Source organism: Mobula birostris, chromosome 16 (genome assembly GCF_030028105.1).
Source record: "Mobula birostris isolate sMobBir1 chromosome 16, sMobBir1.hap1, whole genome shotgun sequence".
Taxonomy (NCBI): Eukaryota; Metazoa; Chordata; class Chondrichthyes; order Myliobatiformes; family Myliobatidae; genus Mobula; species Mobula birostris.
In genome coordinates, this window is record NC_092385.1 from 58,558,164 (window position 1) to 58,693,646 (window position 135,483).

Here is a 135,483-nt window from a genome sequence, read left to right on the forward strand (position 1 = left end):
CTTAATATCTTGTACACCTCTATCATGTCTCCTCTCATCCCCCTTCTCTCCAGAGAGTAAAGCCCTAACTCCTTTAATCTCTGATCATAATGCATACTCTCTAAACCTGGCAGCATCCTGGTAAATCTCCTCTGTACCCTTTCCAATGCTTCCACATCCTTCCTATAGTGAGGCAACCAGAACTGGACACAGTACTCCAAGTGTGGCTTAACCAGAGTTTTATACAGCTGCATCATTACATCGTGACTCTTAAACTCTATCCCTCGACTTATGAAAGCTAACACCCCATAAGTTTTCTTAACTACCCTATCCACCTGTGAGGCAACTTTCAGTGATCTGTGGACATGTACCCCCAGATCTCTCTGCTCCTCCACACTACCAAGTATCCTGCCATTTACTTTGTACTCTGCCTTGGAGTCTGTCCTTCCAAAGTGTACCACCTCACACTTCTCCGGGTTGAACTCCATCTGCCACTTCTCAGCCTACTTCTGCATCTTATCAATGTCCCTCTGCAATCTTTGACAATCCTCTACACTATCTACAACACCACCAACCTTTGTGTCATCTGCAAACTTGCCAACCCACCCTTCTACCCCCACATCCAGGTCGTTAATAAAAATCACGAAAAGTAAAATGCCATATCATGACCACCTTTAACAAGAGGGTGCAACAGCCTAACCTTGATATTCAACGACAAAACCATCACATGCTACCCTCAAACCTCAGTCAGCATTTACCAGAAAGTCAACTGGACACACACAAACGTATATAGCAAGGTTGCAAGTCAGTTCAGAAGCTTGGTCTGGTGCAGCGAGTGACTCACCTCCAAATACCCAAACTGTCATTTACAAGGTATCAGGGATTGGATTTCGGAAACCAGTGGTGGACATTTATTTGCAAACACAGCCTCGACCCCCAACTCCACCCACAGAGACACACACGCACATACCATACACACATACATTAACATGCACACAAACACATGGATGTCCATGCACTCACGCACACAACACACAAACCACACATGCATACGTACGCACACGTGCAGACATGCACGCACACACATACATACACGTATACACACACACACACACACACACACACGGGTATTTATGTGCATACACACACACCCCTCCCTTTGCATGACACAATTTCACAACGAGGACGAGTACAGCCACTGCCCTGGTTGCGGGAGAATGGGGATAGTTCAGAGGACGCGCAATAGGGGGTAGAGTAGCCGGAGCGTCCCTTTAAGACGTGTGGGAGGGAGTTATTGCGGCAGGTGCAGCCTCCGGCTCCCGGCTCGTCCCCGCTGCCGCAGCCGCTCGCCGCTGATTGGCTGAACGCCGTGAACAGCGGATAAATTGCGAAGGGACGGCAGCGCAGAGACAGGCGTTGTGGAGAGAGCACTAACCGCTGCTGCTGGGACCCTGTCGTCCTGTCGGGTTCTGCGGTTTTGTGGTAAGTGCCCCAGTCCGGGTGACCCTGGCACCCACTCTCAGCGGGGCTGCTCTCTCTCGCATCCCTAACCTTCCCTCCATCTCGCTGATTTCCCCCACACTTTGTGTCTCGCTCCGACCGGGCACGTATTTCCACTTCCTGCGTGGTACCTCTTGTCACACACTATCCGTCTTCACCACCCCCTCCCCTCCCCACCCCGCTCCCTGGTCTGTCTTCCCTCGCCCTCTTCCATCTCCACGGGCACGTGTGCGTGTGCGAGAGAGGGATTTAATGCGCAGAGTTTGCTGTGAGTGAGACGAACCCTGATAGATTGATGTGTATGTGTACATAGACTTTCCCCAAGTTACAGGACCAGGTCTCAGCCGGCTGGGGAGTTGAAGTTGCGCTTCAGTAGTTCTACAGTTGAAAGACAAAGGATCTTCTGGCTGGTTCTGTTTTCTGTTACCTGCTCCCTGCAGATGATCATCTTGGAAACAATTTGACCATTTGGGAGCGGGATGGAAGGCGAATTATTTCAGATTTTTGTATTTGTGATACCTGTTAGTTTGATAGGACTACTGTCTAATTAGGACTGATGGTCAAACTCTGATGTTAAGGTCACTACAGATTATAGTTTGGACACCTCACTCTGTTATGTTATGAAAGAACTGTCGGGTGGAGGTGCTTAAACCTATTTGCGGTTAGGTTTTTGGCTTTCATGTTATTATCCATATCATTAATATAACTGACAATGTTATTAATGTGACAAGCTTACAAATGACGCTAAAGTTGATTGTATAGTGGAGAAGGTGATCTAACATTACAACAAGATCTTGATCAACTGGGCCAGGGGTCTGAGGAATGGCAGATGGAGCTTTAATCTGGATAATTGCAGAGCTGTTGCATTTTGTTAGGACAAACCAGGGCAGGGTTTGCACAGTAAATAATAAGACAATGGGCAGTACTGTAGAACAGAGTTAGGGAACGGATACGATTCTTTGGAAGTGGAGACATGGGTAAGATGGGGTGGTGAAGAAGCTGTTTGGAGCTTGCCTCCAGTGGTTGGGATATTGAGTATGGGAATTGGGACATCATGTTACAGCTGTTCAAAATGTTGGTGTGGAAGTTGCAGCAAGGCAAGGGTTAAGATGTCCATGCCCGGAGGCGTGGGGGGTGGGGAGAAAGTTTTTAGAAAGGTCTTTGAAAAGCATAGTTTCTGTTTGCACAGTAGGAGCCTGGAGCCATGAGAACTAATTGAGGGATAATTACTTTACCTTCAAAGTATCATTGGTTGTTAGCTCATAGTGTCTGTTGACCTTAACACCTCCATTCATCTTGCAAATAAGGAATTTGAACACAGGCAAGGTTACCACATAGTCAATATCTGTAACTGCTAATCAAAACTGTTTTTTTCTGTTCAGCCTTCAGAACAGTGTAGTGACAAGGGGCCACACCAGTAAAATAATGTGGTTGAGGAGTCCAGTTAATCGGCGACAACATTGCTGAGGCCCATTGTGAAGGACTGTGTTGAGTTCTGGCTGCCCTGCTGTAGGAAGGGTGTCATTAAACTGGAGAGGCCCAGAAGGAAGGTGTGTGAGGATGTTGCCTGGACCAGAGGATTTAGGTTATAATGATAAACTGGAATTTCCATCCTGCCACACCTCCCCAAGGATCCTTCGAGGTTTAGGGGTGACCTGATCAAAGTTCAGAGTAAATTTATTATGAAACTACATATGTCACCATATGCAACCTTGAGGTTCATTTTCTGTATGAAAATATAGAAATATTTAAATATTATATAAACATTTATAAAATCATGAAGGGCGCAGATAAGGTGAGTAATCGTAGTTTTCTCCCCAGGGTCGGGGAGTCCAAAACTACAAGGCATAGGCTTAACATGAGAGGAGAAAGATTTTAGAAGGACCTGAGGTGTAACTTTTTCTACACAGTTGTGAATTTCTGGTGTGAGTTGTCAGAGGTGGGTATAGTTGTATTTAAAAAGGCATTTGGATGGTTCCAAGGGTAGAGAAGATCGGATGTGGGCCAAATGCGTGCAGGTGGGACCACCTCAGTCGGGGCTAGAGCAGCATGAGTGAGTTGGGGCCAAGGGGCCCCTTTTTATATTGTATATTGCTGTGACTTTGTGTCATTATTGAGTTATAAAATGATGGAATTGTTGGACTGAGGGGGTTATGCCAGTTGGAAATGCCAACCTTGACTGTTACCAGGCCAAATCCAACTGGGTATCAGGTGCCAGATGAAATGGTCGATACTACTTTCTTGTTTCTATGCTTCTAAATACTCTAAATGATAGACTGAATGGCCTGCTGGCCTTTGCCTGGAGAATGGGGACATGGTAGTGTAGCAGTTAGTGCATCACCAAACAGTGTCAGCCAGCAATTAATGATCGGGGTTCAATGCCGCTGCTGCCTGTGATCATGTGGGTCTCCTCTGGGTGCTCCGGTCCCCTCTGGGTCTCCTCTGGGTGCTCTGGTCTCTTCCCACAGCCCAAACACATACGGTTAGGGTTAACAAATTGTGGACATGCTATGTTGGCACTGGAAGCCTGGCGATGGTTGTGGACTCAACACAATCTTCACTGCTTTGATTAGACACAAATGACGCATTTCACTGTATGCTTTGATGTACACGTGATGAATAATGCTTATCTCTTTATCCCAGGGTGGTCTTGGCATTTCTAGTCACTCCTGTGTTTGACAGCCAGCCTGGTATGCAGGCGGCTGATGAAGAGCATCTCCATGATGCCTGATCTCTGGGGTTCAGGAAACTAGGCCTGCCTACCTATTCCAAGAAAGGAGAGAGGTTGTGGGTTCAATTCCCAGTTGAGAGATGAGAATATTTAAAAACAAGTGTAGACTGGCTTCTTGGTACGGCACTGAAGACATGCTGCACTGATTCATGCTATGTTGGGATAAAGTTTTGCATTTGTGCTGTCAGCTGGATGTAAGGGATGGCAAGATGACAGATGATAGCAAAGGGGGAGCATTGGTATCTTGGCTGATGTTTGCTATATGTAAATCCTTCGCACAGCATCGCATAATTTGGTCACTTCATACTGCTCTCTCTGTGATTTATGTTGGCTGCGAGGTGGCTTCAGCACTTCCTGTCTAAAAATAGTGATTATCTCCTTATGTACTTCAGGTATTCTGGGATTTAAGCCTGAAGCATCGCAGAGTAGCATCTGTGTGCCACTGAGTACAAGATCAAATATTCGCTGTACAGAATGGATGCTTTGACATGCTGTGCAATTTCTTGTGCATTGGAGTATAATTTATCTGACATTTCCAAGTGCCAGACTTGGTTGTGTAGTGTTGAGGTGTTATCAGCTTGCACTGCTAAACCAGAATGTTGTGAGCTGTGTACTGTGACTCGTTTATAAAATGTAAGGCATTGTCCTCGCACGATGGAAGATTAAGCTGAATCTGAAGGGCTTTCCTGCCACTTTAAAGAAGAGTACTACACCAACATAGAAAATTGAGAACTACAGCACAGTACTGGCCCTTTGACCCACAATATAGTGCCAACCTTTTAACTTACTCTAACATCAATCTAACCCTTCCCTTCTAGATAGCCTTCTGTTTTTCTACCATCAGATGCCTATCTAAGAGTTTCTTAAATTCCCTGAATGTATCTGCCTCTACCACCACCTGGCAGGGAATTCCACACACACCACACGTTTTTTTTTAAAGTCCCTCTGACACCCTCACTATACTTTCCACCAATCACCTTAAGATAATGCCCCCTTGTATTAGCCCTAGAAAAGTGTTTCTGGCTATCCACTCAATCTATGTCTCTTATCATCTTGTACACCTCGATCAAAGGTGAGGGGTTCTTCAGTGTAGAACAGATTGATCAGATGTGTGTCTGCAAGCTTTGTTTAATTTGTCTCAGAAGTAATTATCTTGAGAGCTGTGGAGAGTTTCTGGGATGAAGGTGCTTTGTCCAGGAAAGACCCAGATGGTGATAAATTGTTGGGAGGTACTGTTAATGTCTTGCTTGCTACAATGGTTTTGATGTGGATGCATTGCCAAAATGATCTGCTAGTCTTGTACAATGGAGGGAGGTTGGGGTCTGGGGCCTTGGCTAATATTTTTTTTCCCCTCCACTGAAGTTGTCAGGCTAGAACTGGAGGTCGGAGGTGAAAGGTAAGGTATTTAAGGGGAATCTGATGGGGAACCTCGTCACGAAGCAGACGGTGAGAGAGTGGAATGAGTTGCTGGCAGAGTTTGATTTCAGTATTTAAGAGGAGTTTGGATAAGTACATGGATGAATGGTCAATGGTCCAGGTGCAAGTTGATGGGTCTAGGCAAGCATAGTTGAGCATGGAGTAGAAGGGCCGAAGGGCCTGTTTCTCTGCTCTAATGCTCAGCCTCTGATGTTTGGAGTAATGATGGAACGTGTCCTTTCAGAGGGTCCTGTCATGTTCTAGGTCCTGTTTCATTTGCCCGGCAACTGCTGTTTACTATGTTGTCCATGGAGTTCAGTCTTCCCCAATATGAGGCGTGGATGGTGTGTTACCCGTGGATCGCTTTAGAGATGGCAATGGGGGGGGGGTGCATCTTTTTATGGGTGGGTAGGGGTGTGAACACCCCCCCCACCCCAGCCGTACATGCGACTCCGCTGACATTTGTAAAGTCAGCCTTCACTGGCACCATCAAGGTTTTAATTGGATTGAAGTGCTAATCAGTTGGTGGGCTTTCGTCACTGACAGACTTCTGAACCAGGGAATGTATGTATCTGATTCCAGGATGGAAAAGGTTGCTTATGTTTATGAGGCGCTGTTGGGTCTAACCATGAGATATAGGAACAGAATTGGACCATTTGACCATTGAATCTCCACCATTCAATCATAGCTGATTTTATTCCCCCTCTCAACCCTATTTTCCTGCCTTTGGTGCCCGTAATCAAGAACTGTCAACCTCCACTTTAAACATTCCAATAACTTGCCCTTCACAGCCAAGGAATTCCACAGATTTGCCACCCTTGAGTTAAAGAAATTTCTTCTTATCTCTGTTCTAAAGCTGCAACATTTATGTACTCAGACCTGGACCATATTTTTTGTGTGACTGTTTTACTGATATCCAATACTGTATATGTGCTTGCTATTTTGTATGTGCCTTGTGCTGTGTATGACTGTTGGTACTGTGTTATGGACCTTGGTTCTGGAGTAATGCTGTTCTGTTTGGCTGTATTCATGTATGGTTGAGTAACAGGTAAACTTTAATTTTACAGGGATGTCCTTCTATTCTGATGCTGTGCCTTCTAGTCAGACTTTTTCCACTATAGGAAAAAATCCACTCCATGTCCACTCTATCTCAGCTTTTCAATACTCAGTAACTTTCAATGAGATTCCTCCCCCCCCCCCACCCCTGATTCTTCGAAGCTCTGTTCCTCGAATGTTAACCTATGGGTCTACTTCTATGCTCTATTACTCTCACTATCTAAATGGAGAGGGTCTGCAAGTTTCAACATGGTGAAACATCTGGATTTGGCATGCACTTGGACCCAGGTGTGGGCAATAACTGGAGCTGAGCGAGGGTTGAGATTTGTGAGGTGGTTAAAGGCCATGGGGGCAAAGGGAAAGCTCATTTGAACTAACTAATAGAAGGACTGGGGAGCGCCCCAGGTCTGAGGCAGTGTTCAGAAGAGGTAATTCGCAGGTCACTGGAATCTGCATTCAGCAGTCCAAGACCTGAAGTTGACCTGGGATAAGATCGAAGACCCTGGGCGGTGTCGCCGATGTTACTTAATGTTTTAGAAACAGCTTCTTCCACTCTGCCATGAGGTTTCTCAATGGTCAATGAATGCTACCTCACTGTTCTGCTCTTTTACACCATTTGTATTTAATTTTATGTATTTATGATAGTAAGTTAGTAATTTTTTAAATGTATAACACTGTACTGCTGCCACAAAACAACAGATTTCAAGGCATATGTCAGTGATAATAAAGCTGATTGATTCGCTTTTCAGTCTCCGTATGTGCAGCTGCAGCTAGTAAATCGCATTAAGATGCAGAGGGAGGCATGTAATTTGGCCCATTAGGTCTCTGCTAGCCCACTGAGAGCAATTCCATTAGTTTCTCTTATTTCCTTACAGTCCTACAGCTTGCTCTGTCTCTCCTATGTCGATCCAACTCCCTTTTGAGGGATGTGGTGGGTTGCTGAGCTCGCTCCCCTGGTCTCTGCAGTGTTGTATATTTCCCTTCTGATTCTCTCACCACCAGCAGCCACTTAACCAACCATTCATCTTTGGTACGTGGGTCGAAACCAGGACTCCAGAAGACACGCACACAGTCACAGGATGAATGTGCAGACTCCATGTGGACAGTGCTAGAGCTCAGAATCAAGCCTAGGACAACGAACCTGATGGGCTGCATGGCCTAATTCTGCTCCTATGTATTGTGGTGTTGAGGCAGCAGCACTAACTGCTGCACCACTTGGTCGTTTTGTTGTCTGCTGTTGTAATTTTTGGAGCATTGCTGCCGATTTGCAGAGAAATTTGCATATGCTGGATAATCTGAGTGCCAATTGTTGGTAGTGTCACTGGGGAGAACAGCTCATCTGTATAATGGAAATATTGGCAAGGAGTGTTTGGCATCCTTGGTTAAATGTATGCAAAAGGCTGTATTTACAATCCCTTCAGTATTACTCAAAGTCAAAGTAAATTTATTATCAAAGTACACACTGAGGTTCAGTTTGCTGTAGACAATTACAGCAAGATAAAGAAATGCAATTGAATTTATGGAAAACACTATACATAAACAAGGACTGACAAATGATCAATGTGCAAAAGAAGACAAATTGAGCAAATAAAAATGAATATTTCTGAGAACATGAGTTGTAGGGTCCTTGAAAGTAAGTCTGTAGATTGCGGAATCAGTTCAGATTTGTGGTGAGTGAAGTTATTCACGCCAATTCAGGAACTTCATGGCTGTAGGGTAATAACTGTTCCTGAACCTGATGACGTGGGACCTACGGCTCCTGGACCTGCGGCCCAATGGTAGTAGCAAGAAGAAACATGGCCTGAATGGTGGGTGAATGATGCTGCTCCTTGTTAATGTGCTCAATGGTGAGGAGGGTTTTGCCTGTGATGGACTTTGGTGCCCGAGTGGGACAAGAACCCACCGCATTCTGTCTGACCCAGAAGCATGTGAAGTACCCAGTGAGTCACAGCTGAAGCAGTTAAATGACTCCTGTTAAATGCTGCCTTTCTCTGCAGGGAGTTTTTTTAATGCAGGGGGAGAGTCTGCAGTACAAAGGCCTGTTTGTGAAGAAGTGTCTTCAGACAGTCATGATGCTTGACATTTTGGTGGCTGAAGCCTTTACATAAGCGGCTCTAATTAAAGCGTCTTGCAAGCCGCCTCCTTAACCAGAGGGTCCTGACCAATGCTAGCTGGAGGGAGCGGCCAATTACGAAAGGTCAGCAGTTTGGGACAGGATGTGTGGGACTGAGGAATGTGAAGAGGTCACTTGTAATCGCCAACAATGCACCATGCTCAATGGTCCACTGTGAGCTGTAATTTGCAGGTCACAAGGGCACCCAGGTCCTACATCCTGCACCTCACAACAAGGCTTTGCATTCATGTCCTTTCCGGACTAATCCATTGCTGGGTTGTCACTGTGGGTGGAGGACTGGTTTGCCTGATGATAAAACATCAGCAGGAGCAGTGAATGCCCTGGTACTACTAATGGGACTGGGCAAAAAATAATACCCAAGGAAGGCTGTTGTTTGTTGAGTTGTGGTCAGGGCCTTGCAGGGTCGAGGTACAATTCAGAATGTTTACAGCGAAGAAGGAGGCCTGTTGGCCCATGAGTCCCCACTGGTTCCACATTGAAACATTCCAGCTAGTCCCACCCCACCCTGCAAACTCTTACCTTCCAAAAAGGAGCCGATTGCTATAAGTGAATTTGTTTCCTCTGCAGTGTCCTCCAGATTGACCATGTGTGCTTTGTTTAAAACGAGAATTGGATTCTTCAGCCAATCTCCTTTCTTCTGTCTTCGAAGATAGATAGCCTGTTTTGGGTTTGGAGGAGTGTGAGTGTGTCAGGGTCCATGAAAAGTTCTTGGCAAGTAGGACTTGAGAGAATCCCGAGGCATTCTATACACACAACAAGAGCAAGAGAATAACTAGAAAGCAGGACCACTTGAGGATAAAGTAGGGAACATGTTTTTTTTTAGATGGAGGATGTGGGTGAGGCCCTAAATGAGTACTTTGCGTCAGTATTTACCAACGAGAAGGATGTGGAGGGTAGCCAGATCTGTGTAGTGTGCTAATTTGCTAGGGTATTTTGAAATAATGAAGGAGGTAGATAGATACTTCATTGGTCCCAAAGGAAATTACAGTGTCACAGCAGCATTTGCAGTGCACTGATGCACAAATCTACAAATATTAGAAGAGAAGTAAGAAAGAATAAAAATAAGTTGCCTCAAACAGTCATCACTTCCCCAGCTATAGATTGACTCATTATAGAGCTTGGTGGCTGGGGGTAAGAATAGCCTTGTATAGTGCTCTTTGGAGTAGTGCAGTTGTCTTAGTCTCAGACATCCCACCTCTCCCGGAACTTCCGGGAGTCTCCCGCATATTAATAGTGGCTCCCTGATGCCCGCAAATTATATACAATATCACGGAAATCAATTTTTTTGAAAGCGAGCGAGAGTGACCGCGAGAGAGAAAGCAAGCGAGAGCGCTTGAGAGCGCGCGAGCGACCATGAGAGAGCGAGAGAGCGCGCCATTGCAGAGTGTTCCAAAAAAATATGAAACGTACATCACCCCAGACTACACTAAAGTGTACCCCTGCCTAATAGGGGTCAAAATAATGACAGTGTTGCTCGCTGCACTGTTTGCAACAGTGACTTTTCTATTGCCCATGGTGGGTTAAACTGTAAAAGACGTGTTGAGGTGAGTTTAATAGGTGTCATTCGTTCATTAGCATAGCTAACGTTATTTAAACTAGCTGGCTAGCTGCTAGGGAGCTACTCTGTTGCAGACATCCCACCTCTCCCGGAAGTCTCCCGCAAATTGATGGTGCTACCTCCCTGAAATGAGTTTTTGCAGGGTGGGATGTCTGTAGTCTATTACTAAAAGTGTTGCTCTGTTCAGCCAAGGTGGCATGCAGAGGGGTGAAAAATATTGTCCAGAATTGTCAGGATTTTCCATAGAGTCTTTGTTCTACCACAGCCTCCGGTGTGTCCAGTTTGACTTCTATAACAGAGCCAGCCTTTCTAATCAGTTTATTGGGCCTGTTGGCATCACCCATGGTGATGCTATTGCCCCAGCACACCACCGCATAGAAGATGCAGCTTGCTTGAAGAAAAGCAACATAGATTGAGTGGGCAGCCAGAGACTTTTTCCAAGGGCAGAAATGGCTTGTTCAAGGAGATGTGATTGGATGGAAGTGTAGAGGGGGGATGTCTGAGGTAAGTTTGTGGTAGAGGCAGAGACATTAAGGATATTTATGAAACACTTGGATGATCGAACGTTGGAGGGTTGTGGGTGGGAAGGAAGGGTTAGATTGATCATGGAGATGGTACACATTGTAGGCCAAAGAGCTTGCGCCATGCTTGGTGTTTTGTGTTCGATGAACTGGGCTTGCTTTGCTGCTTGGTATGTTCTGCTTTGTTGTTTTGCGCGATGCTCTGCCAAGCGTCGTGGACATTGTGTTGGCACCAGGTTGTGTGGCATCACTTGCAGGCTGCCCCCACCCAGCACATTCTTGGGTTATATTGATTGTTAATGCAAATGACACAATTTACTGTGTCAGAATTGGGTTTATTATCACTGACAAATATCGTGAAATTTATTTTGAGGCAGCAGTGCAGTGCAATACATAAAATTATTAATTACGATAAATATTAAGTAAGCAAAAGTCATGTTTTGATATACATGTGATAAATTAATTTGAACCTCCTGGGCCATGGCTGCCGGAGGGGATCTGTTCCTTTGTTACCCTCCTGACTTGAATGTACTTCAAACCTTTTGGGATTCTCCTTACCAAGGTCTTTTCATGCAGCACACACAAAAAATGCTGGTGAACGCAGCAGGCCAGACACAGGAAGAGGTACAGTTGACGTTTCGGGCCGAGACCCTTTGTCAGGATTATCTGAAAGAGGAGATAGTAAGAGATTTGAGAGGGGGAGGGGGAGATCTGAAATGATAGGAGAAGACAGGAGGGGGAGGAATGAAGCCAAGAGCTGGACAGGTGATTGGCAAAAGGGATAGGAGGCTGGAGAAGGGAGAGGATCATGGGACGGGAGGCCTAGGGAGAAAGAAAGGGGGAGAGGAGGCCCAGAGGATGGGCAAGGAGTTATAGTGAGAGGGACAGAGGGAGAAAAAAGAGAGGGGAAAAAAAATAAGGGATGGGGTACAAAGGGGAGGTGGGGCATTAACGGAAGTTAGAGAAGTCAGTGTTCATGCTATCAGGTTGGAGGCTACCCAGAGGGAATATAAGGTGTTCCTCCAATCTGAGTGTGGCTTCATCTTGACAGCAGAGGAGGCCGTGGATAGACATATCAGAATGGGAATGGGATGTGGAATTAAAATGTGTGGCCACTGGGAGATCCTGCTTTCTCTGGCGGACAGAGCGTAGGTGTTCAGCAAAACGGTCTCCCAATCTGTGTCGGATCTCGCCAATATATAGAAGGCCGCATCGGGAGCACTGGACACAGTATATCACCCCAGCCGACTCACAGGTGAAGTGTTGCCTCACCTGGAAGGACTGTCTGGGGCCCTGAATGGTGGTGAGGGAGGAAGTGTAAGGGCTTGTGTAGCACCTGTTCTGCTTAGTGCTGGGAGGGAGATTGGTGGGACGGGATGGGGGGGACGAATAGACAAGGGAGTCGCGTAGGGAGCGATCCCTGTGGAAAGCAGAAAGGTGGGTGGGGGGGAGGAAAAGATGTGCTTCATGGTGGGATCCTGTTGGAGGTGGTGGAAGTTACGGAGAATTATATGTGGGACCCGGAGGCTGGTGGGGTGGTAGGTGAGGATATGGGGAACCCTATTCCTTGTGGGGTGATGGGACCTCCGATTTTTAAGTTTTCTTCTATTTCCCCTGTAAGCTTTGACTTTTTCAATGCCAATTACCTATCCTTGACGTGTATCTCTTTTCCTTGGTCAATATCCTCTTTTTTTTTTTCCCCCCATTCACAGTTACCCTCTTTGCCTCTTACCTTTATAGAAACCTGCCAACTCTGAACTCCATTTTGCTCCTTCTTACCAGATGCTGTCCTCGTTCCCCTCTTCAGCCCCCGACTCTCCCACCAGCAGCTGTTTCCAATCTACCTCCAACCCAGGTGTAGACACCAACTCAAGGTCCTAGTTTATCTTTTCCTACGACTACCGTGAAGCTAGCTGCTCTTTGGTTATGTTCTTAAACAGTTCCTGTACAGACACTTCAATTACAGTCCAGTACATCCCCTTTCCTGCTGAATGCATTTTACAAATACCAGTCCATCTAAGCCTCCTTTAAGGCTTTCCCATTTGATTTTGGAGAGTTAAAATTCTTTTCAACCACAACCTGTTGCTTTTACACCCTTCTGCGATCTGCCTACATGTCTATTCAGATTCCCGCTGAGCCTACATGTCTATTCAGATTCCCGCTGACTATTGGTATACCCTGTCAAAGTAATAATGTCCAAGCCAATTTATTATCAAAGTACATGCATGTCACTATATACTATTCACTTTCTGGTGGCATTTATGGGAAAATAAATACAGCAGAATTTTTGGGGGGAGAAAACCATACATAGACAAAGACTGACAAACAACCAATGTCTAGTGCTTATTCCGAATTTCTACAGTAGATCCTTGTTGGCTGATCCCTTCAGGATGTCTTCCCAGAATACTGTTGTAGTGGTCTCCCTGATCAACAAAGCAACGCCTTTCTTTGCTGCCTCTCTGAAGCTTCTATCTTCTGGTATATTGAGCTGCTAGTTCTCCCCCTCCTCTCAACCGTGTTTCTGAGATTGCAGCAATTTCATAATCCACTTTCTCAGCTCATCCATCTTAATTGTAGGACTCCCTGCATTAAAGTAAATGCCGTTAAGCTGACAGGGCCTTGTGCTTCCCTGTCCGTCTCTTGCTGCTCCTCCTACAGCGTTTCTCTGTTCTATTTTATAGTCAAACGAACAGTGGTAATTTTCTGCTGAAGGGACTTTTGCAATGGGGTTGGGCAGGGAATTCCATGGTTTGGCCGTAATGACAATGGATGCATGTTCAAATCGGATGGGGTGCGTGTGGCAGTGAGAGTCTTAACTTGTCTGCTTATTGAAAGCCGCTTCCCCCATGGGATTGGCCTGTGTAAGGAGCAATGCAGGCCTGGTAGAGGGTGGAGGTGAGCTGCAGTAAAGAGGGCCAGGGTGCGCACTTTAGATGTGTATTTGCCACTGTGTGTATGTTTAGTGTCACAGGCAAAGCCCTCCCATATTGAGGATGTTTACAAGGATCACTGCCACAAGAAAGCAGCACCCATCATTATGGACCCCCAATATCAGGCCATGTTCTCTTCTCACTGCTGTCATTGTGCAGGGGGTACAGGGACCTTGCACCCAACACCACCAAGTTCTGTAGTAATCAAAACCCTGCAAGCATCAGGCTGGATAACTTCACTCGCCTCAACTCTGAACTGTTTCAACAAACTACAGACTCTCTTTCAATGACTGGTGTTCTCAGTTTTATCTATTTACTTTTTACTTGCACACAGTTTGCCTTTTGCACATTAGTTCTTTGTCGGTCTGTGTTTATGTATAGTTTTTCATAAGTTCTTAATGAAAGGTCTCAATCCAAAATGTTGACTTGTCAGTCCTTTCATAGATGCTGCCTAAACAGAGTTTCTGTAGCATTTCAAGTGTGTTAGTCTTTATAAATTCTATTGTATTTTCTATTTTCCTGTGAATGCCTGCAGGAAAATGAATCTGGAGGCAATATATGATGATGTATGTATACATGCTTTGAGAATAAATTTCTTTGGAAGTTTCCTGGCACTTTTGTGGTACAGATGTTATTTGCTACTTAGACCATGTTATGTAGGATGTGCTGTGTTGTTGATGTGTGTTACATTGCACAATTGTCAGCAGGCCTTTCTATTTCTGATCTTGCGATGGAAGAAAGTTCATTGAGGAAGCAGCTGAAGATGGTTAGATCTTGGACACTGCCCTGCAGTACTCTTGTAGTGATATTCTTGCGACAGAATAATTGACTTCCAACTAGGACCATCTTCTAAGTGGTAACTCCAAGCACTGGACTGTATTCACTTTGCTGCCCACTGACATTAGTTTTACAAGGTTTCCTTGTGCCCCGCTCGATCAAATCCTGTCTTGACGTTGAGAGCAATCACTCTCGGCTGACTTGTTCACGTGTGATCTTGTTTTTGAATCCGGAAATGCATCTTGTGTAATCTGTTAGCTGTGGGATTATTCCAGTGTGTCCATGTTAAACAGAAACAGCTTACCATGCATGTAGTTGCTATTTTCACCCAACTCCCTGGGTGCTGTATCACTCTGACTTTCTTGTCAGCAAACTTAAGAAACATTGGCTGTGCTGGCAGGGATTATTAGAGGCAGCAACTGTGGGGTTTGTACCGTCTTCCTTCTCTTTCCTTGTTAGTGGTTCAGTTGGGTTGAGTCCAATGACCCATTTTGGCTCTTAAACCCTCGTGCCCTCTGCTCGGGCTTTTGAACAAAGGACTGACTGACTATACCATTTACTGAAAAGCAGTAGTGTTTGCTCACCATAACTTGTAATTCATTAAGGTACAGCGCGGAATAGCCTCTTTCTGGACCTTCGAGCTGCGCCACCCAGCAATTCGCCTGATTTAACCCTAGCCCAATCACAGGACTATTTACAATGACCAGCTGGTACGTGGGAGGAAATCAGAGCACCCGCGGTCGTGGGAGAACGTACAAACTCCTTGCGGACAGTGGCAGGAGTTTGACCCAGGTCACTGGTACCGTAAAGTGTTGTGCTGACCACCGTGCTACCGTTAGCTCTGGCCCTGGACAGAACAGAAGAACCCTCTTTATCTTGGGGTCAGGGAGGGTGGCTGTGGAAGGAAGTTGTGCTTCAGCAAGGCTGCCCTGTTCACAACCCGTCTGATGTGTAGATGGAAGGATTCTGTAGAGAATATTGAAACTCTGGTGATAAAGGTCCCTGGTGAGTTGGAAGAAGCAGCCACCTCCAAAAACAACATAGGTTGGTGATAAATCTCAGCACGCTACCTGAGCTTTAACGGTTAGAGCAAGCTATTGAGGATTGTAGAACAGACCTCAGACCTGGCGTAAAACCCGTGGTTTACCAGGCACCAGTGATCCCTGGCCTCCTTCCTTGAATAGCAACTGTCATCCTCACTCAGTTGGCGATTCAATGCCACTCCATGCTGAATGGTAGCGTGAGGGCAAAAGTAGTGAGGTAGTGTTCATAGGTTGGTTCACTCTGTTCAGAAATCTGATGGTGGTGAGGAAGAATGTTGAGTGTTTGTCTTCAGCCTCCTGTAACTCCTTGATAGTAGTATTGAGGGGGCATGCCCTGGGTGGTGGGCATCCCTGATAATGGATGCCGTCTTTTGAAGATGTCTTCGATGGTGGAGGAACTACTATGCATGGAGCTGGCTGAATTTACAACCCTCTTCAGCTTTTTCTGATCCTATGCAGTGACCCCTCAATTCCTCCAGCATCTTGTGTGCATTACACTGTATTTCCCGGATCTTCAGAATCTCTGGTGTTGATGAAAGTGACTTACCTTGAACCTCTGCAGTCCATCTGGTGGAAGTGCTCCCTTGGTGCTCTTGAGCACAGGAAATTGTGACTGGATGGGTGGGCACTATGGTTAGCATAGACTTGTTGGGCTGAGGGGTCTGTATCAATGCTGGGTTGTACTATGGCTCCATGACCGCTCAAAGCGGTGAATGAGATGCTGAGGACTTCACCCATGTGTTGGGAAAACAGAAAAGCCGTGTAAGCGGAGGAGCACACTGCCTCCAAAATGACTTGCCTTCCCTGCTCAGTACCTACCCTCTCTGTGGAAGGGTCAGTGGTTCCCTTATCAGCCAACGCAGTGGAGACAGATTGTCCTCAAACCTGCGAGGTTGAGAAGGGCAGACAAGCTCCTCTGCAGGTCTTTGAAAACTCTGTGATGTGACTGTTGAATTTGAACACTGCTGCTCATCGTCAGCCAATTGCTGCCCTGTTGCTATCGGTGACGTACAGTCTCTACTGGTGTCAGACTGAACTGTAAAGTGATCTGCACCTGTTACATTGCCTGTCATGACCTGGGAACATCCCAGGCATTTTTTTTTTTAACAACCAAAAGGTAGCCCAAGGATGGGCCTGGCGAATGTTGTGCAATGCTATAAGCAAATGCTAACAATAAAATCCAGGGCAGTTTGAGGAAAAACTTCACCCGTAAGCTGAATCAGCAATGACCTGTTCTAAAGGGCTGGGTGTAGGTATGGCTGAAAAGAATTGGAGGGTACTGTTGTGGGTAATCATGACAAATATGTGAAATTTGTTGTTTTGTGGCAGTGGTACAATACATAAAAAATTTACTAAGTTACAATAAGAAGTGTATAATAAACAAGTAGAGTAAAAATAGTGAGTCTGAGTTCGCAGACTGTTTAGAAATTTGGCGGAGGCGAGGAAGCTATTGTTGAGTGTGTGTCTTCAGGCTCCTGTACATCCTCTGGCAGTAATGAAAGAGGGCATATCTTGGGTGGTGGGCATCCTTGGTCAGAGATGCTACCTTGTTTTGAGGCATTGCCTTTTCGAGGTAGCCTAGATGATGGGGAGGCTGCTGTCCATGATGGAGCTGGTTGAGTTTGCAACCCTCTTGCAGCTTTTTCCAATCCTGCACATTGGCACCAGATGGTGATGCAACCAGTCAAATGCTCTCCACAGTAAATCTGTAGAAGCAATTATGAAAATGTGTAGCTTGGGTGGTTGGATTGAGTTGTTCTCCAATCTTGGCTATTCACTTGTAAACATTTCGTCACCAAGCGAGGAGATATCATCAGTGCGCCGTTAATTGTGGTGTGCCCCCTTACTATCCCTTGCCAAGATCGGAGAACAACTCAAACCAGACATCTGTAGAAATTTGGTACGGCAGGGATTGGAGGTTGTTGGATGTAGAATCAGTAAATATTGGCCACAACCCTGCAGGCATTTCCTCAGATCCACAGATAGTCCTGTGAGACCTTTTCCTTTTACTTGAAGAAGCATGTAGTCTTCCTTCCCATCCAGCTAAATGCTATCATGTCAGCTGGGCAGCAGCCCAGCACTTGAGTGGTTGGATTATTGTTGTCACATGTGCTGAGATGCAGTGAAAAATACAGTCTTGCATGCCATACATACCGGTCACATCAAACATAAGTACATCGCCGTGATACAAAGGGGAAAGCAATAATAGAATGCAGAATATAGCTTTACAGTTAGAGAAGATGCCGTGTGAGTACACAACAAGGTGCAAAGGCCACAAGTGAGGTAGATTGTGAAGTTAAGTGTTTGTCTTGTACAACAGTCTTATAACAGCAGGATACGAGCTTTCCTGGAGTGCGTGTTTTCAAGCTTTTGTACCTTTTGCCTGCTGGTAAGGGGGAGAAGAGAAAAATGATGAGTGGGGGGGGGCCTTGATTTTGATGGCCTTTATTATGGTTCCCAAGGCAACAGGAAGTGCAAACAGGCTCTATGGAGATGAGGCTGGTTTTTGTGTTAAGTCCCAGAAATATGAATTATGACTGGAAGGCAGAATTGCAGCAAGTCCCATTTGCAGATTTAGTTTCAATGTTTAAGAGAAATTTGGATGGGGTATGGAGGGGCTATAGTCCAAGTGCAGGTCAATGGGACCAGGCAGAATAATAGTTTGGTACGGACTAGATGGGCTGAAAGTCCTGTTTTTGGGCTGTAGTGCTTTATAACTCTAGATTATGCTGTAGAAGTGGAAGGATTCTCCACTGCCACTCTCTGTTCTTCTTAGTTTTTCAGTCTTAATCCTGATTTCTTGATGCCACACACAAAAAAAATTGCTGCAGGGGCTCAGTGGGCCAGGCAAGCATCTGTGGAGGAAAATATACAGTTGATATCTTGGTTTTTATTTTTATTTTTGAGGTACAACCAGGAATAGGCCCATCAGGCCCTTTGAACTGTGCTGACCAATCCCCCAATTGAACCCTAGCCTAATCACGGGACAGTTCACAATAACCAACTAACCTACCAACCAAAATGTCTTTGGACTATGGGAGGAAACTGGAACACCAGAAGGAAACCCTTCTGAAGACCAGGGCTCTGTGTACACATGGGTGTGATAGGCCAGAAGGCTAGTTTCTGTGCTGTGCAATACTGCCTCAGCAAAAGTCAAGGAAAGGAGACGATACATCTATCCGTTCAGCCACTTTAAAGCGGGATTCACCCCAGTGAGTCTTATCTGTGGTTTGATAGACCTCTTTTGTTTTCCCCTATCTCCTTTCCCCTTTCACTCAGCTGGTTCTGCCAGAGGTAAAGAGATTTCACTAAATCTGCTCTCTGCTTGTGCTTCCCGAGGAGCAGAGCCATGAAAGCCTAATGTAATGTTTTTTTGGCTTCCTGTCACAAGAGTTCCATTATAAATGGTTCATAAAATCAGCTGCTGGAATTTGCCACTCTCTCAATTTGTGTATGATCCAGGATTCTGGAGGATTTGCTTTGCGAGTTTCTAAGAATCTTGTTTGACAAACTTTATTTCCAAACGAGCTGCTGTTAAACCAGACCATATGGGTGAGAGGTTAATGTATTCTCATAGAGCCACACTGCATGGAAATGGGGCATCCATGCTGACCAGTGGGGGGGCCCCCATTTGTATTGAACCCATCTGCCAGGTTTTGGGCCATTGCTACCTATGCTGAGGTAATTCAAATACTTAGCTAGACATTTCTTAAATACCACCAGCAGCTATGTTTCCACCACTCTGTCTGGAGTGTATTCCAGGTTTTTCACAATTTTCTACGTGAAAAGGTTTCCCATTGAATCTTCCCCCCCCCCCCCAATCTTTTGCCCCTTATCCTAAGTTTATGCCCTGTAACATTACCTATCTTGGAGGAAGAGGATTTTTTTTTTCACTAAATCAACCAAATTTGCAGAATATTGAAGCTAAATTTGTGTTTGTGACACTTTTCATGACTTTATTTTGCAATCTGTGCACAAAATCAAAAGCAGTAAAATGAAGCAGTGATGTTCTGCGGCAAGGATGGGTGCAGAAGGTCAAGAAAGCAGAATGACTTCCCTGTCCTGAATATTGAGCAACAGAATGATGTTCCATCGATTGCACACATTACACTCCTTCCTTCCCCTGACACCATCTGGTCCATTCCATTCATCTGCCCCAGGCTGATCATCTGTCTCAGGCCCCTGTTGCCGTGGCGATTTTGCAGATATGCAGTTGATCCCGAGCGGCTCTGATCACTGATTGCCACCACCCACTCCCGTTCACCGTCAGTCGGTAAGGGATAGGAGATCTGGTGGGGAATTTTGAGGGGGGATAGTTTTGATCTAGAGGGTGGTTGGATTTTGAACATGCTGCCTGTGGAGGTGATGGAGGCCAATTCTTTCAGGTTTATTTATCGCGAGTACATCAAATCACACAGTGAAATGCATCATTTGCATTGACAACCAACACTCTTGGATGCGCTGGGGGCAGCCCACAAGTTTCGCTGCACATTCTGGCACCAGCATAGCATGCCCACATTGCTTGGCAGAACGACACAGAATGCAACAAACTGCAAAACAAATCCCTTTTCTCCCTCTCGCCCATACATGGACAGTCCTTCAAATCCAAGTCAGGCCTCCTGTCCCTAGGCTTTGGCAATTAGGCATTGACTTCCAGACTCCAATCGACCTTTGGGCTCTGATCTTTGGTAATGACCCCTGAACTAGCCAATGATGGGATCCTGAACTCTCTCAACATTGAAGAAGTGGAGTGACCAAGTGCTGGTAAATGGGGATAGTATAGATGTGTCCTTGATCAGCATGGACACAGTAGGCTGAAGGGACAGTCACTATGCTATTTGACCTTTCTCTGGATTGCTGGGGTTTTTCTGGGGTTCATCCAGTTTGTACTGGATTTGGTGCTCAATCCTAGAATAGGTTGGAGTGTCCTCATCCCCTTGATGGCCCAACTCTTCCTCGGGGATCCGAAATATCTTGACCACTCTAGACTTGTAGTAAAACTCTTCCTGGCTCTAAGTGGCTTTCCAAACCTTTATGGTGGTGCGCAAGTGGAACAGGTTAAAAGCTTTAAGTTCCTCGGGGTCAATATTGCAAATGAACTGACTTGGTCCAACCAAGCAGAGTCCACTGCCAAGAAGGCCCACCAGCACCTTTACTACCTGAGAAAGCTAAAGAAATTTGGCCTGTCCCCTAAAACCCTCACTAATTTTTATAGATGCATCGTAGAAAGCATTCTTCTAGGGTGCATCACAACCTGGAATGGAAGTTGTCCTGTCCAAGACTGAAAGAAGCTGCAGAAGATCGTGAACACGGCGCAGCACATCACACAAACCAATCTTCTGTCCTTGGACTCACTTTACACCGCACGCTGTCGAGCAGTGCTGCCAGGATAATCAAGGACACGACCCACCCAGCCAACACACTTTGAGTCCTTCTTCCCTCCGGGAGAAGGCTCAGGAGCTTGAAGACTCATACGGCCAGATTTGGGAACAGCTTCTTTCCAACTGTGACAAGACTGCTGAACGGATCCTGACCCGGATCTGGGCCGTACCCTCCAAATATCTGGACCTGCCTCTCAGTTATTTTTGCACTACCTTACTTTCTCTTTTCTATTTTCTATTTATGATTTTATAATTTAAATTTTTAATATTTACTATTGATTTGTACTCCAGGGAGCGCGAAGCACAGAATCAAATATCGCCGTGATGATTGTACGTTCTAGTATCAATTGTTTGGTGACAATAAAGTATACTCCCACAGCCTGACACTGGGACTCCTTCCTGTAATGGCCTGGCCTAGCTCTGTCTTCCTTCCATCCCTCTTGTCCCCAAGTGTGCCCTGTTGTTGGATAGATGAGGAATGTTCTGGACTTGGGGTGGTGGTTCGGGGGAGATTGTGTGAGAGAGGGGAACCGAGAGAAATAGCAAACAAGGGGAAATGAGTTCCTATCGTCAGCATAAGATTGTGGGCTAAAGGGTCTGTAGTGTGCTGTAATGTTCTGTGTTTCTTCCCCCATCCCCAGTTGGAAGTGGTGACACCTTGGTGAGAACAGTGAACCCTGTCCGAGCTGGCTCGTCCTCCTCCAATGTGCTGGCTTGTGCGCTGCCCCTCTGCAGTCAGGGGTCCTTGTGCCATTGGAGTGTCAGTCATTTTCCCAGTGTCATTGGAGAGCAGAAGCTTGAACAGTTGGTGCACTGTGCTGGGTACTCTGTCCACCATCTGGGAAATGTGAATGAGCGAAGCAGGAGTAGGCCATTCTCTCACTTGCGTCTGTTTTTGTCATTCAGTAAAATTATGATTTGAACATAAAACAGAGCACAGTACAGGCCCTTTGGCCCACAATACTGTGCTGACCTTTTAACTTGCTCTAAGATCAATCTAACCCTTCCTTCTTACATAGCCTTCCATTTTTCTATCATCCTTTTGCCTATTTGAGTTTCTTATAATGTATCTGCCTTTGTCACTCTCCCTTCCACGCACCCACCACTCTGTTTACCAAAACTGCCAGTCATCCCCCCCCCCCATACTTTCCTCCAATCACCTTAAAATTATGCCCCCTGTATTAGCCATTTTCACCTTGGGGGGTGGGGGGAATGTCTCTGATTATCCACTCGATCTATGCCTCTTGTCTTGAAAAGTTCTATCAAGTCTCCTCTTATCCTCATTCACTCCAAAAAGAAAATTCCTGATCTTTTACTTTGGTGCCTTTTTTATTTATATATACACTAACTCAATATCCCTTACTATCTGAAAGCCCATCAGTTCCTGTCATGTTACAGCAAGTCATTGTGAGACTGCACGTGGGTACAGTGTACAGCTCTAGTCACTCTGCTACAAGATGTCATTGTGCCAGGGAGGGTGCAGGAATGATTCATGAGGGTGTTATTGAGGCTGAAGGGCTTGAGTGGCAAGGGGAGGCTGAATAGGAAGGGGCATTAATTGTCTTTGGAGTAATAGCGATCAAGCTGCGTCCTTGAGGCTTTAAGTATCTCTGAGATGCATAGACGAGTGGGTGTTTTTTCACTGGAGTGGGGCAGTTTAAAAACCAGAGCACAACAGGGGAAGGAAGATTTAAACGGCACTTGAGGGGCAACATGTAGAGGAAGTAATAGAAGCAGGTGCAATTACAATGTTTAAAAGACATTTAAACAGGTGTGTGTGTGTGTGTGTGTGTGTGCTTTAGAAGCATATGGGCCAAATGCTGAGAAATAGGACTTGCTCAGTTAGATAACTTGGTCAGTATGGAAGAGTTGGGCTGAAGGGCCTGTTTTACTACGGTATGACTCTCTGAATGTACTGAGTGACCTGATCCTCAGCTCCCTTGTGTAGCAAGGTTCACTGTTTTCTCATTGAGAAAATTCCTCTCATTTCTTCCTCATTTGAAGATGTTAGCCTTGAGTTCATGACCATAAGACATAAGACCATAAGACAAAGGAGCAGAAGTCGGCCATTTGGCCCATCGAGTCTGCTCTGCCATTTTATCATGAGCTGATCCATTCTCCCATTTAGTCCCACTCCCCTGCCTTCTCACCATAACCTTTGATGCCCTGGCTACTCAGATACCTATCAATCTCTGCCTTAAATACACCCAATGACTTGGCCTCCACTGCTGCCTGTGGCAACAAATTCCATAGATTCACCACCCTCTGACTAAAAAAATTTCTTCGCATTTCTGTTCTGAATGGGCGCCCTTCAATCCTTAAGTCATGCCCTCTCATACTAGACTTCCCCATCATGGGGAAACAACTTTGCCACATCCACTCTGTCCATGCCTTTCAACATTCAAAATGTTTCTATGAGGTCTCCCCTCATTCTTCTAAACTCCAAGCAGACAAACATTCCTCATATGTTAACCCTCATTCCTGGAATCATTCTAGTGAATCTTCTCTGTACCCTCTCCAACGTCAGCACATCCTTTCTTAAATAAGGAGACCAAAACTGCCCACAGTACTTCAAGTGAGATGCCTTATAGAGCCTCAACATCACATCCCTCGGCACTCCATCGAGGAGAAGCATCAGCTCTGCCTCTACCCTGGCCAGGATTTAATATGTTTGGCCTCCAGCCTGTGACTGCTGTGGGCTTTGCACCATAGGTAAAAGACACATGGCACTTGGTTTTGTCGTCCCATAATCATTGTTATTGATTATGAACTGCTAGAGGACCACCATTGATCCCTGTGAACTGCACTAATCATTATCCTTTATCATTATCATTACTTCCTGATAAAGGAATCATTTCATCCACTTTGTTTGATACCAGTTCTCACTCTGTAGCACATTATCCCCAACTGTCTGCACTCAAAGCTTGCTTCATATGTTCTCGTGTGGGGTCTCACTGAAGGCTAAATCGCAGCATTAACTGACGGCGCACATTGGCTCAACTAATAGAATCACTGCCCTACAGCTCCAGTAACCTGGGTCCAATCCATCGAAGTGTGGAGCTTGTAAGCTTTCCCTCTGACCATCCGGGTTTCCTGTGGCTGTCCTGGTTTCCACTCTCATCCCAGAGATGTGAAAAGTTAACTGGATCAGAATCAGGTTTATTGCAACTGGCATGTGCCATGAAATTTGTTAACTTAGCAGCAGCAGCAAAACAATGCTATATATAACATAGAAGTAGTAAAAATAAGTAAATTAATTAGTGATCATATATTGAATAGATTAAAAATCAAGTAAAAGCAGAAATAATCTATATTTTAAAAAAAGTGAGGTAGTGTTCATGGGTTCAATGTCCATTTAGGAATTGGATAGCAGAGGGGAAGAAGCTGTTCCTGAATCGCTGAGTGTGTGCCTTCAGGCTTCTGTACCTCCTACCTGATGGTAACAGTGAGAAAAGGGCATGCCCTGGGTACTGGGGGTCCTTAATAATGGACTGCCTTTCTGAGACACCGCTCCTTGAAGATGTCCTGGGTACTTTGTAGGTAGTACCTAAGATGGAGCCGACTAAATTTACAGCCCTCTGCATTTGATTGCACTGAATTGTCTCCAGTGTGTAAGTGAATGAGGGAAGAGTTCATGGGGTTGTGGAAATAAAACAGGCTGCGTGTAATCATGGTCAGCATGGACATGACTGGCCGAAGGGCCTGTTTCTGTGCTTTGACTGGTTCAGACATAGTGTCTATAAAATGTATTCACACCCCTTGGAAATTTTCATGTTTTACAACATTGAATCATAGTGCATTTAATTTGGCTCTTTTTGACACTGATCAACAGAAAAAGTCCCTTTTGTGTAAAAATGAAAATGGATATCTACAAAGTGAGCTAAATTAATTACAAATATAAAACACAAAATAATTCATTGTTTTAGTATTCACCTGCTTCAAATTGGTATTTAGTAGATGCACTTTTGGCAGCAATTACAGCCTTGAGTCTGTGTGGATAGGTCTCTATCAGCTTTGCACATCAGGACACTGCAATTTTCCCCCATTCCTCTTTACAAAATTGCTCAAGCTCTGTCAGATTTCATGGGGAATATGAGTGAACAGCCCTTTTGTAGTCCAGCCACAAATTCTCAATTGAATTGAGGTCTGGACTCTGACTTGGCCACTCCAGAACATTAACTTTGTTTTAAAGCCATTCCTGTGTAGCTTTGGCGTTATGCTTGGGGTCATTGTCTTGCTGGAAGTCTTCCTGCAGGATTTCCCTGAATTTTGCTGCATTCATTTTACCCTCTACCTTCACAAGCCTTCCAGGCTTTTTGAACACAAACATAAGCAACTGATGCTATTTTAAAAACTGTTTGTTCTAAGCATGGTCTAATAGCCACATAAGTACACAAGACTGAAGCAGACATCCCACCCTGCAAAAACTCATTTCAGGGAGGTAGCACCCCTCCCCCCCCCCCCCACCCCTGCGTCAACCTCCAAGGGTGTATGTAAAACTTTGTTTAGTGATTTTGTCTAATCTGTAAACCATGTTGGGTATATGCAGCAAATGTGACATTAAAATATGTACTTGTAGTATCATGCTTATTCTATTACAACTTTAAGCAAGTCTACAGGGAGTTTGGCCTCATCACGTAGGACATCAATAGCGTAGCTCCTTAGCAGCTAGCCAGCTAGTTTAAATAACGTTAGCTATGCTGTAATGACACCTGTTAAACTCACCTCAACATGTCTTTTACATTTTAACCCACCATTGGCAATAGAAAAGTCACTGTTGCAAACAGTGCAGCGAGCAACACTGTCATTATTTTTGAGGTCGACTGTAAAACCCGCCCACAGAGAAAACTGATAGGTCTACTTAGCAGGGGTTTTTGCACTGCAGACCGGTTTAATATTGACAATATTCTTGCGGACTGGCCGACCGGGGGCGGGGGGTGTTAATCACGACCAGAATATAGGTGATAAGTCAATAGCATCATAACATTTTAAGTAACGTTTGGATATTAAACACAGAACGCATATTTTCCCTGTATGAACATATAAAATCATTGCAACACACCAATATCGCTGAATCAGTGCGAGCCCTGGGCTTGTTTCCCTGCAACATCGAGGGGTGACAGGAGACAGTGATACTCGAAGGGGGTTCCTTATGTCCAGTCTATTCTGCAATTTAGTATTCGTTGCATTCATTGCAGAAAACTCCGCTTTGCAGCGATATGATGTTGGAAATGGAAGCAACGTTTTCAGTGCTTTCGTGGCTATCTCAGGGTATCTAGCCTTGACTTTGATCCAGAATGCCAGCAGAGATGTTATGTCAAACAAACTTCTCAGCCCGCCGTCATTTACAAGCTCAAGGAGTTGATCTTTTTCCCGTGCTGACATGGATGACGTGTGCATAATGACCTCGCGTGTGTTCAAGTTCAACAGTGTGTGGCAGGGAATGAGGAAAGGTGCAAATGACTCAGATCGTTTCATATCGCCAAATCATATTGTTTCCTCATGGCCCAGTGGTTGGGGACCACTCTTAGCACGAAGAGAGACCAATCAGGATACTCGCTCTCTCTCTCAAAAAAATCTATTTCCGGGATATTGTATATAATTTCCGGGCGTCAGGGAGCCACTATCGATATGCGAGAGTCTCCCGGAACTTCCGGGAGAGGTGGGATGTCTGCTGAAGCTAGTTAGAAAATGTTTGACAACAGACATCTACCCCGATTAGGTGGCATAGTGTATCAAATAAAGGGAATCCTGGCTAATTTCTCGATTACTTTTTGTTCTTTAAGAGTTGTCCCAAATAAGCAGTTGCCCCGATTAACCAATGGCCCAATAAATCAGAATCCACTGTATTTCCAACTTGGAGTGGTATAAGGAGAACTATTCAAATGATCATAAGTAACAGGAGCAGAATTAGGCTATTCATCCTATTGTGTTTTCTTTGCTATTTGGTGGCTGATTTATTATCCCTCTCAACCCCATTCTCCTGGTTTCTCCTTGTAAACGTTGACACTCTTAATAATCAAGAACCTATCAACCTCTTTAAATACACCCAATGACTTGGCCTCCACGGCCATCTGTGGCAATGAATTCTACAGATTCACCACCCCCTGGTTAAAGAACTTCCCTCTCATCTGTTCTAAAGGGATATCCTTGTATTCTAAGGCTTTGTTATCTCATCCTGGACTTCCCCCATACTGCATCAACATCTCAACCTCATCTCAACATCCACTTTACGTGGGAGTGCTCTGACACTCTTGTTCCTTTGTGGAGTGTGTGAGCTTGGTAGGTGCTCTGCAGAGCGTGACAGAGTGACTGCAGTGTGTGTTGTGTGTAGTCATCACTGTGCAGCATGGTAGAGGTAATGTATGTTCAGGGGGAGTGAAGGGCTGCCACCCAGTCTCCTGCATTGCTGGGCACTTCCGGGGAACTGCAGAGTATTTGATCAACACACAGTGCTGGAGGAACTTAGCAGGCCAGGCAGCATCTAGGGAAAAGAATAAACAGTTGATGTTTTGGGCCAAAACTCTTCATCAGGACTGGAAGAAAAGAAGAGGAGTTAGATCAAGAAGGTAGGGGGATAGGAGGAAGAAGTAGAGGGTGATAGGTGAAACTGGGAGAGGGGGAGGAGTGAAGTAAAGGGCTGGGAAGCTGATGGGTGAAAGAGATGAAGGGCTGGAGAGGGGGGGAATCTGATCGGAGGGGGTAGAAGACCATGGAAGAAAGGGAAGGGGAGGAGCACCCAGAGGGAGGTGATGGACAGTTAGGAAGATGAGGTGAGAGAGGAAACAGGAATGTTGGGGGAGGGGGTGGAATTACCAGAAGTTTGAGAAATTGATGTTCATGCCATCAGGTTGGAGGCTATCCAGACAGAATATGAGGTGTTTCTCCTCCAACCTGAATATGGCCTCATCTTTGCAGTAGAGGAGACCATGGACTGACATGTTAGAATGGAAATGAGAAATAGAATTGAACCAGGTGGCCACTGGAGATCCATGTCTTCTGGCGGTTGGAGTGTAGGTGATCAGCAAAGTGGTCTCATTGATTATACAGGAGACCACACTGGGAGCACCGGATGCAGCAGATGACCCCAGCAGACAGTCAGGTGAAGTGTTGTCTCACTTGGAAGGACTGTTTACCTGAATGGTGGTGAAGGAGGGAGCAGGTGTAGCACTTGTTCCGCTTGCAAGGATGAGTGCCAGGAGGTCAGTGGGGAGGGATGAATGGACAAGGGAGTCGTGTAGGGAGCGATCCCTGTGGAAAGTGTAGTGGAGGGGGAGAAAGATGTGCTTGGAGGTGGGATCTCGTTGAAGATGGTGGAAGTTACAGAGAATTGTGCAAAATATGTGGGCTACTGGGTGCTAGGTGTAGACAAGAGGACCCCATCCCTGATACGGTGGTGGGAGGATGGGTGAGGACAGACATGTGTGTGAAATGGAAGAGATGCAGGTGAGGACAGCGTTGATGGTGGAGGAAGGAAAACCCCTTTCTTTGAAGAAGGAGGACATCTTGTTAGTCCTGGTATGAAAAGCCTCACTCTGAGAGCAGCTGCGGTGAAGATGGAAGAACTGAGAGGAGGGGATGGCAGTTATTTTTCTTTTACAAGTGACAGGCTGGGAAGTGGTATAGTCCAGGTGGCTGGGAAGTGGTATAGTCCAGGTAGCTGTGAGAATCAGTGGGTTGGTAAAAGATAACGGTAGATAAACTGTCTCCATAGATAGACAGTGAGATCGAGAAGGTGGTGGGGGGGGGGGGGGAGGTGTCGGAAATGGACCAGGTAAATTTGAGGGCAGGGTGGATGTTGGAGGCAAAGTTGATGATGTCGATGAGCTCAACATGGGTGCAGGAAGCTGCGCCAATAATGCAGTTGTCGCTGTAGCAGAGGAAAAGGTGGGAAGTGATACTATTGTAGGATTGGAAGATAGACCGTTCCGTGTAGCCAACAAAGAAGCAGGGATAGCTGGGACCCATGCGAGTGCCCATGGGTACCACTTTTGCTTGGGGGAAGTGGGAGGAGCTGAAGGAGAAATTATTGAGGGTGAATTCTCTGGGGGGGGGAGTGTGTGTGTTCTAGCATCTGTAGATTTTCTTGGCAGCGTATTTGATGTTGACATCTGTGTGGCTAGTGGGAAGTCTGAGAGGAGACATTCTTTGCAGGCATCCCAGCCTCTAACCCTTTGTTTGTATCCATCGATGGATATAGTCCAGGTGTGAGTTGATGGGACTAGGTAGAATAATAGGTTGGCATGGATTAGATGGGCTGAAGGGCCTGCTTGTTTGCTGTAGACATGCCTTCAATGATGCTATGACATGGCTGGTCCCCTTTCTGATCCCTTGGTGATGGTAATGCCATTGAAGGTCAAGTAGGTGCTTGGATTCTCCTGTTGGAGATGGTCACTGCCAGGCTTGTTCTCTGCTTTGTGCTATGTAAAGCAAGACATCAAACTAAATGCAAAGCAGCATGGGGGATAAAGCAACCCCCCCCCCCCCAATAATACTCATAACCCTGACTCATCTTCTGTAACTTGTCCATTTCTTTCTACTCTGCAGCCCAGTTGTCTGTTCTCCTGAATCCCAACAACTTTCACGTGGAGCTCCCTCAGAGCCTGTTGGTAAACCGGCTGCACAGTTACTGGACAGCAACAGGTTGGTGACACGAGGAGATTGGTCAGGTAAAACTTTCTGACGCTATTCTAACTGCTGTTAACTAGGTTACTGTACTAATGGTCCGGCAGTTTACTACTGATCAATTCCATTACTTTATTGAATTGAAATAAGGATAATGGATGTGTACGCAGGTAATGTGGAAATCCCATTAGCCTGCTTTGATTCCATTGGGGATGTGAGAGAGCAGGTTTTGGCCGAAGCCTCCAGCATGCCATTATATTGAGATGAAAACTAATCTCCTTTGCAGCCTTTTAGCTCTGTAGCTGTGTCTGGCACAGAGTTTAATCCTGGTTCAGCACAACTAAGACTGTGGGTGCACAGCCCAGGTTTCCACTGAGGCCCTGCCAAGCCATCAGTACTTGCAGCCCAATACCATTTTGCACCCCTAGGTACTGGCTGTCAGCTGCTCAGCATGTAGCAAAAAATTTTTAAAACTACCAAAAATTGTGTAAGATATCAAGATTTAGGGAACCTTGGCTGAGAAGTTGATACTGATGATCTGTTGAACAAAAAGGAACCATATGGAAGGGGCAAGAGAAGGAGATACTGGGGGTAAGATAGCCTCTATGAATTCCCACTGCAGTCTGTAAGGAGTTTGTATGTTCTCCCTGAGACCACGTGGGTTTATTCCAGGTGCTCGGGTTTCCTCCAGCATTCCAAAGGTATATGGGCTCGTTGGCTAATTGGTCACGTATGGGCTCGGGCATATCAGGACAAAAGGGCCTGTTACCGTGTTGTACCTCTAAATTAAAAAAAATAAAGCAGATGCCTGGAGCTGATTTTTAAAGATAAATCAAGCAACACACATCAAAGTTGCTGGTGAACGCAGCAGGCCAGGCAGCATCTCTAGGAAGAGGTGCAGTCGACGTTTCAGGCCGAGACCCTTTTTATATTTTATGCTTTTCCGGGCTGCACCCCCTCATCAAGGCACAAGATGCTGCGATGCCTCCTCGTTTAAGGATTACTGTCAGTTGTACATGGGCTTCTCTAAACTAGCAGGAAGGACACAAAGTACAAATCAATGTGGGGATTAGATTAGATCACTCTCCCCAACACTGATCCACATGCCTCAGCTGCGTGATCTGTGCTGGCTCCCTCCAGTTCAGCTGTGTAAAAGAAATGTATGATACTAGACGACATTGCTTGAAGGTGGAGATTGGGGCGGGGGGGTCGGGGAGCAGGGAAGAGTTTTAAAGGAGATGTGAGGTTTATTTTTAAAGACTGATAGGCTTCTTGGATGTGTGTGCGTGTGGGAGGAAAGGGACTTGCTTTGCTGTTGTCATTTTGTTGCTTGTAGGGTTTATTTATTTAAAGATACAGAACAGACCGTTCCAACCCAGCAAGTCCCACTGCCCAGCACTGGCCTGATCGCAGGACAATTTATAACGATCAATTGAACTACCAACAGGTATGCCTTTGGACCGGGGGAGGAGACTGGAGCACCCGCAGTAAACGTGGTCACAGAGAGAACTCCTTACAGACGGCGCTGTAAATTGAACTTCTGAAGTCTGATGCCCCGGGCTGCAATAGTGTTGCACCAATCGCTATTTTGTTGTGTTCTGTGTTGTTCTGCCAGGCATCGTGAGCCTGCTAAGTTGGCATCGGAAAGTGTGGCGACATTTGCGGGCTGCCCCCAGCACGTCGCTGTGTTTTGTTGGTTGTTAACACAAATGATGCATCTCTCTGTATGTTTCAACGTGCGCGTGATAAACTTGAATCAAGCTGTGCTGCCAGGGATGGTGACGGAAAAAGATGTGATAGTGATGTTTCAGAGGCACTTAAACAGGGAATGCAGAGGTATGAATGATGTGCAGGCAGCTAATTTGGCATCCTGGTTAGTACAGACATTGTGGGTCAAAGGATCTATTCCACATGATTCATTTTGATTGTGTGTACTGTTGTTTTTGTTGATTTTAACTTGAGTCAGCCACTTTTCAATTGCAGTTTATGGCTGATGGTGTTGACTCTCGAGTCTGACCTTGTCTTTCAGTCAGCCAGGCTGCGCTTGGAGTCAGCCCAAGCCTTGTATTTTCCCTACTCTCGGCCCTTGCAGGATCACTATGATATTTCGATGGGGGAGAGAGAAGGGGTCGGCTGCTGGAGAGCCCCTGTGATGTAACCCGCTCAATCCCAGTGTGCTGATAGTGCAATCACTCGAGTCAAGTGTGATGTGAGTGTGTTATCCTCACGAAACACAGAATGCTGGCATCTGGAATGTGTCAGCTGCCTAATTTTTGCTCGCTCACTCCCTCTTCAAAGAGAGCTAGCAGCTGCTTCAAAGCTTGTGTGGTCTCTCTAGCCCGGGCAAAATATCCCTTTTTATTAAATGAGCTCATAACAGGGCTACAGGTCCTTTGGACAACTTGTCCATGCATGGCCATTGTATCACATTTTTCACTGCTTGACCAATATCCCCCTAAACCCAAATGTCTTTTAAATGTGTTGTTGTACCTGCCTCAACCTGTTCCTCTGGCATCTCACTCCATGTACACACCATTCTCTCCATTAGGTCCCTTTTTAAATGTTCCACCTCCCTCCTTAAACCTATGCCATCTGGTTTTTCATTGCCTTCCCTGAAAAAAAGACAATGTATGTTTACTCTAGCTATATACTCTTTGTGATTTTTATACACTTCCAAGGTCACTCCTCAATCTCCTACACTCCAAGAAATGGTCCTTCCTGCTGCCCTGATTGCCGAAGTTTCATGGAAATAGTTAAAGTATAGAAAAGACAAACTATAGTTTGACTAAGTAACAAACTGTTTTAAAATGAAAAACAGAACAAATTAGAACACTATCAATATTACTACAATACTATACTGTAAGTTCTTAATAGTTACTAACAGTTATTAATCCAGTGTACACTGCCTTGTTCTTTGACTGTAAGTGAACAAAATCAGCACAGGCACCTAGTATACAGAAAATAATGGACTGCCTTCAAACAATACTTCTGACAATTGTGTCCTCCAAATCTTCATTTTCATTGTAACATTCAAAATGATTGTCGATACCTTCAAATTTTTTGTGGTCCCTAACTTGTTGAAGTAGTGAAATCACTTCATGTTTACTCCTGGCTGTTTCTGACATCTGCGAGCCTGAATGCTTGAAACCGTAGTGAGCAAAACTGTTTGGAATTGTCTTGGGGCTAAGTTCTCACCAACTATCAGTGACAAAAATCACTGCTGTTTGAACAGTTACATGCAACTGACACTATTTGAAAACTATTCATTGGTGTAGTGTCTAACTGCCAGGCAAGTACATGTGACTGATGCTAGTTTAGAAACTGCTCAGCAACAGACTTCTGCCCCAATTAATCGACATGATACCCAAATACATGAAGGTAATCCTGGCAATTTTCTTTATTAGCTTTTGGTCTTTAAGAATTGTTCCAGATAGTGGCTGCCCTAATTAACCGATGGCCCAATTAACCAGAATCCACTGTGTACATATATACACATACGTACACACTATATACATATATGTATTATGTACCTCCTGTACCTAATAAAGTGGCGACAGAGTACATTTGTGGTCTTCTGCTGTTGTAGTCCATTCACTTCAAGGTTTGACATGCTTTACATTTACAAGTAGGCTTTTCTGCACATCACTATTGTAATGCATGATTTTCTGAGTTATGGTTTCCTTCCTGTCAGCTTGAACTAGTCCGGTCATTCTCCTCAGACCTCTCTCATTAACAAGGTATTTTCACCCACAGAACTGCCACTCACTAGGGTTTTTTTGTGTTTCACACCATTCTCTGTAAGCTGTAGAGAGACACGTGTGTGGAAAATCCCAGGAGATCAGCAGTTTCTGAGATACTCAAACCACCCCAACTGGCACCGACAATCATTCCATGGTCAAAGTCACTTAGATCTCATTTCTTCCCCATTCTGATGTTTGGTCTGAACAACAACTGAACCTCCTGACCACGTCTGCATGTTCTTGTGCATTGAGTTGCTGCCACATGATTGGCTGATTAGATATTTCAATAACAAACGGGTGTACATGTTTACCTAATAAAGTTGAGTGGCTGGGGTAGGAAGGGTCTTTGGGTTACTTTCTCAAGGTGGTGAGAACAGTAGACAGAGATAATGTAAGAGGCTGGTTTTCATGACACTAGGTTGTATCCACATCTCTTTGAAATATCTTGTAATTTTGGGCAGAGCAGTTGCCATAAAAATCTGTGATGCATTTATATAGAATATTTTTTCTATGGTGCATCTGTTTTTAAAAAAAAAAAAAATAATGTGGGTCAACAAGGATGTGTAGAATTCCTCTAACTTTCTGAGGAAGTAAGGTGCTGGTGCTTTCTTGGCTGTGGCTTCTACTTGGCTGGACCAGAACACGCTATTGTTGATACTTGTACCTAGGACCTGGATGCTGTCAACTATCTCTACCCCAGCACCATTGATACGTACAAGGACATGTACTCTGCCCAGCTTTCTGAAGTCAGTGACCAGTTCTTTTGTGTTGCTGATTGAGGGGAATGTCATTGTCTTGCAATTATGCCACTAGGCTGTCTATCCCCATGGAACTCCCCCTCTAACAGTGCAATAACAGCACTTTCAGAAAGATCACAGTGGTTCAAGTAGGCAGCTCCACACTATCCTTCTGAAACCAATTGGGAATGAGCCCTAAATTTTGTCTTTGTTAGACAATGAACTGCGTATTTTTAAAGTCAGAGTCAGTGGCATGTGAATGGTGAGTCAGTTATAGAGCAGGGAGCTCTGATGAAACTTCCAGGACCTTGTCTGCTTGTTCACAATCCAGATCCATATCACGAACTCAGCTCCTCTTGCTGGTGGATTTAAACACATTTTATTGAGAATATCCAATACGGTAGTAGTCGGTCAAATGGTCTTCCATCTCAAATATTTTCAAAATTCAAATCCCAGTACAGCAATTTGACCACTTTATACTACAATGGCCACTTCTTAAATAATGGTGTTCTTTCTAGTTTGATTTGTTTTTCTTGTGAAAGCTGTATATTTGATGCTTTGTGCCTGTAACATTTTTCATTGCAATGCTGCGTACTGGTACACAATAAGACATGGGAGCAGAATTGGGCCATTCAGCCCATTGAGTCTGTTCTGCCATTCTGTAATGTCTGATTCCAGAACCCACTCAACCCATACACCTGCCTTCTCGCCACATCCTTTGATGCCCTGACTGATCAGAAAACAATCAACTTCCGCCTTTAGTACACCCACGGAGTTGGCCTCCACTGCAGTCTGTGGCAGAGCATTCCACACATTCACTACTCTCTGGCTTTAAAAAAAAAAAAAAAGAAATTTCTCCTTGGCTCTGTTCTAAAAGATTGCCCTTCAATTTTGAAATTGTGCCCTCTAGTTCTGGATGCCCCCACCGTAGGAAACATCCTCTCCACATCCACCCTATCTAATCCTTTCAACATTCAGTACGTTTCAATGAGATCCCCGTGCATTCTTCTAAATTCCAGTGAGTACAGGCCCAAAGCTGCCAAATGCTCTTCATATGTTAAACCCTTCACTCCTGGAATCATCCTCGTGAACCACCTCTGGACTCTCTCCAATGACAGCACATCCTTTCTGAGATATGGGGTCCAAAACTGTTGATGATACTCCAAGTGTGGTCTGACTAGTGTCTTTATAAAGGCTCAACATTATCTCCTTGCTTTTATATTCTATGCCCCTTGAAATACATGCCAACATTGCATTTGCCTTCTTTACCACAGACTCAACCTGTAAATTAACCTTCTGGGAGTCTTGCATGAGAACTCCTAAGTGCCACTGCACCTGTGATGTGTGAATCTTCTCCTCATTTAGATAATAGTCTGCACTATTTTCCTTTTACCAAAATCAGACGTCCCACCTCTCCTGGAAGTTCCAGGAGTCTCCCGCATATTGATAGCGGCTCCCCGGCTCCCTGACGCCCAGAAATTATATACAATATCCTGGAAATTGGTTGTTTTTGGAGAAGAAGAGTGAGCATCCTGATTGGTCTCTCCTCGTGCTAAGTAGACCTATCAGTTTTCTCTGTGGGTGGGCTTTACAGTTGATCTCAAAAGTAATGACAGTGTTGCTCGCTGCACTGTTTGCAACAGTGACTTCTCTGCTGCCCATGGTGGGTTAAAATGTAAAAGACATGTTGAGGTGAGTTTAACAGGTGTTATTTGTTCATTAGCATAGCTAACGTTATTTAAGCTAGCTGCTAAGGAGCTACTCTATTGATGTCCTACGTGATGAGGCCAAACTCCCTGTAGACTTATAGTTGTAATAGAATAAACATGATAATATAGTAAGTACATATTTTAATGTCACATTTTCTGCATATACCCAACTTGGTTTACAGATTAGACAAAATCACTGAACAAAATATTACGTACACCCTTGGAGGTCGACGGGGGTGGCGGGGGGTATATGGGGGGGGGGTGCTACCTCCCTGAAATGAGTTTTTGCAGGGTGGGATGTCTGCAAAATGCATTATCATATGTTTCCCAACATTGTATTCCAGCTAACACTTTTTTTTGCCCATTCTTCCAGTTTGTCTAAGTCCTGTTGCAATCGCATTGCTTCCTCAGCAATACCTACCCCTCCACCTATCTTCATATCATCTGCAAACTTTGCCACAAAGCTATCAATTCCATTATCCAAATCATTGACAAACAGTGTGAAAGGTAGTGGTGCCAATACTAACTCCTGAGGAACACCACTGGTCACTGGCAGCCAACCAGAAAAGGTCCCTTTATTCCCACTCCTGCCCGTCAGCCATTGCTCTATCCATGCCAGTATCTTTCTTGTAACACCATGGGATTTTATCTTGTTAAATAGCCTCATGTGTGGCACCTTATCAAATGCCTTCTGAAAATCCAAGTAAGTGACGTCCACTGCCTCTCCTTTGTCCACCCTGCTTGTTACTTCCTCAAAGAACGCCAACAGATTTGTCGGGCAAAATTTCCCTTTACAGAAACCATGCTGGCTATGACTTATTTTATCATTAGTCTCCAAGTACCCTGAAACCTCATTCTTGATGATAGATTCCAACACTTTCCCAACCACTGAGGTTAGGCTAACTGGCCTATAGTTTCCTTCCTTTTGCTTTCCTCCCTTCTTTGAGTGGAGTGAAGTTTGCAATCTTCCAGTCCTCTGGAACCATGCCGGAATCAGGTGAGGCTTGAAAGATCATGACCAATGCATCCATTGTCTCTTCAGCAACCTCTCTCAGGACTCTGGGATGTAGTCCATCTGGTCCAGGTGACTTACCCACCTTTGAGTTTGCACTTTTTCCTTTGAAATAGCAATGGCACTCGCTCCTGACACTCGCAGACCTCTGACGTATGGCTGGTGTCTTCCACAGTGAAGACTGATGCAAAGTATCCATTAAGTTCATCTGCCATTTGTTTGTCCCCCATTACTACCTCACTGGCATAATTACCCAATGATCCAATATCAACTCTCGCCCCCCTTTTATTATTTATATAACTGAAACAACTTTTGGTATCTTACTTTATATTATTGGCTAGTTTGCCCTCATTTCATCTTTTCCCTTGTAGCTTTTTTAGTTGCCTTTTATTGGATTTTAAAAGCTTCCCAATCATCCAACTTCCCACTCACTTTTCCTACCTTGTATGCCCTTTCCTTGGCTTTCATGCAGTCATTAACTTCCCTTATCAGCCATGGTTACCTACTGCCATTTGAGAACTACTACTTCTGTGGGACATATCTATCCTTCACCTTGTGAACTATTTCCAGAAACTTCAGCCACCTCTCTTCTACAGTCATCCCTGCCAGTATCCTCTCCAATCCACCTGAGCAAGCTCCTCCCTCATGCCTCTGTAATTCCCTTTATTCCATTGCAATTCTGATACATGTGACTTGTACATCTCCCTCTCAAATTGCAGGATGAATTCAATTATATTCTGATCACTGCCTCCTGAGGGTTCCCTTGCATTAAGCTCCCTAATAAGATCTGGGTTATTACACCACACCCTATCTAAGATGGCCATTCCTCAAGTAGGCTCAAACACAAACTGTTCTAAAAAGCCATCTCATAGCCATTCAACAAATTCTCTGTCTTGTGATCTGACACTAACCTGATTTTCCCAATCCCTTTGCATTTTGAAGTTCCCCCATTACAATTGTGTTATTACCCTTATTACATGCCTTTTCCAGCTCCCTTTGCAATCTCAGCCCCACATCTTGGCTACTATTTGGAGGCCTATATATGATGCCCATAATAGTTCTTTTCACTCTTGCAGTTGCTTAACTCCCCCCTCATAGATTCAACATTCTCTGACCCTATATCACCTCTTTCTAAAGATATAATTCTATCTCTTACCGACAGACCTACACCACCACCTACGCCTTCCTGCCTGTCCTTTAGATACAAACTATATCCTTTGATGTTAAGCTCCCACCTATGGTTTTCTTTCAGCCACGACTCCGTGATGCCCACAACGTCATACCAACCAATCTCTAATTGTGCCATGAGTTTGTCCACCTTATTCTGAATGCCACACACATTTAAATACAACACCTTCAGTCCTGCATTCTTCGCCCTTTTGAATTTTGTCCCTGTGGTACAATTTAACTCTTTGCTGTGTCTGCATTTGTACCCAATCATTGGCTTGTCCTTCCTTACATTCATGTTACAGCCATTATCTGCTTGTAAACCTGCTGGCTCATCCTCACTCTGTCAAACTGGTTCCCATCCCCCTGCCATATTGGCTTAAACTACTCCCAACAGCTCTAGTAAACCTGCCTGCGCTTGTGCATTTAACAATAAATTCAACTTTAATTCAATAAATTCAACCTCACGAGTGCATTTGAGATGGTATTGGAAGTTTGATCAGAGGGGGATTTTAAGAGCTGCTTGGAGAAGATTGATGAAATCCAAAAGCTTGTGGCCTGAATTGGTGAGCATCAGGGATACAGGCTGGGTGCATTTGGAGGATTGAAGGACTTTGGGGTTGGAGATAGGAAGAGGCAAAGCTGTGGAGGATTTAAAACTGAGGGATGTTGGGACTGTCTGCCAGTGAGCCTTAGCAAGCAGGGATGAACAGGACTGTGTGAGTTAGACAAGGGCGAAGGAGATATGGATGATGCTAAGTTCTGTGAGGGCTCTGAAACAGCCCACTGTTAATGAATGTCAGTGGTACAGGGAGCTGGGAATCAAAACAAAGGCACGGAAGTCTCCACTATGGATCTGATAGATGATCTGACTCTGACTCCAGAGATGAGAGGGCTGATTGTTATTGACTGTGAGTGTCTGGAAACTCCTATCTCAAACAACTGGGCTGGTGCTAAACTAGTATTTGAAACTAGGGTGATATTGGATTTGGTTGACACAGCTGCTATTGTGGGGATCTGAGTCATTCTCCAGAATGTAAATGTGGCTAAGATTCATTTTTTTTTAAAAAAGGAACTATATTAAAAGCTACTTGGGATTTGGGTAACAACAACCTTTTAAAGGAAGTACATTAGTAATTTAGCTCAAACGTGGGGTTTTGCAGCTGGGTTACCAAGCAAAATCCCTGACTAGGCAGCAAGGGGATATTGGGGAAGAGGTGTCTGAAAAGAAAGCCGAGAGGGGCTAGGAATGGAATCCCAGAACTCTGGGGTAGTTAGAGTCTGCGAGGGTTTAGTTGCAGCTGGAGCTGATGAAAGAGGTAGTGAGGCAAGCCCAGGACCCATCGTTTACGCTGCATCTCTGTGGTAGGCTGCAAAAAGTAAATCATCCATCCAGTTGTTATCACATCACAGCCAGGATGGTACAGAGTGAACAAGATGATCCTTGCTTGTTCTTCACCTAATAATTCCTACATTATTACAAAACCCTGTAGCCCATCGTGGGAGAGCTTGGCAGCAACTCTACCCCAGCTGTACCTGCTCAGGAAGTGATTGCTGAACAATGTGCTTTGTTGTTGCTGCCAATTCAATGGCCTATTCATTTGGAGATGTAGCATAGCAATACGCCCTACTGGTCCAATGAGCCTTTGATGTCCAATTATAGACGCATTAATTAACCTGCTAACCCATATGTCTTTGGACTGTGGGAGGAAACCAGAGCACCCAGAGGAAACCCCCATAGTCATGGGGAGAGCATACAAACTCTTGCGGGCAGCAGCGGGCATCAAACCTGAGTCGCTGGCACTGTTTAATGTTATGCCCTTGCAGTGCTACCATGCTGCCCTCAAACAGGGCAACACAGAGGGGAAGAACACCCAACTGTCACAGGGTTTCAAACTCGTGCCTTCAGTAGTGACTGTAACCTAAACATAGCACCTTAGAACGCTGGCCAGCCTGACAATTGTTGTCGGATGTCTAGACTGCACTGAACTGTTATCAGTTGTCTCCTGTTAGAGTAAAACATAGAGGTACTGAAATGGTTTCTGAACAACAGACGTTGTACACCACCCAGAGCACAAGTCACCCCAAGGTCTTTAAGCAGTTGGCTATAATTAAGAATCAGAATAGTTTTATTTATTGAGTACTTAAGGGTTCCTGCACAGATGTATGATAGAGGTTGGAGGGGAAGGGTCAACGTGGTGAGAGATTAATTTCCCAGAGAGTGTTTCATGAGAGGATTGATTGGGAACCTGAAACCGAATATGGGTCGGGAAATGTAAAGTCATCAATTATGCAGGAGATGAGCATGGAGTGGAGATGAGCAGTCTCCTTGCTGATTGTCAGGGGCCTTCTCCTTCTCCCTCTCTCCTGAGGCTTGTCTGAGAATCAGGAGAGGAGGAGGTGATGGAAAATAAACAGAAGGCAGTTTCTTGTTTCATTTCCCCTGTTATAAGAAAAGTGTTTATGTAGCTTGGAATTTTACCATCCCGTGCCCCTCTGTCCTTGCCTGTTGCCCTTTCATTCTGGTCCAGCTGCAGCGGAGTCATGTGAATGCGATGAGTCAGAGGTTCAGTTCCCAGTGCAGACATTGTTGCAGTAATGCATGCTGCCTCTCCAGCACCGCAGAGCTCTGGGCCATTGTACGGACCCTGGGAACAAAGCCCCCAGTTGGTCTGTAACTGAATCCAAGGCAGGTATTGAAAAGCAGCCGGGGTATATTTTACCAGTGTTGTGATCGATGTCATTAAGGAAAACGTAGATTTGTCTGCTTATTGTCGTCTTTTACTCTGTGGTGTCTTGCTACGTGCATATTAGCTTCCCTGTTTCCGATGCGTTATAGTCATAAAGCACTACAGCACAGAACAGGCCCTTCGGCCGATCTGATCTGTGCCAACCTGTTACTCTGCCTAATCCCATCAACCCACATCAGACCACACCCCTCCCATCGATATAATTATCCAGGTTTCTCTTCAATATTGTAATGGAGTATGGGCAGAAGGACCTGTTTCTGTGCTCTGCCATTTCCACATCAAGGCTTAAAAGGCTGGCAACCATCTGCAAGGATGAAGCATTGACATACTGCTTTGTTCCTCTTGTGTGGCTTAGGCAATGCTGATTCCCTTGCCAGCCGGGAGAGGGTGGTGCTTGGTGGTGACCTTTGTGCTTGGGTCCTGTTGACAACCTGGAATGGTTTGTGTAAAGCACCATAGTTATTTTTGGCCCTCGCTCGTGCCTGTGTACACAGATTCTCTGCAGCACTTTTTGTTGCTGCTCTCTTGACTACCTTCCTCCCCTCGCCACATCCTCCCAGCCAGCCAGGTATCTTTACCAGTTGTCTGGCTTGCCTCAGTTTCTCTGATCTTTGAGGCCCTGTGGATGGTTGAGGTTTAATGCTCGATGGGACAGATCTCCTAATGCAGTCCTCAGGAGAGTTTGCCTCTGCCCTGTCCATTAGGTAACGACATGACAGTGTGGCTTAGTAAGACCAGGGAGACCCCCCCCCCCCATTACGGTTTTTCCCTACAATCAAGAAGAATGCCCTAGATTCCTTTAATTTGTGGTCGTAAAGAGCTTTCGGCACATTAACCTTCATAAATCAAAGTATTGAGTACAGGAGATGGGATGTTACGTTGAAGTTGTGTAAGACCATTTCTTTTATAAGACTTAATACTCCAAATTAGGCCTCACATTTATAGGTCAAATTGTGTGTGGTTCTGGTCACCTACCTACAGGAAAGATGTCAATAAGATTGAAAGGGTACAAGATTGAAAATTTACAAGGATGTTGCCAGGGACTTGAGGACCTGAAGAAGAAAGCCCTTAACTCCAGGTGGAGTCATCGGGACGCCGTCATGACCGCGTTTTTTTTTAAGCAGGCTTTCTTATTTTTATGAGGCAGGGTTGCTAGCTTGACACTCAGCCCAACACGGATGGAAAGTGTGCAAGGGTGCCGGCTGGATTTGAACCTGGGAACCTTCGCTCCAAAGTCCGGCGTGGATGCCACTACGCCACCAGCTGGCCAGGATAATACCTGAGGACTTAAGTTGTAGAGAAATGTTGAATAGGTTACGACTCTATACCCAGGACTGTAGGAGAATGAGGGGAGATTTCATAGGGGATGAAAAATTGAGGGGTATAGATAGGATCCAGGCTTTCCAGGCTTTTTCTGCTGAGTTTGGATGAGACTACAACTAGACATCATGGATTAAGGATGAAAGGTAAAATATTTAAGGGTAACCAGAAGGGGAAGTTCTTCACTCAGTGAAGAGAACATGCTACTGGTTGATGTGGGTTTGATTTCAACATTAAGAGGAGTTTGTATAGGGAGATGGATAAGGAGGGGTATGAAGGGCTGTGGTCTGGATGTAGGTATATGTGACTAAGCAGAATAATAGCTGAGCATGGACTAGATGGGCTGAAGGGCCTTTTTCTGTGCTATAGTGGTTTATGACTCTGACCACGGCAAAGCGCCCATCTCCCTTACTTATCCGTTCAGTGTAACCCTCGCCTCCACTATCAACATGAAGTTGACCACTGAGGTGTCTATTGTGAAGTAAACTACTGGTCGGGCAGTATTTGTCAATACTGGGTGGTGAGCACGTTGGTTTGATATATTACCAGAACAGGCACATTATTGGCCTGATTTTAAAAATGTGAATGTCTGGCAGCGTCCGTCAGGTGGGGAAGGCAGATAAGTGGTGTCTCTGGGTAGGGTAGAGAGTGGGCAGGTTCTGTTTTACTGATTTACCCCATTGTCTCTGCTTCCAGTTGCTGGAGCCTGAACACTGAATCCAGTCTCCCTCAACCTCCCCTACAGACTGTGGGGATATCTGAACACTCTACTGAGACCACACTGACCCCACGGACAGTATCTGGCCTGGGACACTGGTGAGCACAGTGCTTGGGGTCTGTCCCTGTCCCTGTCCCTGTCCCTGTCCCTGATTCCATTGCTTGAACTCTGCTCTGGACACTGGGCCAGCTTCAGGATGAGCTGATGTTGCTAATCCTATTCTGCCTACACGTTCCCAGTGACCTTTTGTCCCCCCGGAGAAGCATGGTCCCGGAGGGGCAGAGGACAGATGTCTCTGCTATTGTTGCTCTCTGCTTGAAAGGAGAGTCGGGCTCCGGCTGACAGATGGCCTTGCCTGTGGTGTATTGCAAAGCTCTGTGTTGTTCAGAGCAGCGGGAATAGTCATGCAGAGAAGTCTGGTGAACCATGGCCGGCCCAGCAATAACCTGTGGCCCCAGCCCAACGTATTGCTGAGGACCTGGCTTGACCAATTGCTGCGACCAGGCTGTCTGTCCAGGGCCCCACCCGCCCACCCTGGGGCAGCTGGGGCAGTAACTCCAGGTGACTATGGGACAGGTTCTGAGCAGCGAAATAGCAAGTACACAGAACCCAGGCAATGCACTGATTTCAAGTCCTGCATTATTCCCGAGGAAGAGCAGGAAACTCTAGCAGTTACCAGGCAACCTGAGGAACATTCTCGGAAATGCAGGCTGTTAGCTGCCAAGAGAAGCAGCTTCCTTACAAGCTGGGCCTGATTCACACAGGACTGATAGTGTATTGGGGTTGTAGAGCACGGAGACAGGGCCTCTGGCCCAACATTTATACTAAACTCTTCCCAACTGCTTCCATTTGACTCGGCTCCCTCTGAGCCTTTCCCATCCACGTACCTGTCCAATTACCTTTCAAATGTTGTTCCTGTACCTGCCTTGACTACTTCTGGCACCTTGTTCCATAAGTTTAGCACACCCTCTGGGTGAAAACAAATTGTCCCTCGGGTGCTTATGAAGTCTTTCCCTTCTCACTTTAAATCTATGCCCTCTGGCTTTTGATTCCCCAGCCTCGGGGGGGGGGGGGGGGGGGAATAAAGGGTTGATTTACGATTTTTGTCTCATTCTCCTACATTCTAAGCTAAGAAAGTTCTGGCAGTATTGACTACCCTGCTACAAGTGTGATATTACTAAGGTCTTGTCTAACTGCATCATCCTCTCCCATCTCCTGTACTTTTGTGCCCTGAGCTATGAAGCCTGCATGCCAGAGGCCACCTTCACCACCCCATCTGCAGGTGATGGCTCTGTGGAAGTTGCAGCAAGGTAAGGGTTAAGATAATGTCCTGGCAAGGATAGGTTACAGGTAGTCTGCAGTCAATCCAGGCAAATGAGACCTTAGAAGAACATAGCTTCCCTTTGTACAGCATGGGGCCAGAGCCATTTGCCATACCGAGGCAAGATAAGGATGCAGATAGAGGATTCTAAGGTGATACCTACTATTGGTTGGCTACTTTAATTCAGAAGTATTATTAGCCTTCACCGTGGAGATCCTATTGGCTAATACCCCTATTATTGTAGTGTGATTGGTGATTGATTATACAAGTGAGGAGTTTGAACCTGCACAAGGATACCAATTTGTCAATATCTGTGTCCAACTAGTGTTCAAACCTGAGGAGTTTGGTGACAGGATTGTTCTTTTATGCAGAAGTAGATAAAGTGTGAGTGAGGAACGGGTGTGAGTTTTCAGAGTCTGGTTTCTCGGTGACAACAGTGTTTTTAGGAAACTGTTATTGTACTCCCAGTCCATCTGTTCTACAATATGCCCCAATACTTGTTCACTGTTCAAATCCTGCCCTGGTTTGACTTCTCAAAATGCAGCACCTTTCACCTTACCTTCCTGATCAAGACCTCCTGTAAGTTTACACTGCCTATTTTAGTCTCATCTGTAAGATGTGAATTAAGAGCAACAAATGTTAAGAATAAGGGAAGGTTTCTGGAGGTGGGAAGTGACTCCTCTCCAGGAATCGGTGGCAGTGCATGCTGGCACTGTACTCTGGGCATTTACAGAATTGCGCTTTGAAGTGGGCACTTGGAAAGGTGTTGCTGTGGTCTAATGTGTGTGGGGAATTTTTCAGGACACATTTGATCCTGCTTGCACACTTAATGCAGGAGTTGGTTGGGCGAAAGGGCCTGCCCCTGTACTGTTAGACTTTGAAAGAATGGGTCATGTGGGCATCAGGAAGTATTTCTTCAGAAAGGCCACTGAGAATCTGGAACTTTCAACAACGTACAAGGAAAATAGCTGGGCGCATGCCTCTAAAGGGAGCTCCCTGATTTATTGTGTATGAGGCACCTTCACTTAATCAAATCTTGGCCACCCACATCCAAGATGCGAGGACAAGGGTTCCCAACCAGAGTCCCGGATCTCCTGGTTACTGGGATCAGTCCACAACATGGAAAAAGTAGGGAATCCCTGCTCCAGAAAATGGCTCAGGAATGATTTGAGGACAGACACTTTGACTGAAATATTCAATGCATCAAGAAATTAATTTCATTGATCCTTCAAGGAAAATCCTTTTGCCTTCATTGATCGGAATATTGGGTACAGGAGTTGGGAATGTCATGTAACAGCTGCACAAAATGCTGATAAAGCCACGTTTGGAGGACTACTGACAGCTCTGGTCACCATGCCCTAGGAAGGATGTCATTAAACTGGAGAGGACAAGGACATTACTGGGATTAGAGTTGCTGGATAGGCTGGGATACTTCTCTCTGGAACATAAGGGGACTGAGGTGTTATAAAACAATTGACAGTAGCCAATTAACCTACCAGCCTGCACGTCTCGGATGTGGGAGAACATCTGCGCAGTCACAAGGAGAACTTGGAAACTCCATGCAGATGACACAGGAGGCCAAGATTGAAGCAGGCATCCAGGAGCTGTGAGACGGCAGAGCTAACCGTGACACCGCTATGCTGGAGCTCCCAGCAAAACAAATTTCTCCCCTTCTTCCCCCCAAGCTTATCAACTCCCTTCCCCTTATTCCTACCTAATTGAATCCAGACTTTGTCCATGAAACATCCTCTTCCACCTCCAGCCCAGGGAGTCTCATCTGGATGGCTACACTTTGGAGTGATGCTCCAGATCGGTTCTGGTTGCCTCAATATAGGAAAGATGTGGAGGTTTCATGTTCTGTGGCTGTGGCTGGGCCTGGCCTGATCTCCTTCCCTGAGAACGGTCAGTCTTGCAACAGGCGTCAATCAGGGCTCTGTATGGGGCTTGACAGGTAGAAATAGATTTGACATTTCCCCAGCTGTGGTGCCTAGAAGCTAGGGCTGTAGTCTCAGAATAGAGTGTTGGCCATTCGGGACCGAGACGAGGAGAAATGTTGGCACCATGGGTATCTCTGACCTACAGGGCAGCAAGCAGTGCAGCTAGTAGAGCCATTGACTGAAGTGCTGGAGAGCAGGGCTCAATCCACACCCTCCTCGGGTGTGAAGTTTGCCCATTCTCCCTGTGACCTCGTGGGTCATCTTCAGGTGTCACAGTTTCCTCCCTCATCCCAGATAAGTGCAGGTTATCAAGCCAATTGGCTATTAAATTGTTTCTGGTGTGTAGGTGAGTGGTAAAGTCAGGGGAGTTGGGATGGGTGTAAATGGAATAATACAGCATGTCCCCCACCACGCAGGGCTTGCCTGCTTCTCATTACTACCATCAGGGAGGAGGTACAGGAGCCTGAAGACACACTCTCAATGACTTAGGAACAGTTTCTTCCTCTCCTGCATTGATTTCTGAATGGTCTATGAACATTTGTTAATGTAAATATCAAATCAAATGATCCTCAAAATCGATGGACCCCAACCGCAGACTCGGGTTCATGAGTGCAGTTCCCTTTAAGAAAACGGAAGTGAAAAAAGCGTGCTAAGCTACAGGTATGGTTGAAACACAGAAGCCTCCCGACTATCCTGCTGGTAAATGTATATTCTCTAGAAAATGAAATTGACCTCAGAGCAAGATTTCAATACCAGAGAGACTTCAAGATTTGCTGTGTGCTTTGCTTCACGAAAACATGGCTCACCCCTCTGCCATTTTGGACACAGTGCTGCAACCTAATGGTGAATGGTGAAGCCATAAACACAGGTCAGATGATTCTTTTAAAGGTAAAGGAGTGGGGAGTATGCTTCAGGATTAAATCATCATGGTGCACAGACATAACGGTGCTGTCTCCAGTCCTGCTCACCTGACCTGGAACAGCTGCTGGTCAAGTGCTGAGGGAGTTTTCTGCCATCATCCTGGTCCTAGAGTACCTCAGGCCAGTGTTGGGCAGGCACAGAAGGAGCTAAGCACTGTGATCAACAGCTATGAAACAATGCACCCTGATGCCCTTCCTATCATTGTGGGGGATTTCAACCAGGCCAGCTTGAAGAAATCTCTGAACAACTACCACCAACCTATCACCTATGGAACCAAAGGAGCCAACATGTTTCACCACCATCACATACAGCCCAATTCGTTTACCCACATTTGCTCCATCTCCCCAATCTAATACAAACTTCAGGGCTAGCAACATTAACCTGACACCCCCAATGTCCACAGGTGTCTAGGGGAAAGAATGCCACAACTCACATTGAATAATTCCATTTCTCATTGCAAATCCTTACTTCTGATTGCAAATCATCATTTTGGGGATAAGGCCTCGGCATCAATACTAACTATTGTTGATGCTGCTATTGGTTAGTATTGATGGGCACCCAGGAGATCAAAAACATCTGGTGTATATCAAAAAGTAGCTTGCAGATGCACCTGATCCAACCGTGGAGTCGTGTGCAGTAGCCGCAGTTGTTAACCTGGAACTCTTGACACTCCAGATCAGTGCAGTTTCCTGTTACTACTAAAACGCAATTCTATCTTGAGACAGATTAGATTGGATTATGAGAACACTCAGTCCTCTTTTATTGTCATTTAGAAATGCATACATGCATTAAGAAATGATACAATGTTCCTCCAGAGTGATTTGTCCTTTGGTTTGTCCTGTTTTCTGTGATCATAGTCATAGTCATACCTCGGGATCAATAAAGTATGACTATGACTATAATCACAGAAAACAGGACAAATCAAAGACTAACACTGACAGAACCACATAATTGCAACATATAGTTACAGCAGTGCAAAACAGTACCATAATTTGATAAAGAACAAACCACGGGCACGGTTTAAAAAAAAAAGTCTCAAGTCCCGATTGACTCTCGTGTCCCCGATAGCAGGCAGCAAAAGGGAGAAACTCCCTGCCATAAACCTCCAGGCATTGACAATTGCCTATGCATTAGAAGCAGCCGACACAGAGACCGTCCATCTGAAAACTTCGAGCCTCCGATACAGCCTCCTGAGCGCCATCCTCTGCCGAGCGCCTTCGACCTAGCCCTGGCTGCTGAAACAAGCAAAGCCGAGGGTTCGGGGCCTTCTCCTCCGGAGATTCTCAATCGCACAGTAGCAGCGGCAGCGAAGCGGGCATTTCAGAAGTTTCTCCAGATGTTCCTCCGTACTCTCACGTCTGTCTCCATCAAATCAGGATTGTGCACGGTCCCCTGCCTGACAGCTTACAGATATCATTCACTGGAGATGCACCTAGGGAAGGAGGAATTATGGGTGGGGCAGAAGGGAAATGAGATTGGAAAGCGCTCTCAGTGCCGAGAAGCGGTTGCAAATATTAAGTGAGGTGACTAGATCAGTTCTCTGCTTGTGAATCGTGTGTAACCCAACCTCCCAGTCAGTGAAGGGCTGGCACTGCTCCAGGAGCACACGGGATTCTCTACCAGTTAAAGATTAATGCTCTCGACACTGCTGTAACAGCCCAGGAGAAAAATAATTGGTGCATTAAAAAGATTGCCTGCAGTTTCCTTTACCTGTTTTTTTTTAAAAAAGAGGCATTTAATTTATTATAAAACTGATGAAGGTGGCGAGTTGTGGGGGGAGGGTGTGCTTATCAGATTGGGTATGGACACTGAAGGTCATTCAAAGGAACCACTAGGAAAATCCTTAAATGTAATAACTCTGTGTACAGAAACCCTTCTCTACCCCTAACCAGCTCTTTACGCATTTTTCCATTAATTTGCCCTTCTGTTGGGCATTAGGCAACTTGCTGCGAACAAGAGCAAGGTGGGGGTCACCCTCCTGCAGGAACAGCGGCTGCCTTTGGTGCTCACACATAGGAGCCACAGGAGCAGCAAGGTTTACACAAAGGGAGGATTTACAAAGTGTTGTTAAAATATCAGGAGAATGTGGAAAAAGTGGAATTGAGAGAGTGAAAGGCAGGTGTTGAGACCTTGGCAGATGAAGGCACAAAGCAATAATAGCGGAGCAAGAGAGCAGAACTGGAAGTGCAGACTCCAGAAGACTTTGTGAGGCATTGCTTGTGTGTTAGAACAGTTACATGTTGGAAGTAACAAAGGCATCGTGAAGATTTCAATGGCAGAGGAACAGACAAATTTCAAATGGACATTCTTGGAGATGATATTATGTCATCCAAAGCTCACTTTATACCTCAATGGGTAAATTGTTGTCAGTTGTAATGAGGTACAGTGTAAAACGGAAATACTGGTCCATAGATAGTATGGATCTGCATCCTTACCATATGCATCATCCCATCAATCAGTCCATTGAGGTGATGCAAAGAAAGTACATTTACTGAATAAAATGATTCAGTTACAAAGAGTGCAGTGCAGGCAGAGAATAAGGTGCAAAGTTATGATAAGGTCAGGAATCCACCTTATCGTATAAGGGGGCCATTCAGTAGCCATTACATCAGGATAGAAGCTGGCCTTGAGTCAATGGATATGTGCTGTCAGTCAATGGGAAGGGGGAGAAGAGAGAGTGGTTTGGGTCGGTAGGCAGTAGGAGCACCCCGATTGTAAATGCACTCCTTTAACCATAGAACCATAGAAACTACAACACAGAAACAGGCCTTTTGGCCCTTCTTGGCTGTGCCGAACCTCCAGCGGGATGGAGTTGATGCCAGGGAATGGCATTTGTGGCAGGAACCCAAGACTATTACTCTAACCTTTTCCAAAGTTCTGCTCATCTAACAGTGTTTGTCAGACATCAGGCATGGGAATTGCGAAAGGATTGATAGTGGTGTGGTGAAACTGGGTGCCAGGGTACATGGGAAAAGTGTTGCTGAATAATATTTGTGGAGGGTTAAATGTGTTAAAGAATTAATGAAATGATCCAAAGATTTGTTCTTGGAAGAACCTAGTAGCTGCTGGAAGGTGTTATGGATGGCATCTCAACAACAAGTATATGGACAAGAAAGGAGCCAAGTGTGCTTGCTCCAAAGTGGGTTTGGGGAAACGATGGAGAACAAAGCAGTGGACCATGCCAAAAGCAATAGATTGAGAAGGAACAGATGCTATTTGACAATGCGGCTTTGATAGGAGCTATTTCAGTTATGTGAGGGCATGCAACCTTTCAACAAAGTTCTGAAAAAATGGCTAAGTTCTGGGCACAAACTTTGGAATTGGAACCATTCGAGAATTGGAGGAAGTTGTAGAAGGGATCGAAATGGCTTCAGATGGACCTAGTCTAAGAGGAAAGATCAAAGTTCAAAATAAAACTGATCAGAGTACATGCATGTCACCATATGACCCTGAGATTCTTTTTCTGCAGGCACTAGCAAATCTATAGAATAGGAACTGTAAGCTGTAGATAAACTGCAAATAATAAATAAATAGCATGAAATAACAATGTAACAAAGTCCTTAAATGAATCAAGGGACTGCTGGTTGAGGAGTAATAACTGTTCTTGAACCTGGTGAGTGTGAGTCCTGAGGGTCCCTGTATCTTCTACCTGATGGCAGCAGTGAGAAAAGACCTGGGTGGTGTGGTTCTTTGATAGATGTTGCTTTTCTACAGCAACGTTTCATGTAGATGGGCTCTTGGTTGGGAGGGTTTTACCTGTGATGTACTGGGCTGAACCCACTACCTTTTGTAGGAGTTTTCCACTCAAAGGTATTGGTGTTCCCACACCAGGCCATAATGCAGCCAGCCAGCACACTTTCCACCACACATCCATAGAAGTTTGCCAAGGTTTTTGATGACATGCTGAACCTCCACAGACTCCTGAGGAAGTAGAGGTGCTGTCATACTTTCTTTGCAATAATATTTGTATGATGAGTTCAGGACAGGACAGGAGATACTGACACCCAGAAATTTAAAGTACTGACCCTCTCCACTTCTGATCCTCCGATGATTACTCTTAAAATCTGTTAACTCACCCAGAAAAGGGAGTTGGGAAGCAGGAAATGTTCTTTTGGCTTGGGGTAGAGAGAAGGCTGAGGGAGCTGCTCAAGCACAGGGTATGTCGAAGGCAATGGATGAAGGAATTGCAGAAGTAAGGCTTTAAGACTGGGCCAGTAAAATAACTGGCCTGTTGAAGTGGGAAGAGACAGCTGGCAACTGTAGGCACTAGGAGACAAAGGTCCCAAGTTCAGCACTGGGTGGTTGTTTATAGTGGAGGAGTTAGAGAGAAGGAATTATTAGCTTACAGTGACCAAAAAGTTTGGAACAGTTGAAGTTTATTGAAGAATTATTGACATGTAAGGGGGTTTTGATTTTTATGTTACTGCGGAGGCTAATTAAAATGGTGTCTTTGTTATGTTAATCTGGGGAATGTGGCTTTGTTGTGTTAAACACTGAGAAAGTTTGCGCTAACAGTTTGTTTTTGCTTTAGAGGGTGATAAGAGGGTGCTATTAACCAATTGGGATAGTTGTTATGGTTTTGGTGTATTTGAAGATACTGTATGCGCGGGGTTTTGGGGCAGAAGGCGGGAGAGCGAGACAGGGGATGGACGAGGTGCTGTGAGTCCGCTAACGGGGTCGGACCCCGAGCGGGACGTTCGGCGAGGAGAGGAGACGGACTCGTGTGGAGCGTCTGGTCGACCACCGTTGTTGGTCCCAGGCAGCCGGTCGAGGTGGTCCGAGGGGGTCGCAGGGTGAAGAAGAAGGTCCTTGAGCTCCAACGGCTTTTGTGCACGAAGAGATTGAACTTTGATAAGTGTGGTGCCTTTATTTTCCTTTTGTATTTTATTCTCTTTTAATTATATAGTTCCAGTAATATCTATAAACTGTAAATCATTTAATTGCATCTGGTGTATTGTCTGTTATTTGGGCGGGGTGGGGTACATCACACAGCATCCACACAAACTAATTACCCAGTTTGGCGGGGCCGAGGGCTGTTTCCCTAGATGACAGCGAACCGAGCGACCCTGAGGGTGGCCAAGGGGGGCTACATACAAAATTTGTTTCTCCCCAGATTTTCTTTAAAATCAGTTACCTGAAGATTGCAGTATATCAAATACAGCCTGTAGCTTGTAGCTATCCACCAAGTAGCCAAATTATGTGCGGGTCTTGGACCTGAAACATTAACTCTTGACTAGCATTTTTTTTAGTTTTTACTTCAGGTTTCCAGCATCTGCAGTTCATCTGGTTTTCATTAGCTGTGGGTCTGTGTCACTGTTCAGATGAACACAGGCCAGGCAAATCTCAGCCGGAGCTTGGTGTCACGCTAACTGGACCCACTGAGTTCAAAGTGCAATTCTGTACAAGGTTTTCCCCAAAGTAAGAACCAGAAGCAGTAGGCCATTTGGCTCTTCATATCTACTTCACTATCCTATCCTATCCAATCAAATCACAAATGATCTTTTACCTCACCCCTCTCCTACACTGTCTTCACATCCCATGCTTCCGTCAATCGATCAATCTTGAGTTTAAATCCAATGAATCCCCGCAGTCTTTTCAGCTGGATAATTCTAAATATTCAAACCCTTTGGGTGAAGAAATCCCCTTGTGTCCACCCTGCCAGCTTTTTTAAAAACTATGACCTCTGGTTTCAGGCACCCCTCTCAGGGGAATCATGTCCTCAACATCTACTTTTCTCTCTTCAAGGAGAAGATGAGGAGCTTGAAAGCCCAGAGGACAAGGCTCTTTGCTACTGCTTTCGGACTTCTGAACCAGTCACCTCTTTCACATCCCCTTCCCAGTGGCTCTGCACGTCTCTGTTATTGGGACTTTAACATTTCTTTTCACACAATGATCTTTGCACCATTGTTGTTTTGCATTAGTTGTTGTATTTATTATTACCGTGTATACTCTTTACTCTGTGAGCATGGAATTTCATTGCAGCCTAGTGTACACTACAGTCGATGAAGTTAAGGAGCTACTTTGTCAAGCCTTGTAAGAATTTTGAGGTTGACCAGCAACTTTTCAGTCTCTACCAAGCTTGGGTGACAGATATAGAATGATACAGCACAGTACAGGCCCTTCAGCCCACAATGTTGAGCCAACCTTTAATCCACTTTTAAGATCAATCTGCCCTTCCCTCCTACATAGCTCTCTATTTTCCTATCATCAAAGTACCTACTTAAGAGTTTTAAAAAATGCCCCAAATGTATCTGCTTCTGACATCACCCACTCCCATATACTTAAAATTATGCTCCCTCATCTTAGTCCATTTCTGCCCTGGGAAAAAGTCTTTGGATATCCAATGGATCTATGCTTATCCTCTTTTGCACCTCTATCAAGTCATTTCTTATCCTTGGCTCCAGAGAGAAAAGCCCAAGCTCACTCAACCTGTCCTCGTATGATGTTCATTCTAGTGAAGGTGGCATTCTGGTAAATCTCCAATGCACCTCTCAAGAACTTCCAAATCCCTCCAATAATGAGGTGATTAGAACTGAACACAAGATTCCAAGTGTGGTCTAACCATCGTTTTATAGAATTGCAACATTACAACACAGCTCTTGAATTCAGTTTCCCCCAGCTAATGGAGGCCAGCACACCTTTTGCCTTCTTAACAACCCTATCAACTTCCATAGCATCTTTGAGGGACCTATGGACGTGGACACCAAAATCATGCTGTTCTTCCGCACTAAGGATCCTGCCATTAACCCTGAACTCTTGCCTTCAAAGTTGACCAGATGCATCTGTTTCACACTGTGAGCCTCCCTAGCGATGGGACTGATAATTCAAGACTCAATCAAGACCAGAAGGAAGTCTGTTCACTTTTCAGGATGTCCTGCAAAGTTGATGAGGCGAAGGGGCCCACTAAGAGCAGGATAGACAGCAGAGGAATCGAATTTCTGGTGGATGAAAAGAACAGCAGAGGAGTTGAGAATGAGGAGTAGGAAAGAGTGATCGAAACAAAAGGCTGTAGAGACATAACAAGACTGAAAGTGCTGGAATCTGGAGCAATTGATGGAGGTATTCGGAAAGTTAGGCAATATTTTGTGGAAGGAAATGGACAAGTCCAGATGAAGGGTCTTGACCCAAAATGTCCATTTCTCTCCATGGATGCTTGAGTTCCTCCATCAGTTTGTTTTGCAAAAGACTGCAGATGCTGGAAATCTGAAACAAAACAGAAAGTGCCAGGGTTGTCCAGGGTCCTCAACCTGAAATCTCAACTCCTTTTCTCTCTCCACAGATGCTGCCTGACCTGCAGGATAAATACTGGTGTTGTTTGAGGGTTGGGGAATTTAAGCAGAGTGGAAAGGGCCTTGGCAACAATCTGCAAAGTGCCTTTAATAGTTAATTTATCAGCAGTTATTTTTAATGCAGAAATTATTTTTATTCATTTGTGAAACTAATTATCATCTCCATCCCCACACTTGATCTAATGTTTAATTGTCATGTGTGGGAGTGGATGTTAGTGGGTCTTGTGCACTAATCCATTTGATCTATGAATGATCTTTGAATAGCCTTTGTTCTGACTATTGAAGGGTTAAGGGGGTGAAAAGCAAGAAGTTTTGTGACCGCCCACTTTTTTTTTGAGTTGGGAGGGCGGAGCTTTGTTCCCTTTGTTAGATTTAGTGGAACTGTGGCAGTGGGAAAGGCGTGATTGTAATGTCGGGGGACGGTGTAGCGGAGAATCAGCGTGTACTGAGCTACTAGTCTGTAAAAACCTCCCACCTCCCAGGGAGTGAATCGAGCCCTGGGTATCCACTCCATTAGCAGCTGCTTCTAGATCAAAGGATAAAGGTAGGGCAGCCCTCGGGCTGGGACAATAGGGTTTGGGTTCCATCCTCTGCCCCCTCCCTCCCTTCTGATCACCCAGTCTCAATATTGTGTAGATCTGTCTAATTCTGTCCGAGGATGCTTTAAACTGATTTATAGGGTTATATAATGGAGCGTGTGTGTTGTGTGATTGCCAGGCATCTGTAGATTATAGATGTTATATCCCACGGAGAGACGTTCTTGTGTGTACGAGAGAGAGTGGGGGGAGGTGTGGGGCTGAGAGAGTTGGAGTATCTTCTCCAAAAGTAATGTGAAACTTTCAGTCCCCAGGTTTACATTGGGAGAAATGTGACAGAGGCGCTTTAAAGCTGCGAGTTAGACAGAGAGGCCCCCTTAGTGCAACAGTGAATCCGCCTGACAGCTGGAGTGTCAGAATGCGGATAAGCCGTCCGATTGAAGGATAAGCCCAAAGGTTACTACGGTCATCTTCCAGCCTCCTTTATCTGTTTATCCGCCTTTTCCCCTGGATTCTGATGATTAACCATTACTGGGGTCACTTTCAAAGACGGCTCAATCAGTCAGTAACTCATTCAAGAGAATTAAAGGGGGGGAAGGAGAGAGGACAATGGTCACAGCTCTCCCTACCTCCCCCCACCATGCACTTAATCAACTCCAGAGTCACCTGCACACCGTCTCCCCACCCTTTTCCCTTCCCATCTCAGTCTCTGAAGAACAGCTTCATCAGAAGGAGCCTTTTATCAGCCGGGTGTTAGCACAAGTTCCAGGGGGGCCTTTTCTTTGCTCAGTATGAGGAGTGTTGGATGGCTCTGGGCCTGTACTCACTGGAGTTTAGAAGAATAAGGGGAGATCTCATTGAAGCTTATCAAATATTGAAAGTCCTTGTTAGAGTGGACATGGAGAGGATGCTCCCAATAGTGGGGGAGCTGAGGACCAAAGGACACAGCCTCAGAAGACAAGGACAACCCTTTAGAGCAAAGATGAGGAGGAATTTCTTCTGTCAGAAGGTGGTGAATTAATTGCCACAAATGGCTATGGAGATTAAGTTGTTGGGTGTATTTTAAAGTGGAGGTTGATAGGTTCTTGATTAATGGGGGAGTCAAAAGTTACGGGGAGAAAGCAGGAGACTGAGGTTTAAGAGGGATAATAAATCAGCCATGATGGAATGGTGGAGCAGACGCGAATGGTTTAATTCTGCTTCTATGTCTTATGAAGTCACCATGTCCGTCTTGGTTGCATGGGAGTTACCCACTCTGGTATTCCAGTGCCAAAATGGGTAGTATTGATGGGTACTCGATGGTCAACTTGGGGAACTGGGGGCCGAAGGGCCTGTTTCTGTATAATACGGCTCCATGACTGAAGACTTACTGGTGGTGGCAGCTTTCAGCTGCCTCGTTTCCTCCAGCTGAATGTAAACAATCCCATATTCTGAAGTTCAGGTATATTGTCATAGACAAGCCGGCACAGAGTATGAACACCATGAAAAACAGCTCCTTGCTGCAGCTGTGCAGTAAATCATAAGCTCAAGTTAACACAACATTAAATTAACGTAAATGTACATAATGTGCAGAACAAGATAAACACTATAACACCAGTGCAGGGAGGGAGGGAGATGTAGAGAGACAGTCTGAGGCAAGGTTAGGGCTTTTCATATTTTAAGGACCTGATGGCAGTGGGGAAGAGGATATTGTTGAACATGTGAGGTGTGGGTTTTCAGGCTCCTGTTCCTCCTGCCTGGAGGTAGCATCAAGAAAAGGGCATGGCCCAGATGGTCAGGGTCCCTAATGACAGATGTGGCCTTTCTGACACATTACCTTTTGTAGATGCCCTCAGTGGTGGGGAGAGCTATACCTGTGATGTAACTGGCAGTGTCCTCTACAATGTACTCTAAAAGTACAACACAGGCTGAATTTGCTGCTCTCTCCCAGCTCAGAACAGTCCCATTCAGTCAATAACTTTCCCTGTAACCTACTCCCAAAAAAACTTCACCAGTGCCTATCATCCTGCCTACAGCAGAGTGAATGTATAGTGGCCAGTTAGTCTGCTGGCCCAGATGCCTTTAAGATGAAACCAAAGTACCTTTCGAGTGACCCACGTCACAGGGAGAACGTGCAGACTCCACAGCTCGAAGGTCGGCATCAAACGCGGGTGAGTGGACATGTGAGGCAGCAGCAGTTCTACTAGCTGTGCCGCCGTCTGCTCATGGCACTGCAGAGAAGAGCAACAGAGTCCTTGTAATGTCCTGGCTAATGTTTATCTCCCAACTAATATTCCTGGAAGAGGGCAAAATCATTATGGAGCTTGTTCTTTGCAAATTGCCTTACTTCAGTAATACTGAAAGCACTTGGCAGAGGCTGGAGTTGTGAAAATTGCTTTAGAAATGCAAGTTAGTCTTCTCTTAACCATTTACAATGTTAGTCTGAAGCGTCTGCACTCTCTGTTTAATCTGAACTCTGATTTGATCTGGTGGCAATCTGTTTTGCTGTAGATTGGGGAAGGAATATTGTATTTTCTCCATAGCAAAGGCAGCTGTTGCCATAGTCAGAACCACTTTTGCCTTCGATAAGAGTGTGTGCATTCAAAGGATGCCAAGGTCCACCAGCTGATATCTGGAGGAGGAGGTGGAATCACATACAAGTACTTTGTTTAAGGGTAACACACGCAAAATGCTAGAGGAATTCAGCAGGGTCCTGGTAAAGGGTGTCTGCCCAAAACATCAACACTTCGTTCCTCTCCAGAGAGGTTGCCTGATCTGTGGAGTTCCTCCAGCATTTTGCTTGCGTTGCTGTGGATTTCCAGCATCTGCATTGAGGCAGACACTAGTTCAAAGCTTAAAAGCAAATTTATTATCAACGTGCATGTACACGTCACTATAAGCAACCCTGAGGTTCATTTTCTTGTGCGCATATTCAAATCCAATAGATATAATATAATCAATGAAAGACTTCACCCAATAGTGTGGACAACCAGAGAGCAAAAGACAACAAACTCTGCAAATACAAAAGGAAAGGGAAAAATAGTAATAATATAAACAATAATTGTCAAGAACATGAGATGAAGAGTCTTTGGAAGTAAGGCCATAGGTTGTGGAAACAATTCAATGATGGGGCAAGTGATGTTGAGTGAAATTATCTCCTCTGGTTCAAGAGCCTGATGGTTCGGGGATAATATCTATTCCTGATTCTGGTGCTATGAGTCCTGAGGTTCCTGTACCTCCTTCCTGATGGCAGCAGCAAGAAGAGAACATGACCGGGGTGGTGGGGTTCCCAATGGTGGGTGCTGCTTTCCTGCTACAATGCTCTGTGTAAATGTGCTCAGTGGTGGGGAGAGTTTTAACTTTGATGGATTAGGCCACATCCACAACTTTTATAGGATTTTTCTTTAGTAGGCAAGGTATAGGAAGTCACTGCCCTAATACAGAAAAATGGGCAGAGGGGTCAGCGTGGATGTGGTGGGCCAAAGTACAGGTGCACATTCCTTTATACGGGAAGATGTGCGTAGGTTTGGTGCGCCGCTGGGTCGTAAAGTCCACTGCACTGAGACAGGTTAAATAAGGGACTTGAGCATAGGTGTTTTTTGGTATTGGTGGGGGGGGGGGGGGGGTCGGAAATCCGAAAAATTCTGAATTCCGAAATGCAACTGGCCCCAAGGATTTCGGATAAGGGATTGTGGACCTGTACTGGTTTCTGTGTATGTTGTTAACACTTGATGGTAACAACTTTATGGCTGAAACGAATGTGATTTGTGGCATTGAGACTGGCCATGACTTGTTTATCTTTATTCCACTCTCATTCCACTCTCTGGTGCAGACTATCACTGGTAATGATGGCTGCTTCGAGCCTGTTTCTGTGGGTGTATAATTAAACAAGCTGGAGCTGAGTTAGACAGATCAGCTAAAAGCTGCTTTAGTTCTGACAAAACTAAGGGATTATTTAAGACAGAGCTACAATTACAGTGCCAGGGAATCGGGGGAGATGGGGACTAGCTGGTCCAATTATCTGATGTTAGCCAGACAGGGCTAATTTTCATCATTCTCACAAACTCCATGGTGTAATCTAACTCCTGCTGTGTAATTGTTGCCTCCAACCTTCTATTAACACCTAAAGCTAAAAACAGATTTACTAATTCCATCGCTTTTGCAGGATATCCATCAAATTACTCTTTAGTCTGGATGATTTCAACTCTCATTCCTGACACTTCCCTTGATAGCTACTCCAATAGGGTGCTTGTATAAATCATTGGGAGGGCATCTAAAAGAGTATCAGCTCCATATCTGGGCACCACTCCTCAGGAAGGACTTAGCAAAGGTGAGAGGAAGGACTTGCAGGAAAGGTTGTGAATAGGAAGGGAATACTTAGCAACCTTAGGTTTTGAAACTGAGGCTTTATGGCAGGGAGGGTCTGCAAATGTTGAAGATGAAAGGCAAAGGAAATAAGAGAAATGGTGCTTTTAGCTGTGGGAGCTGTTTGATTGCAAGTTGAGCTTTAGACATCACCAACTGACAACTGTGCACCCCAGCAAAACTGCTCCTAAACACGAGATTCTGCAGATGCTAGAAGTTCAGAGTAATTCAAACAAAATGCTGGAGGAATTGCTGGACGGGTAGCATCTATGGAAAGGAATAGAGTACATGTTTCAGGCCTAGACCCTTCATCAGTACTCTGCTCCTGCCCCCACTCATCTGCTGATCAAACCCTGCTGAAGGATGAGTCCACACTGATGCAGTCAGCTCTTGCTCATCTCTTCCTCCATTCACCAAAAACAGAGGGTCATCCAGGCCTTTGCTGGTATCCCAACTCCATCTCCAGTCCCACTTACCCGTAATGTATTCTACTGACCTCTATTGGCTTCCAGTTAAGAAGGCTTTGATTTTTGTCTCCACCTTCATGACTTTGTTTGCCATAACAGCACCTAATATTATTATTTGGCATCAGTTCACCCAGTTTGATCTCCCCATGACCCCTTTCAGCCTCTGCCTGCTTGCTTCAGAAATCCTTGCTCCCTGTGACCTCACACTCTCTCTATCGTCGTAACCACTTTCAGATTGTGATTGTATCCCTTACTCAGTCTTTCCATCTGCCTTTAGACTTGTGCAATTGCCAATGTTTCCCTCTGAAAAGGAGAGATTCTCAAAGATTTTAATATTTATATCCTGCCTAATCTCTAAGCTTTGGGTGTGTAGTTTAGTGAGATCTAATGTAATTAGTGATTTCTGTTAAATGGAAAGTAAATGTTGTGGTAGACTATACTGTTGATGTATTGTGGGTCCTTGTGTTTTCTACTTACTGATCTGTACTGAAGGAATAATTTATTTACATTAGACACAGTTTTCCCAGTTACTCTAATGAAATATTGTTGCTGGTGAGATTGTATTTAGGTTTGTCGATTTTACAGGTAGATTCTGTTCATTTTTTAAAAATCTGATGATTAAGGTTAATGATCAAAAAGATGGCCATTCATTACTCAGATTGCAATCCAATATCGGGTGTCTCTCTAGAATGGGAGGACATTCATTCACCACAGAATCCAAACTCCCCTCCTAAACCTCTTCCAGTGAGGTCTTCTGTCTTCTCCAGGAGATGGGTGGTGATACTGGGCTGGTTTGTATCCTTGATTCCCTTCCAGCCAGTGCCTTGATTTATGGTATTAATGCACTTAAATGTGTTCATGTCCTTTCCATTAGATAATTCAATGAGTTCAAAATCTGTACAGAGCAAACAAACAAAGAATGGCATAAATCTAGGTCCGGGCTTCTGGACAATTTAACAAATTATCCTTGTACTGCTTTGTTTCCTGCCCTGGTTCAGGAGATGGTGTACACATTTCTGAGGCAGTCTAAGCAGCAATTAAAGAGGGAATGGGGAGAGGGAGAATGACTGACAAAAGGAAGGGGGCAGATGGGGAGAGAGGAGTGACAGTTTGGTGAAGTTTGTTAAATGTGTCCCATGTCACTGAAGTTTTTGCCCTGGGCCATAGCTACAGTGTAACATGACACAGGTTGAACTGGATATATCACAGTCCTTGTGTTGATTGCTGCATTATTCCACTTGCCCTACCCTCCTTGTCAACTGCCTTCCTCACCTTTAATTTGTCTGTCAGGTCAGATTACAATTTTAAAATCTGTGACCTCCTGAGGAAAGGACAGGTGTGGATTACTCAGCATTTTTCAGTATTAGTATGGTGGGTTTTTTTTGGCTGTGTTATGACAAGCTATCACATCCAACCTAACATATCTTAAAGATGAGCTTTATTAATCACAGAAACATACGGTGAAATGCAAAACAATATTTTTTTAAAAAAGCTGAAGGAACTCAGCAGGACCTCCAGCATCAGTAGAAAACAGTAAACAGTCGATGTTTTGGGCATAGACACTTCCTCAGGACTCAAAAGGAAGGGGGAAGGGAAAGAGGCTAGCGGGAAGGTGTTGGTGAAGCCAGGTGGGTGGGAGAGGTCCAGGATCGGAGAAGAAAGAATCTGACAGGAGAGGAGAGTGGATCATAGGAGAGAGCAAGGGGGAAAGGGAAGGACCGGGGTAAGTAATGGGCAGGTGAGGAAAAGTAAAAGGCCAAAGTGGGGAATAGAAGAGGGGAGGAGGTGGTGAAGAATTTACCAGGAGGAGAAATCCATCAGGTTGGAAGCCACCCAGATGGAATATAAGGTGTTGCTCCTCCACTCTGAGTGGCCTCATCTCGGCAGAAGAGGAGGCCATGAATCAATCCGTAGGAATGGGAGTGGAAATTGGGATTAAAATGTTTGGCCACCGGGAAGTCCCACTTGTGGTGGATGGTGCGGAAGTGCTCGACGAAGCGGCCCCCCCCCCCCAATTTATGGTGGGTCTCATTGATGCAGAGGAGGCTGCATTGGGAGCACCAGACGCAATAGATGACCCCGGCAGATTCACAGGTGAAATGTTGCCTCACCTGGAAGGACATTTCAGGGCCCTGAATGGAGGTGAGGGAGGAGGTGTATGGGCAGGTGTAGCACTTGGGCTGCTTGTAGGGGTAGGTTCCTGGAGGGGGATTAATGGTAGGGTCAAATGGGCAAAGGAATTGCGGAGGGGGGAGTCGGTAAAGACATGTTCAGTGGTAGGAGCTCTTTGGAGATGACGGAAGTTGCGGAGGATAATGTGTTGGATGCAGAGGGTGACAGCGGGAAGATGGGGTGAATGTGGAGGTACAGGAAATGGAGGTGTGGGTGAGGGCAGCATCAATAGTAGAGGGAAGGAACTCCTGTTCTTTAAGGGAGGAGGGCAGTTGTCCTGGAAGGAAAGCTGTATCCTGGGAACAAATGTGGCAGAGGCAAAGAAACTGAGTAAAGGAATAGCATTTTTACAGGAGATGTGGTGGGAAGAGGTATAGTTGAGATGACCATGGAAATCGGTAGGTTTATAAAAGATGTTGGTTGATCGTTTGTCTCCAGAGATGGAGACAGAGAGATCAAGAAAGGGGAGGGAGGTGTCAGAGATGGACCAGGTGAATTATAAGGGCAGGGTGGAAGTTGGAGGCAAAGTTGATAAAATTGACAAGCTCGACATTGGTGCATGATGCAGCACCAATGCAGTTGCCAGTGTTGCAGAGGAAGAGTTGGAGTATAACCGGGGAAGGCTTGGAGTATAGACTGTTCTACATAGCTGATGAAGAGGCAGGCGTAGCTCAGGCCCATGGATATCTGTCTTGAATGATTTCATTGTAACCTCATTCTCACCTGCCTCCAATAATCCCCCTCATTTGGCAAATATCTATTTACCTCTGCCTTAAAATATTTTGCAAAGATGCATTCCTGGGTTTAAAATACCTGTGATGACACCCCCTCCCCCCCCCACCAATTGGCTCTCCTTGATCAAGTAATGAGCAAGAATTTGAAACTGGTGGTTGAACGGATGTTCAGATTAGCTGTGAAGGAGCAGATACAGAAGGCTGACCAGTCTTTACCTGTCCCACCATTCCTACTCTGGAGTCCCAGCAGAGGAGTTAACTTGGACCTCTTCACAATCCATATGAATTGAAAATTAGAAATTAAGTAGGATTACGATGTATTCTTAGTGGAATACCTGTCCATTCATAGTTATTTCAGTGGATGTGGCGTTGATGTGAGGTGCCCTAGACGGTCCATTGGTGTTGAAATCTGATGGAGTTGAAGCCCGGTATGACTCCTCTTCTGTCACTTAGGAGAGATGAAGGTAGGGCTCTATGTAGTCAAATTGATTGTGAAGGGTTTGTGTGCTTTGTTAGTGCGTCTGAGTATCTCCTATTCAAAGTTCTAAGTAAATTTATTATCAGAGTACATATATGTCATCATAAACGACCTCGAGATTCAATTACTTGCAGACTTTTACAGGAAAGTGTAGAAATAAAATAGAGTTTATGGAAAAACTATATTAGACTGACAGACAACCAATGTGCAAAAGAAGTCGATTTGCAAATAATAAAAAAAAATTTAAAAAAAATACTGAGAACAGGTTGTCTTAAAGGTGAGTCTGGAGGTTGTGGAGTCAGTTCTGTGTTGAGGTGAGTGAAGTTATCCACGTTGGTTGAGGAGCATGTTGGTTCTAGGATAGTAACTGTTGCTGGCCCTGATGGAATGGGACCTAAGGACCCATTGATATCAGTGAAGAGGAATATAGACAAAAATCAGCCTTCTGGGTTATGGTTACAGTACAGAATTTGGTCAAGTCATGTACCATCTTGTAATCAGCTCTGTCAAATCTCCCCTCATTATCCTACGCTCTAACCTATTCAACCTTGTCCCATAACTCGGGTCCTCAAGGCCTAGCAACATCCTTGTAATTTTCTCTGTACTCTTTCAATCTTAATGATACATTTCCAGTAGGTAGGTGACCAGAGCTGCCCACAATATCCAAATTAGACCTTGCCAATATCTCATACAACTTCAACATTACACCCTAACTCCTGTACTCAGTACTTTGATTTAGGAAGTCCGATGTGGCAAAAGCTCTCTTTTTGGCCCTATCTACCTGTGACTCCACTTTCAAGGAATTATGAATCTGTGTTCCCAGATCCCTCTGTTCTACCACACTCTGCGGTCCCCTGTCTAAATCTTACCCTGGTTTGTCCTCTCAAAGTGCAACACCTCACACTTGACTGCATTATATTCCATCTGCCATTTTTACAGCCCTTTCTTTTTTTACCCCCAGCTGGTCCAGATCCTGCTTCCAAGCTTTGATAGCTTCCTCACTGTGCACTAAACCTACATCACGGTATCATTCGCAACTTTTCTGATCCAGGGCAAGGTGAAGTCGCCCTGCTGATACAGAGAGCTGCAGCCTCCCATGTATTGTTGATATGTATAAATCGATGTGATGGGGGAAGAGATTGACTGACTGAGGGCAGGACACTGGGGGAGCTGCTGTCTCATCTGGGGTTCAATCCTGACCTTTGGTGCTGTGCGGTGTGTAGACAATCCCCCTCTGGCGTGTAGGTTTTGCCCAAGTACTGGACAGGGAGGTACAGCACAGTACAGGCCCTTTGGCCCACAATGTTGTGCTGACTTCTTAACCTACTCAAAGATGAATCTAACTCTTCCCTTCTACATAGACCTCCATTTTTCTATCATCCATGGGAAATGCCCCTAAAGTATGTGCCTCTACCTTCACCGCTGTTCGTGTGTTCTATGCATTCACCACTCTCTGTGTAAAAATGCCTCTGTCATTGCAGGTTTAAATCCAGATGAAGGGTTTAACCTGAAACGTGACTGCTCCTTTCCCTCCACAGGTGATGCCTAACTTGCTGAGTTCTTCACGTTCCAGCATCTACAGTCTGTCTTCTGTTTACTGATTTAAATCGTCTCCTATTCACACCTCCTCCAGTCGCGTCTATCGTTAGTCAACAGCCTTCATCAGCTTCTCCCTGTCAGCTCCAGCACCACAAGCAACTTGTCTCTCTCGTTCTCTGTCCACAAGACAGAGGGGTAGTATTAGGCTGTCGGGCCCATCGAGTTCCTCTGCCCATCCCATCATGGCTGATTTATTATCCCTCACAACCCCCATTCTCCTGCCTTCTCACCACAACCTTTGGTTCTTGATTAGGCAGGGCACCAATCAACCCTGTCACAGACGCAAATAAGAGAAAAATCCTGCAGATGCTGGAAATCCAAGCAACGCACACAAAATGCTGGAGGAACTCAACAGGCCAGGCAGCATCTACAGAAAAGAGTAAACAGTTGACGTTTTGGCAGGACTGGAGGAAAAATAGATGAAGAGTAGATTTAAAAGATGGGGGGGGGAGGGGAGGGGAGAGAGAGAAAGCACCAGGTGATAGGTGAAACCTGAAGGGGGAGAGATGAAGGAAAGAGCTGGGAAGTTGATCGGTGAAAGAGATACAGGGCTGGAGAAGGGGAGTGATAGCAGAGGACAGAAGGCCATGGAAGGAAGAGAGGAGAGAGGAGCACCAGAGGGAGGCGATGGGCAAACAAGGAGCTAAGGTGAGAGGGAAAAGGGGGATGTGGAATGGTGAAGGAGGAGGGGGGAGGGCATTACCAGAATTTGAGGCTAGTTTTGAGCTACCCAGGTGGACTCATCACGATAGTAGAGGAGGCCATGGATTGACATACTGGAATGGGAATGGCATTAAAATGGGTGGCCACTGGGAGATCCTGCTTCTTCTGGTGGGTGGAGCATACGTGCGTGGTGAAGTGGTCTCCCAATCTACATCAGGTCTCCCCGATATACAGGAGGCCACACTGGGAGCATTGGATGCAGTATATGACCCCAACAGACTCACAGGTGAAGTGTCACCTCACTTGGAAGGACTGTTTAGGGCCCTGAGTGGTAGTGAGTGAGGGAGGAGGTGTAGGGGCAGGGTGTAGCACTCATGTTAATAGCCACACATTTTAATTCCGCTTCCCATTCCATTCCGACATGTCAATTCATGGCTGCTTCGACTGTCGCGATGAAACCACACTCAGGTTGGAGGAACAACACCTTGTATTCCATCTGGGTAGCCTCCAACCTAACGGCATGAACATCGATTTTTCTGACTTCTGGTAATGCACCCCCCCCCCACCTCTTCAACATTCTCCATTCCCTCTTCCCTCCCTCAGAACTCCTTTCCAGTTCTGTTTTTTTTAAGGTTATTAATGTGGTGCTAATAAAAGTAGACAAGGCTGGAAACACTCAACAGATCAGGCAGCATCTGTGGAAAGAGAAACATTTAATGTTTTGGGTCAGGGAAATCTTGCCTGACAAATCTGTTGGAATAAGTTGAGGAAATACCAGGCTGAATAGACAACGGAGAGTCAGTTGATGTTGATTACTTGGATCTTTAGGCCATTGACAGGCCGCACATAAGACTTCAAAACAAAATTAGAGCCCATGGTTTTATGGGAAATATGCTAGCATGGATAGAAGATTGGCCGACTGTCAGGAGGCAAAGAATGAGAATAAAGGGCACCTTTTCTGCTTGGCTGCCGGCAACTAGTGGTGTTCTGTAGGGGTTTTTGTTGGGACTGCTTCTTTTCATGTTACATGGCAATGATTTAGATGTCAGAATTGATGGCTTTATGGCTGAATTTGCAGACAATGTAAAGATAGGTGCAGGGTCAAGTAGTGCTGAGGAAACAGGGAACCTGCAGACAGATTAGGAGAATGGGCAAAGAAACAGCAAATGGAATATAGTGTAGGAAAGTATACGGCCATGCACTTTGGTTGAAAGAATAAAGATTATTTTCTAAATGAGGAAATTCAGAATCCAGAGGTGCTTAGAGACTTGTAGATGACTCTTGCAAGATTCCCTTAAGGTTAACTTGCAGGTTGAATTGGTGGTAAGGAAGGCAAATGCAATGTTAGCATTGATTTCAAAAGAACTTAAATATAAAAGCAAAAATATAATGCTGGGGCTTCATAAGGCATTAGTCAGACCACACAGAGCTTTGTGAGCAGTTTTAGTTTCCTTATTTAAGAAAGGATGTGCTGGCATTGGAGAGGGTCTAGAAAAGGTTCATGAGAGTGATCCCGGGAATGACAGGGTTAACATATGAGCAGGGTTTGAGAGCAGTGGGTCTTAACTTGCTGGAGTTTAGATTTTTGGGGGGTGGGGGGTGGATCTCATTGAAACAGATCAAATAAGGCCTAGATAGAGTGGATATGATGTTTCCAACAGTGGGGGAGTCTAGGACCAGAGAGCACAGCTTCAGAATAGAGGGACGTCCATTTAGAAGGGAGATGTGGTGGAATTTATTTAGCCATAGGGTGGTGAATCTGTGGAATTCATTGCCACAGACTGTGGAGGCTTTGTCTTTGGGTATATTTAAAGCAGAGGTTAATGGGTTCTTAACCTTTGACACCCTTACGGGAAGAAGGCAGGAGAATGCGATTGGGAGGCATAATAATCAGCAACGATGGAATGGCTTAATTCTGCTCCTATATCATCTGGTCTTTTCAGAACTTGCTTTTTCAGATCTGATAAAGGAACTTGAACCCGACTGTTCTCCTTCCACAGATGCCTGTTGGTCTGCTGCATGTTTCCTACGTTTATGTTTTTATTATAAAATCCAGCAATGGCAGTATTTAATTTTGTTTGCTGACGTGAAAGCTAATTCTGTTCTCTCACCACAACTTGCATTGTTAACGAGATTTCTCAGGATAGAACTGAGGGAAGTGTGAATCAAGTTTAGCACAGATGTTCCCACACAAAGCATTGTGATGGCCAGATAATTACTTGAAAGTTAATTACAATAACACTGGCTGTATTCTCCCCACTGCTGAAGCACTGGAAATGATTTTGTTTTTGTTTCTGGACTGGACAGAGGGAGGCCGCACTGGGCCGCGGGGGGCGGTAGAGGGGGAGGTCGCGGTTTGTGGTGCTACGTGTGAGCGGACGATTGTCGCTGCTTCTTGTCAGCAGGAAGTCGGGGAGGAAGCATTCGGAAAACGGCGGCGGCAGCAGCGGCAGTGGCGATGTTGGCGGGGTAAGTGGGGGTAAGGTGGCGGTGGCTGGGCACCGCACGGGGAGCCCGGCTCGCGTGCCTAAGCCGTACTCGAGGCGACAGCCGCGGCCTATCGTCGGGGCGGGTTCTCATGCGGCCTCCGATGGGCCTGGCGTCGTAGGCCTCGCGGTCGCATTTCCTCAGACCCGCTCCCCTCCCCCCACGTCCGAAAGCTCCGCTCTCTGCTCCCTGAAATCTATCTGTCTCTTCCCTCCCCCCACGCCGGAGCTACCCGAACCCCACAACACACGGTCCCCACCCCGGGTCCTTCCAACTCCCCCACCCCCATCCGGATTGCCTGCGCAGCTTCCCCGCACCACTCCCGTCCCCTACTGAATCTACCCCCCCCCACCCCGGGTCCTTCTAACTCCCCCCCCCCACCCCGGGTCCTTCTAACTCCCCCCCCCCCACCCCGGGTCCTTCTAACTCCCCCCCTCCCCCGGGTCCTTCTAACTCCCCCCCCCCCCACCCCGGGTCCTTCTAACTCCCTCCCCCCCCCCCACCCTGGGTCCCTCCCCCCCCGGGTCCTTCTAACTCCCCCCCCCCACCCTGGGTCCCCCCCCACCCCGGGTCCTTCTAACTCCCCCCCCCCCACCCCGGGTCCTTCTAACTCTCCCCCCCCCCACCCCGGGTCCTTCTAACTCTCCCCCCCCCCACCCCGGGTCCTTCTAACTCCCCCCCCCCCCACCCCGGGTCCTTCTAACTCCCCCCCCCCCCACCCCGGGTCCTTCTAACTCCCCCCCCCCCCCCACCTCGGGTCCTTCTAACTCTCCCCCCCCCCCCACCCCGGGTCCTTCTAACTCTCCCCCCCCCTACCTCGGGTCCTTCTAACTCTCCCCCCCCCCCCACCCCGGGTCCTTCTAACTCTCCCCCCCACCACTCCGGTTCCATCCAACTCCCCCCCCCCCCCCCCACGCCGGTTCCATCCAACTCCCCCCCCCCCACTCCGGTTCCATCCAACTCCCCCCCCCCCCCACTCCGGTTCCATCCAACTACCCCCCCCCCCCACTCCGGTTCCATCCAACTACCCCCCCCCCCCCCCCCACTCCGGTTCCATCCAACTCTCCCCCCCCCCCCCCACTCCGGTTCCATCCAACTCTCCCCCCCCCCCCCACTCCGGTTCCATCCAACTCTCCCCCCCCCCACTCCGGTTCCATCCAACTCTCCCCCCCCCCCCCCCACTCCGGTTCCATCCAACTCTCCCCCCCCCCCCCCCACTCTGGTTCCATCCAACTCCCCCCCCCCACTCCGGTTCCATCCACCCCCCCCCCCCACTCCGGTTCCATCCAACCCCCCCCCCACTCTGGTTCCATCCAACCCCCCCCCCCCCCCCCCAGTCTGGGTGCTCCCAGCTCCTCCCCTCCCCCCCCCCACTACTCTGGGTGCTCCCAGCTCCTCCCCTCCCCCCCCCCACTCTGGGTGCTCCCAGCTCCTCCCCTCCCCCCCCCCCCCACTCTGGGTGCTCCCAGCTCCTCCCCTCCCCCCCCCCCCACTCTGGGTGCTCCCAGCTCCTCCCCTCCCCCCCCCACTCTGGGTGCTCCCAGCTCCTCCTCTCCCCCCCTCCCCACACCGGGCCCTTCCAACTCCCCCCCCCCAAAAAAAAATCCAATTCCGGGTCCTAACTCTTCCCTCCTCCAATCCAATTTCGGGTCCTTTCTACTCCCCCCCCCCCCCAATCCAATTCTAGGTCCTTTCTACTCCTGCCCCCCCCATCCAATTCCAGGTCCTTTCTACTCCTCCCCCCCCAATCCAATTCCAGGTCCTTTCTACTCCTCCCCCCCCCCCCTCCCCAATCCAATTCCAGGTCCTTTCTACTCCTCCCCCCTCCCAATCCAATTCCAAGTCCTTTCAACTCCTCCCCCCCAATCCAATTCCAGGTCCTTCCAACTCCTCTCTCCACTACCCGTCTGGCTGCTCCTCTGCTCCCTTTTGTCATTACATTGATCTGCGCTAATACTCTGTCTCTGTTTCTTTCACAGTATGTGTTTTGTCTCTTGTAAAACTCTGATTGACCATCAGGGGGTTACACTGTCATGTGCCATTGATTTTCATTATGACGTGATCATATTGACTAACTACTGAAGCTTCTGTGTTCGCAAGCCAGGTGGTCGATGGTGAAATCCATTTGCTTTGTGTAATGCGATTAGTTGATAATAAGACAAAGCAACTTGTCCTGTCACTTGAGCAAGGGCCGCTTAACTGAAGTTGACCTAGACTCCAGGCTTGTAAACTTCGTACTGAGTTTATTCAGTCCATCATGTCTGCTCACCATTCTATCTTGGCTGAGTATCCCCCTCAAACCCCATTCTCCTGTCTTCTCTCTGTAACCGTCAACACCCTAAATAATCAAGAAGCTTTCAGCCTCTGCTTTAAGTATCCATTGACTTGGCCTCCACTGCCCCCTGTGGCAATGGATTCCACAGAATCACCACCCACTGGCTAAAGAAATTTCTCCCCATTTCTGTTCTAAAAGGATGTTATTTTATTCTAGACTCTCCCACTAGCCTTTGCACATTGACTATTTAGTCCTATCAGTAAGTTTAAATGAGTTTGCTGGTCAGCAGGTCCATGAGAGCTATTGCACATTCCTTCTGGTGTCTATAACCCCCCCGCCCCCCCCCCCACTTTTTAATTGGGTCGAAATCCTGCTAATTCCTTTCCTACAGCACTGTTACACACTGTGTAGTGCTGACTTGTCTTTCTCAAGGGCATTTACAGATGTATCGTAAACATTAACTTGGAGACATGAGACTGCAGATGTTGAGATGTGGAGCAAAAATTAAACTGCTGGAAGACAGCTGTGCGCTTTGATGTTTTGGGTTGAGACCCTGCATTAGGACAGGTTGCAGAGTGTAGTATTGGGAAGTGAGACAGACTGATTAGGGATAGCTGGAACCGGAGGAGGGGGTGGGGGCAGATGAAGCAAGGTGGGAGAGGAGGGATGATAAGGCGGGGTGATAGGTTGAAACATGGAAGAAATATGCAGCAAGAGCCAATGGGGAAGGGAGGAGGAAGGGTAGAGACAGGCTGATAGGTGATGATGGAACATAGTAAATGTTAACTTCCGTGGCGCCCACAACCAGAGAGAGATTTTTTCAAATAAAAGTAAAATAGATATATTTTTATTGAAGATGATAAGTAAATATTGCATATTTTACAGGTTGTGGTTAACCATGGGAAAGATGAGTCTTGATTTATTGTCGCAGTTGAAAGGTGGCATCTCTGCAGTGGTGAGGTGTGGTTCTGATAAAACTGAGAAAATTGGTGGAAATCCAGTCAGATGTATCTCTGTCGTTTGATGTGGGGGAAAATGCAGAGCTTTTTCAATATGAAGGCACCAAATTTTGCTTGCACCCAGTGGCCTGTCTGTTATTGGTCTTGTTAAAATAAGATAAAGATCTAGGCAGAATGCCAGACAGCTGAGAGAGATCAAAAGGCAGAATGTCTTTAAATCTGCTCTCCCATCATGTAAAGTCCTCTAAAACAACATCTAACACTATGTGGAAACCCAAGGACTGGGCTTTGGAGTGTTAGCTAATGTTATTCTAGGCAATGTAAATACTGAGATTGGAGATCGTTAACGTACACAAGTACTGTTTAAAAGTTCAGTGATTATGCTTGTCAGATTTAAAGGATTCAAAATTATGAAGTACAGAAATTTAATGATAATTGGATAAAGAGCCAAGACAAGGAATGATCAGGTTGACATAATTTGGAATGTGTTGCCTTAAAGCGGTGAATTTTTTTATATATATAAAGGAATTCAAACAGGAATTAAACACTAAGTAAAATTTTAAAGACTTGCAGGGAAAGAACAGTAGGAATGACTAGATTGTTGTGATTTATTTTTGCCTTTTCCTGTGATCCTTTTCTTTGCAAAATCTGTCACGGGTGTAAGTTGGTTTGATAACAATCATGAGGATGGGACAGTTCTTCATGAGAAACCTTAAGCTGTTTGCTGCTTGTGCTCTGTGGTTAGAAGTGAAGGAATAGACTGCAACTAATCAAGTTGTTGTCCCAGACTTCTGTGCAGTCATTGGGCTCACAGCAGATTCAGAATGTGAAGCTCTTGTCTATTGGCTCTCCACTATAATGCCGAACTGTATTTTGACTAGCTGTAAAGACTGGAGGAGGAGGAGGAGGTTTAGAGGAAGCTTGAGTGAGATCTATGAAATAAAATGTATATATAAAGTAGACTGAAGAAAACTTTCCCATGATCAGAATTGAATAAAATAGAGGACGTAGGTTTAATTAAAGGGTAAACAATTTATGAGGCATGGTGACTACGTGGAATGGGAGAGTGGTAGAGGGAGAGCTGCTGACAGCATTGAAGTGTCTTGACAAGCGCTAGGCATAGGCTACAGGCTGAGTGATGGATAGATGCCTGCTGCTTAGTGTGGACATTGTGGGCTGATGGCCTGTTTCCATGCTAAATGACTTGTAAAGAGTATTAAAATGTACAATGATGTGTTTAGTATATATTTAGATGTATTCTTGATTCGTGAATGAATTTTTAAAAAAAAACAGGATTATATGTGTGAGGAGGTCAATGTGTCATTAATACTGGGTCTGAACTAAACATGCTCTTCTATTATTGCAAAATACAGATTGTTTTACATTTGTGACCTTATTGCTAAATTCTTAATTTCAGTTATTGTGGAATTACTTGCACCCTTTTTCCTGTTTCTTCTATTTTGAGGTGAACTTGACACCCATAAGACACAAGCAGAGTTAGGCCATTTGTCCCACCTCTGACTGCTGCCCTTCAGACATTTGCAGTGACGTATAAATAAGACTGTATAGCTGTTTCATAATAGTTATGAATTGAACTGCAGTTTTGGAAGCAGAGGAAAAAGGAACAGAATTATCAATACAGGTCATATGTTTGCTGAGGTTTTGAGTATTTCCAGCATTTTCTGCTTTTATTTCAGATTCTTAGCATTCAATGTTTTGCTCTTCTGCCTTGGCATCACTTCTGAGCTTGGACTTCACTTTGTCCAGATAAGAAAAGATTTGGCAATCCTCTTCCCTCTCCCATATGATTAGGTAGACAGGCACTGGGCCAATTTTGGAGCCTGGTGTTTGCCATCCTTCTGTGTAATTGTACCATTATGCTGATACTAACCATTTTCAGAGACTGGTGTGTGAGATCCCTGGTTGATTTCTGACAATGTGATCCAAAGAATCTTACTAGAATATAAACATTGAGTGCTTATTTGTCCATTAAATACTTTTTCACCCCATGCCTCTGTGTTAATTCTTTTCCATTTCTGTGTCTTCTCTGATCCATGCCATTGCATTTGTATTTGACATTGCAATCTTTCTCTTTGTGTTTAGTGACAGTTATATGTGCCCTGACCTGGAGGTCCAGACGACAATGGATCAAACTGATTACATGACAGATGGAGCACTGCACGTTACACTGACTCTTCGACTGCTCATGCATGGCAGGGTATGTAACCGAGGGGCTACAAAATACACTCAGAACCCAAAGGCGACCTGTTGCCCAATTACGCATAGTCCTAGTGTGGAACTGCTAGATCTCTCCATCTTGTCACTGGGTAGACACCTGAGGTAGGCTCTATTTCGTACCAGGGTATGCACTGTGGAACATGAAACATTACAGCACACCATAGGCCCTTCAGTCTACAATGTTGTGCTGACCCTTTAACCTAGTCTAAGATCAATCTAACCCTTCCCTTCTACATAGATAACCCTTCATTTTCCTACCATCCATATGCCTTTCTAAGAGTTTCTTAAGTGCCCTTAGTGTATCTGTCTCTACCATCACCCCGGTAGGATATTCCAAGCACCCACAACTCTCTGTATTAAGAAAAAACACTTACTCTGACATTTCCCCTTTCTTCTATACTTTCTTCCAATCACCTTAAAATTATGAATGTAAATATGTTAGCCACTTCTGATTTGGGATTAAGTCTGTCTATCTACTTGATCTATGCCTCTAATCACATTGTACACCTCTATCAAGTCACCTCTCGTCCTCTGTACATCACACTATAGTGTGTGAATAATGTCTGTGTTAATATTGGGCCAATTCAAATCCTATTACGTCGGTAATTTCTGGAAACTACGTGAAATAGCTGTATAACTGATGTATCAAACTGTTAGATAATCATTGCAAATATCAATTTAAGGATGCAAATTCACCACGCTTGCCTTGTCTGGCCATACCAACTTGTTTAACTTTTTAATGTTACCTAAAACAGCCTGCTAAGCTTAAGCTGTTCATCTTTAACAGTAACTAAAAAGAACAATTAGGGTGGACATTATACGAAATTGTTGCTTTTGATTAATATTCGGCCTCAATGCCCATGTAGCATCTCTACCCAAAGCTAACACAACTAGAGTGGGGATCTAGATACATTTTGATAACTGTGTTCCTCCTTTCTTCTCACAGGAGGTTGGTAGCATCATTGGAAAGGTGAGTACCCAGCACAGGTCTTTGTTCACAGATTTATTTCTGATTCCTAGCCACCGCTGTGCGTTGGGATGTTTCAGTGATCTCACTCACTTTCTTTTACTTTTCAGAAAGGTGACACAATAAAGCGAATGCGCGAGGAGGTGAGTTATGTTGCGACTCTGGTCATTAAATATTCAGTCTAATCACAGGGTTTGTCACTGGGTAGAATGCAAAGGCTGTTGCTTACAACACACAATAATCGTAAAGTCAACCAGCTCCGTCATGGGTACTGGCCTCTCCAGCATCGGCATCTTCAAAAATCGATGCCTTAAAAAGGCCACATTCATCATTAAGGACTCCACCATGCCTCCTCCTCATTGCTACCATCAGGAAGTACGTACGTGAGCCTGAAGACACACACTCAACACTTTAGGAACAGTTTCTTTCCATCTGCTATCAGATTTCTGAACAGTCCATTAAAACTACTTCACTATTTTTGCTCTTGCTGCACTAGTTACTCTTTCTGCATTAGTACTGGTAATCTGGCAGGAGCAATGGATGTTGGGAATGGCGAGGGTGTGGACAAGTGGCAAAGAAGGGTTACCGGAGCATGGGGTGGCATGGATGCAGATGTACCTAGGTTATTTTATTATAAGCAATTGGTTTATTGATCTTTACAGGATGTCTGATGCTCCTCACTCCCTGCCCCCTTCTCACTCTCAGTCCACAACAGACTCCTATCCGAATCGGGTTTATTATCACTCATGTATGTCATGAAATTTTATTTTTGGTGGCAGCAGTACAGTGCAACATTACAGTACATTACAGTACTATAGCTATATACGTGCCTAAGACTTTTGCCCAGCACTCTATGTATGTAATTGTAATTTATAGTACATTGCACTGTACTACTGCTGTGAAACATCAAATTTCACAATATACGTGCTAATAAACCTGATTCTGTATTCTCATTCTGGCTGCAAAATCAGTCCCACATGGCATGATAGTAGTAACACACCCCTTGAAGGTAACACTTGCACCAACTTGTTCTTTTGAAGGTGATCTTCTCAGTGAGCTCATGTATATTGTTGATTCCACAAGAGTTGGATGACTCTTCAAGCTCCAGACAAGGGCTTTAGTTGGTTGGTTTGCAGTAATATTTACCCAAGGTTGCAGTAATGGGTGCACTGTAATTGATGGCTTTGTGCTGCTTATTTTTAGAATAAACTGAGCACAAACTGATTGAAGCTAGGGTTCAGTGATGGCAACATAAATACAGCTTACCTTGCTGCATGTAACTAAGTGGATGTTTTGTGTTTCTTTCATGCAGAGCAGCGCACGTATCAATGTGTCTGAGGGCTCATGCCCCGAGCGGATAATCACGATTACTGGTTCAATGGAGGCAGTCTTCAAAGCATTCACAATGATCGCAGGCAAACTAGAAGAGGTGTGTGTTTGGGAAGGTGTAGTACTGGAGCCTGTGGCCATCTGCAGAGGACAGTGAAAGGCTAACTGGAGGAGTTGCAGCGTTTCCATTTTGTGCAACATTAATGAGGTTGGAGATGAAATATGGGAGCTCCTTGCACTATGGGAGGATTGCATTCCCAGAAAACAGCGCACATTGCAGTTTTCAGTAATGCAAAACCACATCACCTCTACACGCATCAAGAAATGCGAACTGAAATTAAAAATGACCAGAGATTGGATGGGCATGCATTTTATTCCATACTTTAGATGTTTTGTAACATGAGTTGCCTGTTCCTTGCCAGTGTCCTTAAAAGTTAGAGCCTAAGGTTGGGTACAGAGTGTGGTTCACTTTTAATCACGCTAAAGACAAGTAGGTGAGATAAGCTCTGCAGAGGCCACAGAAAGTAGGTATTGCATTGATTTGCTTCGATAGAATTGGCCACTTTCTGTGACAGATCCTCCCCAAAACTGATGGTGGTCCTCAAACTACAGAGATCCTCCTGATGAGTAAGGATCCTGCTGATGAGCTGTTGAAGATGTTTATGAAACCCTAGCACATTCATAAATGATACTTCCCATACCGCTGTTATCATCCTATGCCACTTATCCTCGCTTTAGCCTTAACTTCCTGTTTCAGATTTTTAAAATCCCATCTTTTGTGTTTAAATCCCTCCATAACCTTCCTATATCTGTAACCTGTCTTCTACTTCCTCTCCCTCCCTTAACCGTACTCTGCAGAAGTGACTCTTTAAAATCTCCTTTTCCAATTCTCCCATAAACAGTCTTAAATAATTCCATTGATCAGTCCTTTGGTAATGAGTTGAAATCTGGTTTTAGTTACTATTAATTTCTAGAAAATACTGTGAAAAATCTTGGAATATATTAGTGTGTTATATTTAGTATCTTCCCTCCATTCCCCCTTTTCCTGTTTTCAGTGTCTTGGATCTTCTGTTGATGACATTACACCGAAAGTCCTCTCTGTCCTTTGTTTCAGGACCTCAGTACTTCGAGCATAAGTGACACGACAAGGAGCAAACCCCCTGTTACACTGCGTCTGGTAATCCCTGCCAGTCAGTGTGGTTCGTTGATAGGAAAAGGGGGATCAAAAATCAAGGAGATCAGAGAGGTAAGTTGTTTTGTGGGAACTCAGTCATAGCCTGTGAGAAAAGTAGGAGCCTAGATTCGGTTGTGGGCAATGCACTCACAATATTATGCACTCAATACCTGCAACAGTGCTAATGCAGCTCTTGTTTAACTGGAAGCAGCTAATGCACTACCACATATAGTGGGTATCTATTGACCGACTTTAGTAACTTCAGGTCACACATCACCAGGTTTAGGAACACCCTACACCTATCAGGTTCCTGAGCCAGTATGGATAACTTTGCTCACCTCAAATCTGAAGTGATGTTTATTATTTTTATTTATATTTGCAGAGTTTCTTTTGTATGTTAATTGTCTTTGTTTATGTGTAGTTTTTCATACATTTGATTGTATTTTCGTTATGTCAATGCCTTCAAGAAAATGAATCTCAAGGTAGTATACGGTGACATGTATGTATTTTGATAATAAATTAATTTGAATTTGACCTCCTGTGACAGGTTTATCATCTCAATGGTACCTGTACGTCACCAACAGAGGAGTAGGCAATTTAAACCCAGGTGATGCGTGTTCATTGCTCACAGTATGGAAATCGGAAGCTTGCATTGTGGAATAGTGGTGCAAACAAGGCATTGAGTATTACGGCAGATCTAAAAGCTGCTGTTTGTCTTAATGAAAGCAGAGGCATAGAGGAGAGTTAATGGAGGATTATCATTATACAGTTACTGGCAAGCACCTAGAATGAGCAATTTTAAATGCAACATAGTATCTGGCACATATTGGTTGATGGAAACTAATTCACCAGTAACTTCCAAAATAAAATTTATTAGAATGAAGTCAGTGCCAGGGACAGTGAGTTGAATAGTTTCACTGTTTGATCTGGGCTTTGAAATTTAAAAAATGGGTAATGTTGGAGATATTCAGTGGGTTAGAAACAGCATTTGTGGAGGAATGAGAGTGTGTCATGTCAATGAGCTTTAGTCAGAAATATTAACTTCATTTATCAATCCAGGTGTGCCTGACTTGTTGAATGTGTCCAGCATTTTAGAGGTAAAGCTACAGATGCTAGAAATCTGAAAAAAAGACTTAAGTCCATTAGTAGAGGCGAGGGTTTAACTTCAAGGTCTTCCCCACTATTGAGCTTATCTTTAAGGAGCACTGCTACAAGAAAGCAGCTTCTATCATTAAGGACTCATACTATCCAGGCCATGTTCTCTTCTCACTACTACCATCAGGCAAGTGGTGCAGGACCTTGGGTTCCACACCAAGTTCATTTATTACCCTACAACCATCAGGCTTCTGAAATGGCATGGATAACCTCAGTCACCACAACTCTGAACTGATTCCATAACCTACAGACTCACTTCAAGGACTCTACAACTCGTTCTCAGTATTAAGTTTTTTTTAAATTTCAGAATTTGTTGTCTTTTGCACATTGGTTGCTTGTCGGTCATTATTTATGTGTACTTAAATTCTAATGTATTTTATTTTCCTGTAAATGCCTGCAATTAAATGAATCTCAAGGTACTATATGGTTTGAAAATAAATTTACTTAGATTTCTCTTTGAGAAATGCATTAATACAAGTTTTTGTGAAGCCAAGATGCCAGGGATTAAGTTTGTACCAACCAGCTGTTGCACATGTCAGACTGTGATTTAAGCAATTCAAAGCAAATTTCTCTTTGCCTTTACAGACTACTGGAGCTCAGGTCCAGGTAGCTGGTGATCTGCTGCCAAACTCAACAGAGCGTGCAGTCACTATCTCTGGAACCCAGGATGCCATCATCCACTGCATCAGGCAAATTTGTGCAGTTATTCTGGAGGTGAGAATTGTAAACTGTGAAGGCCCAGAGATGGACTCTGTTTTAAAGTGTCTGGTAAATGATTAACAGGAAAGCGATGAGCAGTTGACACTATGGGTCACCCAGGCAATCTTGATATCCTGGAGCAGAGTGCCTTGTGTTTTGTGGTTGATGCCATGTTTATATAATAAGTGCTCAGAAAATGATGTACAGTTCATAGTTTAGTTCTCAGTCTTGGGATTTTTTTTTTGAGCAATGTGAAAATAATTTATTCCTCTTTCTAACCTGTGCCGAGTTTGTTGCTGGAAACTATTCCTCTTCTCCACCATAATATGCTGGGGAAGTTGATGAGATCAGGATTTGAAATCTTCCAGCAAAAAAGGATAAGAGAATAGTATAGATTTCAACCCATTCAAAGTGAATAACATTGTCGTAATTATTATCAGTATAATATATTTGAGGTTCATAAGTGTTCAGGAGAATTAATTTTCCTGGAAAACTACGTTTGTTGCCAGTGGACAGTAAACTTAACATTTAATTAATTTAAAGAGCAGGTCACTGTATATCACTCTAAAGCCCCTGAGGGTCCAGGGTATTGTCCTTAAAAGACAGCTGGAAAGACTTGAGATAAATGTGCAGTGATGATATAGTGCAGCTTGATATTTATAATTCTGTTAGAGGAGTGGCGCTTCATTGCTTTTAAGGGCTGAGGGATGATGAACCGGAGTCTAAATCTTTGAGTGGATCCTGATTTTGGCACAATACATTGAATTCTGCCTTGTACCATGATTAAGTTCAGAACAGTTGTGAGAATGGAGTTGAGGCACGAGTAAGGTTAGGATGTAATGAGAAGACAAGGACCACTTACCAGAATAAGATACTTTGTATTCCATGCAGGTTAAGGATTAGCTTTTTGTCATGTACATTGAAGCAAGCAGTGAAACGTGATGTTTGTGTCGAATCAAATCAGCGAGGATTGTTTTGGAGGCAGCCCACAAGTGGCACCACGCTTCCAGCACTAACTTAGTATACCCACAACTCACTAACCCTAACTCGTACGTCTTTGGAATGTGGGAAGAAGCCCACACGGTCACGGGGAGAATGTACAAACTCCTTACAGGCAGTGGATTGAACTCTTGATTAGTGATTGTGTAAAGCGATTGCACTAACTGCTACACAGAGCTCCTTACAATGGTATCTTTGGGGATTTAATTAGATTTAACAATAGGGGTGGGTGTGAGATTTTTCTGAATATGATGTGGCTGGAGCAGTTTATTGCTGCAAATTTCCTTCAGCTTGTCCATGCTGGAATCCCACAACTCCTTAGTTATTTGATAGGGCTAGGTCACCAATTCACTCCCTTCTGAGCCTGGTCCTGTGTAATCTAGAGCAGTGGGTGATGACACATTCAAGACTTTTAGATATTAATGGAATTGATATGCAGATAAATCAAAAGAGTTGAAGTAAAGTCACTGACATTAAATGGCATTGAGTCTGTATGGCTTCCCGGAATTTTTAATACTTTATGATAATACTCTTTGTTTGTTTTGTTTGCAGTCTCCACCTAAAGGTGCCACCATTCCTTACCGTCCCACCCTTGCACCTGGACCAGTGGTGTTCTCTGGCGGACAGGTAAGCATGATTTTAATAGTGACCTGTTCATATGTGACCAGTGGCTGTTGTGTATTCTTTTGTTCTCTGTCAAGACGGATGCAAGTTCAGCCAGCAAAGTAGTCTTTTAGGGAATTAGCCCTCATCTTGAATGAGCATTTGTGGGCTGGTGGATTCTGTAGTCAAGGGAGTTTTGCAGTTTGGTGGTTCCCTTTTGGAGAAAGCCTTGGTGCTATGGGGATGGAAGTAGGTTTGAGATGAAGTGAAGGTGATAAGTCACTGGTGCAGTTTAGCCTAGTCTACTGGGTCTTTTTGGGGATGGGAGTGCAAGCACCTTGCTGGGGTATTAGTGGGTTAGGCTACTCCCTATTCAGATAGGCAGACATACTTTATTGATCCAGAGGGAAACTGGTTTCGTTACAGCTACACCAACCAAGAATAGAGCATAAATATAGCAATACAAAAACCACAAACAATTAAACAACAATATGCAAACTATGCCAGATGGAATTAAGTCCAGGACCAGCCTATTGGCTCAGGGTGTCTGACCCTCTACGGGAGGAGCTGCAAAGTTCGATGGCCACAGGCAGGAACAACCTCCCATGAAGCCCAGTGTTGTATCTCGGTGGAATATGGCTGGAGTCCAACAGCAAAAAGTTCAATATCCGGGCTACAAACTCGTTCCTCGATCGTAATATGACCAGAATTGCACCATCCGTTGTTAACCAGAACAGCAAGCCCCCAACTCCTTTACGCCTACCGCTCTCAGTGCGCTTCCGGTCAGCCCAAATGGTCTGGAAGCCCTCCATGGAAAAGTCTTGGTTGGGTATGTCCTCGTGCAGCCACGTTTCAGCAAAACCCACAACACTGCTCTCCTGAAATGTTCTCCGACTCCTGGCCAGCGCCGTCAACTTGTCCATTTCATTACCCACCGAACTCCTGTTCTCCATAAGTCTCTGTTGTCTCAACCTGGTCCTCTTTCCTTGCCTTTGTGATCCCCCTCTGCATCCTATGTGTGTTTTCCTCCACATTTCAGCAGGGGTGTCACTGCAGGATCACTGCTTGGGTTAAAACTCAACCTTCGGTTTTCAGTTGTTAGAAATGGAATTTAGATAGAACCAAATGATTTGCAGCAAGACTTATTGCTACCTGGCACATTTCATTCCATTCCACATCATATCAATCTTAGCCCTTCCACTTTAAGGACAGAGTAATTCTGTTCTTCTAGTCTCTTTCAGAAACATTTTTCCAGTTGTAGGAGAATTTTTGTTATGTGGGAACTTGCATGGGTAGGCATGTTTCTGGCCAGTGGTGGCGTATTATTGCATTTTTGAGATACTGCAATTCCTTATTATGGTATACTGCATCACTGCATGATGTTCCGTTCCGTTCCCTTCTCTGTAGATAAGGCTAGGCTCCGGGTCCTTTTTGTTTCTAGTTGGTATCAGGGTTAGCAGAACTCATTCACTCTGTACTGTACCGCTAATGCATTTTGTATTGATACGTTCGTCCTTTGGCTTTTGACACATTTTTTATGAACACAATTAGATGTAGAAGTAGGTGAGTCAGAATGTATGATCAATTCAGTTAAGTGCTGACTTGCTAATAGGATTTGTGGCAGCGGCTGCTTCCTTGGAAGCTGTTTCTATTCTAGTTGAACGTTCACTTCTCTGGATATAAAGCTACCTACCAGGTCCAGCTATTCTTTGTAGCATTTGACATTACCTCACCATTTAATACTCTGACATGGTTCCCCCCAAGAAACTGACATGTTTTAGAAATTGACTTTCGTGTCACAACTTGATTCTTTCCTATTATTCAAGATTTTAATTCCTTTAGTTTAACATGGAGTTAATTCTCCAGACGGGAACCCTAAGGAAACTTGCTAAAGATGAATCCTATCTTGCTGTTGACATTGCACAAATGTTGGTGAAAGACTAAACATTAATTCTCATTAACACAATCAAACCATTATATTTTTCAGTGTTGTCTAGGTTTTTGCACTGTAGTTAAAGAACTAGTACCTTCACGACAACCCAGTCTTTTTATAGTCAATTAAAATGAATTAAATAATAAAGTATCAGTGTGGTTTATTGTAGGAAGCCAACATGCTCTTGGCAAAGTCTCAGTAATGTGATAGTAATCAAATAATTATTAACATGGGGGGAAAATACCAAGAAAATGAACAGGTTTATAGTTGACTTCAGGGATTAAGGAATAATAATTGGGCAGGGCAATGAGGAGCATTCCCAGGCTTTGAGGCATTGCTGTTCTTTAACCAACATTTCATCCAATAGTCAGCATCTCTACAGCATGCTGCAGTGTTAGCTTGGTATTTTGTTTATCAGCAGAATGGGATTTAAACCCATGATCTTTGATTTGAGTAGAAGTACTGCCGCTGAGCCCTGGCTATATTTTGTTGTGCGCAACTGCCCAGGGTTCTCCTTTGAAGTGCCAGAGTCAGCTGTGGCTGAGTTGTAGAAAAGCTTTTAGGGATTTGGTTTAGGAGTCTAGAGCTCGTTTCCTGAAAGGACGTTGAACCGGAAATCTTCACAACATTTACAAAGTGCTTGTTTGAGCTCTTGAACAGCAAAATGTACAAAGCTATGGACTAGCCTGAATTCTGTTTTTGAAGGGAGGTATTCAAAGTGCCAAACACCCAGCACCTACAACGTTGAACAATACAGCACAGTGCAGGCAGGCCCTTGGTCCACGGTATTTTAACCTACTCCAAGATCAATTTAGGCTTACCGCCCACATTGGCCTCCATTTTTCTTTCATCCATGTGTCTATCTTGAGAGCGTCTTAAATGTCCCTGATGTTTCTGCCTCTATGATCACCCCAATAAGGCGTTCCACACACTGAGCACTGTGTGTGTGGGGCACGCACGGGCAGGTGTGAGTGTGTGTGTGTGGCGCACCGTGCACGGGCGGGTGTGTGTGTGGCACGCCACGCATGGACGGGTGTGGGCATTGTGGGGGGGGAATCGTCCTTCTGACATCTCTCCTATACTTTAACCAATCATCTTAAAATTACACTCATATTAGCTTTTTCTGTCCTAGGAAAATAAATCACTGTCCCTTAAATTTCTGTAGTTCCGTGGTAGGGCAAGAGATTCTAGTCACTTCATTCCAGCTGCTTGCTAAGCCTTTGAGTGGTGTTAGTGAGATGTTTACTCAAACAATGTCTTATGCTTTAAATTTTCTTTCAGGCCTACACCGTCCAGGGACAGTTTGCGGTCCCTCATCCCGATGTAAGTGCAATTCAAATAGTTATAGCTTGTAAACAAAACACTGTTTTGAGAAGTCCTTTGCGATTGGGAATTGAAGTCTGTTGCTGCAGACAAATTTTAATACTGCATCAGAAAAACCTTTGGCTCAAAACAACAGCTCGGAATAAGTGTTCCATGTTGAATGGATGGGAGGCACGTGACCAACACATTCTTCCCACCCATCAGACTGTACTGGTGATCCATAGAGAGTCTGTTCTGAAGCAGTTAGTATTCGTGATCGAAGTAGTATCTGTAACTGCCCGCAGTGCTTTAAAGCCTTGCTAAAGTGAGAAGTTCCAGCTGTTCCTGCTGGAGACTCTTGAATAAGATCAGCTAAGTTAGACTGATTGACCAGACCATTTAACAAAGTTTGCAGAGTACAATTTCCCAATCTCTTGAACCATTGATGAAAAGGGCACAAGGCAGAACTGAGATGTATCTCTATTTGGTCTTGCCAGTCCCACCATCACTTTTTGGGTAGGCACCATTATTCTCTCTGCCTCTCACTTGCTGAACATAAAGAATGAAAGCAAGAGTGGGCTGTTCAGCACTTCAGTGCTCTGCCATTCAGTAAGGTCTGTGGCTTCAGGACTTACCCGTATTGATTTTACGCCCCTTAATTTCCTGTATCCAAAAGTCTATCTCTCTGTCTTAAATTCAGTCAGTGACTGAGCTTCCATCACCTTCCTGGGTAGAGAATTGCAAAGATTTGGTGCCCTTTGGGTGAAGTGTTTTTTTTTCATATCAGTCCTGAATTACCCCTGGTTTTAAACAACGTTCCCAGGAAACTATCAATCTCTCATCTACCCTGCCAGAATTTTTTATGAACATATCACTGTACGTGCCATTTGGCCACAATGTTATGCCAGTCTTTTAAACTACACTAAAATCGATCTAACTTTCCCTCCTATATAGCTCTCCATTTTTCTATCATCTGTGTGCCTATCGAAGAGTTTCTGAAATGCCCCGAATGTATCTGCCTCTACCATCATCCCCGGTGGTATGTTTAAATGAAACCCACTCTTGTTCCCTAAGCTCAACATTCTGTCATAAGACATCATCACCAATGCAACCCCACCCCTCTCTCTAGTCCCAGGAGCTTGCATGACAAATCTTTGTTGCACACCCTTTTTCACATGCATGTCGTTCCTTAGCAAGGGAGACCAGACCTGTGACATTTACTCTAGATGCTGTGCTCTCTCCCCCCTACCTTGCCCACTCTTCTGTGGAGGGCAGGTGCCAAGTTGATATTACAGAATCAGAAGTTTGAGAGTGAGACAATCACAAAGTTTGGCAATCAAAATTAACTTTGGTTGATACCTTCTTGCATTTACTTTGTAGTTGTCCAAGCTTCATCAGTTGGCTGCTCAACATGCTTCCTACAATACAGTGAACCAGTCCTCCTCATCGTTCTCCGGTATGTACAAAGTGTCAGTCACTGTACTTTGTCAGTTCATTACAGTGTGAAGCTGCACCTTACCCGCAGTCTTGTATCCGGAACAATAAGTTCTCAGCAGAAGCTTCAGCTTTATCTGTTTAATCCACTCAATAGAGTGAATGGTATTGAACCACATACAGTGGGGAATGAAGCTGTCCATTTGACATAATATCAGTCATTGTAAAAGAATATGGCTGTCTGGTTTGGATGGGGGTCAGGGATCATTAAAAACAGTACAAGCATATGCTGGTGGCTGTGAGGAAATGAGTACATATGAAGAGACTAGGGAATGAAAGCTTCAATAAAGGGGAACTTAACTCAGAGGGTGGCATGAGTGCAGAACAAGCTGCCAGTGGAAGAGGCGGATGCGAGTTTGATTTCAACATTTAAGAGAACTTTGGTTAAGTGGTGTATGGAGAGCTATGGTCCATGATGGATCGAGGACGAGGAAAAATGACAGTCTGGCATGGAACATGGCCAAAGGGGCCTGTTTCTGTGCTGTGGTGCTCTACAAAGAATGGAGTCCTTAACATTAAATCCCAAGTAGTTTGCTCAATTTACCTGTAAAGCTGTTGGAGAAAACCGGCAAACCTTTTCACTGTCCATTAGGTAGAATTGCATAATGTCCTTGATGGTGATTGAAGCTAGACAGTGCCCTTTCTTCATGCTGATATGTTCCTTCCTTCCTGCAGGAGTGGATAACAGCGGTCAGACTACATCTCAGGAACTTCTGATTCCAAATGATGTAAGTAGACTTGGGTGTGCTGGATTCCTGCTGCCCTGCTCTTGGATTAGACCTAGTAAACAGGCAGCTGATGTGATCCATTCTCTAAGCGTGTACATTTGTACATTCTGCCATTCTCAGGACTAATGCTCACATAGCTGCATTCTGGGTCCACGGCCTGGTTAGGTAATTTGGTTGCAAAATTATGTAAGCACTTTGCTGATTAACTTACAGGTAGTGCCACATTCTCCAAGGTGAACAAGGCCAAATAGTAAGATTTCTATAGCAAACTATGCCATGGCACATTGAGTCAGTTTCAAGTGAAATTTGTGTCGCACCGATGAGGGAGTTGGAGATGAGCTGGGATTGTTGTGTATACACTGACTGCCAGCCTAATGATTTAACATCTGAGAATCAAGACATGCATTTCTCTGATGCCTTTCATAATCTCACAATGGTGTTTGTGTAATATTGAAACTGTAAAAGCTAATTTGTACCTAGCTTATTTCCACAAATAACAATGAAATAATGAGGTATTCTTCCATATTAGTTGAATGATAAGTATCTGCTTGCTTGAAAGGGATGCGATCTGCTCTTCCAGTATTGGAATCATTCTGAGACAAGCTGAATCATCTGTTCATTGCCGTAGCCAAAGGGGAAAATCTCTTGATAGTTCTGCACTCCCACTCAGTCAAAATTGGGCTCATTGGCCTCAGACTGGAACACCTCCCGACTCGGATTTGGGGATATTTCTGAGCTTCAGCAACAGCAGCTTTAGAACAACGGGTTTCTGGGGTGGTTCTTTCCTCCACACTGAGCGCCTTGTTCAGGCTATCCTAACACTGATCCAGTATGAATATGGTCCACGTAATACCAGTAGAATCTGAGCAGGACTGTGGATCTGGGAGGGCTTCATAACAATTGATATTGCATTGGTTAAAGAATTGAGAATCATAGAGTGATAACTCATCTCTAAACCAGGGGTTTGACCAGTTTGATGTGTAACCCTATTCCCAAAATTGAAAATTAACAATCCGGAGAAGGGGGGGAAAGCAAAAGATTCTGGATTGGGGGGTGAGGGGTTGCTAACTTGTTGATTTGTGTTTTCTGATCTTTTTCTAGTTTTCTCTATGCCAGCAGTTGTGTAGTCTGGGGAATGGCTACTCACTCTTGTTACTTGTGCCTTCCATGCTGTGCTAGAATTGCCAAAGAGTGGGTGGCTGGTGGGGGAGGTTGCTGCACATCACTACCCATTACTCTGAGGAAGTTAATCCTGACACCACGTGCCAGAGAAGAATGGCTGAATGTCTGGTACGACACGCTTAAAAAAAAAAACTCTGAGGAAACCTGCACGCCATGGGGAGCCCACATACACATCACACAACACCAGAGGTCAGGATTGAACCCCAGCTGCACCAGTGTCCTGCCCTCAGTCAGTGAATCTCTTCCCCATCACAAGTGGGTGATTTATGTACAACAATACATGGGAGGCTGCAGCTCTCTGTATCAGTAGGGCAACTTCACCTTGCCCTATCGGTGAAATGAACAGCTCAAACTATAACTTGAGTAACTGAACTTGCCATTGATTTGAGATGGGGCATGTAGACAATGTCACAGCAAATCTGCAGAAAATACTGTTAATTCAATCATAGGAAAGATGTGGAAGCTTTTGAGAGGGTGCAAAGGAGATTTTAGATCTGTCTGAATTAGCATGGCTTATGAGGATAGGCTGAGTGAGTTAGGGCTTTTCTCTTTGGAGTAAAGGAGGATGAGTGGTGACTATCCTTACAGAAGTGTATAGGATGATGAGCCTGAATCGAGTGGACAGCCAGAGTCCATTTCCTAGGCAGAAATGACTATATCTGGGCATAATTTTAAGGTGATTGGAAGTAAGCATGAGGGAAGAACACCCCGTCAGGGCCGGTGGTAGAGGCATATACAACAGGGCATTTAAGAAACTCTTACATAGGCACATGGATGAGAAGGAAAAATTTGAGAATTGTGCAAAAAGGAAAGATTAGATTAATCTTACAGTAGGTTAAAAGGTTGGCACAACTCTAGGCTGAAAGGCCTGTACTGTGCTGTAATGTTATGTTCTCAATGCCCTGTCTGGACTGGAGTTGTTATGTAGCTGGCTAAGCTGTGCTCATGTGAATCTTTGAGATTGGTACTGCCATTCTGTGATCTGTTGTTCTGTTCCTGCTGAAGGACAGTGGACAGAGATTGAGCTGCAATTCCTGGCATGTGTTCAATGTGAAGCAGGGTCATAGCTCCTGCGAAGACCATACTTATAAATAGTCAGCAGCACCACACAAAACCCAGGAGTGTCAAGTGACAAAGGCAGAAAGGAATGCTGTCCAGACAACATACAGCAAACTCCTTTTGAAATCCAGGACAAGAATGAACAGCTATCTATTTCACTAAACAGATGCCAGGCCAGAGCTGGAGGGACACTCCAACTCTGCTAGAGGTCAGAGCACATAATGTAGCATGTACTGAGTATTCTAGAATCTGTAATATTGAAACCACATCAGGGGCACTCGCACTAATGTGAAAGGAGGAACCTTGTATTTATACCAAGCCTTTCACAACCTTGTGGTTCCAAAGCATTTTACAACCAATAAAAGGACTTCAGCACTCCGTGTTGTAACGTAGGAAAGACTGCAGCAAATTTGCTCATAGTCAGCTCCTACAAACTGCAGTGTGACAATGACGAAATAACCTACTTTATTCGTCTTGTATCACTAAATACCAGATAGAGTACCAAAGAGAACTGCTCTTCATACTTGTCCCTTGAGACACTTTGCATCATGATGCTCCTGCCTGTGAATAGAGGCCTCAGTTCATTCTCATCTGAAAAGACAGTACATTTGTACAGGAGAGTAAGTTTCAGATCTTTTGTTTAGGGCTCTGAATAGATCATACTTGTATCTTCTAAAGAGGCTGATGAGCAATGAGATTGAACTGTTTAGGATCTAGGTGTAGTGATGGGGCTGAATCTTCCATCTCCTTACTTACAGCTACAATGTTTTATTCTTAGACTATTCAAATCAGGAAGTACTAATAGTTGCTGCTGGTCTTGCTGTTGATAGGTACCCTTGCCAGAGCTGGTCACACTGATGATAGGCAATGTTGTGTAATGATATGCAGGTCAATTGGGAAAATCAGGTTGGTAATGGATCTCGAGAGTAAGTTTGTGGAATGCCTAGAAGGGCAAACAACAAAGATAAAATTAGCAATAAGATAGAGGATTGGGAAGCTTTTAAAAACCAACAGAGAGCAACTAAAAGAATCATTAGGAGGGAAAAGATAAAACATGAAAGCAAGCTAGCAAACAATATCAACTTGGATAATAAAAACTTTTACAAGCATATTTAAATAAATAGATGGGAGGGCCGCTAGAAAATGAGGCTGGAGAAATAATACCGGGGGCCAAGGACATGGCAGATGAATTAAATGAGTATTTTGCATCAGTCTTCATTGTGGAAGGCACCAGCAGTGTGTCAGATGCAGAATGTGAAGGAAGAGAATTGAGTGCAGTTACTATTACAAGAGAGACGGTGCTCAAAAAGCTGAAAGACCTAAGGGTACATAACTGCACCCTGGGGTTCTGAAAAAGGTAGCGGTAGAGATTGTAGAGGCATTTTAATGATCTTTCAAAAATCATTGGACTCGGGCATGATGCCACGGGACTGGAAAATTGCAAATGTCTCTTGACTCTTTAAGAAGGGAAATTGTAGACCTGTTAGCCTGACCTCAGTGGCTGGGAAGATGTTGGAGTCATTTCTTAAGGACAAGATTATGGTGACACAGGACAAGATAGGAAAAAGTCAGCATGATTTCCTTAAGGGGAAAATCTTGCCTGATTAACCTGGAGAGTACAAGTTGGATCGATAAAAGGGATGCAGTGGATGTTGTATGTTTGGATTTTCAGAAGGCCTTTGATAAGGTGCCACACATGAGTCTGCTACCAAGTTGAGAGCCCATGGTATTGCAAGAAAGTTACTGGCATGGTTTAAAGCATTGGCTGTTTGGTAGCAGGCAACGAGTGGGAATAAAAGGATCCTTTTCTGGTTGGCTGCCGGTGACTAGTGGTGCTCCGCAGGGATATGTGTTGGGACTGCTTTTTATGGTGTATGTCAATGATTTAGATGATGGAATAGATAGCTTTGTTGCTAAGTTTGTAGATGATACGAAGACTGAAGATTATTACCACAGGCAGCTTTGGAGGCCAGGTTGTTGGGTGTTTTTAAGGCAAAAATTGATAGGTTCTTGTTTGGACATGCCATCAAAGGTTACGGGGGAAGGCTGGGGAGTGGGGCTGAGGTGGGGGGAGAAAGGATCAGGCATGATTGAATGATGGAGCTGACACAATGAGCCAAATGCTTAATTCTGCTTCTATGTCTTGTGGTCGTATGATTCTGATCATCTGCTTTGTGTGGCATAAACTCTCAGGTGGATTTTTGTGCTGTTCCTACCCCTAATCATGCACCACGCACTCAGGAAAGGGGCTTACTAACATAGGAACAAGTTATTAGCCTGCTTTTTAAAAAGAAACACAGATCTTCCCTTCTCAGCTCCATATTGCTAGTGTTTTTCACCCAATTTGTCACATGTACATTGAAACAATTGTTTGCGTCAAATCAGTGAGGATTGTGCAAGTGTCACCACACATGCAGTGCTTTCATAGCATGCCCACAACACTAATCTACTGTAGGTCTTTTTTCGGAGTTTGAGAGGAAACTCACACAGTCAAAGGGAGAAAATACAATCTCTTTACAGTGGTAGGAATCGAACCGTGGTCTTTGAGCCAGTGCTGTAATAGTGTTACACTAACCACTATACTATCATGCTGCAGGGCCTCCCTTGTGAAGATTCAACATTGTATGGAGAAAATATACAATATGCTCACGCATATTCTCAAAGGTGCTCAAGCTGCTAGTTTTCAGACCTAACTCCAGACTCCTGTGCATTTGGCTGAATCAGTCCAATCCTGCAGGGTAGATGTTCACTGGGAACAGATCATGCTGTTAAGCAATGTGCTTTGAAGACTGGGTCCAAGACAAATGGAGAGTAACTGGTTAGTGGTTTGGGCTCAATGTAGAAGAGGCTTCACCTTGTGTATAGTAAACATTTGGACCTGTGGAGGTGGGGGGGTGGCCCATTTGGGGCAGGGTATGGAAGCTCTGTAAGATTTGTATAACTATAGATGGTGTTAATGGTGATGTATGCTATTAGAAATGTTTGTGTTCTTTTCCCTGGTACTTTGGGCTAGATAACGCCCAAGGATTTTCCTTCTTAATAAGAGTAAGCAAGATGTCAGTAGCGGTTCGGTCTTCTCACTAACTCCTGATCTATTTTCTCCTCCCATCAGTTAATAGGCTGCATCATTGGGAGACAGGGCAGTAAAATAAACGAAATCCGGCAGATGTCAGGTGCTCAAATCAAGATCGACAATCAGGTTGATGGTTCGACCGAGAGACTCGTTACAATCACAGGGGGTGCCCTGAACGTCAACTTGGCACAGTACCTCATAAACGCATGGTAAGGAAACCCAGTGGCCTAGTCCAGCACAGTAATGAAAGAGGTAGCACACCGTAGCACATAAAAGGGACAGGAAGGAAGCTTGCTGGCAGGAGGCACAGGTTTGATGCTGGGTTACGGTGAGCTATGCACAGAGTGAAGGGCACAGTGGATGGAGTCAAGTCAACTCATGTAAGCACCCAGTAATTAACGGTGCATGGGAGGGGGACAGTTTGGAGCACTTAGTTCTCAATATGTACTCAAGTCTTGTTTTGAGCTCACCCACACGTGCTTTCATTTTCCCAGACTCTGCAGGTGTCATTCCACATTAGGAGATTGATCTGAAATCCAGTTCCTCTCCTGCGTTCCTTCCCTTTCTCCCCCCCCACCCCACCCCCACCCCTGTCCATGGGAGGCCAAGGCCTCTGATCATTGCCTTCTTGCAAGGATCTTTGCTGGACTGAGTACTGGCACAATTTGACCCTTCTCAGACTGATAATCATAGAGACAGCACTGAAATAGGCCCTTCAGCCCACCCAGTCCATGCCAGCCATCAACCAATTATCATTTACATAAATCCTATATTAATCCTATTTTTTTTATTCTCCCCACATTCCCATCAACTTCCCACCCCTCCCCCCAAATTCTACCCCTCACCTCCCCACTAGAGGCAATTTACAGTGGTCAATTAACCTGCCGACCCGCACGCATTTGGGATGTGGGAGGAAACTGGAACACCTGGAGGAAACCCACACGGTCACAGGGAGAACGTGCAAACTCCACACAGACAGCACCGGAGGTCAGGATTGAACCTGAGTCTCTGGAGCTGTGAGGCAGTGGCTGTACCAGCAGTGCCACTACGTTGGGATGTTTGGGGAAGTGCTTCAGCTCTGTGGTTAGTTTCTTATTTTCTCCCCTCCTGTATTGGGGTACAGTTTCACAAATACTGTTCACCCTATAGTAACCCACCTAAGTGATAGCACTGATGTATCAAAAGGACTGTTTGTCATTATGCATTGTTTAAAGGTGCAGGTCAAGTGTGCTCTGGCTCGGTCACAGGCTAAAACTTAGCGTAAGTTACCCCTACCTGAACCTCTTTATCCTATCCCAGCCAGGCCTTTAACACTGATGGCTGTTTAATTGGCTGATACTGGTTCAATCAGCTGACAGTGGGGATTGAACCTGAGACTGTGTTGGTTGATGAGGATTGGGTCTGTCCATTGTTGGTGAAGCTGTGAGAGACTTTAAGATTACAGACACTGAATATTCAGGTTCCCCTGGCTACTCTAATGAGTTCAACCTTTCTTTTAAAATTTAAGATAAAATGGCCACTATTGCAATGTTTTATCTTCTGTTTGCTTTTCCACTCCCCTAAGCCATGCACCTCTCTTTGGTCAAATTTGGCATTGTGCCCTGTCACTAGGTTTTTCATTGAGAAGCCCAAATAAAGTAGTCAAGGCCAGTGAGCACAGATCATCATCAAGGACCCCCTTCAAACAAACAATCTGGCCTTTTAAAGAACCAGATCGTCAGGTTGAAGAAATGTGAATTGTATAGTTACCTTTATTTGGAAGGCACTGGGTGTGTCCACAAAAGGAATAAATGGGATGAGAGAAGAGGAGACCAAAGTGTGTAGAGAGAGCAAAAACCCCTTTTGATGCAGCTTTCCAGCCACTTTACCCCACTTTCATGGGTTTTAAGGAAGATGGACATAACTTGAAGAGTTTTCTAACTAGAAATGCCTGTTCTGTGCTTGGGGTGAACAGAGTGGTTTGCACACTGGAGCTGGTTTGTCCACCAAGCCATTTCCTCAGCAGAGGTTTGATTAGATGTTTGCGGCTGTCTACTGGTCGGCGACAGGACCCAAGGCTGAAACTGGCTGAGTGTGGCTCCATTCTGTGTACCCTTCGTAAGATGGGGAGTCTTAGGTGGTTGAAGGTCATTGAGCTGAGAATGCCCCCCTTGCATGTGTTTATTGCCTTGTGTATGTGTGTGTTTTAATTCAATACAGAAGTATTGAACCTGTGGCATAATGTATCCTTACATTTGTTTTAATATCATCCTTCACCACCCCTCCTTAACTCAATCTTCTTCAATTCCTCTCACCTAATATAACCCTGACCTCTCTCCACCTCTCTTTCTTTACAGTTTAGAGATGGCTAAAACCACCTCCCAGAATGCTTCCATCACGACCCCAGTTGACCTCAACATGACCTTCTCTCAGCCTGCCAACCCTGCCTCTTCCCCACTGGCATCGATGAGCTCCGCCCTCCCATCCTCTCTGCTGAATGCCCCCTATGCCATTCCCATCTCCAGCCTCCTTGGCATGAAAAATGTTCCCTTCCTGGCATTGTCTGCAGCCAGCTCGGGGCCTTCTGGGAGCATGTCAGCTTACACAGCCAAAATCCCCTCATCCAATGGGGTTAAGAAGTCTGAGCGACAGAAGTTCTCACCGTATTGAGAGGATGGTGCAGCTGCCCAGACCCTGTGTAGAGCTAGTGAGGTAACGAGTGAACGGGAAGGAGTCATGGGGAGAATCATTCAGATTTGTGAATATTGTTATTTAGGAGGTCTGTTTTCATGCAAGTCTGTACCTGCAAATTAACCCCAACCCCTTAGAGTGGCTGAATAGTCTTTATTTGATTCCCTTGGCATTTACGAAAAAACTAACATTCTTCACAGCTGGTGCTGTTCAATGATTTTAAATTTCCCATTGGTTAAATTAATCACAATCAAGACAGTGGCTCAGTGGGTTGCATACACTGCCTGATGAATAACTGAGCCACTGGGCCAAGCATTCCTTGCATTCATTTTCAAGGCAGGATGGCAGTGATCCTCGGTGACCAGAGTGGGCGAGCAGGGGAGACATCTGTCTGTTTCCATTCCTGAACGGCATCAGTGACCTCTGCTGGAACAAGCACCAGAAGGCAGATCGACAAGTGGGTGGGATGAGGGGGAGAGGACATCCAAGCCAAGTTTGCTCAACCCTCTCATCTCTCCTAGCACCAGCAGGGTCAATTACTGTCTGATAATTAACTGACCTGTAGGTGCAGGAGTGGGGTCTGTGTGTTTGTTAGCTCCTACAGACTTTTATCCCAGCTGAGTCACTGCCTCTCAGAAGAGAAGGGAGTAATGTGGAATGTGAACATGATAATTAAAATTTGGAGGGGGGGGTGGCATTGTTTATATTGATAACAGCTTGCTGTGCATTTTGGATATCGGGAAGATGTATTGGAAGTCACTGGACATTTAGGGCTTGGTGCATTCCGTCAATCGAACCACTTCTGTGCTGTATTTTGCATTATTCAGATGTTTTAAGGATTTTAGTTATACCTGATGACTTCAGGCAATATTTCAACTTTGAATATTACAATGGAATTATTTTGGTTTTCTCTCAAAATATTAAATGACCACAATAACTGCTGAGGCATAGTGAGGGGAACAGCCAGTAAACACATCTGGTCCAACCTCAACAAGTTTTCAAGTGTCTCCTACAGGTTCCTTGTATCTAATCCCTGACCCTTAGCACACATAATGAAAATTAAGCATCATTAACTGACTATGCAAAGTTACACATTGGCTTAATTTTTTAAAACTTACAAATATATCTGATTTGACTAATGCAGCCACTCCCAGAGAGCTGATTTTTGTAAACTCCTATTGGAACTGGACTTTTTCTGGTTTATTTAGAAAAATGAATCATATATATTTTTCCCAGTTCCTCTGCGGCTCCAATGTTCCCAGTGCAGGATGGAGCATAGCAGGACAGACATGAAGGAAAGAAGTTCTTTGTACAGGCTACAGGATTGCAACACATCTCATGAAGATGCACACACCCACACAGGCACAATAATACACCACACTGTCTCACATCACACTGACGGCTTCTACATTAGACATTCCACTCCCTTGCACGTGGGCCATTCACTGGGCACCAGTTTTGCCAGGTTGGAGGAGGTGTTGGTGTTAGAATTGGGAATGCAAGAATGCTGGTTTCCAGCAGTGCGACATGCTCAAGGCCTCGCTTGCACCAAATGCAGTCTTGCATTCTGCCTGACTCAGGCATATGTTGGAGATGGGTGCTGTGAGGTGCACTCTTCAAATGCAATGTGGGAGGACTCTGTATCTGCCCTGGGAGTGGGCAGTAGGACAGTGTAGGACAGACAAGTTCCGTACCCTCAGAGCAGGTCCCATGAAGCGTTCATATTTGCCTCCTCTAGGCTGTTCTCTGAATGCCAGTGGCGTCCTCGTTGACCTGGGACGCAAGACCTCGCAGGAAGGTTGGACAAAGCCTGCAATCCCGCTCCGTAGAGCTTGAAGCGCTGTGATTGACGTGATGACGTTGCCCTCACTTGAGATGGTATTGAGGGTACTTGTTTAGATGAGCCAGTGTGCTGAGTCCTTGACTGAAGAAAGTTTTGTGTAATGGTACAGGCGGGGCCTCTGTGCGTGCACACACAGGGTTCTGGGCAGGTGGCCATGTTTAAAATTACAGACCCAGATCTTCGTTCCCCCTTCCCGCCTCTGTCTTCATCCCGCCTCTGTCCTCATCTTCTTGTGTTGTGGTGTTCAAATTCGCTCTCCATTTTCCTTTGCAGTTGTTTCTTTTATATTTCCTGTTATGTTTCGTTAAATAAAAGTTTTTTATGCAACACAAATTCCTTTTATAAAATCTTAATAAAAGTTTTTTGGCACATTACAGGAGTTTTTTGTGACATTTTTTGGTTGAGATTTCAAAGATTCTTACAAGAACAAATATTGTAGGAGGTGAGTTGTGGAATCTGCATGGGTTGGGTTCATCTTGAAGGCCTGTCCATTGGTAGCAATGGCAAAGAGGTCCACGAGCTGGAGCTCACTGTAAGTAGCTATCAGATAATGAGTGCAGGCTCATTTGATTCCTCATCGATACTACTGGGAAAACAGTCATCCACCAACTCCAAAGGGGCGGTGATAAATATTGTGTTGCTACTTTGGGTCAATTGGACCCTTACTATAATTGACCTAGATTTGAAGCATATTCAGACTGATACAAACTGTGGCTGCCAGATTCTGGCTGTCATGAAATGGAAAAGGGCTGTTACTAAAAACTGAGTGGAGTTACCATCAACTGGGAAGCTGGTCTGAGTTTGGGTTTCAATCTAGGCTAGTTTGGGTGAGTGAATAGCAAAGAAAAAGATTCTGCATTTGCATTAATACTACAATAATTTGCTGTAAGATCTTGAAACAGTGGGTCCCTACTGCATTTTCTGTTTGCAGAGGTAATAGCCTGGGTCAACTCTAGGATTATCCTCTCCTGGTTTCAGTGCAAGTTTATATTGAGGCTTAATAATAGTTCCTATGCTTGCCCCTTTCCTGTGAGTGCAGGGATTTTGTAGTGGATTTCCATCCTTTTAAATTGCTAGTGGTTTCAAACTTAGCTAGCTTGAACTCAGGAGCACTCCCTGTTTCTACTTTCTGGAGGCTTGGGCCTGGGTGTCTACTCACACTTGTTATGCACCCAAAGCCCATGTGCTAGCCTGGTGTATATTACTTCCTGAGCAATGAAATATCAGACCCAGGGCTGATGCCTGTCAGAGTTGGGGTGCTGTTTTCATTTGCAAGCAGGAGCAGATTGGCTGTTCCAACTCAGCACATCCTCGGACACATGAGTTAGGCTGTTGGTTGTGTATGAGTTTGTCTCTTCAATCTGGGACTCCTCGCCACTCTTCTAATCAGTCTTAGACCTTAAAACTGCAAGATTTTGGAGCAGAATTGATCATAGCTGATTTATTTTTCCCATTCTTGTGCCTTCTCCCCATAACCTTTAACACCCTTAATAATTGAGTACATACCAATCTCTGCTTTAAGTTGTCAAGTACCCTGTGACGGGTTAAAGAACCAGCAGAAATGGAAAACATCTTGGAGTCCAGTATTGCTATTAACTAATGGTGTTTATTAGTAACTATGCAATACAGTAATATAAATGCAGATAAATCAAACAGATCAGCAATCTGTGACCAAACACAGGTTCAAACAGACTACCCTTCAATGATTTTTGAATCTTATCTCCAACAGTAAATGAGAGTAGGGGAACCCCTCAACCCAGTTTTTCCCATTTTTCACACAATATGTTTTAATCATGGTCTTAAGAGTGAAGTTGAACCGTTACACGGCTCCCTTGGACTCTGTGTGATATGCAGATGACACAATGTACCTAGCTCCCAATTCAACTATCCCCTGGCATGTTCTCAAAGTAAAATTACTCCGCTGGTCAAATTGAATTTCTTTGGACAGACCTACTAGTGTGAAAAACTTACTGGATGCTTTTACCACAGTCTTAAATTGATGTTTCCAAAAGGCACGGCTTCAGGGAACCTAGACACAGCACACACAATCGTTAACAGATACTGATGACCAGTTGCAAGTTTTGGCAATGGGCCACTATGACCTTGAAAACAGTTCACCAAAAGCAGGTATCGGCCAAAAGTGGTGTTACTGGAATAACCTGATTAAGTTTCCTCTCAACCTGGCAGGTATGGGAAGTCCTGCAAAAATTCATAACATCCTCCCTTAAATTAGGCCAATAGAATTCCTTCATAATTCTGTTCACTGTGTTTCTCACTCCAAAATATCCACCTAAAGGCATACTGTAAGCCATGTTTAAAATTTCAGCCCTGCAAACTTTCGGAACCACTACCTGACTTGCAGGCACAGTGGCTGGTCTGCACTTCCTCATTAACACCCCATCTTTAAGATAATATCCCAGTGACTCTCTCTGAACCTCCTCTTCTGTGAGAGCTGTCTCCTTTAAAACCACCATTTCAGAATCTTTATTCTGTTCCTCTGTAAATTCCTCCTCCTCGTAACATGGAAGGCAGAGAAGTCTGTGACACATTATCATACTTTAAACCTCTGGTTTTGCTATCATGGGCCTCAGCAGACTTCCTAAACATGCTTCGAGTAATTGCGCATGCGGTATAAACATCAGTCTTTCTGTGTGGTTCATTAGCAACAGCTTTGCTCATTATTCGAATTGTTAAATCATCCTTATCTTGGAGAGATGTCAACCTCCCCACATTGTTTACTAAACTTAGCACCATCACCAGACTTATGAGAACCATGTATACATTGTGGAAGGGGCCAAACAATCCATTTATCAAATTTCCATGACCTTTACTTTGACTTGTTTCCATAACAACATCCACCAATGGGGTCTGAAACCCATAAGAAACTTCCTCACTCAACACACATCAAAGTTGCTGGTGAACGCAGCAGGCCAGGCAGCATCTCTAGGAAGAGGTACAGTCGACGTTTCAGGCTGAGACCCTTCGTCAGGACACTTCCTCCTTCTCCACAACATCATCATGAATAACACATAATTTTGCAGGTGTTTACCTCCAAATGTCCAAACAAAATTCAACAGAGGGGGACGTTCTTCCTCAGCAGGCCTTTGTCCTGCAAGCAGGGTCAAAGGTCACAACCAATCCAACCTTTACAAGTACTTTATTCAAAAGTCCAGGAACAACACTTTTCCCAATACTTTCAGTAACATTTATCTCATCAGTAACTTTTAGAGCACTGTCTAATACAAGTGACTGAGAATTCTCAATTTCCACTGGTACCAAGGTTAACCTCTTATTCACTGAACCAAAACCATCTGACACCAAAGAACTGCATTCCTTTCCAACCAAGTCAGACCTTAACTGAGTTTCAACACAAGGTTCAGTACCCTGTGAATCCACAGGTACTTCAACAACCTGAACACAGGCAATTGGGACAGCTGCCTTTTCTGGGCTTTCATCACTTGTCCCAGTTTCAAATTCAAGGTCACCCTGAGCTACTATCTGGGTAACTCTCATCTGGAGTAAACTCAACCTCGTGGGTTAAAACAACTTCTCGTCCGCTTTCTTAGCAGACCCCCGCAGGGTGGCAGCATCCTCTTCATCTAGGTATGCCCTTACGTCATAGGGGACACAACTTTTAAATTCATCAAACAAAACAAGCTCTTCTGAGCTGTAATAATCAGCAGGATCTGGCACTAAACCTCTCAGCTGCCACATCTCCCTTTCAAACTGTCTCTATCGTTCTGCCTCTTCTCTCCGTTTGTCTGCCTCTTCTCTCTGTTTTTCTGTCTCATGAACCCTCTGCTTTTCTGCTTCATCAGGCTCGAGCTGTTTTAATTTCAATTTCAATTTCAATTGCAACTTAACCTCAGTCTCAGTAAGTACCTTACCTTCAACGAATAACTCTAACACCTCCTCAGCAAACTTTCCCTTAGTTATATAATGCTGGGCTATTACCGTCTGCATCTGAGCTTTCCTCATTTTAGTGGTCACCTTTAGTCTTAACTTTTGAGCAATTCCCAACAGCACATCCCTTTTAGCATCACCTCAGGGGTTGGTTCTGCCATAAACCTATAACCTCAAACTCTATTTCTGTTGACATTCCACACAAGTAAATCAAAAGGGATTTTCCCCAATCAATTCAAACAAACCTCCCACACAATTTGTTAATATCACGGACGCAGGCCCCAATTTTGATAGGGACCCGGGACAAGTTAAAGAACCAGCGGAAATGGAAAACACCTTGGGTCCAGTATTGCTATTAACTAATGATATTTATTAGTAACTACGCAATACAGTAATATAAATGCAGATAAACAGATTAGCAATGAATATATATAAGTAAGTATATCAGTAAGTGTGGAAGTATATGAAAATAAAGTTTCTTCAAGTCTAGGGGTAAATAGATAGTCTTACGATGATGAGTAAAGTTCAGTTCAGTTTGTGGTATTGAGTTGAGTAGTGATGGAGAGAGAGAGAGGGAGAGATTTGAGACTTCAAGTGAGCTGACGCCGTCAATCTTCCCATTGTCCTCCGAAATCCTTTAAAAATCACTGACTGTGACCACAACAAAGGGGACCGTTCTTCTGTGGTGGAGTTATCAACCCAGGTGAGGGTTGGACACACAAATAACTCCCCACCGGTCATGCCCTGTTCACACTGCAAGAGCCACTGATCGATCCTCCAAAACCCACTTTTTCTGTGGGCACAACAAAACTCATTCAGTGTCCAAAACCATGTGTCTGTAGGTCTATTATCTGACCTTCTATTTATCTCCCTGTACTGAGTACCAAGTGTGGGCACGTGGCCAAGTGGTTAAGGCATCGGACTAGCGACCTGAAGGTCGTGAGTTCGAGCCCCAGCCGAGGCAACGGGTTGTGTCCTTGAGCAAGGCACTTAATCACACATTGCTCTGCGACGACACTGGTGCCAAGCTGTATGGGTCCTAATGCCCTTCCCTTGGACAACATTGGTGTCGTGGAGAGGGGAGACTTGCAGCATGGGCAACTGCTGGTCTTCCATACAACCTTGCCCAGGCCTGCACCCTGGAGAGTGAAGACTTTCCAGGCGCAGATCCATGGTCTCACAAGACTAACGGATGCCAAAAACTGAGTACCAACTGTCATTCAAACAGCTCCTCCCTTCTCTGTAAGAATGTACAAGCAGGTGATGTCCTTGGGAAAATATAAACAAACTGTGAGCAGTCTCATCTCTCTCTTAAAAGCAAGATGTCGGTGTTAAATAACTCTCTCTTTCTTTTCAAAGGTATAGTCCATAGGGGTAATTCAGGACCCCGTCACAAAGTATACTCAATGACCTCCCTCTAGAGCTGTTTCGAGAAATAAATTCCACTGATTTACCATGTTCTGGCAAAAGAACTTCTCATCCCCCTTCTAAAGGAATGTCCTGTTATGAGGCTGTGCACGCTGGTCCTAGATTCCCCCAATATTAGAAATATGCTCTGCATGATCTAGTCCTTACAATATTGGGTTGGTCTCAATGCTGCCCCCCATTCTTCTAAACTGCAGTGGATACAGGCCTAGAATCATCAAACACTCTTCATATGTTAAACCTTTTGTTCCCAGGTTCATTTTTGTAACCCACTGGGCTCTCTACAGTGCTGGACACCCATTGTTCGATATGGGGCCCAAAACTGCTCACAATATTCCAAATATGGTCTGATTCAATGCCTTAGAAAGCCTCAACTTTATTACTTATCACCAACTGAAGCTGCAATTTGACCTTTAGGGAATTGTTCACTAGTGCTCAGCCCCTGTGCATCTGATTTCTGAATTTGCTCCCCATTTAGAAAATAGTCTATGCCTTTATTCCTTGTACCAATGTGCATGACCTTACACTTCCCTCCACTGTATTCCATCTGCCATTTCTTTACCCATTTTCCTAATCAGTCCATGTCTTGCAGATTTCCCGCTTCCTTCACACTACCTGCCCCTCTACTTGTCATTGCATCTTCTGCAAACTTGACCATGAATTCATCAGTTCTGTTTAACAAATAACATGAAAGTAACGGACCAAATATTGACCCCTGCGGAACACCACTACTTGCCAGCAGGCAACCAGAAAACGCCTGTTCATTCCCTACCTTGTCCCTCTGCCAGTCAGCCAGACCCATGCTAGTATATTTCCTGTGATACCATAGGCTTTCCTTTGTCTATCCTGCCTGTTACTTCATCAGAGTACCCATGGACTTATGGACCTATCTTATCATGTGCCCCAAGTATTCTGAAACCTCATACTTAATAGTGGACTATACCATCTTGCCAATCACAAAAATCAAGCTAACTAGGCTATAGTTTCCTGTGTTTGCCTCCCTCCCTCAAAGAGCAGAATGACATTTACATGACAAATGTTAGCATCAGATCCCGCTCCCCAAAGGATGTCCCCTGAACGCCATTCAGTTTTCAAATATCCGTTTCACAGCACCACATTCTATCACGTACCCCATGTACAACAGCTACATCCCATGGTGGGTCACTGTTCATTGTTCCCATGATTGAGAAGTTGCGGAACCTGATCCTCTGTACCACCCTCTGCAATTGGATCCTCGACTTCCTAACCAGAAGACCACAATCTGTGCGGATTGGTGATAACACCTCCTCCTCGCTGACGATCAACACTGGCACACCTCAGGGGTGTGTGCTTAGCCCACTGCTCTGCTCTCTCTATACATGACTGTGTGGCTAGGCATAGCTCAAATACCATCTATGAATTTGCTGATGATGCACCATTGTTGGTAGAATCTCAGGTGCTGACGAGAGGGCATAAGATAAGCCAACTAGTGGAGTGGTGTTGCAGCAACAACCTGGCACTCAACAGCAATAAGATGAAAGAGCTGATTGTGGACTTCAGGAAGGGTAAGATGAAGGAACATATACCAATCCTCACAGGGATCAGACGTATAGAGAGTGAGCAGTTTCAATTTCCTGGGTGTTAAGATCTCTGAGGATCTAAGCTGGTCCCAACATATCAATGCAGTTATAAAGAAGGCAAGACTGCGACTATACTTCATTAGGAGTTTGAAGAGATTTGGTATGTCAACAAATACACTCAAAAACTTCTATAGATGTACCGTGGAGAGCATTCTGACAGTCTGGTATGGGAGGACTGGAAGAAGCTGCAGAGGGTTGTAAATTTAGGCGGCTCCATCTTGTGAACTAGCCTACAAAGTACCCAGGACATCTTCAAGGAGTGGTGTCTCAGAAAGGCAGTGTCCATTATTAAGAACCTTTAGTACCACAGAGCATGCCCCTTTCTCACTGTTACCATCAGGTAGGAGGTACAGAAGCCTGAAGACACACATTCAGCGATTCAGGAACATCTTCTTCCCCTCTGCCATCCGATTCCTAAATGGACATTGAACCCTTGGACACTACCTCACTTTTTTTAATATATAGTATTTCTGTTTTTTGCACGATTTTTGATCTAGTCAATATATAACCATATAAACCATATGACAATTACAACACAGAAACCGGCTATCTCAGCCCTTCTAGTCTGTGCCGAACTCTTACTCTCACCTAGTCCCACCGACCTGCACTCAGCCCATAACCCTCCATTCCTTTCCTGTCCATATAGCTGTCCAATATAACTTTAAATGACAACATTGAACCTGCCTCAACCACTTCTGCTGGAAGCTCGTTCCACACAGCTACCACTCTCTGAGTAAAGAAGTTCCCTCTCATGTTACCCCTAAACTTTTGCCATTTAACTCTCAGCTCATGTCCTCTTGTTTGAATCTCCCCCATTCTCAGTGGAAAAAGCCTATCCACATCAACTCTATCTATCCCCCTCATAATTTTAAATACCTCTATCAAATCCCCCCTCAACCTTCTACATTCCAAAGAATAAAGACCCAACCTGTTCAACCTTTCTCTGTAACTTAGGTGATGAAACCCAGGTAACGTTCTAGTAAATCTTCTCTGTACTCTCTCTATTTTGTTGACATCCTTCCTATAATTCGGTAACCAAAACTGTACACAATACTCCAGATTTGGCCTTACCAATGCCTTATACAAATTCAACATTACATCCCAACTCCTATACTCAATGCTCTGATTTATAAAGGCCAGCATACCAAAAGCTTTCTTCACCACCCTATCCACATGAGATTCCACCTTCAGGGAACTATGCACCATTATTCCTAGATCACTCTGTTCTACTGCATTCTTCAATGCCCTACCATTTACCATGTATGTCCTATTTTGATTAGTCCTACCAAAATGTAGCACCTCACATTTATCAGTATTAAACTCCATCTGCCATCTTTCAGCCCACTCTTCTAACAGCCTAAATCTCTCTGCAAGCTTTGAAAACCTACTTCATTATCCACAATTCCACCTATCTTAGTATCATCTGCATACTTACTCATCCAATTTACCACCCCATCATCCAGATCATTAATGTATAAGACAAACAACATTGGACCCAGTACAGATCCCTGAGGCACACCACTAGTCACTGGCCTCCAATCTGACAAACAGTTATCCACCACTACTCTCTGGCGTCTCCCATCCAGCCACTGCTAAATCCATTTTTACTACTTCAATATTAATACCTAACGATTGAACCTTCCTAACTAACCTTCCGTGTGGAACTTTGTCAAAGGCCTTACTGAAGTCCATATCGACAACATCCACTGCTTTACCCTCGTCAACTTTTCTAGTAACCTCTTCAAAAAATTCAATAAGATTTGTCAAACATGACCTTCCACGCACAAATCCATGTTGACTGTTCCTAATCAGACCCTGTCTATCCAGATAATTATATATACCATCTCTAAGAATACCTTCCATCAATTTACCCACCACTGATGTCAAACTCACAGGTCGATAATTGCTAGGTTTACTCTTAGAACCCTTTTTAAACAATGGAACAACATGAGCAATATGCCAATCCTCCGGCACCATCCCCGTTTCTAATGACATCTGAAATATTTCTGTCAGAGCCCCTGCTATTTCCACACTAACTTCCCTCAAGGTCCTAGTGAATATCCTGTCAGGACCTGGAGATTTATCCACTTTTATATTCCTTAAATGCTCCAGTACTTCCTTTTCCTCTTCTCTAATCATCATAGTCCATAACTTCCCTACCTGTTTCTCTTATCTTACCCAATTCAATATCCTTCTCCTTAGTGAATACCGAAGAAAAGAAGTTGTTCAGAATATTCCCCATCTCTTTTGGCTCCACACATAGCTGTCCACTCTGATTCTCTAAGGGACCAATTTTATCCCTCACTATCCTTTTGCTATTAATATAACGGTAGAAACCCTTGGGATTTATTTTCACCTTACTTGCCAAAGCAACCCCGTCTCTTCTTTTAGCTTTTCTAATTTCTTTCTTAAGATTCTGTTTACATTCCTCGAGCACCTCATTTACTCCATGCTGCCTATATTTATTGTAGATATCTCTCTTTTTCCAAACCAAGTTTCCAATATCCCTTGAAAACCACGGCTCCCTCAAACTTTTAACCTTTCCTTTCAACTTAACAGGTACATAAATCAAGGAAGGTAGTGCACCCGTGGCTGACAAGAGAAATTAGGGATAGTATCAATTCCAAAGAAGCAGCATACAAATTAGCCAGAGAAAGTGGCTCACCTGAGGACTGGGAGAAATTCAGAGTTCAGCAGAGGAGGACAAAGGGCTTAATTAGGAAGGGGAAAAAAGATTATGAGAGAAAACTGGCAGGCAACATAAAAACGGACTGTAAAAGCTTTTATAGATATGTAAAAAGGAAAAGACTGGTAAAGACAAATGTAGGTTCCCTGCAGGCAGAAACAGGTGAGTTGATTATGGGGAGCAAGGACATGGCAGACCAATTGAATAATTACTTTGGTTCTGTCTTCACTAAGGAGGACATAAATAATCTTCCAGAAATAGTAGGGGACAGAGGGTCCAGTGAGATGGAGGAACTGAGCGAAATAAATGTTAGTAGGGAAGTGGTGTTAGGTAAATTGAAGGGATTGAAGGCAGATAAATCCCCAGGGCCAGATGGTCTGCATCCCAGGGTGCTTAAGGAAGTAGCCCAAGAAATAGTGGATGCATTAGTGATAATTTTTCAAAACTCGTTAGATTCTGGACTAGTTCCTGAGGATTGGAGGGTGGCTAATGTAACTCCACTTTTTAAAAAAGGAGTGAGAGAGAAACCGGGGAATTATAGACCGGTTAGCCTAATGTTGGTGGTGGGGAAACTGCTGGAGTCAGTTATCAAGGATGTGATAACAGCACATTTGGAAAGTGGTGAAATGATCGGACAAAGTCAGCATGGTTTTGTGAAAGGAAAATCATGTCTGACGAATCTCATAGAATTTTTTGAGGATGTAACTAGTAAAGTGGATAGGGGAGAACCAGTGGATGTGGTATATTTGGATTTTCAGAAGGCTTTTGACAAGGTACCACACAGGAGATTAGTGTGCAAACTTAAAGCACACGGTATTGGGGGTAAGGTATTGGTGTGGGTGGAGAGTTGGTTAGCAGACAGGAAGCAAAGGGTGGGAATAAACGGGACCTTTTCAGAATGGCAGGCGGTGACTAGTGGGGTACCGCAAGGCTCAGTGCTGGGACCCCAGTTGTTTACAATATATATTAATGACTTGGATGAGGGAATTAAATGCAGCATCTCCAAGTTTGCGGATGACACGAAGCTGGGTGGCAGTGTTAGCTGTGAGGAGGATGCTGAGAGGATGCAGGGTGACTTGGATAGGTTGGGTGAGTGGGCAAATTCATGGCAGATGCAATTTAATGTGGATAAATGTGAAGTTATCCACTTTGGTGGCAAAAATAGGAAAACAGATTATTATCTGAATGGTGGCCGATTAGGAAAAGGGGAGGTGCAACGTGACGTGGGTGTCATTATACACCAGTCATTGAAAGTGGGCATGCAGGTACAGCAGGCGGTGAAAAAGGTGAATGGTATGCTGGCATTTATAGCGAGAGGATTTGAGTACAGGAGCAGGGAGGTACTACTGCAGTTGTACAAGGCCTTGGTGAGACCGCACCTGGAGTATTGTGTGCAGTTTTGGTCCCCTAATCTGAGGAAAGACATCCTTGCCATAGAGAGAGTACAGAGAAGGTTCACCAGATTGATTCCTGGGATGGCAGGACTTTCATATGAAGAAAGAATGGATGAACTGGGCTTGTACTCGTTGGAATTTAGAAGATTGAGGGGGGATCTGATTGAAACGTATAAGATCCTAAAGGGATTGGACAGGCTAGATGCAGGAAGATTGTTCCCGGTGTTGGGGAAGTCCAGAACGAGGGGTCACAGTTTGAGGATAGAGGGGAAGCCTTTTAGGACTGAGATTAGGAAAAACTTCTTCACACAGAGAGTGATGAATCTGTGGAATTCTCTGCCACAGGAAACAGTTGAGGCCAGTTCATTGGCTATATTTAAGAGGGAGTTAGATATGGCCCTTGTGGCTACGGGGGTCAGGGGGTATGGAGGGAAGGCTGGGGCGGTGTTCTGAGTTGGATGATCAGCCATGATCATATTAAATGGCGGTGCAGGCTCGAAGGGCCGAATGGCCTACTCCTGCACCTATTTTCTATGTTTCTATGTTTCTATAAAGATTCTGTACCCTCAACATTTCACCTTTAAAGGACCTCTATTTCTCTATTACGTTCTTCCCATAAAACAAATTGTCCCAATCCACTCCTTCTAAATCCTTTCGCATCTCCTCAAAGTTTCCCTTTCTGCAGTCAAAAACCTCAACCCTGAGACCAGACCTATCCTCCATAATTACATTGAAACTAATAGCATTGTGATCACTGGACCCGAAGTGCTCCCCAACACAAACCTCCATCACCTGACCTATCTCATTCCCTAACAGGGGATCCAACACTGCCTCTTCTCTAGTTGGTACCTGTATGTATTGCTGCAAAAACTATCCTGCATACATTTTACAAACTCCAAACCATCCAGCCCTTTTACAGTATGGGCTTCCCAGTCTATGTGTGGAAAATTAAAATCTCCCACAATCACAACCTTGTGCTTACTACAAATATCTGCTGTTTCCTTACAAATTTGCTCCTCCAATTCTTGCTCCCCATTTGGTGGTCTATAATACACCCCCATAAGTGTTACTACACCTTTCCCATTCCTCAATTCCACCCAAATAGCCCTCTAATCTATCCTGCCAGAGCACCACTGTAATATTTTCTCTGACAAACAATGCAACACTTCCCCCTCTTGTCCCTCTGATTCTATCACACCTGAAGCAATGAAATCCAGGAATATTTAGTTGCCAATCACACCCCTTCTATAGCCATGTTTCACTAATAGCTACCACATCATACTTCCAGGTATCAATCCATGCTTTAAGCTCATCCACCTTTCTTATAATGCTCCCAGCATTAAAATAAATGCATTTAAGAAATTTTCCACCTCTTACTCTCTGTTTATCACTAACGGTGCAAACAATTTTACTATTTTCTTTTTCTTCCTTCTCCCCTACATCTGTTCCTGCACTCTGGTTCCCCTCCCCCCTTGTACCTAGTTTAAATTCACTGGAGCCTCTCTAGCAAACCTACCTGTAAGAATATTTGTTCCCTTCCAGTTCAGATGTAAACCGTCTCGCTGGAACAGGTCCCACCTTCCCTGGAAAACTGCCCAATTATCTATAAATCTGAAGCCCTCCCTCCTGCACCATGTCTTCAGCCACATGTTGATCTGCGCTATCTTACTATTTCTAAACCTGCCTGAACGTGGCACTGGTAGCAATCCTCAGATTGCTATCCTGGAGGTCCTGTCCTTTAACTTGGCGCCTAACTCCCTAAACTCACCTTTCAGGACCTCCTCACTCTTCCTACCCATGTCATTGGTCCCCACATTGTCCACAAAATCCAGCTGCTCACCTTCCCTCTTGAGAATACCGAGAACTCGATCTGAGCTATCACGGACCCTGCACCAGGAAGGCAACAGACCATCCGGGATTCTCGATCTCTTCCACAGAACCTCTTATCTGTCCCCCTAACTATCAAATCCTCTATCACTACTTCTTTCCTCTTTTCCCTCCTTCCCTTCTGAGTTGAGGGTCCCATCTTGGTGCCAGAGACACAACCACTGCAACTTGTCCCTGGTAGGTCGTCCCCATCAACAGTATCCAAAACGATGTACTTATTATTGGTGGGAACGGCCACAGGGGTGTTATGCTCATTTTGTCTATTCCCCTTCCCTCTCCTGACAGTCACCCAGCTACCTGTCTCCTGACTCTTAGGAGTGACTATCTCCCTGTAACTCCTGTTTATTTCTGCCCCTAACTCCCGAATGATTCGAAGTTCATCCAGCTCCAGCTCCAGTTCCCTAACGTATAATTGATTTACTTATACATATACTGTACCATAATTTATTTACAAATACCATAATTGATTTACTTATTTATATATTATTACTTTATTGTGATTTTTGTATTATGTATTGCATTGAACTGCTGCTGCTAAGTTAACAAATTTCACGTCGCATGCCGCTGATAATAAACCTGATTCTGATTTCCAAACTGCATATCACTTGCTATCGAGAAGAGTTCAAACGAGCGAAGCATCCGGTTATCCAAATTCGGAGCCTTGTTTGTCAGGTTCTGTTTGCTGATCCCTCTTCTTGTACCTTAGGCAGATGTTATGTGCCAATTAATTTCTCTGGCTGCTGGAAATCCTTAGCTGTCTGAAACTTTAGCCAGGCCACATTAAGTGTAATGTGAACAGTTCTGGTCATGGAAGAGATTTATCGGGATGCCACCTGGATTGGAGAGTAGTGGCTATATGGAGAGGTTGGATACGCTTGCAGTGTTTTTTCTTGAGCATTAGAAGACCAGAAGACACAGGAGCAGAATTCAGTCATGCCATCATGGCTGATTATTATCCCTCTCAACCCCCATTCTTCTGCCTTTTTCCGCATAATCTCTGATGCTCTTACTAATCAAACTGTGCTTTTAAGTATACCGAATGGCTTGGCCTCCACAGCTGTCTGTTGCAATGATTTCCACAGATTCACCACCCTCTGGCTAAAGAAATTCTTCCTCATAGAGTAATGGAAACAGGCCCTTCAGCCCATCTAGTCGTGCTGAAAAATTATTCTGCCTAGCCCCGTTGACTTGCACCCAGAACCCATAGCCCTCCTTACCTCTCCCATCAATGTATCTCTCTAAATGTCTCTTAAATGTTGAAATCAAACACGCATTCACCACTTACACAGGCAACTCATTCCACACTCTCAACACCTTCTGAGCGAAGAAGTTCCCCCTAATGTTCCCCTTAATCATTTCACCTTCCCCCCTAACTCTCGACCTCTAGTTCTAATCTCACTCAACCTCATTGGAAAAAGTCTACTGGCATTTACCCTATCTATACCCTTCTTAATTTTGTTCACTTCTATCAAATCTCCCGTTATTCCCTAGACCACAGGAAGAAGTCCTAACACATTAAATTTTTCCCTATAAATTAGGTTCTCAAGTCCTGCAACAAGCTTGTAAATTTTCTCTGCACTCTTTCGATCTTATTGACATCTTTTCTGTAGGTAGGTGGCCAGCGCTACACACAATGCTCTAAATTTGGCCTCACCAACGTCTTACGTAACTTCAACATAACATCCCAACTCCTGAACTCAATATTTTGATTTATGAAGGTTAATGTGTCAAAAACTCTTTACAAGCCTCTTACGTGTGACATAATTTTTAAGGAATTATGGATCTATATTCCCAGATTCTTCTGCTCTACCACACTCTACAGTACCACTTACCATGCATGTCCTACCCTAGTTTGTCCTCCAAAAATGCAACATCTTTCACTTGTCTGCACTAAATACCATTGGTCATTTTTCCATCTAGTCCAGATCCCGTTGAAAGCTTTGATACCCTTCCTCACTGTCCACTACACCCCCAAATTTACAGATCCAACTTACCTTGTGTCATCCAGATTGTTAATATAGATGACAAACAACAGCAGACTCAGAACAAATCCCTGCAGCACACCACTAGTCACAGACCTCTAGTCAGAGAGACAACCATATACTACCATTCTCTGGCCGATGTCTAAACCAATTTAATACCTTATCCAGAAAGCCAAGCATCTGTATCTTCTTGACCAATCTCCCATGCAGGACTTTTCAAAGGTCTTGCTAAAGTCCATCTAGACAATATCCACTACCTTCCCTAGTTCCATACGATTGGTTAGACATGACCTACCACAAATAAAGACACATTGACTACCCTTAATCAGTTTCTGTCTATCCAAATACTTACATTACAGTCCCTTAGAATGCCCACCTTGATGTTAGCTTCACTGGCCTATGATTTCCAGGCTCATTCTTGGAGCCTTTTTAAAACAGTGGAACAACATTAGCAATCCTCCATCACCTCGCCCATGACTGAGGAGATTTTAAGCACGCACGACACGCTGGAGGAACTCAGCAGGTCAGGCAGCATCCGTGGAAATGAACAGTCAACGTTTTGGGCTGAGACCCTTCATCAGGACTGAAGAGGGAGGGGGCAGGGGCCCTATAAAGAAGGTGGGGGGAGGGTGGGAAGGAGAAGGCTGGTAGGTTCCAGGTGAAGAACTAGTAAGGGGAAAGATAAAGGGGTGGGGAAAGGGAGGCAGGGAGGTGATAGGCAGGAAAGGTGAAGGAGGAATAGGGGAAAACACAATGGGTAGTAGAAGGAGGCAGAACCATGAGGGAGGTGATAGGCAGCTGGGGGAGGGGACAGAGTGACATAGGGATAGAGGAAGGGAGGGGGAGGGAATTACCAGAAGTTGGAGAATTCTATGTTCATACCAAGGGGCTGGAGACTACCTAGACGGTATATGAGGTGTTGCTCCTCCAACCTGAGTTTGGCCTCATCATGGCAGTAGAGGAGGCCATGTATGGACATATCCAAATGGGAATGTGAAGCAGTGTTGAAGTGGGTGGCAACCGGGAGATCCAGTCCATTGTGGTGGACGGAGCGGAGGTGCGCGAAGAAGCGGTCATCCAATCTGCGTCGGGTCTCACCAATGTCGAGCACCTCTGCTCCGTCCGCCACAACAGACCTTGTACACCACGGTTCCTGTATCCTCCCATCCTTTCCCTGCCTCATTGGAACGTACCTATGTAGAACACCACGCAAATATCCCCTGAACATCTGCCATATTTCCCTGAGAACATCTGTTTCCAATTTATGCTTCCAAGTTCCTGCCTGATAGCCTCGTATTTCCCCTTACTCCAATTAAGTCCTTTCTTAACTTGTCTATTCCTATCCCTATCCAAATCTATGGTAAAGGAGATAGCATTGTGACCACTATCTCCAAAATGCTCTCCCACTGAGAGATCTGACACCTGACCAGGTTCATTTCCCAATACCAGATCAAGTACAGCCTCTCCTCTTGTAGGCTTATCTACATATTGTGTCATGAAACCTTCCTGAACACACCTAACAAACTCCACTCCATCTAAACCCCTCACTCTAGGGAGATGCCAATCGATATTTGGGAAATTAAAATCTCCCACCACAACAACCCTGTTATTATTACTCCTTTCCAGAATCTGTCTCCCTATCTGCTCCTCGATGTCCCTGTTACTATTGGGTTGTCTATAAAAATCACCCAGTGGAGTTATTGACCCCTTCCTGTTCCTAACTTCCACCCACAGAGACTCCGTAGACAATCCCTCCATGTCTTCCTCCTTTTCTGCAGCCGTGACACTATCTCTGATCAACTGTGCCACGCCCCCACCTTCTTTGCCTCCCTCCCTGTCCATTCTGAAACATCTAAAGCTTAGCACTTGAAATAATTATTCCTGCCCCTGAGCCATCCAAGTCTCTGTAATGGCCACAGCATCATAGCTCCAAGTACTGATCCAGGCTCTAAGCTCATCCGCTTGTTCAAAATACTCCTTGCATTAAAGTAGACACATCTCAAACCATCGGTGTGAGCGCGTCCCTTCTCTATCACCTGCCTATCCTCCCTCTCACACTGACTCCAAGCTTTCTCTGTTTGTGAGCCAACTACCTCTTCCTCCATCTCTTCAGTTTGGTTCCCACCACCCAGCAATTCTAGTTCAAGCTGTCCCCAATAGCTGTAGCAAACCTCCCCACCAGGATATTGGTCTCCCTGCAATTCAAGTGCCACCTGTCCTTTTAGTACAGGTTACTCCTGCCCCAAAAGAGGTCCCAATGATCCAGAAATCTGAATCCCTGTCCCCTGCTCCAATCCCTCAGCCATGCATTTATCCTCCACCTCACTCTATTCCTGTACTCACTGTCACATGGTACAGGCAGTAATCCCGAGATGACTACCTTTGACGTCCTGCTTCTCAACTTCCTTCCTCCCTGTAGTCTGCTTTCCGGACCTCCTCCCTTTTCCTGCCTATGTTGTTGGTACCAATATGTACCACGACCTCTGGCTGTTCTTATTCCCACTTCAGGCTATCATGGACGCGATCAGAAATGTACCAGACCCTGGCACCTGGGAGGCAAACTACCATCTGTGCTTCTTTCCTGCATCCACAGAATCGCCTGTCTGACCCCCTAACTATAGAGTCCCCTATCACTGCTGCCATCTTCTTCCTTTCCCTACCCTTCTGAGCCACAGGGTCAGACTCTGTGTCAGAGGTGCAGCCACTGTTGCTTCCCCCAGGTAGGCCGTCCCCCCCAACAGTACTCAAACAGGAGTAATTATTGTCAAGGGGGACAGCCACAGGAGTGCTCTCTGGCCTCTGACTTCTACCCTTCCCTCTCTTGACTGTTACCCACTTCTCTGTCTCCTCAGGCCCCAGTGTGACTACCTGCCTATAGCTCCTATCATCTCATCACTCTCCCTGACCAGATGAAGTTCATTGAGCTGCATCTCCAGTTCCCTGACGCGGTCCCTAAGGAGCTGCAGCTCAGAACCTTGTCACCCTTCCTACCCATGCCATGGACCACGACCTCTGGCTGCTCACCCTCCATAGACCACGCCCTCTGGCTACTCACCCTCCCATTTAAGAATGCTGTGGACTCCATCGAATTTGGCCCTGAGCCTGGCACCCGAGAAGTAACATATCATCCTAGAATTTCGTTCTCATCAACAGAATCTACTGTCTGTTCCCCTAGCCAACAAATCCCCTATCACTACAGCTTGTCTCTTGAATCCACTTCCCTTCTGAGTCACAAAGCTGAACTCTGTGGCAGAGACCTGATTGTTGTGGCTGTGGCCTTCCTCACCACCAACATTATCCAAAATGGTTATTGAGGGGAATGGCTACGGAGGTAACCTGCACTGGCTCCCTATCCCCTTATGCCCCTTTGGCTGGCCACCTGTGTTCTGTGCCTTGGCTGTAACTACCTCCCTGAATCAACCCCTCGACCTTCCAAATGATCCAGAGTTCATCCAACTCCTTAACACGGTCTGTAGGAAGCTGCAACTGGATGCACGTCTTGCAGCTGTAGTCGTCAGGGATACTGGAGGTGTCCCTACCTTCCCATAAAATTCAAGAGGAGTACTCCACTATCCACTGATCTAATGGCGCAATAAAAAAGAGAAGAAAGCTACCTGAAAAACCTGCCTCTCCTCACTGAAGCCTCAGCTCACCACTCTAACACTGCCACACTCACACCATGGCCCTTCCCACAATGGCAGCTCTGCTAAAACCAATGTAACTTCTTCTGTTGGCCCTTCCCAAGTGACTAGTCACTCTGTGAAGAGTGATGCATTGACACGCTGAGTGTGCGCTGTTCTAAAGGGACATCCCTCCCAGGAATCTCATTGAATTGGAAGGGCCAGAGGCCAGAATGGGATCATGCAAGAAAGGAGGCTCAGAGGTTCAATTTAATGTCAGAGAAACGTATACAATATACATCCTGAAATGCTTTTTCTTCGCAAAACATCCACGAAAACAGAGAAATGCCCCCAAAGAATGAACGACAGTTAAACGTGAGAACCCCAAGGTCCCCCCCCAACTCCCCCCTCCCACGCGTAAGGGGCGGTGAGCAACAACCGCCCCTCCCCCCACCGGCAAAACAAAAAGTGCACCCGCTACCGGGCACAAGCGTGAGCTAGGCGATAAGGAAAACACACACTTTGCAGTTACCCCAAAGGCTATCTCAATTCATCCGGCATTCGGCAACCCACAGGTTCTCTCTCTCCCTAATAAGAGAGAGGGAGATGTCCCCCATTTTCACAGTGAGCGGGAGACATAACAACAACCCGCTGTTTTACTATGTTAAAACGTCCGTTTCATCGCTTTTTACAAGCTCTGTGCCCGAAGATCATAAGGATCTCAGGTCTTCGGGCCCACAGCGAAAGACTTTCCGGTCTCCCCGACGACACACGAGTCTCCTGCCATGACACTGACCCTCGATCCGCCCGTCTCTAGAGCCTCGAGATCTTAGGCTTCCAAACACTAGGCCAACCACTTGACGTGCCAAACATCGGCCGGTCCTGAAACCCCGAGAACGGGTCCCGTTCCTGCAAAGAACCGAAGTCAGCGTGTAACTCCTGGTCAAAAGGACCCTGAAAGGGAAAAATAAAGATCAGCTGAGCACAGGGATGGAGAAGGATTGGCACTTGAAAACATGGTAAGGAGTTTAAAACCAGCACTTTGTTGCAGTGGGATCACAGTGTGCAGACACTAGAGAAAAGAATGAGCCATAATTTCCAGTGGAGGTCAGAAGGGGCCGAGGATTCCTGTGGAAGAGGAGGTACAGCAGGGTGACTGGTGCCCTGAGGTGTGGTCAGGGAGTGGACAATTCTGAGGAACTCAAGTCTTTGCCATATTGGAGGATCTTCTTACTCCACCCAATCTCGACTTTAAGTGAAGGAACAAGAGGGATCAGTTTGGGAAGAGCGAGATCCATGGGGAATGACAGGCTCTAGATCTACACCATCTCCAGGCAGCATGTGAATGAACAATGAGAGCTGAGTAGGGATGGTGGCATTAATAGTGACGAAAGATCATTGTATCTATTCCTGACTGCCATTGGAGGAAGAACCAGCCAATGATGTGACATTTCATGGACCCCGACACTGCAGGCGTAGGCACGGTGATGCTTGAACCCACCTTGTTAGGCACTGGGCCAAGCTGATAACTACTGAAAGCATACGACAAGAACAGGCTCTTCAGACCATGATATCTGCAGCAAACGTAATGTCAAATTAAACTAATCCTTCTCCACAGATGCTGCCTGACCTGCTGAGTTTCTCCAGCATTTTGTGTGTTAAACTAATTCTGCTTGCATTGATCCGTATCCCTCTGTTCCCTACCTACGTGTTTATTTAAAAGCCTCTGGAACACCACTATTGTAGCAGCATAAAACAGTCTGCAGAAAGCACAGGGACTTCAGGTGAAGGCATGGTGGTGACACCTCCACAGTCAAACAGCCTAATGACCCCCTCCCCTGCACACCCCCACCACCTCCAGATCACCCTTAAGAAGCTGATGAACTAGACAAACGGCAGCAGAGTCCAAGGGCTGAAGGAAGGAAACGGGAGGGTGCCCTTCCCTTCCCCACACATATTCTGAAGCAACACAGGCAGGGGCGTGAATGGTTAGAGGTACAGGGGATACTGTAAAGAAGATTATCATTCACATTTCCCAACACTACGCAATAGTGCTGAGAAGCATAATCTTTGCACACTCTTAAAGAATTACAAGAACAAAATGAAAACAGGAGTAGGCCACTCAGCCCCTCCAACCTGCCCCACCATTTAATATGATCATGACAGATCTGCCCCAGAGCTGTTAATTCCAAACTTTCAAAGGTTGTTCAGCCTCATTTTTAAAATCAGTCGTTAATTCCAGCAGGTTCACTGTGAGCAACAAACCAACAGCTGGAGGAACTCCGTGGGTCAGGCAGCATCTGTGGAGGGTGTGACGAGAATACACATAGATAAGATGTTAGCTGTCCTGTGTGATCAGCAGTTGGTCTGCCACCTGTCTTCAAGAGAGAGATAAGGGACAATGAAGCAGCATCTGGAGATGTGTAATGAAGGGACGGGAGAGAGAGCTGTCTGGAGCGGCTCCCCCTTTGAACCCTGAACTGTTTGAAGTGATGGACAGGTGATACCCCAGCAGGGGGATAAAAAGGGACAGGTTCGCTAAGGCAGGACACACGACACCCGAGGTAACAAGACCCTGGAAGCGGTGCGCCTCTCACGAGTCGGTGGGAAGTACCGGACAACGCACAGGGTGGAAAGGTACGATCAGCGGGAACCCGGTGTGTGTCCGCCCTTGCTTGGGTGCCGAGTTCACTGCAGAGGATCGACCGCATCTGGAGGAGGGGTCACAGTCGGTGACCTCAGGTGACATCACCAAGGACTCGCCCAAAAGCTGCTTGTGAGCAATATCGCAGGTCTGTGAGTGGAAGCCGTGTCTGAATGATCAGTTGTTCCCGTTCTCTCTCTCCCTCCCCCCACGTTGTCCATCGCCATGGCCACGATTACTGCAAACTGAACTACTAAATTGGACTGAACTTTGTGTCACTTTGAAATTGGTCATTTATCCCCAGACAACAATAGAGCTTGATTGATGCTGTTATCTTAATTCTGTGCACGTGTGTGTTTATTATTGCTGAACTGTTGCATTTATTATCCTTTCGATTACTGTGTTGCTTGTTTCTTTAATAAAACTTTCTTAGTTCTAGTAATCCAGACTCCAACTGAGTGATCCATTTCTGCTGGTTTGGCAACCCAGTTACGGGGTACGTAACATAAGTGGGGTTCTCGTCCGCGATTTTGAACGCTAAATTTGGGACGGAGTAAATTGGTTGGGTTAAAATTCCCGAAAGAAAGAAAAGACAAACAGCAGAAATGGAGGCTGAGGAATTTATAAAGGCGCCGACCTTGGAGGCACTAGAGGATGCCAGGAAATCGGAATTGGTAGCTGTGGCCAAACGGTTGAATCTTGCTAAGGTGAAGTCGACAATGAGGAGAGAGGAGATACACAGAGCTATCGTAGAGCACTATGTATCTAAGGGTGTGTTTCCCCAAGGGGAGCTGGAGGTGGTGTCTATTGAAAAACCTGGTGGAGACGCGGTACAGGTGCAGCTTGAAAAACTGAGACTCGAGCACGAGTTCCGGGTACGGCAGTTAGAACACGAAGAGAAACAGATGGAGAGAGAGGAGAAAGAGAGGCAATGGGAGCGAGAAGAGAGAGGGAAAGGGAATTTGAGCTGGAGAAGTTAAAGATAAGGGCCGAGCAGGGGCTCGTGCCGAACCAAGGTGGACGGTTCAGGGCGACCCAGGAGGTTAGGCTGGTTCCCCCATTTGACGATACCGACGTGGCTCGGTACTTCCTCCACTTCGAAAAAGTGGCTATAAGTCAGGAATGGCCGAGGGATAAGTGGGCTGTTTTGCTTCAGAGTGTACTGAAAGGGAAAGCCCAAGAAGCTTACTCCGCTTTGTCCGCGGAAGATGCCCAGAGGTATGAGGTGGTGAAGGAGGCCATCCTCAGGATTTATGAGTTGGTCCCGGAGGCATACCGGCAGAGGTTCCGGAATGCGAGGAAGCAGTGGGACCGCACGTATTTAGAGTTTGCCCGTGAGATGCAGACATATTGTGAGCGTTGGTGCGCCTCAAAGGGGGTAGAGGGGGATTATGACAGACTACTACAGCTGATCCTGATTGAGCAGTTTAAAGGTTGTGTCCCTGAGGGTATGAGACTCTACCTCGATAAGAAAGAGGCAGCCACGTTAGCCGCGACTGCTAAGTTAGCGGATGAATATGCGTTGACGCATAAAATGAAGTTTGCCCGGAGTAAAGGCTACCAGAAGGGTAGTCAGGACGGCAGGGAGAGTCCGCCGGAAAAGTCAGAAAGTAAGCCGGGGACTAGTGAAAAGGATAAGGTAGACCGGGAGCAGTCTGGTAGGAAGTCTCCTGGGGTCGTATGTTATAATTGCTGGAAAGTCGGACACTTTGCGTCCAGGTGCTTTGCCCCAAGGAAGGAGACAGGGAAAGGAAAAACGGGGGTTCTGAATGGCTGTATCGAGCTGTTAAGTGAACCGCTAGGGAAGGACAGGTCTGAGAAAGTTCAGGAAGGGCGCGAGAGGTTTATCTCGGCTGGATTGGTGTCAGTGAAGGAGGGGTTAAAACCAGTTCCAGTGCGGATCTGGAGAGACACGGGAGCGTGTCAGTCACTGATACTGAAGAGTGTATTAGAGTTTAGCTCAGAGACCCAGACTGGGGAGGTCAAGGTCAAAGGTGTTGGGGAAGGGACAGAGTCAGTCCCTTTGCACCAGATACACTTACAAAGCAACCTGTTCTCTGGACTAGTCACGATTGGGGTGAGGTCCGAATTACCGATGAAAGGCGTGGAAGTCTTGCTCGGTAATGACCTCGCCGGGGGAATCGTGTTCGAAGCAGTGAGATTGACAGGTCAGCCTGCCAGCATTGAGGTCCCGCCCATGGACTCACAGGTTCATCACGGGACTGCGGTAGTAAATTTAGCTGAAACGTTTCTGCCAACCTTGTACGGGATGGGGGTAGAAAATGAAAAGAAGGTGTGTAGTGAGACAAGAGGTAGTGAGGGAGCTGGGACAGACGTAGCAGTAGCCAGGAAAGAATTTGTGCAGACGCAGGAGCGAGACGAGGGGCTGGTGGTTTTGGCAGAGACAGCTCTCTCTGACACAGCTTTAACAAGGGAACTAGTAGGCTATTGTGTGGAGGAGGAAGTGCTAAGGAAAAAAGGGAAATCAAGTACAGTACCCGCAGATAAGGAGTGGGGGGTGGTGCAAAAGAGTTATGGGGGTGTGGTTTTTAACATGGCCCACGACGTACCCCCCGGTGGACATTTGGCCATGCTGGAGGAAACAGTTGGTGGAATCATGAAAGAGGTTTACCGGCTGCCCAGGGGGAAGGATGTGACCGACGCGAACTGAGACGGTCACAGGCTTTTGATATGCTAACAAACCTAGTCGGTGTTAGCGTGGAAATCAATGAAGCTAGGGGCCCCCTGATAAGAGGAAAAAACCATTTTGGAAAGATTAGTATGGGATCGATCAGATGGGAGAAGGCTATTGTTTTGGCCAGGTCTACTGATAAAGTCTCTCCCTTAATCCCCGAACAAAGCGAATCTTTAGCAGAAGTAATTAAACGACTCGCACCCGTGTGCTTGATTGTCCCGAGGCGATGCAAAGAACTGGGACGCTGGGTGATGTCTGTTTCAATAAGGCAGCCCAGCAAACAACAACCATATATAATGAGTAATTCAGTGACTAAAGGGCTGATGAACAAAGAGGTGTGTATTGGCAATTTAATACGGCTGTCTGAAGCCAGCTTGATAGTGAACCTTGAAAAAAATGAATTCGGCCACACGAGGGTCACTTACCTGGGAATTGTGGTGACACAGGGGCAGCTGGCAGCGATGCAAGCTACAGTGCAGGCTATCGCTGACCTCCCAACCCCGACAGACAAGAGGGCCCTCAGAAGGCTCTTGGAGATGGTGGGGTACTGTAGGAAGTTTTGCAATAACTCTGCGGTCACTATCCCTCCCCCTCCTACTAAGCCCTTGCGAGAGAAAACTGAGTCGGAATGGGACGACCCTTGTTATTGTGGTCCGGGACAAAACCAAATGAGAGGTTACATTGATGGAAGCTGGGTGGCAGTGTTAGCTGTGAGGAGGATGCTAAGAGGATGCAGGGTGACTTGGATAGGTTGGGTGAGTGGGCAAATTCATGGCAGATGCAATTTAATGTGGATAAATGTGAAGTTATCCACTTTGGTGGCAAAAATAGGAAAACAGATTATTATCTAAATGGTGACCGATTAGGAAAAGGGGAGGTGCAACGTGACCTGGGTGTCATTATACACCAGTCATTGAAAGTGGGCATGCAGGTACAGCAGGCGGTGAAAAAGGCGAATGGTATGCTGGCATTTATAGCGAGAGGATTTGAGTACAGGAGCAGGGAGGTACTACTGCAGTTGTACAAGGCCTTGGTGAGACCGCACCTGGAGTATTGTGTGCAGTTTTGGTCCCCTAATCTGAGAAAAGACATCCTTGCCATAGAGGGAGTACAGAGAAGGTTCACCAGATTGATTCCTGGGATGGCAGGACTTTCATATGAAGAAAGAATGGATGAACTGGGCTTGTACTCGTTGGAATTTAGAAGATTGAGGGGGGATCTGATTGAAACGTATAAGATCCTTAAGGGATTGGACAGGCTAGATGTAGGAAGATTGTTCCCGATGTTGGGGAAGTCCAGAACGAGGGGTCACAGTTTGAGGATAGAGGGGAAGCCTTTTAGGACCGAGATTAGGAGAAACTTCTTCACACAGAGAGTGATGAATCTGTGGAATTCTCTGCCACAGGAAACAGTTCAGGCCAGTTCATTGGCTATATTTAAGAGGGAGTTAGATATGGCCCTTGTGGCTACGGGGGTCAGGGGGTATGGAGGGAAGGCTGGGGCGGTGTTCTGAGTTGGATGATCAGCCATGATCATAATAAATGGCGGTGCAGGCTCGAAGGGCCAAATGGCCTACTCCTGCACCTATTTTCTATGTTTCTATGTTTCTATGTAAATTTATCAGTGTTTTTGGCCACTATGAGGTTTGCTGAGTTGGAGCCTGGTCTAAGGGATTATTAATAACACCTATAAAAGGGACGGAAAATGTGATTGCTGACTGTCTGTCAAGGTGTTGACAACTTCAAACTCGCTGTGTTAGCCGAATAGCTGATAAAGATGTATATTTGTGCGTGTATCAAATAATGTATTCATGTTTGTAATTTTTACCTCCCGGTAAAAATCCTTAAAGGGGGGAAGTGTGACGAGAATACACATAGATAAGATGTTAGCTGTCCTGTGAGATCAGCAGTTGGTCTGCCACCTGTCTTCAGGGGAAGGAGAGATAAGGAAGACAATGAAGCAGCATTTGGGAGATGTGTAATGAAGGGACGGGAGAGAGAGCTGTCTAGAGCGGCTCCCCCTTTGAGCCCTGAACTGTTTAAGTGATGGACAGGCGATACCCCAGCAGGGGGATAAAAAGGGACAGGTTCGCTAAGGCAGGACACACGACACCCGAGGTAACGAGACCCTGGAAGCGGTGCGCCTCTCACAAGTCGGTGGGAAGTACCGGACAACGCACAGGGTGGAAAGGTCGATCAGCGGGAACCCGGTGTGTGTCCACCCTCGCTTGGGTGCCGGGTTCACTGCAGAGGATCGACCGCATCTGGAGGAGGGGTCACAGTCGGTGACCTCAGGTGACATCACCAAGGACTCGCCCAAAAGCTGCTTGTGAGCAATATCGCAGGTCTGTGAGTGGAAGCCGTTTCTGAATCAGTCGTTCCCGTTCTCTCTCTCTCTCTCCCCCCATGTTGTCCATCGCCATGGCAACGATTACTGCGAACTGAACTACTAAATTGGACTGAACTTTGTGTCACTTTGAAATTGGTCATTTATCCCCAGACAACAATAGAGCTTGATTGATGCTGTTATCTTAATTCTGTGCACGTGTGTGTTTATCATTGCTGAACTGTTGCATTTATTATCCTTTCGATTACTGTGTTGCTTGTTTCTTTAATAAAACTCTCTTAGTTCTAGTAATCCAGACTCCAACTGAGTGATCCATTTCTGCTGGTTTGGCAACCCAGTTACGTGGAAATGGCCAATTGACCTTTCGGGGCAAGACCCTTCACTGGACTGGAAGAGTAGAAAGGAGGTGGTACAAGGGGTGGTATGTGACAAGTTCCAGCAACTCTTATGTCTCTGCAAACACGAGGAAATCTGCAGATGCTGGAATTTCAAGCATCACACATAAAAAATGCTGGTGAATGCAGCAGGCCAGGCAGCATCTATAGGAAGAGGTACAGTCGACGATTTGGGCTGAGACCTTTCATCAGGACTAACTGAAAGAAGGGATAGTAAGAGATTTGGGAGGGGGAGGGGGATCCCGTTCACCAGCAATTTTTATGTGTGTTGCTCTTCTGTCTCTGGGCGGCTGAAGTCCGCTCTTTTCCATCCAGCTGATGCAGAGCTCCCTCCGGGTCTGGTCTCTCACTCACCAGCATGCTTGCCACAGCTCAGTCCCATTGCATTCCCATATCTAAGAAAGGATGTGCGGGCACTGGAGAGGCTCCAGAGGAGGTTTACAAGGATGATTCCTGGAATGAAAAAGTTAATGCATGTGGAGTGTTTGATGGCTCTGTGCCTGCACTCGCTGGAGTTTAGAAGGATGAAGGGGGTTCTCACTGAAACCTACTGAATATTGAAAAGCCTAGATAGAGTGGATGTGGGGAGGATGTTTCTTACAGTGATAGCGTCTAGGACCAGAGGGACAGCCTCAGAATAGAGGGACGTCCCTTTGGAAGAGAGATGAGGGATCTCTTTGGTTAGAGGGTGGTGAATCTGTGGAATTTATTGCCGCAGATAGTTATGGAGGACAAGTCATTGGATATATTTAAAGTGAAAGTTGATAGGTTCTTGATTAGTCAGGGTGAAAAAGGTCATGGGGAGAATGCAGTCAAATGGGAATAATAAATCAGTGATGATTGAATGGCAGAGCAGACTCGATGGGATGAATGGCCTATGTCTTCCACTGCTATGTCTTCTGAAGCTTGGCATTTGCCTATGAATTGGTATCCATTTAAACCATTTAGTTTCTCCTCTAAGCCTCTTACTAAAGGTTAACTAAGGATGGACTTCCATTATGAGTCATCCGTGGCAACTTGGAGACATCCCAAAACAAGCCATAATGCATTGCTGGTGGAAATAACTCTGTCCGCCCTCTGTGGAAAGTCGGGGTGGGGGTAAATAACGGATCCTATTAAGTTCGCGCAGAGTAAGAATGACAACGGAGTAGTAGGATTAAACAGTTTTACTGAATCATGTTAGCCATGGTAACGTGCTGGGCAACTTACAATGTGGGAGCGATGAACCAGGCCAACTGAGACGAAAACATATGCACTCCAAAGCCTGCACAGAAAGAGAATGCCTCACGCTAGTACAGAGGTTCCCAACCCCATATCCATGAACCCTTTGATTAATAGTGGGGGTCCATGGCCTAAAAAAAAGTTGGGAACCCCTGTGCTAGTAGGAGGCCCAACTGATTCACCAGGTGATCAATCAGCTGTATGTGAACTTGCAGGCTAATTCTACTCCTGTGTCACATAGTCTTGTCACATTCTCGCAAACTGATACAGTTCAGCACCCTGTTCTGTTTTGGAATTGACTCCCACACCCCCCTCTCACCCCAGCTTGCTCCCTCTGTTATCCAGCAGTTTGACCTTTGACTCGAGGACAAACGCCTTCCTTCCTCCACAGGAACATACAGCAGCTTCGAGGGGCAGCACAATGCCAGGCTATCGGTTCATGGTGACTGTTGGGTACTACAGCCCAACACACCACAGCTACTGCATTGGGGTGTTGCAGTCCTTCGCAGCAGTATGTCTTCTGAATAAACCACACTCCAACACCCACTCGCTTACAGCATCGTGGTAGAACCCAAAGCCCGTGTGTGTGTTTGGTGAGAGGAGGGAATTAAGAGAGTTTGATTATCTCACAGAAAAGATTAGACCCCGATCCTTCACACAAAGTCAAAATAAATGTATTGTCAAAGTATGCATGTGTTACCATGTATTACCTGGAGATTGATTTTCTTTCAGGCAATACAATAGAATTTTTTGAAAAACTATCTATCTATATATATACACAAAGACTAATAAAAATCCAATGTGGGAAAGAAGACAAATAGTGCAAATAAAATATAAATAACATGGAGAACAAGGGTTGCCGTGCCCTCGAAAGTGAGTTTGTAGGTTGTGGAATCAGTTTAGCGTTGAGGTGAGTGAAGTTATCCATGCTAGTTCAGCAAACTGATGATTGTAGGGTAATAATTATTCCTGAACCTGCTGGTGTGGGACCTAAGGCTCCTGTCCCTCCGATGTTAGTAGTGAGACAAGATGGTGAGAGCCTGGATGGTGGGGGCCCTTAATGATGGATGTTGCTTTCTCGTGACAGTGCTCCATGTAAATGTGCTCAATGATGGGGAGGGCTCTGCCTGCGATAGACTGGGCTGCATCCACCACTTGCTGTAGACTTCTCCATTCCTGGGCATTGCTGTTTCTATACCAGTCTGTGATGAAACCATTACGATACTCTCCACCATCAATAGAAGTTTGTCAAAGCTTTAGGTGATCTGTCAAAGCTACACAGACTTCTAAGAGAGTAGAGGTACTGTTGTGCCTTTTTCTGGCCCCAGGGCAGATCCTCTGATATTCTGATATAACACAGTGTTTCATATTTACCCCACCACCACAAACCAATTCTTTTCCAGTCAAAAGAGGGGTGTTAATCGGAATAGGGTGGCTCTTGGGTTGATGGGATTACAGTCCAGCTGAAGGAGTCCTTGAATTCTGCTCCTTTGTTTCTTCGAAGGCAGTCTTGATAGCTGAAACAGAATTTCCAGGAGGACAAGAAGCTCAGGTCCTAAGTTCCCAAAAATTAGCGTAACCAAATGCAGAAATTACATCTTAGGTCCTAAAGGGGTTTGACTGGGTAGATGCTGGGATGTTCTCCCAGCTGGGAGAAACACAATCAAGAAGAACATCTAGAATGGGTTTCTCATTTAAAAGTAAGATGTGTAGAAGGTTCGTCTCTTGAAGGTGGTAAGTCTCTGGATTTCTGCCCTTGAGGTTGGAGGACACTGGATCATTTTATATATGTATTTGAAATATTGGGGTTACAGGGGAACTGACACATGGCTGGACTGGATGGTGGCGACACGTAGAGGTGGATTGTGCATGGACGTGGAAGTTCTGTCTCAGTCCTGCTCCCCCAACCCGAAACACCTGGTGGTCCAGTTTCATCTGTTCTACTCGTTCTCCACCATCATCTTGGTAGTGGCATACATTCCACCACTGGCTAACATCAAGCTGGCACTGGAGCAGCTTAGCACTTTGATCATCAGTCACGAGTCAGCATCCTTAATGCCTTCCCGATCATTGCAGGGCACTTCAACTTGGCTAGCTTGAAGACGCCTCTGACTAACTACATTCAATATATCATCTGTAGAACCAGAGGAGTCAATACACTTGATTGCTGTTACACCATGATAAAGAATGCTTACAGTGCCATCCCACACTTATGCTTTGGCAAGTCCAATCATTTGGCTGTACTTCTACTGCTGGCAGATAGGCAGAGACTAAGAACCACAGCTCCAGAGGTGAAGATGGAGAAGGTATGGCCAAGGGAGGTGAAGGTATATCTACAAGACTGATTTGAATTGCTAGGCTGGACCATCCATATTCGGGGATTCATCACCAGTTCTTAATGAATATGACACAGCTGTCATCACCTCCATTGACCTGTGTGGATAAATGTATACTTTTGAGAACATACCAAGTCTTTCCAAACTAGAAGCTCTGGATGAATCATAAGATTCACAGTTTGCTGAGTCTAAACCTGTGGCATCCAAGAATGGTGATCCAGAACCCTACAAGAAGTTATGGAAGGCCCTTGTGAGAGTCAAAAGACAGTTCTGTGTGAAGTTAAGAGACATTGTCCGGAATACAACAGCTGTGGCAGGTTTGTATGCCATAACTTCCTGCTGGGCGAAACCTGACAGCATAAATGGCAGTGATGTTTCACTCCACAGTGAGCTCAATGCCTTTGTTGCATGCTTTGAAAGGGAGAATAAGGACAAATCCCTACAGTATCTGATGACCCTGTGTTGTGTCTCAGAGGCCAATGTCAGAACATAACTTCGAGAGTGAACCCTTGCAAGGTGTCAGCCTGACGGTGTACCTGGCCGGATACTGAAAACCTATGCCAGTCAACTAGTTGGAGGGTACGGGGGCATCCTCAACCTCACACTGCTGCAGTCGGTGGTTCCCACCTACCTCAGAAGGGGGTCAATCTACCAGTTCCAAGAAGAGCAGGTGAGCTGCCTCAATGACTATTGTCTGGTATGCAGTCACATCAGCTGCAAGGAAGAGCTTTGAGAAGTTGGTTCTAGCTAGAGTTAACTTCTGCTAAAGTAGCTGCACCTGCTGCAACTTGCTCACCCTCACACCAGCTCTAACGCAGGTGCAATCTCACTGGCTCTCCAGACAACCACGAGTTCCAGACAGATTACTGCTTATTGATTACAGCTCAGCATTCAATGCCATCATCCTGTCAGTACTAATCAACAAGCTTCAAAACCCGGGTCTCTACATTCCCTGTGCAACTGGATCTTCAACTTCCTCATCGGGAGATCACAGTCAACGCGGGTCGGAAATAACATCTCCTCACTGGCAACCAATGCACATTTAGCCCACTGCTCAACTCTCTCTACACTCACGACTAGGCACAGCTCAAATTCCATCTGAAAACTCACCAGTGACAGCACTGTTGTTAGAAAAATCACAGATGACAACAGGAGTGAGAAGATTGGCTGGTTCATCAATGAGAGCAAGGAATTTATTTTGGACCAGGAAAGGGAAGTCAGGAGAGCACACGCGGGTCCTCAGTATGGGGTCAGCAGCTTTCAGTTCCTGGGTGCCATCATCTCAGAGGATCTGTCCTGGGACCAACACAAAGGAGGCATGCCAGCAGCAATATCTCATTAGGAGTTTGAGGAGATTTGGTATGTTACCAAAGACTAAGCACAGCTCCAATGCCTTATCGAAGTTTGCTGATGACACCACTGTTGCAGGCCAATTAAAGATGGTGATAAATCAGCATGAGTGGTGCCATAATAGCAAACTCTTACTCAACGTCAGCAAGACCAAGGAGCTGAATATTGACTTCAGGAGGAGAAAACCAGAGGTCTGTGAGCTAGTCCTCACCAGAGGATCAGCACTTTAAAATTCCTCGGTGTTATTATTTTGGAGGATCTGTCCTAGCCCCAGTACGTAAATTCAATTATGAAGAAAGCACAGCAGCTCCTCTACTTCCTTAGGAATTTCCAAAGATTTGGCATGACATCAAAAACTTTGACAAACTTCTATAGATGTGTAGTGGAGAGTATATTGACTGCCTGCATCACAGTCTGATAAGGAAACACCAATGCCCCAGAATGGAAAATCCTACAAAAAGTAGTGGATATGGCCCAGTCCATCAGGTAAAGCCCTTCCCACCATTGAGCACAACTACATGAAGCGCTGTTGCAGGAAAGCAGCATCCATCATCAGAGATCCTCACCACTCGGGACATGCTCTCTTCTCCCACAGCTGCCTTCAGGGAGGAGGTACAGGAGCCTCAGGAATCACATCATCAGGTTCAGGAATAGTATCACCTCTCAACCATCAGGCTCTTGAACCAGGGGGGATAACTTCACTCACCTTCACTTGCCCTGACATTGAAATGTTCCTATGATCAATGGACTCCCTTTCAAGGACTCTTCATCTCATATTCTTGATATATTTATTTATTTATTTTTGTATTTACACAGTTTGTTGTCATTTGTACACTGGTCGAATGCTCAAATTGGTGTTGATTGATTCTGTTAATGATATTACTCTATAGATTTATTGAGTATGCCCATAAGAAAATGAATCTCAGGGTTGTATATGGTGACATATATGTACTCTGATAATAAGTTTACTTTGAACAGTTAGCCAGAAGGAACTATAGTCTACAAATTTGTGAATTTGATTAAAGGACAGGAGAAGCAGACAAACCAATTGTCTTTGTTTTCCTTCCTCCACCATCAAAGTTGCCCTCAACCGCACCTCATCCATTTCATGTACGTATGATCTTACCCCATCCTCCCATCACCCTACCAGGGATAGGGTTCCACTTGTCCTCACCTACCATCCCACCAGCCTCCACATCCAGCACACAATTCTCCGAAACTTCTGCCACCTCCAACTGGATCCCACCACCAAGCACATCTTTCCCTCCCCCCTACTTTCCACAGGGATCGCTCCCAGTGCAACTCCCTTGTCCATTCATCCATCCCCACTGATCTCCCTCCTGCCACTTATTCTTGCAAGCGGAACAAGTGCAACACCTGCCCCTACACCTCCTCCCTCTCTACTATCCAGAGCCCTAAACAGTCCTTCCAGGTGAGGTGACACTTCACCTGTGAGTCTATTGGGGTCATTTACTGTGTTCGGTGCACTTGGTGTGGCCTCCTGTACATCGGTGAGATATGAGGTAGACTAGGAGACCACTTCACCAAACATCTATGCTCCGTCCACCAGAACAAGTGGGATCTCCCAGTAGCCACTCATTTTAATTCCACTTCCCATTCCCATTCCGCTATGTCCATCCATGGCCTCCTCCACTGTCATGATGAGGCCACACTTAGGTTGGAGGAACGACACCTTGTATTCTGTTTGGGTAGCCTTCAACCTGATGGCATGAACATTGATTTCTCAAACTTCCAGTAATGCCCCCCACCCTTCTCCATTTCTCATCTCCTTTCCCCTCTCTCACCTCATCTCGCCAATCAACTTCCCAGCTCTTTCCTTCATCCCTCCCCCTCCAGGTTTCACCTATCACCTGGTGGTTCTCTCTTCCCCCCTCCCACCATTTAAATCTACTCCTCGGCTCTTTTTGTCCAGTCCTCGCAAAGGGTTTCAGCCCGAAATGTCGACTGTACTTTTCCATAGATGCTGCCTGGCCTGCCGAATTCCTCCAGCATTTTGTGTGTGTTGCTCAGATTTCAAGCATCTGCAGATTTTCTCTTATTTGTCTTTGTTTTCCCCCATTTTGTGGATTCTGAACTAATTCTTCCTCTGGGATAATCTAATCAGAGCAATTGAATGTGGACACGAGGAACTTCAGGTAATGACCTGCTAAACCTGAGGCCATTCTCAGACGAGCAGCTATTTATTGTACAAAATGCCAAAGAAGCAATCTGTGATCTCAATAGACACACATCAAAGTTGCTGGTGAACGCAACAGGCCAGGCAGCATCTGTAGGAAGAGGTGCAGTCGACGTTTCAGGCCGAGACCCTTCGTCAGGACTAACTGAAGGAAGAGCTAGTAAGAGATTTGAAAGTGGGAGGGGGAGGGGTAGATCCAAAATGATAGGAGAAGACAAGAGGGGGAGGGATGGAGCCAAGAGCTGGACAGGCGATAGGCAAAAGGGATACGAGAGGATCATGTGACAGGAGGTCCGGGAAGAAAGACAAGCGGGGGGGGGAACCCAGAGGATGGGCAAGGGGTATAGTTAGAGGGACAGAGGGAAAAAAAGGAGAGTGAGAGAAAGAATGTGTGTATAAAAATAAGTAACAGATGGGGTACGAGGGGGAGGTGGGGCCTTAGCGGAAGTTAGAGAAGTCGATGTTCATGCCACCAGCTTGGAGGCTACCCAGATGGAATATAAGGTGTTGTTCCTCCAACCTGAGTGTGGCTTCATCTTTACAGTAGAGGAGGCCGTGGATAGACATGTCAGAATGAGAATGAGATGTGGAATTAAAATGTGTGGTCACTGGGAGATCTTGCTTTCTCTGGCGGACAGAGTGTAGGTGTTCAGCAAAGCGGTCTCCCAGTCTGCGTCGGGTCTCGCCAATATATAGAAGGCCACATTGGGAGCACTGGACGCAGTATATCACCCCAGCCAACTCACAGGTGAAGTGTCGCCTCAGCTGGAAGGACTGTTTGGGGCCCTGAATGGTGGTGAGGGAGGAAGTGTAAGGGCATGTGTAGCACTTGTTCCGCTTACAAGAATAAGTGCCAGGAGGGAGATCAGTGGGGAGGGATGGGGGGACGAATGGACAAGGGAGTCGCGTAGGGAGTGATCCCTGCGGAAAGCAGGGGGGGGGGAGGGAAAGATGTGCTTAGTGGTGGGATCCCGTTGGAGGTGGCGGAAGTTACGGAGAATAATATGTTGGACCCGGAGGCTGGTGGGGTGGTAGGTGAGGACCAGGGGAACCCTATTCCTAGTGGGGTGGCGGGAGGATGGAATGAGAGCAGATGTACGTGAAATGGGGGAGATGTGTTTGAGTGCTACACATGCCCTTACACTTCCTCCCTTACCACCATTGAACATTGACTTCTCTAACTTCTGCTAATGCCCCACCTCCCCCTCGTACCCCATCTGTTACTTATTTTTATACACACATTCTTTCTCTCACTCTCCTTTTTCTCCCTCTGTCCCTCTGACTATACCCCTTGTCCATCCTCTGGGTTCCCCCCAACTTGTCTTTCTTCCTGGACCTCCTGTCCCATGATCCTCTCGTATCCCTTTTGCCAATCACCTGTCCAGCTCTTGGCTCCATCCCTCCCCCTCCTGTCTTCTCCTATCATTTTGGATCTCCCCCTCCCCCTCCCACTTTCAAATCTATTACTAACTCTTCCTTCAGTTAGTCCTGACGAAGGGTCTCGGCCTGAAACGTCGACTGTGCCTCTTCCTAGAGATGCGGCCTGGCCTGCTGCGTTCACCAGCAACTTTGATGTGTGTTGCTTGAATTTCCAGCATCTGCAGAATTCCTGTTGTTTGTAATCTGAATAGACTCTGTCTGGGTTGCCTAGTTTAACTGGTTTGGACCAGTCAGAGTTGGAAAACACAAATACATAAGGCTGGAGAGGCGAGAGGCGAGCAGAACCATGAAACAGTGTTGGTTGTAACCCTGGACTAGAACCCAGTAAGAAGGTGACCCAGGTAGGTCAGATGACCTTGAGACAATGGGATGGAGATCCAACAGTTCAACTGATGAGGATCACTATAAGAGTCAGGAGCTCCAAGTATGTACCAGCGATAACTATCCGGCAACCAGAGACCAACCATTGTGGATAAGGGGGACCCCACGAACATGTGGAGATTGGGACCACGAGTAGACTCCTTTACCGGGTAACACCTTTTCTCTTCATTGGCTGCTCATGGAGTTTCAGTTTGTGAACCCACATGATTTTTTAGTTGAGGCAATAAAAGTTACTTGTTGGTAATTACATATTCTCTGTGCCTCACTGATCATTATTACAAGGGGTGATTCTTGTAACAGAATATTTGCATCCCTGCTGGAGGCTCAAGTATAAATCTTTGTTCTCCAGTAGACTCAAGTCGGACCGTGTAGGTGAGGAACAGAGAAATATGGGGCTGGGTAGTTAGCAGTTACTAACCCAGGATGAAGAATTCAGGGAATTCTGCAAGTCCAAAGGGCTTGGATTGTTTTGATTGGAAGGGATACCTCCAGAACTACGTGTTGGGGAAGTGGCCACAATACGTGGAGTTTGTTGGTCACCCTGGCTGCGAAGGGAAAGCTGCTGGGAACGCCCTTTGGAAAATCGGCCAAGGGAAGCTGTTGGGCAGGAGGGTTAAACAATTACAAAAACCAGTAGCAGTTGGCTGTTGAATTGAGGATTTGATAGAATTAGAACAGACTGGGAGGCAGAAGGAACAACAGATTAAAGTTATGGATTTAACAGAGGAGCAGAAGGAAAGACGAAAATTTTTTTAAATTAATAGAAGGAGCAGGTTCTGAAATACACAGGGAGCAACAGGGGAGTGCTTGTCAAAGATGGAGTAGTTCTAGATGAAGGAAAGCTTGCGGGTCTGGAGGGAGGAAGAAACCAGATGATCTGTTGGTACCATGATCTATGTGGACGTCAGGGGTGCGAAAGCACCCTGGAAAAGATCGAGGAAGTGGGCTGGTGACCTCAGATGAAAGATGATGTGGAGCATTGTGTCAAAAATTTCTTGACCTGTGCACAATATAATCCTGACAGAAATGTAAAGGAAGGAGCCCTTAAACACTCCAGACCAGTGGAAGGGCTTTGGGCTAATTTGCATCTAGTTTATGCTGGTCCCTTACTGCCCACCCCAGGAGGGTACAAACATACTCTGGTAGTAACAGATACCTTTACGACGTTGGGGCAAGCTTTCCCAGCGAAGACAAAGACAGCAAAGACCATTGCAAAAATCTTATTGGGAAGGATATTCACTCGCTGGGGACGACCCCGGGGTATCGAATCGGATCAAAGCACACATCTCACAGCCCAGTGAGCAAAGTACTGACTTCTCCTGATAAAAGTTGGTGGTACCATAACAGTCAGCTGAAATTGGTGGGGAAGAAACAGGAATGTTATCACCATCGACACATAACAATTGGTGTACAGGATAATCCTGATTTGGGACACTTGAGGATGGAACAACTGTTCCAAGAAGATGGGGACAGGTCCTATCAAGGGAGTAATTTTCAGTTCCTTAATCCTGAGAACCAGGAGAGTTTTGTCAGAAAATCAAAGGAAAAGGAAAATATGGCAGTGCCTGTCTCTCCTGACCCAAAACAAAATTGGGTGAGGAAGAATGGGCGCCTTGTGTTCAAAGACAGTTTGGAGTCTGGATTGGATGGTCTGGAAAAACAAATAGAAAATATGGACTTAAAATAATTTAAGATTTAAACTGGAAGTAAGAGCAGAAATTACCCGTGTGGTACGGGTTTAATTCAACATGGAGAGAATAAGGCATTTTGTTGCAATGGAATTAACTATGACTAGGGTTGTGCTCCAAAGCCATTACAGCGAACAAATGTATCAACAGTGAGGTCATTGCTTGGAGAACACTTGGTGAACAAAAACAAATCTTCTCTACAGACATGGGTAATGCGGGCTAACAAAGGAGAAATGGAGGATTCAAATTTGTATTACACTGGGGTAGATGGCTTGACATGCATGGACATAACCCTAGAAAATCCAGATCAAAGGTACAATTCCTGTGCAATAAAATTCTAGAGGTGTCATTATTCAAAATCCCAAAGGGCATAATCATAAGTCAGTCTTTAGGTCCAATTATTAAGCAGCCTTCAGGTAATGATGGCTATGGTAAGATTACAGTTCTGTGGGATCACACACCAGGTGAATATTGAGTGGGGCAGTGATCTACACAAGAGGTTTCTCTCTTTCTCTGGCTGTCCATCCCATAGGATGATGATGGTTCCTTTCAGTCAGGTAGTGGGGTTTGGATACCCCACTCCTCAGAAAGGAACAGCGTGTGCATGAGTGGATGTTAGATGAGTAGGGGGTTGCACAGGTCCAGACCCACCCTCCCGACATCCCCTCCCGGATCCAGCGGCATGGTGAGGTCCAAGACAGCTGGGGGAAGTTCTGTTGCAGTGAATGGCCAGACCAGGCTTCGATGCAAGGGATGCCCTTTCTGCGCTTCACGGCACGTGTTTGCTAGTTGGCCGTTGACCCCACGAGAGGGTTCATCCGCCCTTTGACAGGTCTTGTTTTTTGTCCTGCAGGGTGTCTAGCCACTCTCCTCACCAGGCAAGCCTAGTGGGGGAGCCGGTTTAGTCGCCGACTGCCTGACCATGCGACAGGTAGTATTGGGTTACATGGTACCAGTAGCACTCAGAGGAGCACTCACAAGAGGTATATCGACTGGGGAGGTCACCCCAAGCATTTTTTGAAGCTTGCTTCCATCATTATAAACTGTCCACAGGGGAATGTAGTACATGGGGAGAGCAGAATGGGGAAGGCGCTAAAGGATATGGGAGGCCCTTTCAAGGTTTTCAGAGCTATTAGAAAATCACTACTCCACACCCACAAGTGATGGAAACTACTCCAGAGCCTAAATGTAGTGAGGCACAATGTAATACAAACGGCGTAGGATTAGTGTTAGAAGGCACAGGGGAGTCTGTCACTTTGGTACCAGGGTACCAGCATGTGCAAGTAAATTTTAATCTAACTGAAATAACGATGCTTGGCTGCAACAAAACGATTATTTACTCACCACTTTGGGAGATAACTAAGCAGGAGTGTGAGTTTTAGCCAGTCAAAAGTAGAAGGAAAAAGAGGGCTATTGGAATTAGTGGGAGCAGGTTATGCATCAGAGGTAGCAATGGTCATACCCTAGATATAGTAGAATTAGAAACCCAGATACAGTCCCTCCAGTAGGAAATATGGGATATTATTGAAAAAAATTATCAAGATCAGGTACAAACTAATCAGACTGGTCGAGATGCATCCCAGGTAACTCTGGATGTGGTTTAATTTCTGAAGCTCCTTCAAGATACAAGTCTGATTATTGACCGCATGGACCTCATGTCTAAGGAAATGCATAAAACTGATCTGTGCTACATATGCTAATACTTTATACTTTACTGTCGCCAAACAATTGATACTAACGTACAATCATTACGGCGATATTTGATTCTGCGCTTTGCGCTCCCTGGAGTACAAATCAATATTAAATATTAAAAATTTAAATTATAAATCATAAATAGAAAATAGAAAATGGAAAGTAAGGTAGTGCAAAAAAACTGAGAGGCAGGTCCGGATATTTGGAGGGTAGAGCCCAGATCCGGGTCAGGATCCGTTCAGCAGTCTTATCACAGTGGGAAAGAAGCTGTTCCCAAATCTGGCCGTATAAGTCTTCAAGCTCCTGAGCCTTCTCCCAGAGGGAAGAAGGACAAAAAGTGTGTTGGCTGGGTGGGTCATGTCCTTGATTATCCTGACAGCGTGTGGTGTAAACTGAGTCCAAGGATGGAAGATTGGTTTGTGTGATGTGCTGGGCTCTGTTCACGATCTTCTGCAGCTTCTTCTGGTCTTGGACAGGACAACTTCCATACCAGGTTGTGATGCACCCTAGAAGAATGCTTTCTACGGTGCGACTATAAAAATTAGTGAGGGTTTTAGGGGACAGGCCAAATTTCTTTAGTTTTCTCAGGAGGTAAAGATGCTGGTGGGCCTTCTTGGCAGTGAACTCTGCTTGGTTGGACCAAGTCAAGTCATTTGTGATATTGACCCCAAGGAACTTAAAGCTTTTGACCTGTTCCACTTGCACACCACCGATGTAAATTGGGTCGTGCGGTCCGCTACTCCTTCTGAGGTCAACAACCAATTCCTTCATCTTGCTGACATTGAGGGATAGGTTATTGTCTTCGCACCATGCCACCGGGTTCTTAATTTCCTCTCTGTACTCAAACTCATCATTACCCGAGATACGGCCGACAATTGTGGTGTCATCAGCAAACTTATATATTGAGTTTGATGGAAACTTGGCTACACAATCACGGGTGTACAGTGAGTACAGCAGGGGGCTGAGTACACAGCCTTGTGGGGCACCAGTGCTCAGAGTGATTGTAGAGGAGAGCTTGTCTCCATGATTGGCACTGATTTATTACAACTTGATGCACATCAAGTACCAAATTGGGTCTCAGATGTGCAGCTAAAAGAATAGGTGGGAGAAAGGGTGCCATTGTGTCATTTTAGAAGGCTTACAATAAC

General features: G+C 45.2%; 1 protein-coding gene across 6 annotated transcripts; it reads left to right on the top strand.

Moving 5' to 3' along the window:
• The first annotated feature begins 1,375 nt into the window (after positions 1-1,375).
• pcbp4 (poly(rC) binding protein 4) lies at positions 1,376-95,808 on the top strand. 6 transcript variants are annotated; one of them, XM_072280710.1, is made up of 15 exons: positions 1,376-1,461; positions 29,574-29,695; positions 67,671-67,734; positions 73,090-73,204; positions 74,171-74,194; positions 74,302-74,334; positions 75,504-75,620; positions 76,635-76,766; positions 78,435-78,563; positions 80,100-80,174; positions 83,365-83,406; positions 84,766-84,841; positions 85,555-85,607; positions 90,961-91,130; positions 93,258-95,808. In XM_072280710.1, exons 3-15 carry the CDS (start codon positions 67,724-67,726, stop codon positions 93,568-93,570), a joined length of 1,290 nt encoding a protein of 429 aa, XP_072136811.1. In that variant the 5' UTR covers positions 1,376-1,461; positions 29,574-29,695; positions 67,671-67,723; the 3' UTR covers positions 93,571-95,808. The 6 variants fall into 6 exon arrangements, with proteins under 6 accessions (XP_072136811.1, XP_072136805.1, XP_072136808.1 ...); XM_072280704.1 differs by lacking the exon at positions 1,376-1,461 and adding an exon at positions 1,717-1,747 and having other exon boundaries at positions 29,574-29,669; positions 67,668-67,734; XM_072280707.1 differs by lacking the exon at positions 1,376-1,461 and adding an exon at positions 1,717-1,747 and having other exon boundaries at positions 29,574-29,669; positions 67,668-67,734; positions 95,330-95,808.
• The last annotated feature ends 39,675 nt before the right edge of the window (positions 95,809-135,483 follow it).

What these genes read in the sequence shown, in the direction of transcription:
- pcbp4 (XM_072280704.1), top strand. An exon ending in TGGTGTTCTCTGGCGGACAG is followed by an intron (nt 80,175 to 83,364) that starts GTAAGCATGATT and finishes ATTTTCTTTCAG; the next exon opens with GCCTACACCGTCCAGGGACA. An exon ending in TTGCGGTCCCTCATCCCGAT is followed by an intron (nt 83,407 to 84,765) that starts GTAAGTGCAATT and finishes TTTACTTTGTAG; the next exon opens with TTGTCCAAGCTTCATCAGTT.